At 44.0% G+C, this 144179-nt stretch overlaps 1 protein-coding gene across 1 annotated transcript; it reads left to right on the top strand.

The window, feature by feature from the left end:
* The first annotated feature begins 26235 nt into the window (after positions 1-26235).
* On the top strand, positions 26236-133045 carry COG6 (component of oligomeric golgi complex 6). The gene is made up of 19 exons (XM_083169745.1): positions 26236-26471; positions 30379-30522; positions 33033-33104; positions 42552-42610; positions 66654-66765; positions 68728-68810; positions 70920-70990; positions 72119-72212; positions 80703-80831; positions 81504-81595; positions 82489-82553; positions 86433-86524; positions 88475-88592; positions 101562-101693; positions 104557-104724; positions 105601-105708; positions 106837-106890; positions 109057-109136; positions 132844-133045. Exons 1-19 carry the CDS (start codon positions 26364-26366, stop codon positions 132989-132991), a joined length of 1929 nt encoding a protein of 642 aa, XP_083025871.1. The 5' UTR covers positions 26236-26363; the 3' UTR covers positions 132992-133045.
* The last annotated feature ends 11134 nt before the right edge of the window (positions 133046-144179 follow it).

The following is a 144179-nucleotide window of genomic DNA, read 5'->3' as shown; positions in this document are numbered from 1 at the left end:
GCATTTGTAGAGGCAGAATTAAGAATCTTAGTGCCCAGGGCACGCGAATGGATAGAATTGGCAACCAGGAAGCCGGGTGCCAGTGCAAGGAGAAAGCTTTGGGACAAGATCACAGAGGAAGTGAACCAGGTGTCACCAGTGGTCAGAGATTGGCTAGCGGTGAAGAAAAGGTTAGTGTGTTTGTCAGGGCTATTTTTCAGCAGGCTCCAGCAGGAACTGAGGCCCTTATTCTAGTTCACTCAGACAAAATATTTCTTAGATGGACAAAACCATGTGCACTGCAGGTGAGGCAGGTGTTACTTGTGCAGAGATAATCAGATTTGGGTGGGGTTTTACACCTGCCTCACCTGCAGTGCACATGGTTTTGACCATCTAAGAAATATGTGGTCAGAAAGAGTGACCTAGAATAAGGGCCTCAGTTGCTGCTGGAGCCTGCTGAAAAATAGCCCTGGTGTTTGTCCCCCTGATAATGTCATATGTGTGTACATATGTTACATGTATGTTTTGAGAATAATAGAAAGGTGTGTTTGTAGATAGTGCTACACTTCAATGTCACATGTGAACACAACCATGTCTAATAACCCACATTGATATATGAAACATGCACCATTGGTGTGATGTGAGGTTATGGGCACAGTTCTGCTCATGTGAAGTATGTGATGGGACAAGAGAAAGTGTGTTTTTGAAAGAGTTGTTGTAACATGTTCCATATGATGCTACTGAAACAAGAATGAGCAAACTGTGCACATGTAGCTGGTGAGAAACTACACATCCCAGTATGCCATCCCATAGTTAAATTACTCCATAATAACCACATTGTCAAGCTATGGTGGAATGTGTAGTTTCACAACAGGTGGAGGTGCATAATTTGGCCATGGATGATGTCATTTCTGCATAGTGATGTATGTATGTGCATTTAGTGGCCTAATGAATGTGATGAGACACTGAAATGCCTCCTAATGGAGACATGAATGTGTGTGTGGGACACATATGGCTAAAAAACATAAGATCACCCACACTAGGAAATGTCACGTAGCTAGGGGTACCACCTAGTCCCTTTAATTCCGGACACATATTAATTACACAGGTTCTGTGGCTGGCTGACTTCAAGACTCCACTTCACCTAATTTTAAACTGCCACAGAACCTGTGTAAGTAACATGTGTCCGGAATTAAAGGGACTAGGTGGTAACCCTACACGTAGCACAGTGGTGCACATATCTCATGGTGATATTTGTATTTTTAAACTTGTAGGTGGACTGACTTCAAAACGGCAATGAAGAGGAAGATGACTGACCGGTACAACCACAGCATGTCCACCGGGAGAGGTCCTATGCCCGATCATTTGGAGTATACCCCCCTGGAGCAGGACGCCTTGGACGTGATTGATGTGGGCGAGGTCAGGGGGATCTCCAATATGGACAGTGAGCTCCCGGCGGAGGTCTTTGATGCTGCTTTTGATGGTAAGTCACAGTAATGCATTGTATTTTTAAAGAGATTTTTTAGTGCGTATGTGATGGTGACATTTTTTTCAATTATTATCCTAGCAGAAGCAGAAACCCAGGATGTACCAGCAGCATCTTCCTCTGCAGAGCCACAGGTGGAGCGAGTGGTCCAGCCTCCACCAAGAAGACACCCCCAGCCCCAGCCACAGGAGACATGGGAAGAGAGCATGATGGTGACGCTGGAGAGGATCGAGCAGCAAGGGGTGGATGCTGCGCTCCGTCAGCAGCAGATTGGGGATTTTTTGGAGGATTGGAAGGCCTCAAACAGGCAGCAGTGTGAGGCCTTCAACCGCATTAATGACACTCTGGCGGCTGGCATGCAAAACATTGGCCAACACCTCAGCCGCCTGAATGTCATTCTTGCGGAGCTGCTGCCCACCGCCAGGTCCCTAAGGGACAATCCCCCATCTGCTGCCCCACCCCAAGCTGCTCCCCAACCTTCCACCTCTGCTGACCCTCCTGTGTCCACTAGGGGAAGACACCGCAAGCCATCTGACCCAAAGGCCCCTGTCCCCAAGGCCCCATCTAAAAGGGGGAGAAAAGGGCCCAAATAATGAGACCTGGTTCACTTCCTCTGTGGTTGGACCCCAAATGTTTAAATTGCACTGGACATCCACTTCCTGAGTTGGCCATCTATCCATTTTCGTGCCATGGGCATTAAAGTTCTTATTTTGACCTCTACAAATGCAGGATAAATTTTTGGTGGTGTGTATCTTGCTTAGTATTCACCCTGGTTGTTGCAGTATGTATTCTGGTGTCCCCATTTCTTTCACCATTGCATTTGCAGGGTAACACATGTTTGGAGATATGCAACCTCTTGTTCTGGCTGTTTTTTTATTTTTGTGTCTATTTTATTTGTTTATTTCATTTCTGACATTAAAGTGTTCACACTTTAAGCTGTGATGCTGAACAGCAAATAAATTTCTTTTACCAATTAAATCAAAATTGTTGTATGTGTAATTTCTTGTGTGAAACAAATACTAGATTTATGTGTACTTACTGACCAGGGTATTTTTGAACATTTGTTGAAGTGTGGTCGAAGTTTCCCATGTGTAACCCTCTCCATGGCCATTCCCATGTTCCTATCCAACTTTTCCCTGCTAATTAGTTTGTGTCAGCACATGTGCAGAGCAACTTAATAGGTGAGAAAGCAGTTTGTGTGCAGGTGAGGTAGCTCCTACAGTAGTAGGTAAAAGCAGGTCCAGAACAATGCTTTCCTCATGGAGTGGGTGAGGCAGACAAACAAGGGTGAAAAGGTAAATTTGTGTAGGAATGCATATGTGTCCTCCCTAAAAAAAGATGTGTGAATGGGCCAAACATGATATACATGTTTGTTCACAAGCAATTTTAAGTTTTTACATATATATGATTTGACAGTATCATAAGCAGATGTAGGAATCCTTTGTTAGAGAGATGTGAGTGCAATAATGTTATTGGTGGCATCTTACATCCAGAGTGTAGTCAAATCCAATTCATAGCAGATGAGATAGTGGTAGAGTTCTGTATTTTGGGTACTATACAAAGATTGTGTGCAAAATAGTGGTCATGGGCTTAAAACATTGCTGAAACATCCTTTGTAGGTGTTAGATGTGGTTTATGTTATTGTATCCTAAATACAAAACCTATGTTTGTATTAGAGTGAACACGTTGACACATGTCGACTTGTGTAGATTGAGTGTGCTACTGTGTAAAGTCTATGAAAGCACGTAGTGAATGTGTCTAACTGTTTAGCAAATAGCTACCTTAGCATATATAAGCAGGTCTTCAAAAGATTCTTACCTTAAATTAAACAAACCTTTAAATGTCGAGAAGTATAGAAAGATAAGCTTCCAATGTGTTTGAGTGCTGTGTGTGGCTTGCAGGTAGTGAAATCATGGTTTGGACTTAATAGACTGCAGCATTGCTTATTACATTCAGGTGTATGTGTTTGAGTAGGAATCAGCGTTAATTAGCAAACTCAGGCGCACGCTGGCATGCGGTATCTGTAGGGGTGGTTTGAGATGGCGGTTGGCGGCCGCCTGTTTTGTGTCCGAAATGAACGGTGCCTTAGTCGATCGTGCGGTAGTAGCACTGCTCATTTTTGGTGCACACCCCCGTGTACGCCCATATTTACGCCCATTTTCCCTCATTATTTCGGCCGCTCCCCTCAACACGCCCCTATGCCGCCCCCAATACCGTACACTCGCGTACAGGTTTTTTCGCACGTAGAGACTCGTCCGTAAGCGTTGGTGAGTGGTCGCGCCTGCGCATTGGCGAATGTACGCATGCGCAGATCATAAAAAATCCCGGGACGTACGCGTACGGCCCGGCCGCTCCAACCAGAATAAGGCCCTTAGTAACCAGTGATGGACAGGCATTTGTTTGCGATACAGACCCAGCAAGTAAAGACATTCCCAGTAAAGCAGCTGAATCAGAACTTATATATGACTAGTCTGTATTTGGTAACCCAGCATTTGCAAGTTTCAGCTATTGCTGTTTGTGTTCTAGTATTACAAAGTTTATTCCTGATACTGCAAAAGACAAGTCCATGCATAGACGGTTGGTTTAACATTTGGACACTGTGCCATCCGGATGATGTACTTAAAACAAGGCAAGATACTAAAGGTTGCATCTGCAGCATTTATTTGACTTTGATTCTGTAGTTTGAGAATGCTGGAAAAGACTCTATATACTGTATATATATATTCTTGAGATTGTGGCTGCAAAAGCAAGAATTCAGAGCCTTAATGACAAAGAGACCGTTAAACTGTCCAAGGGCTTCTTTAAAGAGACACACAGACTAATGCAGACCTCAGCACCTGTATTCTAAGTAAATGGTGACAATTGCTATTATTTCTTGAAGAAGCTGAAATTGTAATAAAACCCCCTTTATTTCACTGTCACCTGTTTAACTCCTGCCTCTCTGTGAAGAATTTTGAGTTGCCACTGAAGATGTTCCTGAAAGGTAAATCTCTGTAACCTCAGACCTGAGTGTTACACATCCGTCCAAATCAACTAGAATAAGGGCCATGGTGTAACTTCATCACCATTATGTAACTCTGCAGGACTGGACATGACCTCACAGAGACTACAATTTATGTATGTTTTTATTAAAATGTATTTTATATATCCCATGGTGTTTATTCCTCCTCAAACCAGCGCTGTGCCACCATTTTTGTCTTCTTTCTGTTTGTGGGACCGACTACCTTACTTTTGCACAGCAGCTGGAATCTGAACCATTACCAGCTCCTGTTCATCCCCTAGGGGACCACTACGTAACTCTGCAGGACTGGACATGCCCTCACAGAGACTACAAATGGGGCTTGCAAACTGAGGCATTCCCACGAAGCCACGCTCCATTTTGTCGAGGTCACACTTCATTTGGAGACACTAGACGTTGGGAGGTTAGATTTTCTAGTTTTAGCGCATAATAAAATTGTTATTGAAATTAGAGGCAGGTTTAATAAATAATGTGCACTCAAAGACCATGGGCCAGATTCTCTAAGCTTCAAAAGTGATAAAGAAGAGAGTGATAAACAGCCAGCCAATCAGCTCCTGCCTGACATTTTTCAAACACAGTCTGTGACATGGCAGGTAGGAGCTGATTGGCTGGCTATCACTCTCCATTTTATCACTTTTGAAGCTTAGAGAATCTGGCCCCATAGCTGGTCATGTAAGGTACATTGTTATGTTGCAGATGCATGTAGTTCACTCAAGTGGACATATGTATAAGTTTTTATTCTCATCTTTTTTAAGCCCTGAAGTGTAATAAAACATTTTATTTTAATTCTTGCTTTAGGTTATGTTAATTAATGAATGCAAGGATTAAACACTGTGGGCTAGATTCTCTAAGCTTCAAAAGTGATAAAATGGAGAGTGATAAACAGCCAGCCAATCAGCTCCTACCTGCCATGTCACAGACTGTGTTTAAAAAATTAAACTATTTGGAGAGGAAAAGAGGACTCTTTTCTTGGGGCACTCTTGCCCCAAGAAAAGAGTCCTCTTTCCCTCTCCACATAGTTTCAGTTACAATCATTCTCAAGGGAGCACCACCAACTCAAAAGTATTGCCCAAACACCCCATCCCCCTCTTTCCCTTTGAGGGGGTTTTGGAATTCTCTAAGAGACTTGGTCAAAGGCTACCCAGGCCAAACCCCACCACGGGAAGGGAAGGTCTCACTTGACTCTTCCTACCCTGTGTGGGACCAACTCTGTGCGGAATCCTGTGTTTGAAAAATGTCAGACAGGAGCTGATTGGCTGGCTGTTTATCACTCTGCATTTTATAACTTTTGAAGCTTAGAGAATCTGGCCCTGTATATTAAAAAAAAAAATGTGGATGTTTCATCTGATTCTATCCTGATTCTTCTTTGTATATATCCTGCATAGACTACACAGGCCTTAACAAAATCATTCAAATCGGATTTCCTCTTCCTTTGACTTATTACCTTTATAGAAATAGTCATAAAGTTTAAACAATTTTTGATTTATGTAAAATTTATCATTTAATCCATAGAAGGTGAAAAATGGAAAAATAGTATTCAATAATTGAGATGGGCATTTTGAATATATCTTAATGCGTTTTGACCTCTGCAATGCATCATTATTATTTTACACTTTTATTGAGAACTGCTGCAGTATTAACCTCATATTTCTGTACTCTGAGTCTGTATTAGGATTTGTCTATCTTACAATTTTTATCCCTTTATGGATAGGTAAAACATGGACAGGCAGGATAATGTTGAGTACAAGTCAAACCAAAAGAGATGATGTTGGTCAGGGTACTGGAAGTCTGTGTGCCCACCGATATCTTTATCAGCAATCCCTGAATGTTTTTGGAGATGTTCATAGAAAAGGAAGAAAATAACAATGATCACTTTGGATATGGATAAGGTGTTCTCAGGGGTAAAACTTTATGACCAAGGTAACTTTGGGATACCGGAAGCGTACCCTCACTCACACTGTGACAGCAGTGGATAAACACACAAAGGTATTTTTATAGGGTCACCTCTTGCAGAATATAAACCAATCGAACCGTACTCACAGTGTTGTGAGAAAGGACTTCCACATACAGGTATCTTTATATGATGTAGCAACTGATTGATTAATCCGATACATACAGGTATCTTTATATGATGTAGCAACTGATTGATTAATCCGTTTCCATACAACTCAATCGGTGTGTGGTATGGAAAAAATAGGACAAAGAGGTTTAGCTGCAATTTTGTGGCACTTCAGGACACACCAGAAGGAATTGGAGATACTTTTGGTTCCAGCTTTACCCAGGCTTTGGTCCATCTTGTATGGACCCTGGACCGGTGATTATGCTTTTAGAACTGCTTAAATACCAGTTATCTACTTATAGCTGGTAATTGCTACATCTGTTCTCAGTTCCCCGGATGTTTGAATTTTATCATTTGTTATTATAGTGTTTTATTGTATGTATTAAAAACTGGCTTCACCATATCCAGTTCTTTTCCCCTGCATATATCATCCATCTGGGCTGAATGTTCCACTACACAAGAGAGCATATCTACTCATCAGGATGGAATGAAGTTATATGAATGGAAGTATTTTTCTATATGTCACACCACATAATAGATTGATGTTGTTGATTTTGATTGGCGCCCGAGATAAAACATTGAACCTTTTTACACCTTTGCAGCAGGAAAGATTTATAACTTTATAAAGTGGTAAATAACAGATGAGGAGGTGCTGGTATTTCATAAGATGTTATAAAGTAAATCCCATTTAAAGATTTTACAATATTTGTCAAAACACTAGTCTGTGACACTTCATGATACTGCATAGCTGCCTACCCTCCTGCATTCTGCAGGAGACTCCCTGAAATAACAGCAATCTCCCTCTCTCCCTCATTAGGCTAGCGATCTCCCTCATTTCACCTAGCCCACATTACACTGTTACATTTTTTGGGAAAAAAAGGAATGAGACAGATACATTTACATTGAATCATCAGCGCCATTTCCCAGCACTTTACCAAGTATAGTATCTATTGCTTACTGCGTGGGGCTCATCTACATTTGGATATGTCATTTTAAAAGATGTAGCTGTGCACACCCACGCTTCTAGATGCCGCATTCACAATCTCTTCTTACAATCTCTCCAGGGCCCTTATTCTGATTGATGCGGACTTTACCGCGTTCTTACGGATCGCGTCTTTACGGCGTCTGCGCATGCGTGGAGAACGCTACGCGCATGTGCCACGCCTTGACTCGGTACCAGTTCGGACAAAGCCCGTCCAAAACTGGTCCCCGCAATCAGTCGGGAAATAGGGGCGTATTATGGGCGTCATGCGGAATGACACATGGGCGTAGTTTCAAAGTGGGCAAAACGGGGCGGAAACATGGGCGGACACGGGGGAGTACACTTATGTTGGGGGGCGTACATTCGGAAACCACTCCGAATGCACGCGAGCAAAAAGGGCTGAAATGTGCGGTGTCCACAAGTGTACTATTGCTTTGCGGACACCACTCGTTCATGCGGTAGGCGAACGTACGCCTAATGACTACAACCATTAACACCTGAACCCAATACAATCTACTCCTTTACTCATTACTCACTAATAGGACGCTTGTCAGTGCTTTAATTGAAACCATTGCTGCTTCAAGGAAACCTTAGTAATCCCCCACATATGCTGTACTTGTCCCACACTTAAAAACTGCTAACAATTGACATGACAGAATATTAATACTAGCAATACACATGTGTATTCGACATGTACTCATGAAACCACACAGTTTGGGTAAAGTAAACACATTTATTTATATTCATGTCACAGTCAATGCCAGTGTGATGCATTGCAGAATTGACATAATAGTGGGTTGTTTGGCGTAAATCCTCCGCTTACGTGCGGTAGCACCGCTTGGCTCCCGTTCGGATGCGGTATTCCCGAGCATACTCTGTAATACTCTGTAATACCGTGCCGAATCGGAGTGTTTCTCCCGCACACGCATGGTTTGTATGTCGTCCGTAAACACGCCCTGTTCTTAAAGAGTGAGTCCGTCCGAATGCGGAGGACACGTGGGCGTTTCTACGGACGATGGCCGCATGCGGCAAAACACCGTGGCGTGCGGACCGCTCCGTAAGAATGCGGGAATATCCGCACAGATCAGAATAAGGGCCCATATATGGAACTAGACATGCCCTTTGGGAGGAGCATGACAAGGCCCCTCAATGGGACGCTTTGCAAAATTATATTACCAACTATAATCTCCCTGAAACTAGTTTTCAAAAGTAGGCAAGTATGTGATAGATTTTAAACTAGGCGACGGGGGGTGGGGGCAGCAAGACATTATGGGACCATCAGGGAGAGAAGCCGGACTGGGATCAGGAATCATATGGGGGAAGGAGATGGGGGGGGGACGGAGACATAGACAAAGTCCTGGAACATAACAAGGGTATAATCGGGGGTAACTCTCAGGGTGCATCAGGAATGTCATGTAATAAAATGTTATGTTGTAACAGTCACGTTACCCCATTACAGTTCTTAGGTACAGATGATCTTAGTATACGGGAAGAAGGGACGGACAGAGGAAGAATTCCCAGAACTATAAAGAGGGCAGGCAGTGTGCATGGTGGGGAGGCCTGTAGAGAGTCTATTGAAGGGGAGAGGGGAAATAGGAAGCTAGTAAAGAATTCAAATGGGTCCTGGGGTGAAACTAATCACAATATTAGAGCCATATCTAAAAATAAACATAAATTAAAATGCTTACTGGCTAATGCAAGAAGCTTAGTGAGTAAAATCGGGGAGCTAGAAACGGTGATCAGTAGGGACGACTACGACATCATTGGTATTACAGAAACATGGTGTAATGAGTCGCATGACTGGGCATTAAACATGGAGGGATATACACTCTACAGGAAAGACAGGGAAAATAGAAGGGGTGTGTGCCTATATGTAAATAATAACTTTACATCATGTGAGAAAAATATGAGCACAGACCTGGAAGACGACAACTCGGAGACAGTGTGGGCAGAGATAACCGACAATAATAAAAAAACAAAAAACAAATTTATAATAGGGGTATGCTATAGACCACCAAATATAAACGAAAGGGAAGAGTCTCTTCTTTTAAACCAAATCAAACAAGCATCAAATCAGGGTCAGGTATTAATTATGGGGGATTTTAATTTACCCGACATTGATTGGGAAAACGAAACAGGTAAATCAACAAGAAGCAATGGGTTCTTAAGCTTACTTAAAGACCAGTTTATTACACAAACGGTGGAAACTCCAACTCGTGATGAGGCACTCTTGGACTTAGTTTTAACAAATAACACAGACAAAAGTAATTGAACAATTAGGGAACAGTGATCACAATATAGTTTCACTGGAAATCAACTTCAGTAAATTACATCAAAAAGGATCTGCAAAAATACTAAACTTCAGAAAAGCGAACTTTGAATTATTCAGGGAAGCCCTAACAGGAATTGGGTGGGAAACGGTTATGGAGGGAAAAAATGCAGAGGAAATGTGGGATACTCTAAAAAAGGTGCTTGATTCACTAACTATTGAATACATTCCTAAAGTAACTAAAGGTAAATTCAACAAAAAAAAAGCCACCATGGTTGGACAAAGAAGTAAGGTCAGCTATCAACAATAAAACCAGAGCTTTTAAATTCTATAAAAATAACTTGAATGAGGAGGCGTTCGCAAAATACAAAGAATCAAACAAAACTTGTAAAGGGGTAATCAAAGCAGCTAAAATATTATATGAAGAGTGCATAGCCAATGAAAGCAAAACCAACCCAAAGAAGTTTTTTAAATACATAAATAGTAAACATTTAATTAAGGAAAACATAGGCCCACTAACTGATACTAGTGGAAAAAGTGTTACTGAGGACAAGGGAAAAGCAAAACTGTTAAATGAGTTCTTCTTATCAGTATTTACTAAGGGAGAGCAGACTGTGGAACGAACATTTACCACAAACGGGACAAATAAGCCAGATCTCATTGTGGATTTCACGCTGAAGGAAATAATACTGAGGCTAAGCAAACTCAAAACAAATAAATCACCAGGGCCAGATGGGATTCATCCGAGGGTATTAATGGAATTAAGGGATGAACTAGCTACCCCCCTACATTATATCTTTAGCAAGTCACTATCGTCAGGTATAGTACCAAAAGATTGGAGAATAGCAGAGGTAGTGCCAATATTCAAAAAAGGAAAAAAGGAAGATCCCGCAAATTACAGACCCGTTAGTTTAACATCAATTGTGGGTAAACTATTTGAAGGATTTTTAAGGGATGGTATCCAGAAATATTTAGATCATCACCATCTACTCAGTGCTAACCAACATGGGTTCGTGAAAAATCGTTCATGCCAAACTAATCTACTAGGGTTCTATGAAGAGGTTAGCAAAAACCTTGATAATGGAAATGCTGTAGATGTGATTTTCCTAGATTTCGCTAAAGCATTTGATACTGTCCCACACAAGAGATTGATTAATAAAATGGAGAACCTAGGATTGGGTGAAAATATCTGCAGATGGGTAGGGAATTGGCTATGTAATAGAGAACAAAGAGTGGTTGTGAATGGTGCCGTATCAGATATGATACCGGTACTAAGTGGAGTGCCCCAGGGTTCGGTTTTGGGGCCCATTTTGTTTAACATTTTTATTAACGATATTGGGATAGGGTTACTCAGCAATGTATCCATCTTTTGCGGACGATACAAAACTTAGCAAAGTCATCAAATCATCAGAAGATGTCACCATGCTTCAAAATGATCTTGCAATTCTAGATGAGTGGGCAAAAAAATGGAAGATGAGGTTCAATGTAGATAAATGTAAGGTTATGCACCTTGGGAGACACAACCAGTGTGCAAGTTACAACCTTAGCGGAGAGGAACTGGGTAATTCCATACTTGAAAAGGATCTAGGAGTCCAAATAGACAGCAAACTAGGATGTAGTGCCCATTGTAATGTAGCTACAAAAAAGGCCAACAAAATTCTGGCATGTATTAAGAGGGGAATGGAAACTAGGGACTCAAGGGTAATTATGCCACTATATAAAGCATTGGTGAGACCTCACCTAAAGTACGGAGTACAGTTCTGGGCCCACACTATAAAAAGGGCATCATAGAATTAGAAAAAGTCCAAAGGCGAGCAACAAAGCTTATTAGGGGAATGGAGAATTTAAGCTACGGGGAGAGATTAAGCAATTTGGGACTATTTACATTAGAAAAGAGACGTTTAATGGGGGACATGCTCAACATGTACAAGTATATCAAGGGCCAATATAAGGAACTGTCACGCACCCTCTTTTCTACTAGAAAGGAATCTAGGACGCGAGGGCATGAATATAGATTAGAAGAAAAAATATTTCATTCAGCTAGTAGAAAGAATTTCTTTACGGTCAGAACAGTCAAACTCTGGAACTCTCTTCCCAGAGAGGTGGTAACAGCTGGCTCATTAAATGCGTTCAAGGCAAAGTTGGACAAACATTTACTGGAGAAAAACATCCATGGGTACAAATAAGAAATATAATTTGTCTGTAAAATACCAGAACCTACCAAATCAGCAATGGATATCTATACCAGGTTGAACTAGATGGACGCAAGTCTTTTTTTCAGCCTTACCTACTATGTAACTATGTAACTATGTGATACTGTGTAATGTAACAATCGTTAAATGTGACTTGCATTACATACTGCTATCCACGGCAATAGAGAGCCTGGACGGGCCCAGGTACATTTCAGAGGGTGTGGCCTAATCTAGTGAAGTGCTGCCATGCACCCTTAGAATAATATATCTGAAAAATTTATACTTTAAGCACCACCCTGGCATCACTGCAGCTCAGCACACATCTGCTGCTGCCCAGTAACAGGGGCCCCACTGGGCCCCTCCATCAGACGTGGGCCCGGGTAACAAGTACCCCCCTCTTTGGGCACCACTGCTGCCTACCCTGCCTATTGTGGGATGAGATACTACACACACACTTGTGTGCTTGGCATAACCCTGATGCAAATGCTGCCATGTTTGAGCTTCTCGGGGTGTGTCTGTCTGTAGATATGCAAATTGTAAACATGATTTTTTTCTGCAAGCATTTTTCCAACATTGGTCCAAGGTGTAAATGAATCCAGGTCTAAATTAGCCTCCATTATGCTCTGTGGAAATAGAAATGGAACTTTAATCAAACTACTAAACATTTAAAGTAATCAGAGACAGTATGATCAGAATATTATTTAATCAAACCGGTATCTGCATTGTCAGTGACATAATGGAAATCAATGCTGACTTATGGAGGGAAACGCACTTCTGTTCTTCCATTACATAGAATTCGCAGTGACTGTGAATGTGTGGACATTAGCTGTAGAAATCAGTAGCCGGATTTTGCGGTAAAGTAAGTCTTTTTCACGTCATCATTATACACATGGAAAAGCACTTTGCTGCCAATTTGTTCCACTCTACAGAGAAAGACAGGCTTCCTACTATTATATGTGGTGCATAAATCAGACTTCTTATTTTCTATAGTCCTGTCAGTGATGCCTATTTAATTCCTCTATGCTTTACGTCTTTACAGTACCATGGTGAATGCATGGCCTTATAATGATAACCTTCCATTTATACTGTAAATAAACCCTGAAGTGTAGATAATTGATCATATTCTGTATTTCACACACATATTATGAATCTGTGTGCGTGTATGTGTGTGTGTGTGTGTGTGTGTGTGTGTTTCAACACCAAAGGTAATTCTACTGTGGAAACTTTTGCTATAGGTAAATGCCACATTGATTGGTAGCGTCACAATTCCCTGCACTGTCAGTATTTCCGTAAAACATTTCCCCAGGAAGTGATATAAATCGCTTTCTCCCACCTGTCTTCTCTCTTATTGCCTTATTCCCATCATGAAAACGTTTGCTGACCAGAGATTACCATGATGATCTGTCCCAAAGTAGGTAATACTGCAATTTCTATGATGAAAATAGTAAAAAAAAAAAATTGAAGTTCCTTATGATTATATGGTACTGAATACAGGTGCGAACGTTTAAAATAACATGAAGAAAAACGTAATGCTGCTATGGTAAATTGGACGGCTGAAATGGCAATGACATATTCCATAACAGAATACCTCTCAACATTGTAAAACGCAAAGGTAATTATTGGCCACCCAAAACCAAAATAAGTGACCGCTCAATCCCCCCACATTCTGTTAAAAATATGTTCACTTTCCAAGAAGTGTTAGTAACTTGGGACAATGCAGAGTTCTACTAAATTAAGTAGGACTATTGTCTCAGTGCAGTGAGGTAACTTCACACCAGGTTCCTGGAGGCAATATAGAAGGTGGTGCCCCCCGCTCTGCCCCCCAGTGGCTCTGGCTTGCATGTGCGCTAACCAACCAGTGATTAGCCAATGGCACATCTGGGAGAAGAGAAATTCTTTATTGCAGCTCATTAAGTGAATAGGGAATCTTTATTTTTAGGTGCTGATTGTAAATTAGCCTTGAGGTTTTTTTCTATTATTAAAGATTGCAGAGTGATGAAATTGAAAGAGGTAAAGTACCAGCCAATCAGCTTCTGCTTTACATGTTACAAGATTTGTTTGAATGATAGTTCGGAGCAGATTACCTGGTACATTATTTGGCACAGTATCATAACTTCCAGAGACATTGGAGGCACTGGCCGCCGGGCTCCAGCTGTCAAAGGGGCCCCAAAAAGAGGGCTGCTGAACTCGGACAGATCTCTCTTCACTCATTGCAGTGGGATTCACTACAGTCACTGCTGACTCATAAACCCACTTGAGCTGAAGAGTCTAAAAAAGATTATCCCTGTAATAGTAAATCTTCATGGAGCCAGTGTATTTTGAAAGGGGCGGGGTCACGACGGCGCGTACGTAGAGGAGGTGGCTGAGCTCCCCTGATGGCTCCACGCTAGACCTGATGCTCCTGATTCCCCTTTAGAATATCCCCTATTGATGCGGTCTATATTACCCTTTGGCTGCCTCCTGACTCCTGACTGGGCTTCCTGAGTCGGTCCGTCGCCGTTGTTCTCGTGGAGTGCTCGGGGGTTGCGTCCTGGTGCCCCGGCGTCTCCGGCTGCGTCGTGCTGTGAGCCGGCGGAAGGCGCATCACGAGCTCTGGTGACCGCTTCCGCCTCGAGACTGACCGTGCGGGTGCCGGCTGCGGCTTACTCCTGCACATCGGCGGGGGAGGCTTGGCGTTTCATCGCTACATGGAGAACCAGAGCTGAGGGGAGCGCAACACCAGATATTATACCCTGTTTGGCGGACACGCTGGCTCCCTTTGCTCAATTAACCTTTTTGAGACACCGACGCCGGTGACCTATGTGTAAGAGCTGGCTGAAGGCCCACTGAACGTCTGGGTGGGCCTGGAACATAACAGACACCTATCTCACTGTAAGGACTTGAGAGCGGAGAGAGCCATCCGTTTTGTCTCCTAACGGATACAGTTTACCCCGCTGCACCCCCCTGGACTGGGTAAGCCCACATACACATACGGGACTTATTTGACTATTTAAGATTCTTCTACTGGTGCTTGCCATCTGAGTCAGGGTAGCCAAGACATTAATCACATATGAATTCCTTCCATTTTTCTTTTTTTGTCTGGTTGTTTTTTTTTTTTTTTTTTGTGATTGGGTACTTCCCTTTGCGGGCTCAGTCAAGGCGGTCTGCTGCTAATTTAAATAGAAGACTGTTAATAATTATTACACCATTATTCGTGGCTCAATACTTACATTAGGAGGATTTCCCTTGCCGTTAAACCATTTATTCTCTACACCTCAATAGACGGGAGTATGTGTGTGTGGTGAAGAACGCAGCGGTCCACCGCATCAGATTGGATACGACATTTGCTCATGTGACTGCACTTTACTGGCCTCAACCTTCATCCCCGATTATAACCCTTCCATCAGTGCTGAGCAACACCACTCTGTTTGGTATATCACTTCGTTAGCGGTGTTGGTAGCTCACAGTTTGAGTCCATTTTCATACGGCAGCCAGAATGGGGAAAACAAGTCAGAGTGCAGCAGCCTCCAAACTTGAAAAGTTTGCACGTACCCAGCCCAAAAATTCGAGTGACTCCCGTGAAACTACCCCTCAGTCTACCCCGGTAAAGGGCGGGAGCACCCCTCAAGTACAGCCGGAGGTGACTCTCCAGCAATTACTTGAAGCGATTAACTCCAGTGAATCTCGGCTCTCTGAGCAACTCAACAAGGTTCAATCTGATATCACTTTGTTGCGCGATGATGCGCAGAAACTCCGCGACAGGGTCTCTGAGGCTGAGGTACGAATTTCTAATGTGGAGGACTCACTGCGCCCAATACAGGGCCAGATTAAATCCCTCACGGGTAAATTCGCGGCAATGCAAGACAAAATGTCCGATATGGAAGGGCGGCTGCGCCGCAACAATAATCGTTTTGTTGGGTTTGATGAGAAGGTTGAGGCCAACTCCCCTGAGAAATTTATTGAAGAGTGGCTGAGGCAAACTTTGGGGAAAGAGGCCCTCTCCCCATTTTTCTCAATCGAAAGGGCCCACAGAATTCCATCTAGAACTCTAATACCTGGTGCCCCCGCGTGGACTCTTATCGCCAAGGTGCTACACTTTAAAGATCGTGATGACATCCTTCGGTTGGCGAGATCATCAGGTGGCCTAATGCATAACGGGAAGAAAATCTCCCTTTTTCCGGATCTTCCATATGCAGTACAAAAAGAACGAGCGGGCTTTAAAGGGATTAAAGCAAGTTTGAGAGAGTTGAATATTACCTATTCAATGCTTTATCCCTCTAAATTAAGGATTGTCCATCAAAACGAGACTATGTTTTTCTTTTCTCCTTCCGATGCAGCTGGCTGGTTGGATAAGTATTACCCGTCTACCAGACAATTATCAAACTGAAGTCTGTAGGCCCAGAGACAGTGCCTATGTTATGTAACAGTGGTTCTCCATGATCTCTTCTTTTTTTTTTTTTTTTCCTTTTCCTGGGAATTCATGTTTGTTATTCAATGTTTAAAATGTTTATAATGCTGGCTTAAATTTGTATTAGAGGCATAATTTGTTTCTCTGGGGGGGGGTTGGGGGGATCTGGGGTGAGATTGTTTTATGTTGATGTGCTAGCGTGGTGCCAAAGGGGGGGCTGGGCCGGCCGTAGGGGTGTGTGACCAACAGTAAAAGCCCCTCGAGTGGTCTCGATTGGTCTAGGTCGGGTAGTGGGGGGGGGAGATATAGGTATGCCGCTGGGAATAGGTCATACAGGGTGGGGGGTGGTCTGTGGGTTTATGTTAATTGTTGTATGTCTTTGTCCATGTCTTAATTGCATGCAATTATGTCCGGTGGTTAAAAACTGGGTTATGCGACCTCTACACCCTAGGCCCTGGTACCCTTGGAAATGGTTCTGGGGAGTAATAATGCATTGTTTCTTTAAGAAGGTATGGTTTGTATTTTGACCTGGAACGTGCGTGGTTTAAATGATAGGGTGAAGAGATCCTTGGTTTTGAAACAGTGCAAGGCCCTCGAGGCTGATATTATCTGTCTCCAAGAGACGCATCTGTTTGGTGATAGAATCCGGGCACTGTCTCGACCCTGGATCGGTTCCTCCTATCATTCGGTATTTTCTTCCTCCTCTAGGGGGGTCTCAATTCTCATTAGAAAGAATATTGTTTTTGATCTTATAGAATGTAAAATTGACAACAAGGGGCGGTTTGTGTTCTTGGACGGCAAGATAAATGCCGCCCGTTACTGTATATTGGCCGTATATATCCCACCCCCTTTTTCTTTTGAGGTGCTTAGGATGGCGATAGATTTTGTGTCTGCCCGACCGGATAGTTATATAATCTGTCTGGGGGATTTCAATTCTGTAATGCTGCCGAATATTGATAGATGGAATAACCGGGGTGATATACCATCTGGGCACAGCAGACTAGCTGAATTTATTGAAGTCGTTGGGTGGAGCGATGTATGGAGAGAGCGACACCCTAATACAAAACAATACTCGTATTATTCCCTGGCGCATAATTCTTTTTCTCGTATTGATCTGATCCTTACCTCTAGGAACTTACTTCAAAATATATCTAACATCGAGTATAAGTCCCGTGGGATCTCAGATCACTCTCCGGCATAGGTAACCACCGAAATCCAGGAGGGCTATAAATATTGGAGACTCCATCCTTCCTGGCTCCCCCAGTTTAGCAATACGGAGATTGGGAGTGAGGTGATAGATGAATTTTTTAGAGTTAACTCAGGTACTGCAAGCCCGCTTACCGTATGGGATACGTTTAAGGCGGTCCTGAGAGGTAACATGATCAAAAAAATTTCTATACTCAAACGAGAAACTCGTTAGACCGCGGTTATACTGGAGGATAAATTATGTAAAAGTGAACAGAAGTTTATCACCGAGAAAACCGAATTAGCTAAAATAGAGTGGTTGGAGGCCAAGAAACAATGGGTTGAGCATCTCCAGACCGCTGTTAATCAGCGATTAGTGGAGCAATCACATAAATTTTACTATAACATCGACAGAACCGGTAGATATCTGGCATACCTCTCCAATGTCGACAAATCCTCTAAAACAATTGCGAGGATCTACTCGGACAATGGGGTGTTATGCACTAAGTCAGGGGAAATTGCCGAGACCTTTAGGTCTCACTTCAGTAGGGTATATTTATCTAATTTGGACCAGGGTTCAGATGACATTGCCAAATATTTGAGCAATATCGACCTTCCAAAGCTTCCATCGGCTGATAGAGACTTGTTGGATGCCCCTCTTTCTATCCAAGAAGTTAAGGAAGTTATTAAGGGTCTTCCTTCGAACAAAGCCCCTGGGATAGACGGATATCCGAGCGAGTTTTATAAGCAAACAGTGTCAATTGTTGCCCCTAGACTCTTAAATTTATTTCAGGAGATGGAGACTGCTGGACAACTCCCGAGCTCGATGACGGAAGCCGTCATCTCGGTTATTCCTAAGACGGGTAAGGACCCGGATCAGGTGGACTCTTACCGGCCTATTTCCCTTATTACAGTCGATGCGAAGATTTATGCAAAAATCCTTTCGAATCGACTGAATAGGGTCATTAGTAAAATCATCCACCCGGATCAAACCGGTTTTATGTGTGGCAGGTCTACCTCAATTAATATTCGTAGGCTTTTTACATACCATCAACTGGCCGAAGTTGAGACCAGGGAAGTGGCGATTGCATCATTTGATGCTAATAAAGCATTTGACACGATCGAATGGTTATACCTCCGACTGGTGATGACGGCTTTCGGCTTCGGCCCCAAATTTATTGATAGGGTATTTCTGCTATATAAGTCTCCTCTTGCCAGGATCCTTGTGAATGGCTATGTCTCTGAACCCTTTCCTCTGCTCCGGGGCACTAGACAGGGCTGTCCACTGTCTCCGCTTTTGTTTGCGGTGGCAGTCGAACCTATTGCCTGTAAGCTTAGGTCGATCCTGGGTGGGTCTGGTCACGGTCAGAATATTATTTCATTATATGCTGACGATTTATTGATTGGCATGGAGGACTATAAGACTCTTCTCCCAAGTGTCATCGATAGCCTAAGGGAATTTGGACAATTTTCTGGCTTAACTATTAATTATAATAAGTCACATTTACTTATTACCACGGACAGTGGGTTAGGTGACCAGGGAAGAATCCTAGGTTTACCGGTAGTGGACAGGTTTAAATACTTGGGTATAGTCGTGTCTAAAAAATCCATAGATTTTATCCCTGATAATCTAGGTCCTGTTATCGTAGACCTGAAAAAGAAGTGTAAAAATTGGCAAAGACTACCTCTGACTGTAATCGGACGGGTTAATTTGGTTAAGATGTCGCTCCTCCCTAAACTGCTTTATATCCTGCTACAATCCCCTACTCTTATCCGTGATGCGTTATTTGCTAAAATAAACTCTGTATTATCTTCCTTTGTCTGGAGAAATAAATCTCCTAGAATTAAAATGACGGCACTTACCAGGGATCGTAATAGTGGGGGGGTTGCTATGCCCAACTTTAAGTTATATTACTATGCCGCACAATTGACACACCTGGTGAGCTGGGTAAGGGAGGATCTGAGCTCGGTTGAACTCATTAATTTTATCCATAAGGTGACATCAGTTCAGTCTCCGTTGCAGGCCCTTCTTGCTCCTCATAAATGTAATGCTGGTCCTCCCCTGCTTAAGCAAGCCAGGGCCATATGGTCATGGGTTTGTAAGCGGATGAAATACGAGGACTTAGATCCAGACACATACATATTCTCCCTTCCTCACCTAGTAAGATCTAAAAATCAGTTAGGGGCTTCATCATGGGAACAATCTGGTATAACCCAGGTTAAGCAGTTTTTTTCGAACAACATTATTAAACCCTTTTCCCAACTTCAGGCTGAATTCAGGTTACCAAAACAGTTATTTTATAGGTACCTACAACTTAGGAGTGCCTTAACTCAGCAAAATAGGATTAAAGTCTTTGGTATTAAAGACACTCCAATTAAAACATTTTTAATTAGTTTGGGCACGGCGAAACATCTTTCCAAGTGTTATAAATTTCTGTTGAGTAACACTCAAACTGATGACCTCGAGGGACTGTACCTGAAATGGTCCCAAGATATTCCGCAGTTGACGCCAGATCTCTGGTCTGTAGCCCTTGTATTTCCAGGTCAGGCCACTAACTCAGCTAGAATCCAGCAAATTCAGCTAAATATTTTATTTCGGACGTACTTTACCCCGGACAGGATCAGGAGATTCTCCCGCAACATTAGTAATAAATGCCCAAAATGTAATGCGCAGGGCTGTAACTTCTGGCACTTACTATGGGAATGCCGTATTGTGCAATTATTCTGGCGAGAGGTTGGGAGGGTCTTAACTATATTGGGGATCCCCAGCTATATAATTCAACCGCTTTCGCTTATCTTGGGGGTCTGGCCCACATCCCTTAGGACCCTATCGCTCCTGAAACTTGCGCTAAATCTGAGCGCAATCGCTAAGGTAGTGATAGCTCGGTCTTGGATGTCCCATCAAGGTCCAAGAGTACAAGATTGGTGCGACCTAGTGAATGTTACCATGGAGCACGAACGGAATATGTTTTTATCAAGAAATGCAATCAACAAATTCTTGGGTATCTGGGGGAAGTGGTATCTCTCAGATTATAACAAAAATTGTAACTAATGAGTGAACCACGCTCTGGTTGGGGTTTTTTTTGTTTTCCCTCCAAACAACGTACGTCACTTGATTATATCACGATTTAAGCAAATATTGTGTTGATAGTATTGATTCCCCACAGCTCTTTCTGTTCTTTTGTTGTTTTGCTTGAGCTCTGCCTTCTTTTTTCGTTGCGATTTTTTGACACAAGTATGCACGTCAGCACTTTAAGAAAATTTTTTGCACCTAAGCAAGCTATACTGTTTAGAGCTTTAATGTATTATTTTGGTTAAAACACTTTTTAATGACACAGGCAGTGGAATATAATTCTGCCCCCTTAGGTAGTTTTGGTGTGTTTTTCACAACATCTTTTTTTTTTTTTTTCTTCTGCTTTGGATTATATTGAGCACACTTGCGGTTCTCTTTAGAGATGTTTTGTATAATTGCTGCTTTGCCGTACCCTAACTACTACTTTCGTTACCATGAAATTGGAGGGGGTACAAGGCTGGACTCTCCTTCAGCAATGGAAGTGTTCGTGAAGGTTGCAGTCAGTGAGGGATTAAACCGGGCCGGGTGGGTAGTTAAAGGGTTGTTAATGGGTTTCTAAGGTTTTTGCATGCAATGTCTTCTCTATGTTGTATGTTGAAATGTTTTATGTTTTTTTTTTTTTTGTTGTAACTTCTTTTTGTGAAAACTGAATAAAGATGAATAAAAAAAAAAAAAATCTTCATGGAGCCACACCAGACCACTGTATACTGTATACAAGTAGAAACTACTTTAGACATTCCGTTTTTCCCCTCCACTGGTACAAAGTTGGAATGCTAATGGTATTAGTTAATTAGAGAAGTAATTTTAGATGACGACCTGAGGTGGGTCTATAACAAATACAGTTACCACTTGTGATTTATTCTGCATTTATTATTAACCTTGAGTGATAGCTGCTTATTGTACTTGGTAATGATCAAATTAAATATTGTCAATGACTCCGCATGGAGCAGCGCCTGGAATAGCTTACTTATCACAGACAAATAATCCAATGCTTCTTTGATATGAGACTTGATTTGTGTTCTGTGAAACAAGCTTTGACCATCATAGACTTCTTTTAAAAATAAGTTATGTCACAGTAGAACATTACAATAATTTGTAAGGAGTAAGGTAAGCAGTGTTTTTTTTTCTGTATGCCTCACTTATGGTACTGCAGGATTTGTGGATGTTTGCTCACAGCCCCATAGCAAAAATGTGTGAGTTTAGCACTAGAATGGTCCATGAAGGAGAATTTGGGTGCTGTTGCTGGCGTTACACGCTGCCGCAACTGAATCTTAGTATCAGGAAGCTATTTGCGGGTATTATTATTATTATAATTTTATTAATAAGGTGCCACAAGTGTTTCGCAGCGACGTACAAAGGAACAATACAGGGAGACAAAACTTGGCATAACATTGAATAAATAACAAAAATAGAGTACAAATAAAGAGCGCCACAGTTCAATACACATTACAGCTTAAATATAAGTAGAGAGGACTCAATTAACATACTATAAAAGGCTTGAGGCCAATGATGGATAGGAGTATGCGGACGAAGATGGTCACTGAGTGTTTGAGTATAGGAGAGCTGTGAGTGAAATGTGAAGAGAAGAGGGCTTTAACAACAGGAGGGAAGAGGGCCCTGCTCGGAGGATTTTACAATCTAGTAGGAAGGGGAGACAGACAGATTACAAGAGGTGGAAGGAAGCAATTGGGTGGTGGCTAGATAGCAGGATGTAAACAGGCAAGGGGTCGGAGAACCAGCTAGTTCATGCAGGACTAGTTTATGCAGTGGAAGGGTACGCTTTGATGAATAGGTGAGTTTTCAGTGCCCGTTTGAAGCTTTGCAAGGTCGGGGAGAGTCTAACTGGATTCCCCTATTAGAACTAGGCAGGGCTATTTTTCAGCAGGCTTCAGCAGGAACTGAGGCCCTTATTGTAGTTCACTCTTTCTGACAAAATATTTCTTAGATGGACAAAACCATGTGCACTGCCGGTGAGGCAGGTGTAAAACCCCACCCAAATCTAATTATCTCTGCACAAGTAACACCTGCCTCACCGACAGTGCACATGGTTTTGTCCATCTAAGAAATAATTTGTCAGAAAGAGTGAACTAGATTAAGGGCCTCAGTTCCTGCTGGAGCCTACTGAAAAATAGCCCTGGAACTAAGGATGCCAAACACAGGATCAAGATCAGTGCACTCTCGGTATTTGGGGTATTTTTGGACAGCTTTCAATCCCGGGATTGGAGCCTCCAATCCCAGGATTTTGTGATCGCTCGGCTCTGGCGCTGCCTGGCAAAGATGTTGTGTTGCTGCACAGCATAATGTTAGAGGTCACGCTGCATAGCCACAAACCGGCCAGTTGTCCTATGCTGTGCCCGCCAGCTGCAGTACTTCTTCAAAGCAGCATGTCATCAGGAGTACAATCCCAGGATCATGGGAATCCCCTGGCTGACAGTTTTTTAATCCTGAATCCTGGGTTTCAAGAAATGGCCTGGACTTTTCCTCACTAATTAGCAGGAATTCCAGAAATATAAGTGAAATGATTTCAGAAATTAATAAAATATGCATCTAAAAACTTGTCCTAATACACTTATACTGCTTAAACTGCTATAAATCTTGTTTCAGTTGCACCTTTCGGTTGTAACTGCCACTTTTTTCAAAAAAAGAACTGAATATTTGTTATAAAATGGTTTATTTTCATGTAATACAGTGGGAGTCTGGTGGCTTAGTGGGATGACGGCCGAACTCTGTTTTTTTTTAAACGGGCAATAATTTATACGGCATGGTTTTGCCTTGTTAACGACTGCCTCTTTAAAAAACCCTAAGAGCTCAGCCGGCATCACACACCGCCTTCACACATACCCTCCAACAGTACCGATTTTGCCGGTACAGTACCGTTTTTAAACGGTCTGTACCGGCAAAATTCAAGTGTACCGAATGTACCGGTTTTTCTGCCCGCAATGCACCCATTCCCAAGGATGCATTGCGGGTCTCAGGCCAGCATGCGATGCGTTGTAACGTGACGCGCCGGCACCGCGGACCCATCGCACAGCAACAGGGGAGATCACAGCGTGTGTGTCAGCCCTCTCTGGCATGCGCAGTGGTGATTTTCGGACACCAAGCGCACAGAGAGGAGAGCTAGCACAGCATGGGACTCCGCGGTCGGCGCGTGGGTGCAGACATGGTGGTGGCGAGTGCGGCCTGCTTCTCCTACTTGTCCCGGCCCCTGCTCTGACGGCGCCATCTTGGAGGAACCTGGCAGGGCTGACTCTGAACGGTCTCAGATGCCGTTACAGCTTCTTCCACTCCTGTGCCCTGCAAGCGTTTCTGCCTATCTCCCTCCACCGATGCAGGGGGACATACAGTGCAGCTGGCAAAATATACTTTCAAGGACTCCGACCTCCTGAGGTGGGTACAACGCCATCTTACATCTCTGCCTCTGTGGTGCATCCTCATCCAGGGCCTCATTTATCTGTTAGTAGGGTGAGTGCACTTCTATATCCTGTGCCCTGACATTGGGAAATCCTTTTTAACTTTAACTTTTTATTTTAAATGCCGAGTACAAATTCCGAAAGGGAATGGTCACGCCCCCTTTACCAGTGGCCACACCCACTTTACCCATGGCCACGACCCCTTTATGTGTATGTACCGATTTCTGCCCTTCAAATGTTGGAGGGTATGCTTCACACTCTCACCATATTACATCCGGCCCTAAATTTGCAACTACAGTGCCACCACTGTAAATACAAAGTAGAAATTACACATCTATTCTATTACTAGCTATTTGTTAATCATTTCATATGTAATGTTCTTTTGAACTTTTCTATAGTAATATAGTTCTCCAACTATGTAAAATCGTTCATGCCAAACTAATCTACTAGGGTTCTATGAAGAGGTTAGCAAAAACCTCGATAATGGAAATGCTGTAGATGTGATTTTCCTAGATTTCGCTAAAGCATTTGATACTGTCCCACACAAGAGATTGATTAATAAAATGGAGAACCTAGGATTGGGTGAAAATATCTGCAGATGGGTAGGGAATTGGCTATGTAATAGAGAACAAAGAGTGGTTGTGAATGGTGCCGTATCAGATATGATACCGGTACTAAGTGGAGTGCCCCAGGGTTCGGTTTTGGGGCCCATTTTGTTTAACATTTTTATTAACGATATTGGGATAGGGTTACTCAGCAATGTATCCATCTTTGCGGACGATACAAAACTTAGCAAAGTAATCAAATCACCAGAAGATGTCACCATGCTTCAAAATGATCTTGCAATTCTAGATGAGTGGGCAAAAAAATGGAAGATGAGGTTCAATGTAGATAAATGTAAGGTTATGCACCTTGGGAGACACAACCAGTGTGCAAGTTACAACCTTAGCGGAGAGGAACTGGGTAATTCCATACTTGAAAAGGATCTAGGAGTCCAAATAGACAGCAATCTAGGATGTAGTGCCCATTGTAATGTAGCTACAAAAAAGGCCAACAAAATTCTGGCATGTATTAAGAGGGGAATGGAAACTAGGGACTCAAGGGTAATTATGCCACTATATAAAGCATTGGTGAGACCTCACCTAGAGTACGGAGTACAGTTCTGGGCCCCACACTATAAAAAGGACATCATAGAATTAGAAAAAGTTCAAAGGCGAGCAACAAAGCTTATTAGGGGAATGGAGAATTTAAGCTACGGGGAGAGATTAAGCAATTTGGGACTATTTACATTAGAAAAGAGACGTTTAAGGGGGGACATGCTCAACATGTACAAGTATATCAAGGGCCAATATAAGGAACTGTCACACACCCTATTTTCTACTAGAAAGGAATCTAGGACGCGAGGGCATGAGTATAGATTAGAAGAAAAAAGATTTCATTCAGCTAGTAGAAAGAATTTCTTTACGGTCAGAACAGTCAAACTCTGGAACTCTCTTCCCAGAGAGGTGGTAACGGCTGGCTCATTAAATGCGTTCAAGGCAAAGTTGGACAAACATTAACTGGAGAAAAACATCCATGGGTACAAATAAGAAATATAATTTGTCTGTAAAATACCAGAACCTACCAAATCAGCAATGGATATCTATACCAGGTTGAACTAGATGGACGCAAGTCTTTTTTTCAGCCTTACCTACTATGTAACTATGTAACTATAAAGTATACTAAGACCCGTTCCTAATCTTGTGACACTAACTACCCTGACTCACTGATTATTGGTTATTATAAGACTATTACTCAGGTTGGACTGCAAATCTCGCAGTCTATAGATTCACAACCCTACACAATCTCAAACCAATTCTAATTCTTAGTATACCTTGCCAATGAAGCTGATTCTAGTTCTGATTAAGGAACATTTATATGAGTATTGTTTAATTTTAAGATGAAGCAAGTTTTCTTTTTCCTGAATTAATTGTTTTTTTTTTTTTTTTTAGCGATCTGTACTATGCGTAATGGGTTATACTAAAAATATAGAAATCTAATCTGCCAGTCTAACTCATATACACAGTGACAACGTCATGGTCAGAAATTGTCTGCTTCTCCCACTTATTAACCATTCCATTTGCCCTTGGCACATGCGCAGTTGCGCCACCTACGCAGCCGGCTCTGAGTCTGTACATGAATGTGACGTGAAGCTTGTGACGTGTCACCTGACACATCCCGGACGTCCGAGTCTCCCTGCGTTCCATAGCCTGTGTCTGCGTTCCACGGCTACTGTATACAGTACGGGGAGAAATCGCAGCCTGCCCTGCACAGTGAAAGGAGATGGCTGAGGTTGAGGTGAACGGTGCCTCACTCTCTACATCATCATCCTCCAATCCTCTGTCTAGGAAGCTCAACAAAATCTTGGAAACTCGGCTGGACAATGACAAGGTGAGGGAGTGAGGAAAGCATAGGCCACTGACAGTTGGTTTTCCAACTGTTGGGAACTGCAGGTCCTAGAATGCTTGCCAGGGACATTCTGGGACTTTTAGTTCATAAGCTATTGAACGGCCACATGTTCACTAATCTGTTATGTAGGTAGATAAAGGTATGATTCCCACATCAGACCTGTATGGTACATGATAATAAAGAGAACACGAGGCCCTTTATGTGCAAGGTGGGATGAAGTTAACATCCCTGCGGTCAGGATGCTGGCATTTATTAAACCAATTCTGGCATCCCAACTGCCAACACAACACTGGCGTCGGAATGCCGAATAGATCAGGATCCTTACGCGAGACGAATAGATCAGGATCCTGATGCGAGAATACCGACATACCGGGATTCTGTTTTGTATGTATGTGGAGCTAGCTAGTGGCTGCACAGGAAAGGGGGGATTAGGTTTAGGCACTAGTTGGGGGGACTTCAGGTTAGGCTGCAGGGAGATAGGCCTTGGGGTAGCGGATAGTTCCTCTTCACCTTAAGGACCCTATGATGTCATTGTACCCTGTGACAATTGAGCGTCACGGGGCTATGTAACGTAGATCAGGGTAAGTGATGACCTTAAAATATTGGTCGGAGGGCTTGCTTCTCTATCAATGCCACCACTGGTTGCCTTTAGTAACCAGGTGGCAAGCAGAGCGAGCCACCGTGCCCGAAGCATGGCAAGCGTCTCTTTGGGTCCCTTGTTCTGACCTTGCTCCTCCTCTCCCTGACCCCTCTCCTCCCCAGGTCCTTAAGGCAAAGGGGAACTAGTCACAACCATGGGCTTAGGTTTAGGCACCTAAAAAGGGGGGTGGTAGGGTTAGACTAGGGGGTGGGGGTTATTGTTAGGCACTAGTGGGAGGATAAGGCTCAGGCTAGTGCAAGGGTGGATTAAGGGGGTAGGAGAGAGGGTTAGGCTGCCTTTTTAGCCTCTGTCGGCATTTTCACTATCCTGATGCCAGGGTCGGTATTATGAGCGCTGGCATCCTAAACACCAACACCAGGATAGTGTGTGCATCCCTGAGTGGTGTGAATGGCTTCATCAGGGCCCTTTTATTTACAACATTTATGGAGAGATGTACTATTTATTTGCAAACAAGTTCTTATCTATTATTTTCTGTTGCGCTTTACAATTGGAAACAATGTCAAAGAGGTAGGAAGGCCCTGCTCACAATCTATAGACTGCAGGCAAGGAAATATCAAATTCAATTCCAGTAAATCGAATGTGTACACTAAAAGAGGGTAGGACACTAATGCTGTGTACACACGGGGGCGATAGGGGCTGAAATCGCTGGGAATATGGTCGCTGAGCGACCATATTGCCAGTGATTGGAGTGTGCACCAGCGATAAATCGCCGGGTGCGCGCTCCCGTTTTCAGCCCCTGAATGGTCGCTGGTCAGAGGAACATGCTCCTCCGACCAGCGACATCCCCTGCCTCTTCTCCCGGCAGTGTTTAAATTTTCATCTGCGACCATCTCTGGTCGCAGATGAAAACGGGACACGGGGCAATATGATTGCTGAGCAATATATTGCCAGCGATCATATTGCCCCGTGTGTACACACCTTAAGTGTCCTGTGAAGGCACCTAGGAAAGAGTGGGATTGCTGAGCTGCAGTTAAGTATTTAGGGGTGTCAAACCCAAAAAACAGAAAGCTGGTGCAAGGGGGTGTATAACTGCGCTAGATCTAAAACGCATGCAACAGGTGTCACTAAACAATAAAATAGAATTTATTAAAACATAGTTAAAAGATTTTTGTGGTGCGGTCATTGTTACCATATATTACATGAATAGATATACGAATATAGTCACCCAAAATGTCCAGATGGAGTAGATGCCAAATGTCTGTTCCTAGAATGCCTTCCTTTTTATTCCAAGTATTTGGGAGCCAATTAATGGATTGTTTCAGGAGAGACTGCGCTCTCCAGCCACAGGGATATCTGATTAGAGAGTCCTGTTGTTTAAGAAGCTGGCTTGGTCCAATCCTGATGCAGTTATGGCTGTAAGAAAAGGAGGAGGGCTGGTCCGGTCGTGGCCGTATATATATGCAATTGTATTCCAAATGGTGGGTGTCCAAATAAAGAGTCAAAAGAAAAAAAATCCCAATGTCTGCGCTAATATTATAAAGCGCAATTTGACTGAATCACCGTTTCACACAATTTAAATCAATTATTATTTTTATTGATTTATAAAAAATATATAAATGATAAAAAGTATCAAAGTACAATAAACATTTTTCGCAAGCTAAAAAGTAAATAAACAATGCTCATATATGATTTAGGTGGCCACCTATTTTTTTTTTTTTTTTTTATGTAATAGTTATAACATATATTTAATGAGATAAATAGCTAATGATACAAATAAAAATATATTAAATAAATATATCCCGGGGTCATATTATTCTGATTTTTTATGCATATAAGTAGGAATATCCACTAGAATGCCAATAAATTAATTTCCAAGCGTCTTTGGCTAGTAAGAAAGGAAGGTGCTTCCACTTAGTAACGATACTCACGGACTCCAATTTTATGCTGTATAACAAGGTGGAAAATGCAGGGAGACTGAGGGACGATTCCTTGATGACTCCACTGCCCTCAGTACTACTACCTGCTCGTTTGAGGTAAATACAAGGTGATGTGCCGGGAAAGAGAACCACTTAGAACCAGCAGTATAACGTCAGTCCGGTACTGCCGCGTCTCTCACACGCAGCAGTGGGTGGTCTCACCTCTGGCTTGTGCGGTGTGTCTGTAGAACGTGCTGTGCTGCGTCTCTCACCCGCTGCACAGCTGTTGGTAACAAGGCTGTAATTCAGTGTCCGTGTAGTAGCCGCTTTTGTGTCCAGTGCATCTGGCGAAATTCGCCTAAGTGGAAGCGCATAAATGGCGATACTGGTGGACTCCAAAAAGAATACTTATCTCCTCTCCACGGGTGCCGTGAGTCACCAACGTGTTTCGTTTAGCAGCTTTTTCAACCTGCAACTGCAGCCTATCCCTCAGTAGGGAGAGGCAGGCCCGCTGCGTCCCCCCGCCGTGCACCCTGGGAGATATAGTCCTGGCTGCCAGCTCCCTGGGGAGCAGTCAGTGGTATTTTAAACTATAATTCCCAGAGACCCTGAAATATCCAGAGCTTCTATTAAAAAAAAACGTACAATCGGTACCGTTTAGTTTATCCGGTACAGACCATTAAAAAATGGTACTGTACCGGGTAAATCAGTTGGAGGGTTTGGTTGCAATGGCATTTTCCATTTATTTCTTACGAAATGTTTCATGCATCTCCCCGTCTATTAGAAAAGGTGAAATTAATTAAAGGAATTGGTCTAAATTGAGAATAAATTGGACTTTGACATTTGAATGCATCCACTATAAATCACCCTTGTCTTCTCTGTAGTAATAGATGGGAATTTAAAATTTTTGGGTGCTACCTAAAACTCCTGGAGACTGAGGCAATTTGTGGTATTGATGAAGCCATGTGCAATGATACATACCATTGCTGCTGCTAGGTGACTATTACGGGACTGATCAGCAAAGCTTGAGGCCGTAGTGATGCAATTCATAGCGGCAAGCCCCTCCCCCTCCCGCATGAAGGTTGTCCAAATATATCAAACAGGAAAATGCTAGTGCCACAAGATGTCCATGTGCATGTTGGATGAGGACTATCGATGCATATATAATTATGGTCTATCCAAAGATATGGATCTTGAAATATGCTAGAGAACAATTCTGTGCGGTTTAATTAAATCTGGTGTGTAAATGTGCCTTAATGTAATTGTCATTTTTATTTTACCTGTGGGGTGCTTCTATTGTAAACAATCAAACGATGTTATTCGGTTGATTGAACCCGTTTTAATGTTCATTGTTGGTGACTGTTTTTCATAGGAAATGCTGGAAGCCCTTAAAGCCCTCTCCACTTTCTTTACGGAAAACAGCCTGAGAAGCCGGAGAAACCTCCGGGGAGATATCGAGCGGAGGAGTTTATCCATAAATGAAGAATTTGTGGCTATATTTAAAAATGTTAAAGAGGTTAGTGGTATCCTTCAGTTTTGCTGTCAATTTTTTTCAAAGCACGTACTGTACAATATCCTGTCCTGTGTTTACAGTTCATATCGTTAATGATGCACATGGCCGCGGTTCATTAACAACCTCCCTGTTGTCGGTGCATGCAGCTTAATCTGACAATATCGTTAGCGACTGCATGTACAGAGAGTGGGGTGTGATTGGCCGATATTGTGGATGATATTGGCCAATATCGCTCTCTCTCTGCACATAGTTAATATCGACGGCTGCGGGAATTGTCTAGTCTATTGTTTAATCAGTTTAGGTCCTATAGTATAAGAAAAGGATTAAATGAAGATAAGCCATGACTTGTAAAAAAAAAAAAACAAAAAAAAAACAGCATTGTGATAGATGCTCACATCGTTAAAGGAAAGACTGAAATCCAGTTGACGCAGCACAATTTTTTTTTTACTTTTTACAAATATTCAGTTTCAATTATTAATGTTTTTCACCATTAACTAAGGGTTTACCTATAGAATTAAGGGGTTTGGTATAATAAATCTGCAATGTCCAGGTCCACATGTTCAAAAACAAAAAAGTACATTGACCATTTGTAGGTCGACCATGTCAACCTAATGCATGCAACTACTGTAGATAGTGTTGACTATTTACTGTCTACCTAGATATTGTAGAACTATCATCCAGGTACCAGAATTACGTCTGGTGAAACCCTGATACTAACTGAAAAGAACATTACACTCTACGGCGGGTTTTCAATCTTTTTTTCTGACTGTCGAAACATTTAGACGGTGGGAAATTTCGGCCAACTCGACCATCGGTATTCATTCTTCGGATTTTTAGAAACGTTCCAAGGGTAGGAAAGCCCTAGGATTGGCGCAAATGGCCAAAGTTTGACGAAAAATGCAGCGGATTTAACTTTTTAAAAAGTTGAATCTGCACAAGCTTTGATGTGGCCAAAAACAGACACATTGACTGGTTGTGTGCCAATATTTCCGACTGACGGAAATAATGGCACACATTAAATAAACCACATCCCTCTATTCTTCCATTCATTATCACAGTGTATATACTGTACATTTGTATTCATTTTTTTAAATATATATTTTTTATTTCATTTTCAAAAAGTTAAAATTTTCCAGAAAATAACAGTCATCAAAATTCCAGTATTCAGTTTGTTGTGTTACCAATAAAGTAAGGGTCAGCACAATGTTAATAGAAAGACACATCACAAATTTGTATTATTTTGAAAAATATTAATCAAACACAGGAGATGAAGAGAAATCATGGTAAGCATGTGGCAATGGTTACATGCTGTAGTGAGCAAGGGTCGTGTGTTTGACCTTTTGTGAGTTATTGTGTGGTTTTAGGGTGATTGGAAATTGGACATAGCATGGTAATGATGGAAATTGCTATGATCTAGGTCAGGGGTAGCCAACTTCAGTTCTCGATAGCTACCAACAGTTCATGTTATCCAGCTCACCTGGCAGGTGCACAGGTGCACTCATTACTGACTGACACATTTTAAAAGATCCACAGTTGGGGCTAATTACTTCACTTGTGATTCTGTGAGGAGACATGAAAAACGTTAACTGTTGGTAGCTCTCGAGGACTGGAGTTGGCTACCCCTGATCTAGGGATTACCATTGCGAAATGGCTTTTGAGAAGTGACCATGAAGCTGCCATTGGAACATCCCTTACTATGTCAAGTAGCCATTGCATGGTAACCATAAATGGCTATGTGTTGTGCAGGTGATGATGGTATTTTATGCAATCACAAAAAGTGCTATGCTGTGGGCAAGGCTTCCAAGCATGAACATTGGAAGGGTATCCAGACTACAGTGTCTAAGTAGACAATCAAAAGGTCGACATGAGGTTTGTTAAGGTCGATATGAGTTTTTCACAACTTTTTTGTTAAAAAAAACAGACTTGTTCACACTTTACCATCCATGTAGGCATAGAGTTAGACCAGTGGTAGCATACTACGGTCCTCGAGAGCTACCAACAGTTCACATTTTCCAGTCAACCTAGCTGCTGCACAGGTGCACTCATTACTAGCTGAAACATTTTCAAAGATCCACAGCTGGGGCTAATTACTTCACTTGCGTTTCTGTGAGGAGACTTGGAAAACATTAACTGTTGGTAGCTCTCGAGGACTGGAGTTGGCTACCCCAGAGTTAGACCATGATAGTGTGCTGAGCGCCGCGGTACACTTAGTGTCCATGCCAACCTATGTCGACATAGACACCAAAATCGAGATTCGGCCATGATCCCGAAAATTCACGGCTGTTGACAAAACGGGCCCGACAGCTTTTAAAGTCAGGCCCGTTCTATCGATCTGCCTCTTCAATGCTCTGGGACAGCTTTGAATAGGAGCTTGCCACTATTTTCCCCTTCGGAAATAGCGTTGGGGATTGGATACCCCCCTAAGTGTGTATGATACATGTTTCTTTACAAGTCTTGTCTGATAAATACTCCGGTAACACAGATGTGATGGAATCATGTGTTTGTCTTTCCAGGAGCTAGAAAGCATAAATGAGGATGTGCAGGCCATGAGCACCTGCTGCCAGGACATGACCAGTCGCTTGCAGGTAACACTTCACACCCCAATCCATAGAATCCTAATATTCAGTCATTAGTTCTTCCTTTTTAATTTAAATTCATATAAATCCACATTTGTGCAAATCCTAGGATTCAGTTAAGCTTATGTGCATAGAAGAGAAAATGCTGGCTCCTTAATGTAGCTGACTTTAATATCTAGTTGTTTCCTCCCTTTAATATGGTCAGCCTGCTGATAAACGGTCTCTCATCAGGGGGCCTAGAGCTGGCAGCACAGGATTACATACAGGGGCTCATATGTGTAATCTGGGGTGTTGCATAGTTTACAGACAATTCGGTTGACAGATATTAGATCTAGTGTTCATTCTAGCACCCACTATCTTTGAAAACCATGCAGTTCCTCTTCCCTGCCTGGGGTGTCGCTGTCTGCTGTGGTGTTTCTAGCAGTGTGGTCTGCATATCAGCACTGATAAGCAAACCATACCTGTGCTAGAAGCACTACAGCAGACAGCGACACCCCAGGCAGGGAAGAGGAACTAAGAGAACAAAGGACCAGTGGGCGCCTTCTGTACGCTAAAACAATTTATTAAACAAAAAAACACACAAAAAAACGCAGTAAATACAATTACAATAAAAAACAGTAATTTGCATGCATGCAACAATTCAATAAAATAATTCTAAAAAGCCATTTCCCTGCATTAGTATGAGAGGTATTGATAATTACCAGTTCCTGATTGGATGGAAAAATTGCCAGGTGTGGGCAGGTGTTACAGTCTCGCACAGATTTGTTGTAAGCAAGATTTTATAGATATTTCCAGGTGGAATTGGGGCTTTCCACCTGGAAATATCCACCTGGAAATATCTATAAAATCTTGCTTACAACAAATCTGTGCGAGACTGTAACACCTGCCCACACCTGGCAATTTTTCCATCCAATCAGGAACTGGTAATTATCAATACCTCTCATACTAATGCAGGGAAATGGCTTTTTAGAATTATTTTATTGAATTGTTGCATGCATGCAAATTACTGTTTTTTATTGTAATTGTGTTTACTGTGTTTTTTGTGTGTTTTTTGGTTTAATAAATTGTTTTAGCGTACAGAAGGCGCCCACTGGTCCTTTGTTCTCTTTGTCTACCTTTAGTGAGGGCGACATCCCTCTACCAGAAGGCAGCCATCTGTACGCAGCACAGTACACCTGTCCCTAGTGCTCAAATTTTTCTCAGGGAAGAGGAACTGCATGGATTTTCAAAGATAGCGTGTGCTAGAATGAACACTATTAGATCGATATTGACAAAATCTCAACACAGGAAAATGTCCATGTCAACACCTGATCACATGGGCCCCCAAATAGTGTACCACGTCCCCACACGTCTGTTCCCAATCAGAGTCCACGTGGATGATAAAGAAAAAGTGGAAAACAATTCTGAAGAACTCGTGTTGACTTTTGCCATATCGACATATTGCTTGTGTCACCCTTTTGACCATGTAGACCTTAAGTATGTGGCGTCTACCTATTTATTGTCGACCTAGGCATTGTCTGTGAGCCATCCAGGTACCGAATAAATGTGGAGAACAGAGCAGCTTTTAGTGTAGGTTAGAGCTTAATAATGGTTATTGATTGATAGATTAATTAAGGAAGGCGGGGGAGGGGTGATTATTTTGGTGGGGAAGGGTAATGATAATGGGTTAGTTATCAGTTATTTTGGGGACCTGTTGATAGGGGGAATAAGTAGAGATTAGGATGATGAGAAGGGAATTGATTATGTAGCGATGATACTGAGGAGGGGGATTGTGTAGTGATGATACTGAGGTGGGGGATTGTGTAGGGATGATATTGAGGAGCGGGATTGTGTAGGGATGATATTGAGGAGCGGGATTGTGTAGGGATGATATTGAAGAGGGGGATTGTGTAGCGATGACAATGAGGAGGGGGATAGTGTAGCGATGATACTGAGGAGGGGGATTGTGTAGGGATGATATTGAGGAGAGGGATTGTGTAGCGATGATACTGAGGAGGGGGATTGTGTAGCGATGACAATGAGGAGGGGGATTGTGTAGCGATGGTACTGAGGAGGGGGATTGTGTAGCGATGGTAATGAGGAGGGGGATTGTGTAGCGATGATACTGAGGAGGGGGATTGTGTAGCGATGACAATGAGGAGGGGGATTGTGTAGCGATGGTACTGAGGAGGGGGATTGTGTAGCGATGGTAATGAGGAGGGGGATTGTGTAGCGATGGTAATGAGGAGGGGGATTGTGTAGCGATGATATTGAGGAGGGGGATTGTGTAGCGATGGTACTGAGGAGGGGGATTGTGTAGCGATGGTACTGAGGAGGGATATTGTGTAGCGATGATACTAAGTAGGGGGATTGTGTAGCGATGATATTGAGGAGGGGGATTGTGTAGCGATGATACTGAGGAGGGGGATTGTGTAGCGATGACAATGAGGAGGGGGATTGTGTAGCGATGGTACTGAGGAGGGGGATTGTGTAGCGATGGTACTGAGGAGGGGGATTGTGTAGCGATGGTACTGAGGAGGGGGATTGTGTAGCGATGACACTGAGGAGGGGATTGTGTAGCGATGATACTGAGGAGCCGGATTGTGTAGAGATGATACTGAGAAGGGGGATTGTGTAGCGATGATATTGAGAAGGGGGATTGTGTAGCGATGATATTGAGAAGGGGGATTGTGTAGTGATGATATTGAGGAGGGGGATTGTGTAGCGATGATATTGAGGAGGGGGATTGTGTAGCGATGATATTGAGGAGGGGGATTGTGTAGCGATGATAATGAGGAGGGGGATTGTGTAGCGATGATATTGAGGAGGGGGATTGTGTAGCGATGATATTGAGGAGGGGGATTGTGTAGCGATGATATTGAGGAGGGGGATTGTGTAGCGATGATATTGAGGAGGGGGATTCTGTAGCGATGATATTGAGGAGGGGGATTGTGTAGCAGTGATACTGAGGAAGGGGATTGTGTAGCGATGATATTGAGGAGAGGGATTGTGTAGCAGTGATACTGAGGAAGGGGATTGTGTAGCGATGATATTGAGGAGGGGGATTGTGTAGCAATGATATTGAGGATGGGGAATGAGTTTGATGAGTGAATCATAGAGATTGAACTGACTGGGGGTTCCAGGCGTGCCCTTTCAAAATACCCAGGCCCAGCAACCTGGCATTCTGACCAGAAGGGTTAAAAGAACATCTAATGCCGAGTTGTTGTGCAGTGTGAACTGGTAACCCGGGTCCTGTTCACGCTATAGGGAGGAGGCAGCGTCAGCTCCAAGCACTGCCTCCTCCCCCACCCCCGATGACGCTCCACCCTGCCTCCTTCCTGAGGTTGGCTCATTGCCGGGTCACTGTGGGGGACTATCATCGTAAATGCCAGGTCGCTCCCTGGACGGGAGCATTTGTATGTAAAAGGAGTAGAAGTAGATAATTATATTTTCTTTGTAGTTCCTATTATTATTTTTTCGACACTAGAATACTCACTATCGAATATTATGATTTCTATTATTATAATTTTTTAAGGCAATTATGCCCAAACATAGAGAATCCCGCTTGTACTGATGATGCAAACAAACAAACAAAAGCAGGGTAAGTGGTCTGACCTGCAGAGGGGTAATTCATCTGAGGGGGTTGTGGTGTAAGCTTGGCAGCCACCGAGCCATCCTATTGTGTCTCGCGATGTGTTCGGATCATATAAAGCATTATGAGACTTCTGTTCATGTACTGATGAGCAAGCTCTACATATTTTATTAATAAGCACTTTATACTTGTCACCGCTATAGTAAAACCCTACAAGAACTATAAGGGTAACATATGGCGGACGCTCAAGGCTTTTTGTTTTGGCAAGTTGTTCAAGTTCTCTTCATTTCACAGGCAATTAATACCTTTGTGGAATCTCATTTGTTCTCTCTGCTCTTAGTACATTGATGAGCTGGCTGAGCTTTACTAAGGTATACTTGATTAGCAACCAATGCCGTGAGCTACCGGTACTTGAAATCACTCGGCGATGGGACTCCGGTACACTCAGCAGACTACAGTGCTCAGTGCAGATGATCCCAGCTGTAGCTTGGCCTGTAATGTAGCGTAGGCTACGTTTATATTGTCGCAGCATTGAACACTTTTCCAATTAATATTATAAAGAAATGTTATCAATATCATCAAATGAAAAAATGGTAACCAAACCGAAACTGGGAACTGCATCTTCTTCCAATCCTCTTCAAGCATTAGTGTCTATCAGGGCTTAGCCATGTAATGTCTGGACATAGAGCCGCTGACGGTGTTCTAGTAGCAGTTGGTGTCAATATGTGGCCGGTGTTATGAGGGCATTTTTAACACACTGCGGGTGACATTTACTAAGTTGGGAGTTCTAATTCTCTCTGTACAAGTTACATCTGCTTCCCTGCAGTGCACATGGTTTTGTCCATTTTAGAAGGAATTTGCTTTTGTGAGTGAACCAGAATAAGGGCTTATGTCTCTGAGTTATGAATATGACTCGCTCTGTGGAGCTATGCAAAGATGTCCTCAACGCCGCTCATCAGCTGGTATAACCAGCAGATGAGCTGCTTTCCCGGCGATGATGCGGGACCGCGCAGCGCTCATCGCTAGGGGAAACACACTGGGCGGCTTTGAGCTGAAAACCGCTCAAACAGGCTGTTTTCAGCGGCTTTCAGCTCAAAGTCGCCCAGTGTGTATGGGCCTTTAGTTTGTGTATGCATAACACAGGCATCAATGTAGCTTTAGCAAAGCTGCTCGCAGTGAGGATTCATGTGCCGAGTGATTGACAGGAAGGACTGTGTGGGGCAGATATTGGGTAGTGGCAGCAAAATCACAGTCCCAACTGCTTTATGGAACATGGCTCTGTGCACAATTGCCATCCGGTACAAAGAAAATATGGCACCAGCTTCTCAGTTCCTGCCGCCAGTCTGAGGCGCTGTACACATCAATGCTGCATATATGTACGCAGCTGCTGAGCACTTTGCAATGGCTCATATGGATGTCTGTACTTGTTTGTAATGGGGCCTTCACATGGGGCGATAGGAGCTTTGTGCTGAGCTCAGTTCGCTCAGCACAGATCGCTCAGTACACAGCCAGCACCAGGGATGTGTGCTGAGCGATCTGTCACCGGGGAGTAAGTGTGGGTGCCGGGGGTCTGCAGGGTCAATCGCTCCGCATTTCCACCGCATCTGTAACCGGCACACGCAGATCTACTTGTCTGCGGTCCCGGAGCTCTCCTCTAGCATCCTTAAAAACGGTCTGCTGTTAGGGGGCAGACATTTTGTGAGGGATATTTTTCGTTAGTAGCAGGAGCCGAGCCAGGAGGAGCAGCGGGACCACAGACAAGTAGATCAACGGGGGCAAGGCTGCCAAAAATTCCCGGTGGGGGGGTGCGCTATTTTTGTAGTTACACCACCGGTCACTGCCCGTGTTCTAAATAGAGGGAACAGGGGCGATGACTAGATATTTCAAGTATGCTTGAACTACAGTATCTAGCCCGGCGATAGCTACGCGCGGGGCCACGCATCTCCATCGCTATCGCTATGGGGCCTACACACACACAGCGATTTGTGCTAACTTTCTAAGTGATCTAGTCAGATCGCTTAGAAAATAGGCAAAAATCACTACTTGTGCAGGCCCCATAAGCAGCTGCTTCACTGTGGACAGAAAAATTGCAGAGGCTTTTTGTGCAACTCTGTAGTACATATAAAAGGCAGGATCTATTACTTTGGCACCACTTTTTACAAATAGAAATATACAATTTATTTCTTAAGAAATAATCTATTTGCTGCTGATTCTCCTCCGGAACCAATCCCAATGCTCGCGACCCCAACCCAGACACCCCCCCCCCCCCCCCTCGCCACCAATTCCCCTCTGTAACATGCGAGCGGATGTGTAACGAAAACACCAAGGCTGTTTGTTGCCAGGCTCTGTGCATGCACAAAACCCCAAACATCAGAACGGGGCCAAATTCATCCCGTTCCATATTAATCAGAATTAGGCCCATAATATCATGAATACACAACATTTTTATGCAGAATTTATTAAAATATTAGTTGCTCAAGTTTCATTATTGTAAAATGTAAAAAGGTTTTGAGTATAAGTATGAATAATAATAGCACTGTTTGTGTATAGTAAGTGACTGCCCATGTAGCACATTGTATAGGCTGCGGGTTATGTGACACCAATGTTTATCAGGAAGTTCCAGCTGCGTTATGGGTCTACGAAGTCCCAGGGGTCTATATAATATACGCTTATAGCTTTGCTTATGAATGGAATTTATGAGCAACTGAGACCAGGCAGCAACAGCTGAAAGGCAGCATATGGTGGTTGCGTCAGTGCAGGGGATACCGGTCTGATCTTTTGTATAATGTCTACCTGTACCGTTCACTACCTTAACCACCAACATCTATGTTGTATGTAACATGCATGTTGTTATATCTGCATCATTGAATCTAGCCTATAGGTGCGCCAGGGCGAAATACACTATACAGTAACTATCACTAAAGGCCTGAATCATAGATGGGCACTAATGCATTCAATGATGGTCACAGATCCTTTTATAACCGACGATCTGGGTAACCCTATGGTTGCGATATGCTGTTGCCATGTTTTTGGTGTAAGCAAACCCAGCTGTAGGGTGAGCACTCCCTGGAAACAGTTTTGACATGCCTGCATTTTTACTGCCATTCACCATAACCACCCCAGATGATCCCTGATTGTCATTCTCTTTGCGAATCACTACACTGCAAGCTGCATCACTTGGTGTGTGCACAGTATGCTCTCAGACGATGCTGAACTCTGTAAATATCTGCTATGCGTTCATCCAGGGTTGGCTAGTTTTTTTTAACTATGCTGCAACACTGTAACTTATTTACAAAAAAAAAACTATTGTAAGGGAGTCTCTGGTATTATTCACATTCTTGTTGCTTGTGGTCTTCATCTAAGTAAGCTGAACCAATGCAGTAAGTCACACACCCACAGCAAAGATCTAGGGAGGTGACTCAAAAAGAGGTGCTAAATCTGCCTAGCATCAAGCTTCTCTCCCAATCATTCCATAGGACAGGAAAAAAAACTCAGTTAATACAATCTTTCTCTTTCGTCCATCCTGGTGACACAGCTCAACCTTGGGATGTAGGAGGGTCCGCAGGAGCAAGGCACCTATGCTGACTTCTTTGAGAGGCAGGCTACTCCCTTCTGCATCCCAGCATTCCTTAGTTCGTTTTAGGTGCCGATCGGAGTGGGGGGGGAGAAATCTTTTTTTGGAGCAAACTTTATTACATTATTATAGAGGCCATAGGGGAAAAGAGCTCTCTTCTTCCCACCACGTCTAAGCATCCAGTGTCTAGGTTGGAGCTTTTAGGCTGTCCTTTCGCTTCTCCTTTCGAGGGGACAAGCAGAAAGAGGAAAGTTCCCTCTAGCAAAGGAAAGCCTCCCAGATCCCGTTTCGGGACCTTAGCAAAGAAACACCCTTTTAAATGTGAGGATAGGTCCTCAGCATGATGGGGGGAGAGACTCCCTGTTCTGGAGTCAGAGGCAAGGGGGGGGGGGGGGGGGCACTTCCTGCAGTTTCAGGATATGTGGAATCAATTCACTTAGGCCCTGGGGTTTTTCCCATCATGTCCCAGGATTACGATGATCAATCGCTGGAGTGTTCCCCCAAAGCGATTTCTTCCTACACCTCTACGTCAGAAAGCCCTCTTAGTTCCTTCAGACCCCTTCTAAATCTGAAGTCTTTAATCCTACGTCTGTGGGCGGACCACTTCAGGATGGAATCTCTGAGGTCAGTGCTCTTAAACATAGAACCTGGAGCATTTCAGTGGTCCTGCACCTCAGATTGCAAGGTCTGTGGTCCAAAGAGGAATCCAAACTACCGATCAACATTCTGGAGACAATTCCACGGCTGGGGCTTACTTAAACCTTCATGGGCAGTACTCGCAGAAGGATGGCTATGCAAAGTGGACTTCCTCAGCAGGGCAGATCTACTGGAAGGAGAGTGGGCATTTCATCAAGAAGTCTTTCAGGAAATAGTGGCTCTTTGGGGGCTCTCAGAGATAGACTTGATGGAGTCCAGACACAATTGTCAGGCTTCCAGGTTCTGCTCTTGGACCAGGGATCCGACCGCGTGGGCAGTGGATGCCATGATAGTTCCATGGTGTTTCACCCTCGCCTATGTGTTTCCTCCGTTTCCTATGATTGATCAGGTCCTCAAGAGAGTGAGGACACAGGCGGTGCGTCATACTGATTGTTCCAAATGGGCTCGGGAGGTAGTGGTATTCAGACACTGTGGTTGTCGACGGACTCCTGGCGTCTTCCTCTTCGACCAGACTTTCTCAAACAAGGATCATTTCTACACCTGGACATAGCTTGTCTCAATTTGATGGCCGGGCTTTGAAACCTCTTTATTGAGGAAGAAAGGTTTTTCAGAGGCTGTTATTCAAACCATAAGGAAAAGTACATATACTGAACCACCTGGGTGGAAAAGTATATTTCAGGCGCTTCTGGGTGAGATGTTAAAGCTTAGCTGCTCACACCATGGGGAGGTCAGCCCCCAGAAAACAAGAAACATACACAGAGAAAGGGGTGGTGGAGCGCTGGATAATACAATTAAACAGGTTATGACCGTTGGGGTAATACAATTAGTTTATTCTATATGATAAAAAGGTATAGTAATTAAAAAGCAATTGCACATATAACAACAACAATATCATCGGTGTACAGCCTAATTGGGTCTCATACAATAAAGAAACAGATATTATACAATTTCTCACTTGTTCCTATGGAAACTCTCACGGGTGGGTATTTCACAATCTCCCAGATGGTATTGGGGAATACTGGAATGGCGGGTGTCCATAAACCTGACCGGACCGGTCCCGGTTATCCGGTCAGGTTTATGTGTGCGCTATATAAATGTGTATACTGTATGTTGTGGGCTCAAGCAAAGTTGCAATACAGTATTCTAATAGTGATCATAATGTGTCTTCTGGAGCATAGTGTAGCCTGCCTCATTGTGACCTCTTGCTGTTAAACATTGTTTATTCCCATTGTTTAGGGAATGGAAAATAGTCTCATTAGAAAACATTAATAGTCTGCATTACTGGACAACTGCAACCAGTGTAATAAGGGGAAAGTCGTATTTCAGGCAGTGTTAGCGAGTAGTTTTGCAGTTATTTACATGAATTCATATTTTTAATGAATAATTCATGCTGCGTTCATTAAAAAGAGGTAAATAACACAGTCCCCTGATGATGTGGCAGGTGGCGGTAATATGTTTTTGCTCATCATAAATGTATACGTAATTATGTTTTGTTTTTCTGTTCCCAAGGCAAGCTGAATTTATATATCATGCATTTATTGAAATGATTAGTCACTGTTTTACATTATATTTTTCATCTAATACTAAAATTAATTGAATAATTCCAATCATTCTAGTAATCTATACATGATACGTTTTTGTTACTTTTTCCCAGGCATCAAAGGAACAGACTCAAGATTTGATTGGGAAGACCACAAAGCTTCAAGCGGAAAAGTATGTATGACCTAAAATTGCGAATGTTTAGTGAATGGGAGAGAGTCTCCCTGTGATTGTACTGCTGGAATATGAATTACAGAAGGCAAAGCTAGAAAAAAATATAAATAGGATTAATACCGCTGTGTTTTACGGACTGAGATGATCTGGTTTAGAACCTTTTTTTATTTTCTTTGTAAATTGCAGAAATATAGAATCTTTGGGATGTTTTTATTCCTATAGGCAAGAGATTTTCTTTAGGCCACTTAAAAACACCCCTCAGCTGTTTAAGAGATCAGGCCTCTGCTTTACTGCGCCATTTAACTGGTTTTGTTCAGTGTTTGTAGATGTTTTAAGACAGCTCGTATTTTGTCTTGTGGGCCGTAAGTATTCGCAGATGGCCATAAGTAAAAAACACTTAAAAAGAATGGTCACCTGACATGATTGTTGGCGTGGAATAGGTATCGCTCTGGGCCCTCTGTGATGTCATGTTCATGTCCATTAAGCTGTAACTCTGGCTTCTGTGTGTCCATCTTTTGGTCCTGGGTCTTGTAAATAAAGGAAATGTTCTGCTGTACTCCCCAGGATATATATGTTAGCAGGGCTGGTTTAAGCCTTAAAGGGGCCCGGGGTCCTGAAGACTGGTGGGCCCCAGACCGAATCCTCTTGGTTTCCCCCTCTTGTCAGGACTGCATGGAACTATACTTTAAAAATATCAGGGCTGCCTTTACTCACTGCAACAAACTACATCGGTCACCAGCGGCAGCCACAGGTGTTGGTGTGCCCCTGGGATGTGGCTGGGGGCACTGTTTCTGCAGCAACTTTGGGTGCACATTGAGAGACCAGCAGATGCAACTAGCAACTGATATTGTAATTTGTGGCCCGTGGATAGGAGTCCTAGGGACGTATTTGCAAAACTTTAGGCGTGGAAATGTTGACCATAACTACCAATCCAGTTCTGGTTATTATCTTCTAGAATGTGCAAGATTCTGATTGGTTGCATTGGGCAATATCTCCATTTTGATAAACCCCTACTTTATTATGTGAAAATCCTAGTAGCTGCTGTGCAGTAACAGAAGCAGCGCAGAAGTTCACTTCTCTAACACTGCATAGTGCAGCAGTATGCCGCTTCCCCCGGCCGGCCTGCACTATTAGAAAGCGAATGCACCCAATTGAACTCCCCCATAGACTTTATTGCTCTTGGAGGGAAGTTTACTGCCTGTGCGCAGTGACTTGGATGGGAAGCTTCCTGCCTGTGTGCAGTGACATGGGTGGGAAGCTTCCTGCCTGTGTGCAGTGACATGGATGGGAAGCTTCCTGCCTGTGTGCAGTGACATGGATGGGAAGCTTCCTTTCTGTGTGCAGTGACATGGATGGGAAGCTTCCTGCCTTTGTGCAGTGACATGGATGGGAAGCTTCCTGCCTGTGTGCAGTGACATGGATGGGAAGCTTCCTGCCTGTGTGCAGTGACATGGATGGGAAGCTTCCTTTCTGTGTGCAGTGACATGGATGGGAAGCTTCCTTCCTGTGTGCAGTGACATGGATGGGAAGCTTCCTTCCTGTGTGCAGTGACATGGATGGGAAGCTTCCTGCCTGTGTGCAGTGACATGGATGGGAAGCTTCCTGCCTGTGTGCAGTGACATGGATGGGAAGCTTCCTGCCTGTGCGCAGTGACTTGGATGGGAAGCTTCCTGCCTGTGTGCAGTGACATGGATGGGAAGCTTCCTTCCTGTGTGCAGTGACATGGATGGGAAGCTTCCTTCCTGTGTGCAGTGACATGGATGGGAAGCTTCCTTCCTGTGTGCAGTGACATGGATGGGAAGCTTCCTGCCTGTGTGCAGTGACATGGATGGGAAGCTTCCTGCCTGTGTGCAGTGACATTGTTGGGAAGCTTCCTTCCTGTGTGCAGTGACATGGATGGGAAGCTTCCTTCCTGTGTGCAGTGACATGGATGGGAAGCTTCCTTTCTGTGTGCAGTGACATGGATGGGAAGCTTCCTTCCTGTGTGCAGTGACATGGATGGGAAGCTTCCTTCCTGTGTGCAGTGACATGGATGGGAAGCTTCCTTCCTGTGTGCAGTGACATGGATGGGAAGCTTCCTTCCTGTGTGCAGTGACATGGATGGGAAGCTTCCTGCCTGTGTGCAGTGACATGGATGGGAAGCTTCCTGCCTGTGTGCAGTGACATGGATGGGAAGCTTCCTTTCTGTGTGCAGTGACATGGATGGGAAGCTTCCTTCCTGTGTGCAGTGACATGGATGGGAAGCTTCCTTCCTGTGTGCAGTGACATGGATGGGAAGCTTCCTTCCTGTGTGCAGTGACATGGATGGGAAGCTTCCTGCCTGTGTGCAGTGACATGGATGGGAAGCTTCCTGCCTGTGTGCAGTGACATGGATGGGAAGCTTCCTTCCTGTGTGCAGTGACATGGATGGGAAGCTTCCTTCCTGTGTGCAGTGACATGGATGGGAAGCTTCCTTCCTGTGTGCAGTGACATGGATGGGAAGCTTCCTGCCTGTGTGCAGTGACATGGATGGGAAGCTTCCTGCCTGTGTGCAGTGACATTGTTGGGAAGCTTCCTTCCTGTGTGCAGTGACATGGATGGGAAGCTTCCTTCCTGTGTGCAGTGACATGGATGGGAAGCTTTCTTCCTGTGTGCAGTGACATGGATGGGAAGCTTCCTTCCTGTGTGCAGTGACATGGATGGGAAGCTTCCTGCCTGTGTGCAGTGACATGGATGGGAAGCTTCCTGCCTGTGTGCAGTGACATGGATGGGAAGCTTCCTGCCTGTGTGCAGTGACATTGTTGGGAAGCTTCCTGCCTGCACAACCTGACATTGTTGGGAAGCTTCCTGCCTGCGAGCACTGACATTGATGGGAAGCTTCCTGCCTGCGAGCACTGACATTGATGGGAAGTTTGCTGCTTGCACACTAACATTTATGTTGAGCTTCCTGTCTGCTCATTCTGATGTTATTGATGCTTACTGTGAAACTAGCATACGATACCTCGGCATAGAGTATGGCCACCTTTATGATTTTGTCTATTCCTGATTTTTTTTCATCCGGCTCTTCAGGTTTTTGTGTTTTAAAGGCTCCTCCCCCATGAGTTTCAGTCTTTTATCATTTATACGAGTTGTACTACACTTCAGAAATGTTAGCAAAATGTTCACAAGAATTTTACATGTATAATTTTGGATTTTTAATCATTGGTCTGTTGGCCTGAAGTATTACAAGTAGCCTATTCTCTGGAATGCTCACACTTACACCCTGCGGAATTTCATGAATTGATTTATTATTCATTATGTATGTTGTTGCTGCACCTGCTGTATAACTCCTTCATACCATGATGGATACCCATAGCTTCAAGTTTTATAGCACCCCAGCAACAGCGCACCGTAAGACAACACAGAACTTAGAACTTATAAAGAATGTTTTAAATAAATGCTCACAATGATTTCCCAGTCAGTGGAGGTAACTTACTAGCTTAGATGCAAACGTGCACATTAAACAAACCTTAGCAACCAATGAGTGATGGCCTTTCATCAGTCTAGTGCACTGCAGACTATTGAAAGCAACTTTGTTATTAGTGGCTATGCCTTATGCCAGGTTTTATGTTAGTATGTAGTCTACACTGTTTCCTAATGAGTGCTACAGTAGTAGACCACATCTGTCTCCTCTGTACGTCATTATCTTGACTGCTCGGTGCACTAATCCTAGTTTGTGACGCTTGTTAAAAGTATTTATCTTTCTAAAAGCATATTCTTAAGTCCATTGCTTCCTCTCTTATTTGCTGCAGTCATGCTTCATGGTGCACAAGAATGTATAGTTCGTGTAAATCACCTCACGTAAACAGTTGTGTTCAGTACTACAGATTCATCACAGGCCTAAGACAGCATGGCCATATTGGAGATTTAGTAACGGGCTGGCTGGCCGCAGTGCACTTATACGATGAAGCGTTTCTTTATTTGGTCAAATATAAGTACACAAGAAATTGTGCTAAACAAACCTTTATCATTTGGCAGCCCATAATGCTTCATTTTTAATATAGAACACTGGCGTATAATGGTTGTTCTCTTACATTAATCACTGTAATGGCTGCTTGATGATTACAAAACATGGAGAAGTCATTGTCATTTTACTTTGTGAGAGGAATAATTGGACAGGGTGACTGAGAGAACCTAATTTTTGCCTAATCCTTGTTTTGTAATTGGATCAGATAATTCAGAAGCCATAACTGTAGTTTTATTTGCAGAATTGGGCTGCTTTGTAATTGTGAGGTACACATGACATGACCTTTGCCTACACACAATGGAGATGGTCACTTAGTGGGATTAACCAATTTTTTTGTGAGAATGCAGCCTATACAGATGTTTCCTCCTACACCTTGCCTCAATATACCATGCACCATGGCGGGAGCCTCAGTACGCCATGCCCATTTTACATTTTTACATTTACATTTACATTTCAGTGTTTTCCCTAAAAACACTGTAACATTGCATTTCGTATGCAGATACAGGGCAGCACAGAGGTCACGGGTTAAATCCCCAGCCTTAACTGTGTGGAGTTTGTATATTCTCCCCGTGCTTGCGTGGGTTTACTCCGGTTTCCTCCCATAATCCAAAAATATGCTGGTAAGTAATTTGTCTTCCAACAAAGTTAACCCTAGCATGAATATGTGTGCATGTACATGTGGAAGGGAATATAGATCGTAAGCTCCACTGGGCACTCCACAGTTGATAGCAAGATATAGCTTTGTTAAAATTAGGTACAGCAATACATTACATGAGTCTTCATCAATGTTTCATGGCCCAGCGGCCATTTCATCAGGATGCGGTATGTGTGGATACAAAAATGCAAGAGCAAAAAAGTGAGCTGCGTTAGAGAAGCTATAAAACTGGCCTTCTTTAGAGCTAGTTTAGTATCTGGAGCATCACATTTGTGGGTTGGATCATACTCTCAAAATGACCAGAAAAAGAGAACTTTCAGGAGAAACTAGACAGCCTATTCTTGTTTTCTAAAACGAAGGCTATTCCATGCGAAAAAATTACCAAGAAACTAAACATTTCCTACAACAGTGTGTACTTCTCCCTTCAGAGAACAGCACAAACAGGCTTTAACCAGAGTAGAAAGAGAAATGCCCCCCCCCCCCCCCCCCCCCCGTATGCACAAGTGAGCAAGAAGACAAGTACTTTAGAGGCTCTAGTTTGAGAGATGCCTCACAGGTCCTCAACTGGCAGCTTCATTAAATGGTACCCTCAAAACGCCAGTGTCAACATCTACAGCGAAGAGCCATATCTGAGTCTGGCCAATAAAAAGAAAAGATTAAAATGGGCAAATGAACACAGACATTGGACAGCGGAAGATTGGATAAAAGTGTTATGATAGATCAGGGGTGGCCAACCCGCGGCTCTCGAGCCGCATGCGGCTCTTTACTTACTAAGCTGAGGCTCCCGGCCACAAGCTGCTCTGCCTGTGCGTAATCATCATGCTGGAGTGGAGAGATCTGCATAAATCCCTCCCACAGCAGAGCGAGTCACTGCTGGGTGTGACTGACAGATCGGTCTGAGTCCAGCCAGCCAGGCAGCACTTGTGAAGAGAGAGGAGAGAGCTCTCTCGAGTTCCAGCCAATCATAGCTGGCCTTCCACCCCTGCTCCTCCTCCTCCCTTTCTCCCTTTACAGTCCGGCCAGCCTGCATTACTCACATGTAACCTGAGCTGCAGGAAAAGCCCTCTCTAATATCACTTAAGCAACGTCTGTTTTCAGAGGTCAGTCCTGTTTGCGTGCACTGTGCAGTTTAGCCAGTGTCTCTGCACACCCTTTAGTAATGCATACAGGGTGATAGCAGCAGCACTAGGTCAAAGACAGGAGTCTGTCCAGTCAGTGTCTGCAGTTTGCCTGTGACATGAGATGTGCTGCAGACTTCAGTGTTCAGGGGTTTCTCACCAGTTAGAAATCACTGGTATTTCTGTATGTAGGAACTGCTAGCACTGCATTTTATTGGCATGTAATTGATCATGTAAATAGCCATTCACAGTTATAGAGTGGGCTACAAGAGCAGGATATTATAAAAAGGAAAAAAATATTCATCAAAATAATCCAGTGGCTTTGGCTCCATTCTAACCACTTTCTTCTCCTCCACCTGCCCTCCTTTCCTGAGCCCCAGCAGAGGCCAATTAAGGCATGTATATCAACATATATGTATATTAACACACACATATATATTTTTTTTTATATTTTTATATATATATATATATATATATATATATATATTTTTTCTATCTTGATAGATAGTTAAAGATATATATTGGTCAGGGGAATGTCTTAAATGCGGCAGGGTCGCTGACATTAAGGCTGGTTTAACACACTCCGGCTCCTGCCGGACGGTGAAATCCCGCACGGCCAGGGAGCCGTGCCGCACACATTAGTTGTGAATGGACACTATTGTGTCCATTCACACGGGACGGCCACGGCCCGGCCGCACGGCTGCAGCCGGATCCCGCCACTGGAAGGGACGGCTGCCGGGCTGTGGCCATCCCCTCCATGATAAAGTAGTGTGTGCGGCACGGCTCCCTGGCCGTGCGGGATTTCACCGTCCGGCAGGAGCCGGAGTGTGTGAAACCGGCCTAACTGTGTGACCCTGGCTCCTACTTGTTGTGCACTCTGCGTGAACACAAAAAAGGTGCATGGCCTTGATAGGCCACGCCCCCTTTTTTACCATGTATCGGCTCTTTGTCTTACCGTAACCTATTTTTTGGCTCACTGCCTCAGGTTGGTTGGCCACCCCTGTGATAGATGAATCAAAGTTTGAGGTGTTTGGATCACACAGAACATTTTGAGATGCAGAATAAGTGAAAAGATGCTGGGAGAGTGCCTGACACCATCTCTCAAGCATGGTGGAAGTAATGTGATCGTCTGGGGCTGCTTTGTTGCTGGTAAAGTGGGAGATTTGTACAAGGTAAAAGGTATTTTGAATAAGGAAGGCTATCACTTCACTTTGCAACGCCATGCCATAACCTGTGGACAGGGCTTGATTGGAGCCAATTTCCTCCTCCAACACGACAATCACCCAAAGTACACCTCCAGATTATGCAATAACTATTTAGGGAAGCTGATATTCAGTCTGTAATGGAGTGGCGAGCGCAGTCATCAGATCTCAACCCCATTGAGCTGTCGTGGGAGCAGCTTGACTGTATGGTACGCAAGAAATGATTGAGCCAATCCAACTTGTGGGAGGTGCTTCAGGAAGTGTGGGGCAAAAGTTCTTCATATTACCTTTAGAAAATTAACAGCTAGAATGTCATAGGCCTGCAATGCTGTAACCTGGACCAGGGCACCAGCGAACGGGGCATAAGAGCAGGGGCACACAGTATTACAGCAGGGTGCCACGCAAAGCCTTTGAAAAGGCACTTTTCACAGGCCACATATACATTACCCCCGGCCAAGCTGTATCGGCGTTTAGTGGCGTCTCAAACATTCGGGGCATGACTCTGCCCAGCCTCCTCTACTGCTGCGCCACAACTCCACCCAGTGGAAACACCCACCACACGCCCACACACCACTATGATGCCTATCGTGGAGCTGCACACAGCCTCCTGTACTCCTGCCCCGCAAGTCCGCACAGTGGAAAGGCCACACACTACTCTGATGCTTATAATGGTGTTGCACACATCCTCCTGTCTTCGTGCCCCGCAAGTCCGCACAGTGGAAAGGCCACACACTACTCTGATGCTTATAATGGTGTTGCACACCTCCTCCTGTCTTCCTGCCCTGCAAGTCTGCACAGTGGAAAGCACACACGCCCACACACCATTATGATGCCTCCTGTAATTCTGGCCCCTAAATCCGCCCAGTGGGAGGAGGAGCTGCTGACTCACGACGACCCTCCTCGTGTCCTACGCTGCATGTTCTCCCACTGCCAGGAGCTGCTGAGTCTCCCCCACCTTCCTCTCCTCCAGCGCAGCAACTTTACCTCCCCTCATGCCCACATACCACTAGCATGCCTACACAACACTGTCAGCCCTATCATGGGGCTCCGCCCAGTCTCCTGTAGTCATGCGCCGCAACTTCACCCAGTGGGAGGAGCTGCACACTTCCCCCCCCCTCTTTCAGTGTCGCACCTTTACTCCCCTGGGGAGTTGCATGGAGGTCTAGGGGTGTGACAGTTAGCGCACACACCTCCTGCACTGCTTATGATGGAGCTACAGCTGTTTGTGTCTGCCAGTTTGTGGCCACTCGGGGGTGTTTGGGGGTGTCGGGCGCTCAGGCATTCATCTGTTAGGAACACACGAACGCCCGAGCACTCCTGAGTGGCCCCGAACTTTCCTGGCAATGTGTAGGGGGGAGCGCTAGTGCTGCCAAATGGTGGTGCTCCAGTGGTGCACCGCTTAAGGCACCACTGGCACACACCATTTTATCAGTGGCATGGCCGGAAATTTTCCAGGTGAGCCCACTAATGTAGCACAGGTCAGCCCGGGCATACCTCCGAAGTGGTAAATGGAAAGCAGAAAATATAATAAATTGAAGAAGGTTGCGCCCTGTGCATTGTTTCTGACATACATTATGCTATATATATATATATATATATATATATATATATACATATATACAGGGCGATGACCCGGCACTCCAACAATGAAACGGTAGTGGCCCTGGTGCCTTCTCTGTAGCCTAGACGGCTACTCAATAGCAGGATGATCCGGTAAACGGAGGGGGTGGAGCGGCACTCAGATGGACTTGAATCTCACAGAATACAGCAACAACATGCGATCAACGTTTCGGTTTATTTAACCTTTGTCAGGATCTTGACAAAGGTTAAATAAACCGAAACGTTGATCGCACGTTGTTGCTGTATTCTGTGAGATTCAAGTCCATCTGAGTGCCGCTCCACCCCCTCCGTTTACCGGATCACCCTGCTATATATATATATATATATATAATGAAAAGAAGAATGTCTTTGGTGCTAGGGAATATAACTCTGGAGGAATTTATTAAACATACACACAATACATTACATATACTAAAACAAGGTTAATACATGTACCACCTATTAATTCTTATGATCGAAGATAAGGTTTCTTGATCCTTTTTAAATAGGTAGTAAATATGAGGGCTGATTTTTTATCTATATACGCAGCCCAGCCTCAGTTAAATTCAAGCCAAGTACCTTTAGGCCATCCAGTGAGTGATATATGCGTGTTTTTGGACAAACTAGTGTAAGGCAACAATGTCTCTCTTTCTAGTTCTTAAATAGACTGTTATATTACCTCCTTATCCGTATATTTGATCATAAGAATTAATAGGTGGTACATGTATTAACCTTGTGTGTTTTAGTGTGTGTGTGTGTGTGTGTGTGTGTGTATGTATGCTTGTGTGTGTATAATATTATATATATATATATTTTCTAAGAGAAGAAAAGAGGAGCGCTCCAAATAGTGCTTTATCTTTTTTTATTTTTCAGCACAATAAAATATCCGACAGGTACACTTCAAAATAGCATCACGTACCGCAATGAACGGTTAGGCACAACCGCGGGTGATAAACAGCATAAATCAAAGCTGACAAGCAGCAGAATAGCAGGATGACTGGATACAAGTACTCTCACCACTTTCTCCAACACGGAGTTCAGACCGACGCCAGGCCACGCTCCTACGCGTTTCGTCACGAGGACACCTGTGAAGCCCGCGAGGGGACGCGTTTACCTGTGAAGGTATCCACGTCCCCTCGCGGGGCTCGCCACGCTTCGGGCTCGGTGGCTCGCTGCGCTCGCCACACTATTCTATTCTCAACTCCACGCCGACGTGGATAGTAGGGCATTAAAAGGTCGGAGGACGCGTACCGCCGCCCCTCGCGGGCTCGCTGCGCTCGCCATGCTTCGCTGCGCTCGCCACACTATTCTATTCTCAACTCCACGCCGACGTGGATAGTAGGGCATTAAAAGGTCGGAGGACGCGTACCGCCACCCCTCGCGGGCTCGCTGCGCTCGCCATGCTTCGGGTTCACGTTGATCGTGGGGTGGCGTTAACATTTGTGGGGGCCATTTCACGGTGACTATTAGGGCTCTGTGGCCCATTTAACATTGATTCCTATGGCCAAATCGCGGGCATTGAGGCATTTAACATTAAAATCGCGGTCAATCACCGTTTTTAACATTGATCCCTATGGGAAAATCGCGGTCATCGCGGGCACCCGATTTTAATGTACCCGCGATGGCCGCGATTTTTTACCCCCGACGCCCGCGATTCCAATCGCGGGCGCCCTTCTAGGTAAAGAGTACCACAAATACAAATGGGCAAGTTACTAATGGAATCCAGTCTATACTAAGACAATAAGCATCAAAAGTAATATGCGAATACAACTTAAATGCAATGCAAGTAAAACACCTGGGGTGGTCATGCATGTGGGTTATACCATACGTGGTAAGTACCATCACACTGGGAGTTATCATGAACCTATATAAGGGTAATACAGTGTGCGGTTTATTATAATCTGGATCTATCTAATAAATGACGTTGAAACGTTGCTAAATTTACCTCAAGTTTCGTGTACTTTATTGGTTGGGAGTGCCGCATCTATCTACACTAATATATATATATATATATATATATATATATATATATATATATATTCTTAAAATTGGTGCCCTGATCATTTCTTGCACTGAGATCATCAACACCAACACAAACCTGAAATAGATTTCAAGAACCGTTAACATTCCTTTCACCTTATATAATTAGGCTTTCTTCAGAAAACACCTGTTCTGGCGTAAATTATACTGTGTGCCTCATTTAGCCATGGTCCTGGGTAGCTTACGTAACGACTTCTCCTGGGTACCAATGACAGAGCGGAGTCCACTCTGTGGAGGGTAGGGCAAGGCTTGGATTGCAAGAGATTTTTTTTGTTAACCAGAGATATGCATTTCTATATACTGTAGTACGTTCACCTTTAGCAAATATATCTTATTATCTTTGTTATAAAATGTGTATTATACAGGGAATTTTTCAAATGGACCATCATATTTTTTAAATTAATATTTACTGTTTTATCAAATGGTCCCATAAACTGAGTGATCTAATGACTGTAACAAATGCATGTTCACAGGGATAATTGATTTCATTATGAATAAGTAAATGGTGACACTGGCAACAAATAATCAGACTTAACGAGTCTGTATAATTAGATAGATTTACGCCCACAGTTATTTGAACATAATCTAATCACAGCTCATTTATGTTGTCTGTTTCTTTTCTTTCTCATATTATGTAGCCAAGATTTAGACTTAGTGACGTCATGCAGGAAATAATAATTATGGCAACAATGCATCCGGCAAAGCAGCGGAGACTCAAACATTACTTTAAGCTACAGTAATTGAGAGAGAAATAAATATAGTCGCAATAATAACACAAAGCTGAAATCTCAGCACTTAAAACTTCGCTTTTTTTGCCTTGGCAGAAAATCCAGCATTGTCGAAAACCACGGGTATTGGCAAAACTGATGCAAATTCATATGGTTTTAGCGAATTTGCAGACGTTTTTGCACTAGTTTCGCCCATGCCGATTCACCCACCCAAAAAAGTGAAATGGCATGGGTGAAAATGTACTCAAATTGAATTCTGAAAGTTGAATCTTTGCCGTTTTTTTTTCACTTGGCAAAAATTTATTCCGGGATTGAATACAGGCACAAATCTTTGTTTGGGTATTCAATTAATTTGACCCATTACTATTTCAATTGCGGACGTTTTTGACCAGTTTTTACAAATTGTCTGTCGGTAAAGCTACACCTTTTCTTTTAGTCGAAAATGCATTGGCGAAGCATGACTAAAAACAGACAAAATTTAGCTAAAATCTCATGGGTCGGTGAGTCATTTTGCTACTCCACATGTTTTTCAACTAGTCTGAAAATCTGCACATTGATTGAATTGATTGATCTATATTCAACCTCATATTGGCTAGTTAAAAAAAATGACTTAATTAAATACCCCCTAAGTCGCTTTCTTAAAATTGTACTTGATTTAACGTCACCTTTAATTCCCCCTACACACATGCAAAGTTTGGCAAAGTCTCTTAGAATATGCCCCTTCATCGTTGTGTGTGTGTGTGTGTAGGGGCTTAGCCACAGCAATGCGCATTGCTGTTGCTGGCCGAGATTGACGGTCACTGACCATCAATCTTGGTGGTAGCCAGTGTTCTCCACGGGAGAACACTGGCACGGTCAGCTCCCTCAGCACACATTGCTGACAGCTCGCGCTGTGTGTGAGGCCGATCTAGCTTAGCTAGGAAGCCCTACACACATCGCTATTAATAATAGTTATGGGTCATAGGGTTGACATAGATTAGGTTGACAGGGCTTAGGTCGACACATAAAATAGGTTAAGTTTGGAAGATCAACACAAGCATTAGGTCAACAATGAGGTTAACAGTCAAAATGTCGACATGAGTTTTTCACATGTTTTTGGCCCTAATTTTGATGTAAGTCGTCATGGATACAATATCAGTGAACCGTGTGTGCTCGCTATGTTCTTTTTCCACGCCCTCGTGGATGGTAGGGTATTCAATACCGCCTGTTTTGGGGAAAAACTATGCAAATGCAATTGCGAATCTTTAGGCTGCGGAGCTGCTAATGTTAGCAAGTGGGGTCTGTAATGGCACACAGTGACCGATTTGCTGGAGATTACAGGCAAGGAAACAGGACTTGTTGAAGATGCCACAGAAGTCTTACCCTATGCACACATTGAGCAATATACAGTATATATCGCTGGCGGGTACAAAATATATCTGTGAATAACATCTTTATAGACATATCGCAGGATAAGGCTGATATATCTGCAGATATATCAGTACATCTGGCTGTGTGTACAAGTGGACCGCCCATACGCTTGCTGCAGGGTCTGACGTCAAAGCTGGGTGGCCACATTCAAATGCCCGCACCGCTATGACATTAGTACCCTTTCACATTGCACCTTGAACCTGGGTTCTTTCTGGGTGACGTATGGACCCTGGTCAAGGTGCAGTTTGAATGAACTACAGCGTATAACTGGGTTGACCAACCCAGCAATTTGACCCGGGTTATAAGAAGGGTTAAACCCGGGTTTGCTCTCTGTATAATGCGCGACCTGGGTTTGGTGTGAAAGCGCCAAACCCGTGATCACGATCCTTGGTCCGACCTGGCTTTTGCAATGTGGAAGGGGTAGAAGTGTATTTGCTTACCTGAATCGGCTGCTCAGTAGACTTACCTTGGGTCAGCAGATATATCATCTTAGTGTGTACCTAGCTTTAGTGAGGAGAATTACCGCTGACCAGCAGCATTGATGCAGTTCGCTGCTCCTTATGGAAACTTTCTAAAAAATGTATTCATAATGCCAATAGAAGTGCAGCAGTATATACTAGTCCCAATATGGCTGCTGATTAGCAGTGGTGACCTCTCATCTGCAACATGACAGCTGCATTACGTCTGGCTTTTTGCCTACGAACAGCCGCGGAACATGGCTAATCCTGGGCATTATCACAAGAAAAAGTGGTTATCGCGGAAAGTAACGGAACTAAATTTCCACAAGAGAATTGAATCACCCCCTTTAAGTGTTTTGTTATAAACATAACAAGCTCTAACATCATTACCAGTCTGCAGAGATGTTTTCTAGTGTTTTTTCACATTTGCTAGAATTGTATCTGTTAATTGCAGAAATCTTTTATTTCATGGCTTCACACCAGTTAAAAATACTAATAATGTGCAAAAAAAAAAAACAACAACTTGAAAGCGATAATTACTGACTCCATCTAAACTTTAATTTATTTGAATTCTTCAAACTTGTTACAAAGTTAAATGAGGCAAAAGGTGAGAACACAGTGGCCCTTATTCTGATCGGTGCGGATATTCCCGCTTGCGTACGGGCCGCCGATGTTTATCGTCTGCGCATGTGCAGAGGTCACTCTGCGCATGTGCAGGCGATTTCGCCGCATGGATTCTTTATACGCCGCACAGGGGGCGTAGAGGGGCGTGAGGGGCTACTTAGCCTCATTACCCTATGCATACGCCCCGCGTTTCATGGGCGTTCCCATGCAAACGCGGGGCGTATGCATGGTAATGAGGCCGTGACGCGTGGGTACGGGGCGGGCATCTGACATCGCCGGATGTCAGCTGCCCGCCCCCATACAAGATTTCACACGGACAAGTGTCCGTGTGGTCTTGTGTTGCGGGACCTGGTGGAGCGTGCGGCCCTGCATTCGATGTTCAGCGACCATCGAATGCAGGGGCTGCTCCCACCATGGAGGAGGCGTATCCCCGTCCACATTCATGCGGACCGCCACATATCCGCATACGGACGGAGGTGGCGATCCGTATGGAAGGCGGGGATTCGCCAAGACGGACATCACCGCATATTTCTGATCGGGCCGCACCGATCAGAATAAGGGCCAGTGTGATGACTTTAAAAATGTCATACTTGCATACAAATGTTTTGTACTAATACTGTGTAATGGCTGTGATTCCGTCAAAAGCAGGTGGATCAGCGGCTATTCTGTCAATCCACCTCTTTTTCGACCTGCCAGTAAAAACAGATAGCATTGAATAGATCGGAACCCCTTCCAATCTATTCATGTCGAAAAAGTGCCGTCTTTTCGACAAGACGGCAATTTCGACATGCATTAAATATACCCCTATATTTGAAGCTCAACCTTGTGCAAATTGGCACCTTACCTTAGCTGGGTGGGTTACACTCCATGCAGCTTTTTTTTGGGGTGGATCTGTGGAAAATGAGTGGAGGAGTTAAGTTGGGTAAACACTTGGCAACGACAGATTGTGCCCTCCCTAAAGCAGGACTGTACAAAGTCAGTGAAATTGGGTACACACTAGACCAGTATTTTTCAATTAATGTGCCATGGAACCCTAGTGTGCCTTGAGCTGTTCTCAAGTGTGCCACAAGAGCTAGAGATATCCACACCAGTTTACAGCCACCACCACCGGTTCAACCATTATTCGTTGGTCACTTATTTTTTTGTGAGGGTCTGTTTATTCTATTTTTGTAACCTATGGGGACCAGTGTGATTGTTTTTATTGGGACCAATGGGATTTTCTTTCCCTCTGGGGGTGCCAATGTCTTTTTCCCTTTGGGGGGGGGGGGGGTCTCATAGTGTGCCTTGGCAATTTAAAAAACTTGTTGAGTGTGCCAATAGTTTAAAAAGGTTGAAAATCTCTGCACTAAAAAACGTGACCCATATGTTAGTCCGATACCCCCCTGATCGGATGACATATTGTCTAGTGCAGGGGTGGCCAACCGGCCAGAGGTAAAGAGACGAAAAATATCGGTAGTCAAGCTAAAGAGCCGACATCATGCGCGCCCCGAAGGCGCATGTGCCAAAAAAAGGGGTGTAGTCTATTTTGACCCATTGGGTGGGTGTGATACAAATATGCCTCCAATAGTGCAGTGCCATATATACATATGCCCCCAATAGTGCCAGATACACATATGCCCCCCACGGTGCCAGGTATGCACCACACGGTGCCGGGTATGCCCCTACGGTGCCAGAAAGCTGGTATGCCCCCACAGTGCCACAAACTGCTATGCCCCCACAGTGCCACAAACTGCTATGCCCCCACAGTGCCACAAACTGCTATGCCCCCACAGTGCAAATTCCCCAGCAGCAGCACTCACCATTGTTGCTGCTGCTGCTGTCGGCGGGGAGAGGACAGTCTGGTGTCCCCTTGCAGTCTTCCTGTCATGTCACCGATGGGAGGAGAGCACAGCACAGCACAGCACACCGCGCGTCTCCTTCCCCCTCACTTCCCTGTGACTGGGCCGTCCACCAATCAAAGCTCGCTGGCCGGCTCCTGATTGGCTGCTGGCCCGGAAGCTCTGATTGGCAGACGGCCCAGTCACAAGGATGCACAGTAAGGGGTAGGAGAGATGCGCGATGCGCACTCTCCTCCCATCAGAAGGAGAAGGGATTCAGGGAACCGGCAGCAGGGGGGACTGGGACGGACGGTGGGCAGCAGTGGGAGCAGGAGCCGCACTTTACAAGGGGGAGAGCCGCGTGAGGCTCAAGTGCCACGGGTTGGCCACCACTGGTCTAGTGTGTACCCATCTTTAGACTTTGCAGAGGAGGGGGGCTTATACACACCATACAGACCCTCCAGTATAACTTCCTCTGCCAGTTACAAAACGCCTTTCTCACTTGGTAATGTTGGAGGGTCTGTATGGCGTTTGAGTGGGTGAACCAATGAGAACCAACAAGGAAACAAAATATTTTTTTGCCATCTGGGTGGTGATGAGCTTAAAATGCAACATTTTCAACGAACTACAGCAACCAGTCAATTATATCTGCGTAGTGCAAAAGAAAACCATTAAAGTAAGTGAATGTTGTGGGCGGCAAATGGTGGACTTAGGCGAGTCGACCAGAATAAGGGCCAAGAAGTGAAATTGCCCATAGCAACCTATCAAATTATATCATTTATCTAGAGCTATCTAGAAAATGACAGACTGAATCTGATTGGTTGCTATGGGCAACACTACTGCATGTCTGTTTGTAAGCTACAGCTAAACGTATATTTACTAAAAATTTATAGAGGTGATGTTGCCCTTTTTCTAGGATGCAAAAGAGAAATGATAGAACCTGTTTGGTTGCTTTGGGCAACATCACCTCTTTTCATTGTTTGACACTTCAGTAAATTTACACCTAATGTAGGGTGACCACCTCATCCCTTTAATTCCGGACACACATTAATTACACAGGTTCTGTGGCTGGCTGACTTCAAGACTCCATTTCAACTTTTTTTTAGCCACAGAACCTGTGTAATTAATATGTGTCTGGAATTAAAGGGATGAGGTGGTAACCCTAACCTAATGTCTTAGAAATGCTGCAACATTTGCTATAGGAAGGCACATATTCAATTCTAACTTTCTTTAACTGTGCTACTTTTTGCCCCAGATTAATGCCACCATTGGCCTTGGTTTTAGTAATGTTCCGTTCTCTTTCCTCCCATGGTACAATATTGCTGCCTTCCTTGTCTGAAGTATTGACAGGGATATTAAGGGGGTTATTCAGACCTGATCGCTGCTGTGGACATTCGCAAGATGATCGATTATCGAATGACTGCACAATCGCACAGATTGTAGCACTTATCTACGAGGACATACAGCGCCAAAAAGTTGCGATTTTTTTTTTTTTTAATCTGTTCACAATCCCCTTGCAACTTGACGGACAGGAAGTTGGTGTTTGTGGGTGGTATCCTGCCATTTTTTGGCAGGCATTTTCAGGGTGGCGTGTGACATCAGCTCTGGCTTCCAGCAGACTGTTTCTGGTGCAGAATTGTGGAAGGGTCAGGGTTACGCACAGACTTAAAATCATTGGATGGTGAGTGAGTTGCGTATGGATTTGCAACTGGTCTCAGACTTGCACAGAGCCGGTTTCCACATTGGTGGGGTGTGGGCTATCTGATCGCAGGGCTCTGCAATTTTGCAGAGCAGCGATCAGGTCTGAATAACCCCCTAAATCATAAAAAAAAATAAAACAAGCGGCATCAGCACTAATAACTAGCATGCAAGTAAATGAATTAAAGTTATTTTGGTCTCCGTTGTTGGTCTTAAAGAACAGCGCTCCGTTGTACTCTCTTGCAAGGGGAAAAAATGGACCATCATTTTCTTAGCAGCATGAGGGCCCTCGCATCGGAATCTGGTTTCCATAGCAACCAGTCAGACAGGGGAATAGGGCTTCATTAGGGCCCTCCTGAGATCAGAACGCTTGTGCAGTGAGACATTCCCATGATCTGTTACCTTTTGTCTTCCTGGGGCTTGTCTTAAGTTTTCAATGGAACTTTTGTTCCCCCTCATTTTTATCCGCATAATTATGAGCCCGTGCAGTAGAATTCAATACATTCCACATCTCTGCAAGCTAAACGCACACACACCCATGAACTGTGTATAAAAAAAGAACCCAACTCCTGATGGAATTTTCTCTTTACTCAACCCTTATTTTATTTAAAAAATTTACTCAACCCTTACAAAATTCAAATTCTAAAAGACGAGTTACCACTGTCAGTGTGCTTCTCATCCACTGCCGTCAGAGAACTGTATTTATTGTATTATGGGCTTGTTTACACCATTGCAGTCTAACCTATTAATGCCGCGTTTGCCTACTTCCATGTCTGATGCAGTCATGGAACACACTTTATAAGGCCTATACACACTATGCGATTTTTAACTGAAAGTAGCTCACTTTTGGTGCTTTTAGCTACTTTCAGCTCAAAATCTGCTAATGTGTATGTCCAGGCGGTGAGCGCTGATATGTGAACCACGTTAGTGCGCAATTAGGCACACACACACTAGATGATATGCATGACGTTGTTCCAATATGACAAAGTGCCAATATCATTCTAGTTAGCACTCAGACTTCCAGCTGTGAGGTAGTGCTGCATTAAACACTGCCTGTTGGCTGGTTTTTACCAGTTGAGTGAACCACTTTCCATGAAAAATGCTGGGCCGGTAAAATATCAGGACACCAAATTTCACATTGTCGCTCCTCATACACGCTGCCCAGTGTGTATGCACCTATATTGTGTTTAATGCACTTGTTAGTTTTCTCAGCATAAGTATATGAATCTTTAATGCAGCACTACCTCACAGCTGGAAGTCTGAGTGCTAACTAGAATGATATTGGCACTTTGTCATATTGGAACAAGGTCATGCATATCATCTAGTGTGTGTGTGCCTAATTGCGCACTAACGTGGTTCACATACGACCTCTTGTGGTTGGGTGCAAGTCAGACAATATGGTATGCAGTGCTATGTGAAGGATGGAATGAGGTATTGTTCCATCAATCATTACATCGCACAATGGCCTTTATTCAGATCTGATCGCAGTACAAATTTGTTTGGGAAATGGGCAAAACCATGTGCACTGCAGGTGGGGAAGATGTAACATGTGCAGAGAGAGAGTTAGATTTGTGTGAGTTATTTTGTTTGCGTGCAGGGTAAATACTGGCTGCATTATTTTTACACTGCAACTTAGATTTCAGTTTCAACACACCCCACCCAAATGTAACCCTCTCTGCACATGTTACATCTGCCCCACCTGCAGTGCACATTGTTTTGCCCATTTTCCAAACAAATTTGTACTGCAACCAGATCTGAATAAGGGCCAATGTGTACAGACAGATATGTAGGGAAGCCAATCTTGGTGCATTTTTCAATCCCGGGATTCAAACCCTGGCAATTATGGAGCCAAATTCCAGGTTCCGCCTATCCCGATCCCGGGATTGGGCACCCTAATTGCGTGGGCTCCAGGGAATTTGGCCTGACTGTAATGACAATTGGCCATCATCCTTAGGGCCAGATGTATCAAGATTTTAAAAATTATAAAATGAAGAGTGATAAACAACCAACCAATCAGTTCCTAACTGTCATGTTAGAGACTGGGTTTGAAAAATGATAGTTAGGAGCTGGCTGTTTATCACTCCATTTTATCACATTTTGAAGCTTGATAAATCTGGCTCTTAGGGTTGATTTTTCCAAGGACCTATGTGCTTAAAATGTGATGTGTATGTTTTCTTGTGTTTGGTATATTTTCTCTGGGTGCTTCAGTTATTTTTGTCCCACATTCCAAAAAACATACTGGGATGTTAATTTGTTCTGATCTAAAAAAGTAAATAACACCCATAGTTTGTTTATTTTGTAGTGGAGATAATAAAGTTGTTTTGGTTTTGTATAAAACGTTTGTATGAATATACTGTGCTGTGCGTAAGCTCTACAGTCTGGTTACTTGGTTTTCTTTCATTTTTATAATGGGTGATGTAAAAACTATGAGTGAGATCAAATAGAATGAGAGATTCAGAAAGTGAGCGATTTGGGAAGAAATCTGCAGTTTTTTTTAAAAGCGGCAATCATTTACACTGCAAAACCCATTTGATATTGAAGTGTAAATGATTGCCGCTTTAAAAAACCTGGAGATTTCTTCCCAAATCTCTCACTTTCTGAATCTCTCATCCTATTAAATCTCACCCTATATGCAGATGAATGTAATTCAGTGATACTCTCTTCATATTTAAGTGAAGTATTGGGAATCTGAACACCGCCAGTAAAGTATCTTGCTGCAAGTGCTGAAGTAATTCAACATTGCTCTGATACAGTGATTACGGATCCAAAGTCATCTGTCCCTGCAAAACGGGTTGGGATCATTTGGTCTACAGCATTATGGTCGACAGTCATTAGGTTGACACCATTAGGTCGACATGGCAAAAGGTCGACATGGTTGTAGGTCGACATGGTTGTAGGTCGACGGGTCATTAGTTCGACATTGTCTAGATCGACAGTCAAAAGGTCGACATGGGGTTTTTCACTATTTTTTTACCTGAATGTCAACACAGTCGACATGGACACAGTTTAAAATGCACCGCATCCCCTCGCAACGCTCGCTGCGCTCGCAATGCGTTCGGCACCCTATTTTATTCTCCCACCAAGCCCTAGTGGATGGTAGGGCATGATATACCACCTGTCGGCACATGTCAGCTCAAAAAACAGTCAAAAACTCCATTTTGACTGTCAACCTAGACAATGTCGAACTAATGACCTGTTGAACGCACAAACTAACTAACAAACTAACGAAAATACATTACAAAATAATTAATCTGTGTTCTGGTTTACACTTTACAGGGACCTTGGAACTATGTATAACCTTTATTTTAAATATTAATTTATTACATAATTTATTTAGCCAAATTTTTAGATTTAGACCAATAAAGTGGTTATTAATGTACTTAATAAAATGTGTGTTTTGCTTTAATGATTTTGCAAAATGGAATTTAACTATTTTTTGTTTTCTTTGTGTTTATATACACAGTATGTGTCTCGGTCGCACCTCTAATAAGGTGTACTGTATGATATATTAATCTCTGATACATAACCGCTATAAAGGGATGCCTTCTTGGTGAATTAATCCTTAGTGCAATCCCCTTCTGTTTTGGAGGGGTGACAGACGGGGTCCCGACAGGCATTCACCCGATGTCGGGATCCCGACTGTCTAAACACGGACACGACCCCCATAGAGGGAGATTATAATAATATAATAGGTGGGGAGCGTAGCAAGCGCAGTGAGCCGGGCTTAGTTGCGCTCACCATGCTGTCTGGGTCCGGCCAGTCGGGATCCCGACGTCGGGATAATGACTGTCGGACCCCTATACCATACCCGTTTTGGAGAGAGATAATTACCAACCAATTGACCACAAGCACAGCCTGTGAATTTAAATTCAGAAGCTGATTGGCAAGATTTTTTGGGCGATATATAATGTTGTTGGTAAGGGGGTTTGTGCGGCAAGGATAGCTTGTTTTCGGCGTCTAACCCTCTCACCGGCCGCTCGCTGTATTCAGTGTTCTAGGGAAATTGTTCTGATGGCGAGGATTCACCAGAATGGTGAGGTTCGGCACAAATGCAGTGAGCCCGCTGCATTTTGTGGTGAGCCCCGCTGTTTTGACGGCTGCACTCTCCGTTTCCACCTCGTTGAAAAGAACCACAAGGTGGAAATGGCGAGTGAAGGGGACGCCATTGAATATTCTGATGGCGCGCTATCGGCACTGCTCGACGTATAGCTTACCGTCAGAGGATCGCCAGCACCATTGAATATACCCCAAAATATCTCGATAACGTTTAAAAAGTATGCCCCTTAATTTTATACTGTGTAGTACGATAACTATATTTTACAGATGAGTCCACTTGCATCCAGCCTCCCTACATGTTAAACAGCCCATGCTGTGGTGTGAATTGAGTGTGTATGTGTTTATGGGACTTTTCATTAAAATGAGTTGTGCAACTGCAGTTGTATCTAGTTACAGATGCACACATAATATAGGCATGCTGCAAATCATTTTAATAAGCAGAATCTGTTTGTACATCGCATTTGCATAGCGATTCAAAAAATATACTTGACCCGATCTTGTCAGCTCACTCACGCCAGGCATCTCCCACTGCATGAAAGGCTAGAAGTATTTAGGACTGACCATAAAGAAGGGGCAGAACTGGGGGAGCTCACTATGGGTGGAGTTTCCTGCAGCTGCTCAGGAATGGGGTAGTCACGCCTGTCGATATAATATTTAAAAAAACGGAGTGGCGTAAAGCAGCGCACACAATATTAGAAATAAAAATAAATAAGTGGATTGGATGATCTTTATACTAAATTTAATGAAACACAACCAATCAGGTGCTTTACCCCCCCCCCCCCCTTTTTTTTGTACATCTCCCACTCCATGGCATATTGAGGCAAGATATATGAGGATACAAATTTGTAAGCTGTGACAATTGCAGTAAGGATAAGTGTACACTGTAAATACAGGTGATGTTTTGCTGCCACCTAGTGTTCACAGAAGACTTTAAAGGTCCTTTGTGGGCTGTTTGAGTAAATGTAATTCTGGATAGAGGGGGGACCTTTACATGGTTCTCCTTGTTTTGGGGGAGGGCAACAGCCTTTTCTTCCCTGCCACCTCTGCACGTAAATGAGAAGCATATAAAGTCCTCACATGTTGCTATTTATAAATTTATTTTTTTGTTTAATAAGGTAGATTTGATGCAAATGCCACATATTTCAAGTATTACATCATGTTTATTTAAAGGTTGTCAGAGTATAATGTTTTATGGAGGGATAATTACATGTTGTAATCAGCTTGTTCTAGGACAGAAATCCCACTAGTTTCTGGGGGTATGGGTCATAGTGTCCACACACATAGTGTCAACACAATTAAGGTTGACAGTCAATACTTGGACCACTATTGGTTGACACATTAAAAAGGTTGGAGTGCATTAAGTCGACATAGTCATAAGGCGATGCAAGCAAAGGGTTGATATTAAAAAGGTTGACGTGAGTTTTTTGCAGTGTTTTTTGGTGTCTGTCGACATAGAAACCATATAAGTGTGCCACTCACCATGCTTCGGGCACAGTGCCTTGCTGCATCTGGCACACTATTATATTCCCCCGCCATGTCTATTGGGATGATAAAGTATAAACAAGTCCTTTTTAAAAAATAAAAATAATTGTAAAAAACTCATGTTGTCCTTTTCCATGTCAATGTTTTGCTTGTGTCAACCTTTTCACCTTTTGACTGTCGACCAATAGGGGTTGACCTTTTGACTATTGACCTAGACTGTAGACCAGTGGTGTCAAACTCATGGCCCTCCAGCTGTTGTGGAACTACACGTCCCAGCATGCCCTGCCAAAGATTTTATATAATGGATTGCTAAAACTGTGGCAGGGCATGCCGGAACGTGTAGTTCCACAACAACTGGAGGGCTATGAGTTTGACACCACTGCTGTAGACCTAGTGAGCTCATCCCAGATACTGCGGCTCCTGTAGATCCTGTTACTTTTGAATGAGCTGTAATCACATCCTCCTGGTGATTTGCTGATGCTAATTCTATAGTACCTTCTGTGGCAGATCTACTGTTTAGCAGGCATGTCCAACCTGCGGCCCTCCAGCTGTTGTGAAACTACACATCCCAGCATGCCTTGCCATAGTTTTAGCATTCCCTCATATCAAAACTGTGGCAAGGCCTTCTGGAATGTGTAGTTTCACAACAGCTGGAGGGCCGCAGGTTGGACATGCCTGAGTCCTGTGGTTTAACAATATTACACCATTATTCACCCGTCACCATATCACACTGTTGGTACATTTCTTACAACAGTAGCGATTACCATTTGAATGTAGTTTGGCACATTCTATTTCTGGATCGCCACTGCTCGTGCCCTTTTGTCGCGTCAAATTCGCATCCATGGCCCGAAATCACCAGCCTGTGATATCACCACTCAATGCGTTTCTATGAGCCATGGACCGAATAAGATGCACATGTATAGCAATGGGATCACACAAATCGCCACAGGAGTTGCCCGGGGTGATACATGCAGCAACGATAAGCGGGGCTACATCTGTATCTGAATAGATTCTTTACACATATTCATTTTATTTGTGTTTAGCTTTTCTACTGTCTTTAGCTTCCAGGCTTTGTTTTTAAATTGCATGTTTATGGGGGAAGTGAAACCAAAAAGAATAATTCTGGATGTTGAGAAAATAACTTAACATTGGGTTTTTCTTTTTAATGCAGTCAGCGACTAGAGATTCGAGCTCAGGTTGCGAATGCGTTCTTGGATAAGTTCCAGCTCACGTCAGATGAAATAAACATACTTCGTGGAACGCGTGAAGGTCCCTTAACTGAGGTAATGAGACCATGTCATTGATTTGAAACCTTTACAACACATGGGCCCTTATTCTAATTCGGACGGTACGGCCCGCGTGCGGCCGTACCGCCGATGTTTTTATTCTGCACATGCGCAGAGGTCAATCTGCGCATGTGCAGCCCCCTTCGCCGCAGACGTATTTCGTCCGCCGCAAAGGGGGCGTATAGGGGCGTGAGGGGCTTCATACCCTCATTTCCCTATGTGTACGCCCCGCGTTTCATGGGCGTTCCCATGCAAACGCGGGGCGTATGCATGGTAATGAGGGTATGACGCAACTCATGGGGGCGGAAAGCTGACGTCGCCGGATGTCCGCTCTCAGCCCCCATACAAGCTAGCACACGGACGATTGTCCGTGTGGTCTCAGCTTGCGGGAGCTGCTGGGGCGTGCGGCCCTGCCTTCGATGGTCGACGACCATCGAATGCAGGGGGCAGCTCCCACCATGGTGGAGGCGTACGCCTCCACCATTTTTATGCGGATCGCCAGCCGTCCGTGTACGGACGGCCGTGGCGATCCGTCTCGTGGGCGGGGATTGGTTTGTGCGGCCAGAGCACCGTGTGCGGCTCTGGCCGCACCAACCAGAATAAGGGCCATTGTTAGATGGAAATATGCACGTACATTGTTAGCCAAAAGTGCTTTATTACCGCTGAAAGCTGACATTGCAACGCTCCAATGACGCATCAGTGACAGATGTGCATTCTGGGTTACTGTACAACGTAAGCAAACATTAAAAACTGATCAGTGTTTATTGCAAAGGAGAATGTTCCTCAGCTGTTCCATATTCCCACAACGTTTCAAGAAGAGATTCCCTTAAACAAGATATTCCAGCCATTAGTGTCTGTTCGAAGGACAATGAATGGAGCCTAAAAAACAAATGATTGTGGAATCTGGTCTCTTTCACCAAATCTATCATAAGTCTGGTCATTGAACGCCCATGACAGTGGTCCTGGTGAAAGATGGCAGCACAGCGTGCACTGTGTGTTCTCACACCTTTATATCCTAACACATTTATTGGCAAGCAGCTCAATCAGATTGTGATGTCACTCAGGTGCTAAAAGGGAGGGGTAAGTCTGGGTAGGAAAGAACATTTTGCTATCACAATTGCACACTGAGTGAGAAATAACACTACATAATGATCTTGGTTGCATATATCTGCAGATATAGGGCTAAGCCCCCAGACTGTACGTCAAGGCGTCTCTGCGTCACTGGGGGTCCCTAATACTGGGTATGGGTCTGGGGTGTGGGCCCCCATCATGCCTGCACAGGCCGACCACTCCAGGGTAGCACACAAATGAAAATTAGTAGGGGTTAATAAGAAGCACATACGTGCTATGTAGGGAAGTGAAGGTGTGATCAAAATAATGCAAAATATATACAATGTGATAGGGAAAACATAAGTGTTAATAAAGTGTTAGGGTGTGCCAACCTGAAGCAGCCCAGCCATACCAACACAGGGGGCACCGCACCCCCAAACCCATCCCATAAGCAGTAACATATATGTCTGGGTCTAATAGCCCAGTATAAGGCCACATGATAATGGCTTACAATATCTGAGAGCCAACTTACCTGGAGATACCCCTGGCTTCTCTAATGGCACTCTGGAGTCAGCAATCCCTCCTAATGCTGACCCATCTATGCCTCTCTAAACTACACAACACATTTATTGGCAAGCTGCTCAATCAGATTGTGACCATTATATCATAGCCAGCATTCATTTATTTCAGCACCGTGACACGTGCCATTGTAATGAGATCAATCACTGCACCTGTCAGTGGTTTTAATGTTACGGTTGATGAGTGATTATACTCACTTGAAAGCTTGCGGCTGTACTGTAGTATTAAACCTGTATAGGTATAAAAGTATAGGGACACAGTAAATTGTTACTTTCTTTGAGAACATACATTTTCATTAATCATTTTCTATGTTTTATTTTTCATTTGAAGGATTTCTTTAAGGTATTGGAAAAAGTGAAACAGATTCACAATGATGTAAAACTACTGCTGCGTACAAACCAGCAAACGGCAGGGTAAGTCGTACATTATAATTGCTTCTATATATCTTACTGTTCCATAACAATTATGATGACCATTTCAGTAGATATTCTGTATCCAAACTTGTTGGAGCTTATCCAACTGATGGAGGGAGAATATTTCTCAGGTTAGGGAGTCTGTGCTGTGCAGTGGTTTTCCATAATGTTGAGATTTCCAATAGGATAATGCCTGGGACTGGGTAAGCTAATAATATCCACTGCTTTACGGTGAGTAGCTTCGGGCCACATTGAAGAATTTATGGCTCCGATTTTTGAATCTTAGATTTGGATATTACATTGGATGACCAGAATGAGTGGACTTCTCTATCCAGGGAAAGACACAGATACACACAAAGTATTACCTACACACAAATACACCTACATGATTGTCAAATCACAAACATGCACACTATTGCAGTTTCCCCCTCCCACCATGGAGGGTATGTCACACATACACGTTGGAGTCAGACCAATAAGACTGAGTTTGGCACTGCTTAAAGGCAATCTCATACTGCAGTTTTCCAAACTAGAGAATATATGAAACTATGGAGAATATGTACTATAAGGTAACAATATCAGGGCACAGTGCAGAACCTCGGGTACACCCCTAGTAATGAATACTCCTGCATGTGGATGGGGTCTAAATAGCATATATATAGTCCAATAAAGATATCTACGCTTTAGGTGAATTTATCTAAAAAGTTAAATGATGCTGGACAGGGACATGGAGGGGTTTTTGTCTGTGAATATAACTTTTAAGTGGTTTATTCCAAATTTTTATAAAAACATTTTTCTGTACCCTAAAATTATGTAAAGATTTTAATTTGAAAAACGCTTGTTATCATATTTTCAAGTATTAATAAAGAATGCAAAAAAACATACATGTGACACTGTTTAAAAACCTCCAGTATTTTACCCTAGGGTCACTTGAAGCCTTTCATTTGGTCCTGCCATCTTACTGGTTACTTTTGGGGGTTCAGGATGGTTTCCACACTTGTCCATGTTGCATTTTGTAGTAAAGCAGCACAAACTGCATCTCATTTCTGGGTGCAGACATTCGTACATTGTATACGAGGTTAATTAAAGAAATTGTCATTTGCAAACTAATTGGATTTACACCCTCACATACAGGACATTATTATAGGTGTCACAAACATTCGCTAACTATTACCAGTGTAATGTACACACACACACACACACACACACACACACACTATGGAGTATATTCAATTGATGCCGGATCCATTCAGACATTCTTTTGCCGGAATGGATCCGGCATCCATTATTCAATTCAGCGGCCAAATCCGGATGTCAGATTTGGCTGATGATTGACTCTCACCAGGACGGCGCTCGGACCGGGTGAGCGCGGAGGACGGCGTAAGGCAGCGGCGACCTGAGATGGAGCCTGGATGGAGCCGGGTATGTACGGGAACACAGCCAAAACCTTCCATCAAAAGCATGTGCTTTCCGTCAATCCACCTGCTTTTCGGCATGTTGAAACATTTCGACATGCCGAAAAAAAAAGAGCTATGATTGAATAGATCGGAACCCCTTCCGATGTATTCATTTCGAAAACTGCCGTCTTTTCGGCAAGATGGCAGTTTCGACCTCTATTGAATATACCCCCTATATGTGGTGTCTCACAAACACTATACACTATTATTGGTGTCACAGACACACTCGCTATTACCAGTACCATGTACACTACTATTAGCTGTGCCACTAACTGTCATGAAATATAAAACGTAATCACTGTTACTAGCCATTTATACATCGGTGTGTCTCTTTTCTTTTAAATACATTTTATTTTAGTATATATGTTCAATCTGTATTACGATGACTATAATATATATATATATATATATATATATATATATATATATATATATATATATATATATATATATATATATACTTGAGTATATGAGCAGTGGGAAAACTATAATATCACCGCTATATGATCCAGAGTGTCCTCTTAATGTATTTGGAATATTGAGGGACATTTGGTTAAAATGGCCTTATTTTCAGTTTCTTTTTCCCACTACTAATTAGATAAAGATGTCTTAATTGTCTACAATAGTGATCATTTTGTTTTGTTATTGTCAGACTGGAAATTATGGAGCAGATGGCTTTACTGCAGGAAACCTCTTATGAGCGTCTGTACCGCTGGGCTCAAAGTAAGTGTTTATCTGACCATCATTTTCTATGTTTATATCGCTGCAAACATGAAACTGGTATATGTAGTTATATGTTCATGCTAAGTGGTATATGTAGTCTATGTTCATGCTCATATTTTGCTATTCGTTAGATGCTGTTCCTAGTTGAATATCTAAGCCTGCCTCCACCGGCGCAACACTCTTCTGTGCCCCTATGAAATTAGATCCAGTGGAACTTAATTTGTGCATAGTACACATAGAAATCTTTACTGATTCAGTCTACTCTTAAGAGATTAAAGGAATCTTGAAAAAAGAGATTTCAAAAGATCAATATATGCACATACAGTCACAATTAGAGACTGTGGGGTACATTTACTAAGCTCCGTGAAGTAATAAACTGTTTAGTTTATATCACTGGCCAATCAGCTCCTACCTGTCATTTTTCAAACCAAGCCTGTAACTTCACAGGTTGTAACTTCGCTTGGCCGGTGATAAAAACCAGTTTATCACTTCACCGAGCTTAATACATCTACCCCTGTGTGTGCATAACATACAATGGGGCAGATGTATTAAGCCTTAACAAGAGATAAATGCAAGGGTGCCCCAATATTACAATGACTGCCTAGAAAATACTGTATTAGAACATTTTTTTTATGCAGCTAAAATAGCAATTACATAGAGTATATAGCCATGATATACTGTGTGCAAAACATGCATTTAACAAAAAAAAATTATATATATATACAGTATATGAGGATATTTTGACAAATCAAAGTATATTTTGCAATTTTTATGTTAGAAAAAAATTATAAATGGTTTATTTACTACAAATCTGCTCTAATTTTGTACATGTACATGATAATCTGCTCCAATTTAATGATTGCCGATTTATAATTAATTGGCAATTGTTAAGTGGGGGCACTGACAGTGTGTTGCCGAAGTAAGGTTTCATGACCACTTTCTGATCTGCCCGTTTGTGTCTTGCTACTTGTACATTGCAAAGCCTAAATACAGTGTAGACACATTTTAATTTCTGTTTGGAGAATATTAATGTAAGTGCAATGATGTCACTTTGTCACATGACTCACTATTAACGTGTTCTGCGACAGACATATAATTACATTTCTCATAATGTTTGCTTCGTGCCAGATGAGTGCAGGACATTGACACAAGAATCGTGTGACATCTCTGCCATTCTGTCTAAGGCAATGGATGCCCTGCAAGATAGGCCTGTCCTATACAAGTAAGTTACCATGTTCTTTAAAGCCGTATGTTACCAAATAATTAGAACACTATTACTATTTACATAACTTGTGTATTCTGATTTAATTTTAGACAGATTATGATTGCTGTTTGTACCCCTGGATTTTTTTACCCAATAGATGTTTGGCCAACCTTATTTTAAACGTATTTATTGTGTCTGCCGACACCACTTCTCCAGGAAGAGAGTTCTAGAATATAACTGCCCTGACCGTAAAATAGTTTTTCCTTCTAAGTGTATGAAATCTTTTTTCTAGTGTAAACACTTGCCCACTTGTCCTAGAGTCCTCCCTTAAAGCAAAAAAGCAGCCTGACAGTTCCTTATATTGGCCCCTGATGTATTTGTACATGTTAAGCATGTCTCCCCTTAAACGTCTTTTCTAGTCTACACAATCCCAATTTGTCTTCATAGCTTAAATTCTCCGACCCCTTTATTAGCTTTGTTTGCCTTCTTTGGGCTGCCCAGAATTGTAATCCGTATTCTAGATGCGGTCTAACCAATGCTTTGTATAGTGGCATAATTACTTTTGAGTCCCGAGTCTCCATACCCCTTCTTACATAGGCTAGTAAACTGTTGACATTATTTGCTGCTACATGACATTGAGCACTACACCCCAGTTTGTAGTCAATTTGGACTCCTAGATCCTTATCCAGTTCAAATGTACACAAAGCCACCCGCTTAGGTCATAACTGGCACACTGGTTATGTCTCCCAAGATGCAAAACCTTGCATTTGTCCGGGTGCCGGACGCGGTCCCGACAGTCGGGATCCCAACAGTCATTTACCTGACGTCGGGAACCCGACTGTCAAAACGCCGACAGACAGGTGCCCAAAGGCCACCCGCTATTTTCCCTCATGGGGGTCCCCGACCCCTATAGAGGAAGAATAGAATAGGTGGCGAGCGTATCGAGCCACCGTGCCCGCAAGGGGCTTTGTTGCGCTCACCATGCTGTCTGAGACCGGGCAGTCGGGATCCCAACGTCGGGCTAATGACTGTCGGGATCCCGACTTAGTGTTCCTTCTAGGAACCAAACGGGGCAGGGCGCTAGAGGGGCGGACCGGGCACGCCAACGTCACAATTGGGGGCGTGCCCGGACCGCCGCGTCACAATTGGGGGCGTGCCCGGGCCGCCGCGTCACTGAAGGGGGCGCGCCCGGGCCGCCGCGTCACTGAAGGGGGCGCGCCCGGGCCGCCGCGTCACTGAAGGGGGCGCGCCCGGGCCGCCGCGACACTGAAGGGGGTGTGCCCGGCCGTAACTAAGTCCCCAAGCTGCCGGGAAAGCGCCGTGCACCGCAATCTATGGCGGCGCTGGGCTTCACCGGTGCATTCCGGCGGGCAGGCAGCAGGCTGTTTTAGCGGGGCGCTTCTAGAGGGGCAGGGCGCATTCTGCCCTTTAACAATCAGGCAGGGTGCAGTGCCCCGCTAAAACAGCCTAGCGGGAACACTACCGACTGTCGGAACACTATACCACACCCCATTTGTCCACATTGAACCTCATTTCCAATTTTTTGCCCAAACTTTTAGTTTATTTAGATCACTCTAAAGTGTGGAGACATTCTTCAGTGTTCTAATTACTCTGCTCAGTTTGGTGTCATCAGCAAAGATGGAAACTTTGCTGAGTATACCCACCCAATATTGTTAATGAATATGTTAAATAAAAGAGGCCCTAGCACCAACCCCTGTGGCACTCCACTTAGTACAGGTATCCTATTTGATACTGCGCCATTCACAACCACTCTCTGTTCTCTATTCCGCAGCCAGTTTCCTACAAATCTACAAATTGTAAGTTCCAGTTGGCTCGTCCCATTTGTGGTGCCTTTAGGTTCCACTGTCTGCTCCTTTCTAGAAAATACTGATGATAAAAAATTATTAAAGTGTCATCTTTCTCTTTGTTGACATGAGCAGTGACAACTTTTTTAGTCATTATTTTTAAGTATTCTCTTTGCATCTAAATATCAAAGAGAACACTGTAACGTAGCAGAATATAGGCATGCATGTCCTTTTGATCAACAAAAGTTGCTTGTGCCCAACGTTAGCAGAGCTGCACAGGACTTATCAGCTCACACATGCCAGGCACCTCCTGCTGCGTGGCGTACTGAGGTATGATGACACACCTGTAGCCAGTGTTGAACACCACTTTGCAGTACTGGTCACATGCTTGGTTTCATGCTCCTAATCATCAACATAAGCATTGTAAGCCTATACTTGCTGCAAATTATATGCCTGGAAAGAGCTATAAAGATGTGTTCTAATAAACTGTTCAAGTCATGTGAAATAGTCTATCTGGATGCTCCAGGTCCCGGTGGCCAAGTGGCTTTTTGCTCAAAATGTGCATCCTACGCACAAATATAACTGTAATGTTAGTGTATACATACCACTATGATTTGTGACATATGTACATCTGTGTGCGACTGTCTGAAAAGGGAACTGATGTGAGTAGCAGCAGTTTTCCTCACACAGGGGCAGATTTATTAAGCTCGATGAAGTGATAAAGTGCCTGGTACTTCATCACTGGCCAATCAGCCCCTACCCGTCATTTTTGAAACCCAGCCTGTAACTTCGCAGTTCGGAGCTGATTGGCCGGTGATAAAGTACCAGCCACATTATCACTTCACAGAGCTTAATAACTCTGCCCCACAAAGTTCTGTTGTGCCTTAACTGCAACTTTGTACATGTGAGAAACTAGTTCCTGTGGGTTAGCCACAGCCCAGCATCTCTACTATACTGTGTGCTGATTATAGGATACATAGAATACGAAGAATGTATAGAGATATACAGCACATTATTTATCTTGTAGCATCTCCGTTGTGCTAGTCATCTATTACTGTATGTAGGAAACATCTGTATTTATGCATACATCGTGCACTGCATAGTAGCAGTTGCATAGTCACATCCTCGCTCAACTCTGTCTGCATGAGAACACCTGGTTTAACGATTTATCGCCCAAATTTGCATGTGCTCAGCTCTGGCGCATGTGCGTGCAAAGACATGCAAAATCTCCCCCGCAAATAGTTGTACGCTGAACTCTGAATCAGGCACATGGACTGCAGTGGTATTGTACGTTTTACAGAAAATGTATACACAATGTTGCGAGTTATTCCTGGTTCTCCCTGGTCTATTTCACATTCCACCACAAGATGGCGGTAGCATGTTTAATTCTGAAATGATATAACCTGCTGTCCTTGCCACATGCAATTATCAGCGACTCTCCAAAGTGTTCAAGTTATATGCAGAAATGCTTGCTTTCCTATCAAGAGGAATTTAATTGATACAAGTCTGAAATTACTGAAATGTTTCACAGGCATTTTTCTTATATTATAGAAACATTATGTTCATTATCCATTTTTTCGTAATCTTTCCTGGAAACCCTTCTTTAGCAAAATAGAAATCTGTGCACATCATAATATTTGTCGGTAAAGTGGGTACAAGGTCAGTATTTGAGAGCAGTAAAATTATAATTTATATAACGATGCTGTTCCGTAGCAAGTACCAGCTCTTCATTTTATGCTGCAGTATCCTAGCATTGTCTATACTAGTATTCCTACCCTGCTTCAGTGTATGTGTCTGCCAGTCCTTTAAAACAAGTCTGCAGATCTGTCTGTCACACTGTACCTGATGTGATAGAGAAGCCTTTTTCTCCAAACAATACTACCTGCCACAGTGGAGTGACTAAGAGCGGGGAGACACTAAGAATACCCCTTTCACACCAGCCTGAATTCCCCGGTTGGCCCCGGGAACAACCCGCGACTAACGCTGGTGTGCAAGGGCAAATTCCTGGGAAAATCTTTTGGGAATTCAACCCTGCTAAATAGCAGGGTTGCTCCCTGGACCAGCCCGGCAAACTGGCTGATGTGAAAGGTACTTACCCGGCACCCCGGCTTGCTTCCATCCAGGCAGCAGAGTCTGGGCATCGGGGATCCGGCAGCGGTGGCTGGGTGCTTTTAGCGCTATTTGCTGGGCAGCGAGGCGGGAAGTGCTGCTGGGTTTGAATAGACTGTCTGGACGCTCTCAGCCAATCAGCGTCTGGACAGTCTTTTCAAAAAAAATTCAAATTCTCCCGCCCCGCTGCCCAGCAAATAGTGTTACAAGCGCCCAGCCACCGCTGCCGGATCCCAGCAGTCTGGACCCTGCTGCCCTCTCACACCAGAAAATGCAGGGACTAGGCCGGTGTGAAAGGGGCCAACCCAGGAATGTCCCTGCATTTTCTGGTGTGAAAATTAACCCTTTGAGTGCCAACATCTCTGTGAGAGATGTTCAAAATATCTGAAAAAAATGCCAGTGTAGCTCAAAGTTGTTATATAAATTCAAAAAGAAAATGTTGTTTATAAAATATTATATTTCCTATCTCTTATAGATTAGCCCAGAATCAGAATCACTTTATTGCCAAGTATATCAATGTACAGCATACATAATACACAGGGAATTTGTTTCCGATAACCACTGCTCCCACACAGTGTACATACATAACAGACCAATACAAAACATGTGTTGAGTGCCGAGATTAGCGCAATGGGGTGGAATCGCTGACTTTTGACCTTTGAGTTTATTATTGAAGTTGCTTGGGGGAAAAACTGTTTCTGGCTGTCTTCGCCAGTTGAGAGCTGTATCACCTCCCAGATGTCAGTCTTCTGAACAAGTCATGAGCAGGGTGGGAGTGGTCACTGATAATTCTTTCAGCACGTTTTGTAACCATTGACCTATACACGTCCTCAATCTCCAGGAGATCCGATCCTATGATTTTCTCCGCTGCTCTTACAATTCGCTGTAATCTATTTCTGTCATAAGCCGAGGCCGAGCCATACCATGATTGAGGTACAGATCTATCACTCTGTGACAGTGTGTATAACGCTGGGCAGAGTCATAGTGACAGATCGGGGCTAGGCTAATATATAGGAGATCATCACCCCAGTAACACAGGGCAGCACAGGGGAAATAATGGCAGAGCCGGAAAGGGGGGTGGCTCTGGGGGTACGTATCCCCAGGACCCCGCCACAGATCCACAGTGCTACTTAACAGTCGCACAGCCGCCGGCACTGGTCTGCAATGGCTCAGTTATACAGAAATATGTGCAGGTGCAGAGCAGCCTGCGGCTCCATGAGTGGCTGCTGGGAGGGAGGAGGTGGAGTCCCGACATACACAGTCATGGCAGCCAGGGCATGTGCAGGCGGTTGTGCTCGGAGAAGGCGAGAGGAATGTGGTGGCACTTCAAGCATGGCACTTTTACTTCTTCCCGACCACTGACCAGCCCAAGCCTCCCCCCCCCCCTATGGCGAACATCCGGCGGCTCCCCCCCCCCCCCAAACAGCATGCATCCCCCCACACACACGGCGGGTACCTGCAGAGTGGCCGGTCAGCGGAGCCCTCGCCCCCCCCCCCCACAGCGGTTGTCCCGCCGCACCCCTCCCCGCAACAATCAGATACCATCTATTATCTTCTAGAAGTTGCTATATAAGTAAGAAGTGGATTGGTTGCCCAGAGCAACATCCCATGTGAAATAGAACTCCCATCTTAGTAAATTTCCCCCTTGTATCTTCTTTTACTTAAGTTTTAAATTGTGTTTAGTTTTTTTGATTAACCCTATGCTGATACTACCACCTTCAGTGTCTCCTATCTGCTGCCTCATGGAACCCATCTACATCTACCCCACCATATGCTATAATGTACTTCTGTGCTATACCTCCACTGGTTGCACACCCTGTCAGCAGGAACCTACATATAGTTCCCCAGATGGCTGCTTCAGATGGTTCTCCCATGGGAAGAATTCATCTCACGTAGATCTAGCCATACAGGGTATATCCTACTACTATACAGTTTTCACAGATATGCCTTGGGCCCTTGTATGACTTCTCTCCCACAGTGTAAACTTTGCAGTATGCCCAACATGGCTGCCTCACCTATACGCTTGTTGATGGGATGGAAAATACATGGACCTGACTGTTGGGACCCAACTCCTAGTGTTAGGAGGCTGTAACCACCTGTTTTGTGTCTTCTCTTCTAGACCATTTCCACCCAACATAATCCTACGTAGTGCGCCCAAGATGGCTGTCTCGCCTGGTTCCTTTTGTAGATGTCATTATCCAAAATGTCTGCACCAGCTCTGCATTGTGCTTACTATGCTCTCTAGGTTTTCTCTTTTTATTTCTGTGGGTATGTGGACATGATCGATAGGTCGACATGAGTTTTTCATGATATATATATATATATATTTTTATGACTTATTCATACTTTACTGTCCCAGTGGGCATAGAGGGAGAATATAATAGTGTTCTGAGCGCAGCAAGGCAACATGCCTAAACCATGGGGTGCGCGGTGGTACACTGATACGGTGTCCATGTTGACACATACCATAAAAAAAAATGAAAACTCACGGCAACCTTTCCCCATATCGACCTAGACCGTGTTGACCTTTTTCATGTGTCGACCTACAGATGGAGCAACCGTCAGCCAGCCGGCTCCATCACCAGATCTCCTGTGCTGGCGCAGGCAGCTCCATCTGACGGGGACACTCGAGCATCTCACACACTCACACGTCCCCGTCAGCAAGGAGGCGGGGAGCGGCTTCCCTGTCCGTCTCCGCTTTCGGGAGACTGGCAGGGGATCGGGTGGAGCTGGGGGCTGCTGGGAGAGGAGCCGGGCGGAGGGCTGCTACAGCCTCCAACAGAACGGGATGCGCGATCATCTCCTGCAAGCGCACCCCCTTCTGTCCTCTGGCGGCAGATGGCGATAAAATCGCCAGGAGCAGCTCAAATGAGAGCTGCTCCATCTGTATTAACTGTCGACTAACAGTGGTCGACCTATTCATTGTCGACTTAATGATCGACACCCGTTTCTTTGTGGCTTGTCTATTGCTGTATTACACAAAGTTTTTATACTATGGGTCTGATTCAGTCCTGTGCGCTAGGCTGCACGGGCTGTGTAAGCGAACACATCCCCTCACATGTGGCCAAACGGAGCAGAAATCACTCTATGGTCGCTGACCATGGAATGATTTCTCCAGGCATGGTGCTGAAAAGTAAGTCCATACTTCCTCTACAGATGCTCGCTGTCCGTCAAATTGTGGGCGGGTGCTGATGTCATGTGACATCATCCACCTGACCCGAGCAGACATCGCCACGCCTTCGTTCACAGGTGATCGCACAGCGTTTTAATAGGGGCTATTAGAAAACACTAGACGTTCCCCTGCTGCCCGGCACTCCCTTCCTGGTACAAACGGCCTGACGAGTGTGAAACTCGCCAAAGCCATTCCCTCTGAAGGGTTGCGAATATTCACGCAAGTGCACAAGCAAAACCTGAACATCAGGGAGAAATTCGGCCCTTAACAAATGGGTGTGAATCAGCCCCTATGTGCCTTGTTTTTTCGGAAACGGAATTTCTCTACGTGTAAACCAAATAAACTTCCTTTGACTTCTGCAGGGGGCAATGCTAGAAGTGTATCCAACCACACCTTGAGCCAAAAATCTTATGATCATTTTATTTTTACATATCTTAACCATATAACGTCCCTCACTACTCGTTTTCCGTCTTACTGTAAAGCCACGTTTCTGTAAGAAGATTCCTTCAGCCGTGGAGCTGTCACGGATCGTTGAGATCAACATTTAACTTGCAGAATCTGAGAGCTTTTCCATTTCTTCTTGTTAATAACTGCTCTGCTTTGATTCTGAGACATCTGAAATGTCAAGGCTAGTTATAGAATTCGCATTCATATCAAACCAGTTACTGGATCAATGAGCGCTCAGTAAATTGCAGAGTAGCGCAGTAAGTCAAACATTTTATGGAATATTGAGATTTATTTTTTATTTTTTTCATTCAAGTAAAATCTTCAAATTGGCACTTCAGAAGCCATCAAAAGATATTTTGTGAGCTTCGGCCGATCGTTAAACTGTATTGTATCAACTTGAAAATTATTCGTGGATTATAATTAATATATTTCTCTTTTCCCAGTGCGTAGGTTGATAACAACGATTCGTAGCTTTACTTTATTGTGATTATTGTTATTATATACTGTATATATATATTTTTTATTTGGTCACCTGCAACCATAGCAGCTCGTGAACCTAATACACTGCCCAGAAAAACTAAGTGGGGCTCAGGTTCGGTAACATCTGCTCTTTATAAATGTGCTGTACAATAGATAACTAAGCATTAGAATTACTAGGTGGATAATGTGAGCAATTTAGCTTGTCCTTGTTATGTGGTGAATGTGCAAATGGATTTACTGTCTCTGACTTTCACTCCCCCCCGCGTCACCTAAAACAGAACAATTGAAGTATAACTTTGTCTGTACATAAAGAAGGTCTGAGATTTGTAAAATTGGTGTACCTTCGTACCCGGTCACCTTTCCTAGTCAAAGAAATGAGACATTTTGTTAAAAGCTTTATTTTTTCCAAGGTCAATATTAATGTGTTTTTTATACATTTTCGTGGCTGTAATACTTGTTTAAATCTTGATCATTTTTTTATGTGTTTTCTGGCAGATATACATTGGATGAATTTGGAACCGCAAGGAGGAGTGCAGTGGTGCGTGGTTTTATAGATGCACTCACTAGAGGTGGTGTGGGAGGTACTCCGCGACCCATTGAGATGCATTCTCATGATCCATTAAGGTAATGAATGAATATCTAAACACACACACACATTACATAGGTTTTCTGTATACAAGGCACCTACGATGGGAAACTGCTGCAGGTTGTTGAATGCACGGCCGTTTTCTGATAATCCGCGGCTGTTTTCAACTATTTATGGACTTTCCAACACTCAACAGTCGGAACATTGAATTCTGTGGAGTTCTTGTCGGATCCAGCAAAAACACTGCTGGGATTCTGACTGTAGGAATTCCAGAATTAATACCTACCCATAACCTCAGTTAGCCCAGACATGGGATTTACTGTAAAATAATGAATTTCCAGCTCTTTATATATAAATTCTGACTTTTATTCGCTATATACGTCTTCTCTAAAGGGAGAAATTGCTTCCAATCCCCCTAATCTCTATATCTCAGATTACCACAACACATACATACAACACCAAACATCTAGCGGCACTCCAGACTCACAAAAATGGTATTGTATCGAACCGTAAGAGCAACATTTCAATGCATTCATCTAGCTTTTTTTTGTGAGTCCACAGTGTTGCTGGTTGTCTTGTATATATCTATCTATCTATACATAGATAGATAGATATTTATATATTTTATATATTTGTATAGTCAGAAATGAGTTGAGCAGGTCATAGATTTTGGAACGGGTGACAATGAACTGTTTGTGTTTAATGATAAGGTATGTTGGGGATATGCTGGCCTGGCTGCATCAAGCTACTGCATCTGAAAAAGAACACCTGGAGGCTCTGTTAAAGCTTGTTAACATCCAAGGTATGTCCAGTATTGATTCATTTATTGTTTCTCATTACTTTTGCCTGCACATGGGATCTACGCCTGCATGCTACTCCAAAGTAGTAGCCCTTATCATCATCATCATCGTTTACTTATAAGGAGACTCAGCTTTTGCAGCACTTCTATGTTTTGCAGCAGATACTGTATGACATACAGAGAAACTGTTTAAATACATAGCCATAAGGAATGCATGAAAGCAATTGGGGATCAGTTTGCAGGGCATACAGGCAAGGATTGCATAATATCATACAAAAAATGTGTCAACAATGCAGAATAAAGTAAATGGATACAATTCGGGCAAAATCACATAACAAACAGAAAAAATTAAACCGGAGACGTGACTGGACATACAAAGAGTACATAGTAGGTAGACATGACAGTGGGGTGAGATGCATGACTGCAATTATCCGAACACATTGCATGACAGACAGACAAAAAGAATACCGCATAACACACGTCGGAGAATTAGGAGGAAGATGGTCAAACATAAGACCATAGGGGCAGATGTATTGATGGTAAAGTGATAAAGTGGAAGGTGATAACCAATCAGCTCCTTACTGTCAACTGAGAGGCCGGTTTTAAAATGGACAGCAGCTGATTGGCTGCTGCATTCTCTCCTTCCACTTTATCACTTCTCCAGACTTAGTACATCTGCCCCATAATGTAGTGTACTGTCCCCACACAAGCTTACTTTCTAAAGGGAGATGTCAGGGAGAGACTTCGGTTTTCCCATTCCCTGCACAGTTTTTGAAACCAAAGGGTGTATTGCGATTTTTGAATCACCCTCGTGAAAGCAGACCATTTATAATAACTCATGTTCAATATATAACAGTGCCGTGAAAAGAATTCATTGTTGATTTGGTCTTTTGCAGGAGTGGAAGATAACATCCAGGAGGTAGTAGGACATATCACAGAGGGCGTCTGCAGACCACTGAAGGTTAAGGATTTTTGAATTGCTTTTTTCACTGCACTTTGTCAGCTGTTTCCCTTTACTTTATTCTTTTATCATTTGCATTGTAATTTTTGATAGACATTTGTTGATAAATGCATTTTGATTTAAAATAATTTACATTATACGACTGATAAATTAAATGGCCAGTCATGTTAATGTACAGATATTTGTAGAATAATCTTATTTGTGAGCCTTAAAGGAGAACTCCATCCTGACCCTAAATCCCTGGATGAAGCGTCTTCACATGCTGTGATATTGACACTTAAGCCCCATACACACGGTGCACGTTTTTCATGTTATGATACAGAATCACAGGTGAAATAATTAGCTCCACCTGTGAATCTTTTAAAATGTGTCAATGAGTAATGAGTGCACCTGTGCATCTGCCGGGTGACCAGAAAAATGTGAACTGAGGACCGAGTTTGAGAACCCCTACACTAAGCGATATTTTAAATGATATCACTTATCATGGGACCTGGCGTGCCAAGTAGGGCTGTTTGGTGTGACTTGAGCAATGATGTATGAGGACACATCTGTATCGTTGTTCTAATACCCAATTATATTACGTTATGCTGTTATGTACAGTATGGGTTTTGCATTTGGCAGTTTTACTTTCTTTTTTAAACCTTTATTTTAGAACTAGCTACCCGGCCCTACTTTGCACGGGTTCCTGGCCAAGCACCACGTTCCTCCCCGCTTTATATACTGTCTCGTGAGTGGCACACGTCCATGATAAACTAACTTAAAAATAGATTCACAAAATCGTTATTGCTTGGCTATGGGGTAGGCCAATGTTTAATATAACTAAACCTTCTTAGAGAACTGCACTACATAATAGGGAACACTGCACAAAAATTAGTCCAGCGTTTTTTTTAGATTAGTGCGTTCAGACAACCTGTTTTGCAAAGTACAAAGACATTGTCTAATCATATTGCAATGACAGTGGAATAGCTCAACGTGGCTGATGTGTGTGTATATATATAGAATTCATGTTTTGGCTCCATGTTAATCCTTCAATATATGTAGGCTGGGCCTGGTGTGTAGAGAAGAATTTTGTGGTTTTGTGTCAAATGTTTTGTACCAATTTCTCAAAAACACCAGAAGGTCACATTCTAATGTTATCATTTTTTTATTTTAATTGTCATATTTATGGATTGTCCAGCCTGAAGGAACGACTGATACAACAATCAGTTACTCCTCAAGGTTGTATGTCCAAGTAACCGTTCTATACAGAAACATCAATATTTACAGTTGTAGTGGGAATCTTCATTTTAATGAATGTGGTTTCCAAAGTATTGATAACATTGGCTGTCTATTGTTTTCCTCTCAGTTTAGTTTCTACTATTACACAGTATCTGCTCACACTCTCCAGAGGGACTGCTTGTGATTTGAATTTCTCCATAATTGCTGTACATCTGGTACTTTACCTGGAGAAGAAACCAGGTGTGGTATGGCGGTCCGACAGGGGGGATCCCGACGGTCAGTATCACAAGGTCGGAATCTCAACTGCTGGTGCTCCGACAGTGTGGTGAGCGCAAAGAAGCCCCTTGCGGGCTCGCTGCACTCGCCACGCTGCGGGCTTGCTTCGTTGCCGCAGGTTCTATTCTCCCTCTATGGGGGTCGTGGACCCCCACAAGGGAGAATAGCCCCTGAGAGTCAGGATCACCCCTGTCAAGCAGTCATCCGGCACCCGAAGAATCCTTTGGGTAATTGAATCTATATAATCAAGTCAACTATATGTGAACCTTGTATAAATTCTCAGAGTTCATCCATGAGAAAACTAAAGACTAGAAACCATTGACAACTTTCCAAAGGTGTCCATATTAATAGTTCCTAGAATTACATTACTCTATGATCCCTGGATTAAGGCCCACATCTTAAGTAGTAGAATGGGCAACTCTTTGTTTGGAACAATGGCCCTTATTCTGGTTCTCTCGCAAAGGCAAATTCCTTCTCAAATGGACAAAACCATATGCACTGTAGGTGGGGCAGAGAGAATTAGATTTGGGGGTACTTGTGTATTATCACGGTGCCCATCGCATCGCATACCACTAAATAGGGTATGCGATGCGATTTCCGCGTGAAAAAGCCCAAATGTACAATTAAATATCGCATCGCATGCCAGCAAATGGCATGCGATGCGATTTTTAATTGTACAATGTTAAATGCCCCCACATTGCCAACGCGACCCCCACTATCAACGCCAACCCGAAGCGTGGTGAGCGCAGCGAGCCCGCGAGGGGTGGCGGTACGCGTCCTCCGACCTTTTCATACCCCCACTATCCACACCGGCGTGGAGTTGATTTTAGATAGTGTGGCGAGCGCAGCGAGCCACCAAGCGGACGGGGAATACATGTAAAGTAATCCGTGTTCCCTCGCCACACTACAGTATCTAAAATCAACTCTACGCCGACGTGGATAGTGGGGGTATGAAAAGGTCGGAGGACGCGTACCGCCGTGGCGTTGACAATGGGGGTGCATTTAACATTGTAAGCACCCATCAGGGTCCTTGTACAATTAAAAATCCCATCTGATTGCATCACATGCGTCGCATGCCACTATATTACATGCGATGCGATGCGATGCGATGCCGTACGATCAACATCGTGGGAACCAAGATAATACACAAGTACCGATTTGGGTGGGGTTTTACTTCAAAGTAAGATCTACATTGCAGTGTAAAAATAAAGCAGCCAATATTTACCCTGCACAGAAACAAAATAACTCCCCCAAATCTAATTGCACACGTTACATCTGCCACCCTGCAGTGCACATAGTTTTGTCCATTTGAGAGGGAATTTGCCTTTGCGAGTGAATCAGAATAAGGACCAGTAAGTACAGGCATGTACTATGCCCAATTTTCTACGGTCATTAAGGCAATCCAGTCAGTTTGCACCATGTTCTTCTGTACATAATTCTGCTAATTGCTACCTTGAATATAGTGGATGTGAATGTATATACAGTCTATTATGGGGCCTACACACTGGACAATTTCAACGCATTTTCTAACAGATCTGGCTAGATCGCTTACAAAATGCCCCTACTGCATGTTTAGGGGGCCATAGCGATTGCGATGTGCGGCATGCCGCTATCGCCTGGCGATTTAGAATGTAAGCTCTAACGAGCAGGGTCCTCTCTCCTCATGTTCTTTTCTTTGAATATATCTCTGCCACTGTTATTATTGCCTCAGTGTCCGCTGCTGCAACTGTCTCTTATTCACCATGTACTTGTCCTAATTTGCATTTGTATTGTAAATCACTATTTTCTTGTTTTTTTGTTTGCTCATCTATGTATTGTCAGGCGCTGTGGAACCCTTGTGGCGCCAAATAAATAAAAGATGATGATAATAATAATAATAATATAATAATAATATGCAGCATGCTGGATAAATCTAGTTACATTGCCGGTCAGGGCCAGTGTTTTCACCGGAGAATGCTGGCCTGACCGAACGCTTAGCCCACATTGCTGACACATCGCCATGCAACGCTGTTTGCTAAGCGAGATCGCTCAGCAAAATCTCCCCGTGTGTAGGCCCCATTAGTCTGTGCTTCTATTTCTTATCAGTTTGGTCCTCTTGTACTGCACTACAAAGCCCTGATGTTGCCTTATTAAAAAATAGTATTATTCCATGAAAAACCTACAGACTTCACACAGATTGCAGTCCCCCAAACCTATTGACTCAATGCTGAGGGACAGGAATGTCTACCACTGTGCCACCCCTGCCATCTCTTTGAAAAGCAGTACATTATTTATTAATTCATTACCAGTTGAAATTGTACATATAGTACCTGTTAAAACTATATAGGAATTCATAGTATGATTTAATAACTTATTTTCTGTTGCTTTTTTTTTTTTTTTTTTTAGGTTCGTATTGAGCAAGTTATCATTGCAGAGCCTGGCGCAGTGTTGCTGTACAAAATCTCGAACTTACTCAAATTTTACCACAACACAATAAGGTGGGTAGTCGTGGAGCCCTCTCTATATTTGTGTGTGCATCCTGAATTATTACATAAAGAAATGATCTAGTCAGTAGAAAACAGAAAATGGGATAGGATAAAAGTTTTCAGATATAGCCGCTATCCAGAGAACGGGCTGTGCTAGAACAAGATGGCAGCCTTTGAAACTTGTACGGTAGCAGTTTTCTGGCAAATCTGAGGAAAACTAATTTCACAGAGAAGGTTGTGGAATATGAGGGGATAATACAGTAAGATAATTTAACCCTGTGTGGGTTAGAGATCAGATTTCCTTAATCTGGAAAAAAAAAACGTATTGAAAAAGGTCTAAGGTCATCCGTAAGAAAAAGGGTCTGACTGGATAGACCAGTGGTCGCCAACCTTATTTGGGGTGTGAGCTACTCGAGAAAAAAACATCGCTTGAAGAGCTACTAAAAATGTTTTTAGAAAAATCGGCTAATTTCTCATGTGGTCCTCGTACTTGCCTGGCCAACTTCCAACGTATACCCTCTCCATCTCGCAGTGACTCCCAACTACCTGCCCACTTATATCTGTGGGAGTGTCAGCTGCTGTCTCCCACCAGTGGCTACCAGTAGTGTGCATCTTTGTGGGTTCCAGGAGCAGCCTCCAGTCTGCTATTGGACAATGACACCGGATCTTTCTTCAGCTGCCGGTGGCTTCCGGGTTCTCTCTTCCTGCCTTGCGGTGTCTCCCGGATTCAGGTCCTGATTTCAGGCACTTAATCCCAGCTGACAGCAGTACAGTAGCTAGGCTAGCTACCCAAACTATGACCGTGAGCTACTGGTAGCTCGCGAGCTACAGGTTGGAGACCACTGGGATAGACCAAATGGTTCTAATCTGCCTCCAACTTCTGTGTTTTTAGATCATTTGTGTTTCTTGTTTACTGTAATATAGGGCAAGAGATCTTCCTAAGCCTCCAGCTCTAAAGCTAATGAGATTTTTATACATAATAATGCTCCAGTTTACATGCTATCCTAGCAAAAAGAAAGGGACCACTAGTCTTCTAGCACCAGGCATCCTTTTTTATGCCGAAAATATGTCATAATACAATGTGATTAAGATGCACGAGGTGACTCTGCTGATTTAATTGTTACATGACGCACGCATAAATGTGTGTGAATCTGTTCACTATTACCCCTTTCACATTGCAAATGCCATGTCGCACACGGGATTTGGACACAGGTCGGTCACTGGGGTCGACCTGGCATTTGTGATGATAGTCCCCCACAGCGACCCGGTAAAAGGCCGGGTCGCTGATGTCAAAAAGGGGACTGGACGGGGTGGAGCAGCAGCGCGTCATCAGGGGCAGGGGGAGGAGAAAGCGCTCGGAGCTAACGCTGTCTCCTCCCTATAGTGTCAACAGGACCTGGGTAATTTGAGCTGGGTTACCCGTTCACACTGCATAGCAACCCGGGTCCGACCCAGGACTAACCCTTCTTTTAACCCAGGTCAGGGTCAGAATGCCTGGTTGCTGGTCCCGGGTTATTTGAAAAGGTTCTCTTGCACCGCATGTCGACCCGGCAACAATCATGGTCAGACCCAGGTTATTTGTGCAATGTGAAAGAGGTGTAAGTGCTACAGTGTAGCAGCCACAGCTTTTTCCAATAGGAGTTCTGTTCCGCTCTGTATACAGCCTCCGTCGCACACAATATACAAGTACCATAGATCAAATGATTCAACACAATCTCCTCATGCCTCCAAGTCACATTGCATTGAAACTAAGAAGCGTTTGGCACCCCACAGCAAAAAGTTGCACGTTTCCGGAACACTCACTCACGCCACAAATTTCCTGCTGTAGGGCGTGTTAAGGCTAGATGTATGAGGACACACATATACAGTATGTGCGAGTGCCTCTATATTGCTATCCTTTATGGGAATTTATTATTGAGTTGAATACTTTGGTATATTTTCACTCATATCTTTTTTTTCCAGTGGAATTGTTGGCACAAGTGCATCTACGCTGTTGACTACAATTGAAGAAATGCACTTATTGAGCAAAAATATCTTCTTCAACAGCCTGAGTTTACATGCAAGTAAATTGTTGGACAAGGTATATACACACAAAGCACTTCTATAGAAAAGCGCTTCAGTTAATCATTGTATTGAATTGTTTTATTTAACCCACTCTACCATGTTTCTTCTAATATTCTCAAATACTCTACTGAAAAAAGGTATTTGTTGCCTACAGCAACCAATATTAGTTGATTTTTATTTTTTGAGTTATACTAAGCAATGACAGTTAACATGTATTTGGTTCTATCAGCAAAATCACCCTTAACTTGAGTTTTTGATTGTGTTTGACCCTTTGGGGTATATTCAATGGTCTTTGGCGAGCTGTGATGGCAAGCAGTGCCAATAGCTCGCCGTCACAGCTCACGGGTCAGTATTCAACTGACCACCCTGCACTCGCCATTTCCACCTCGCTGGGTTTTTTGCAGCGAGGTTGTAAGAGCGAGTGCGGCCGTCAAAACGTCGAGGCTCGCGGCTAAATGCATTAGCGGCGAACCTCCCCGTTCAGGGGAATCCTCACCGTGAGTCCCCCAGAATGTTGAATAGAGCGAACAGCAAGGCATTGAATACCGCCATTGGAGTGCCAACGTATCTGAGAAATGAGAAAAATATCCGCTAAAAATCCCAACGCCGTAGTCAAGGAATATGAATCCCTTTAGTTATTGCCGGCAAATGATCTGAAGTCATTTAATTAAAGTTTAGTTAAATATTGCATAAAAAAAAAAAGGTCGCTTTGAGCGAGGCTGGTGTATTTAGCAGATATTTTGCACATCTCTCATAGCAACATTGGCACTCAGTGGGTTATGTTTAAATTACTATTATGCATTGAGTCATATTCAATTAACCACGTGGCTTACTGCGGGCATGTAGAAGAGGCTGGGGCTATTCAATTGGAGCCTGTGGTAAGGCTACAGTTTCCATTTACCACAGATTTCTGATCGCCCCTTCCTGAAGTCCAAACAGGAGTCTGTGGTAAGCAGGGCTTTTGCCATTACTGCGAGCACGTTAAACCATAGCTTTGGCACCTAACATGGAATCTATGGGTTAACGCATGTTAGCTCTGGATTTACTGCGAGAATAAATGGATTTAGAATTGAATAGCTCTGGGGGTAAAAGCGAAAGGTTATCCTCCTGTGGTAAGCCCCACGGCTAAGCGAATAGGCCCCATTGTGTTTATCTGTAAAAATACTACAAACATTGAACTTCTGGTCCCTATACATATGAGGTGTATTTGGGCAATGTCCCAATCCCCCCACCACTTGGTCTGGGGATTGGGAACGTTAAACATTTTTTCGATCAGGAAATCGGACATTTTAACATGTTTCATTTCCCAGATACCCTGATGGATCATTGGCCATTGCTGGTGGACAGATCAGGGTATTGGGGTATAACAGCCAGTGATGTATAGCGACCATTAGACTTGTCTGGAAAGGGGAAGCTTTTCAAGTGCTGTGGATGGCAAAAATGTTTCTTCTTCCCTAACAGTAGAGTAGGCAGCCATATTGTAGACCGAACACTGCCTTCACCTCAAAAATAGTAATGTATTTAAGTGAGGGTGGTGCTGCAATATAAGCAAATGCTTTATTTAATTTACCATTGTTTTTTTTTTTTTTGTGGGTTAAAAAGATCAAAACACTCCCTTAACTCCTATACAATTAACTTTTATTTTATATATGCACAACTATGCAATGAAGAAAAATAAACCATATATCTACATCTCTGCCATTTTGTATGTTATGTGTACAATGTTAGTGAGTTTCCTGAGGTACATTGTGTGCATGCAGTGTAACGAAACATAACACAAACTCCGCTTCTCACTAGATTATCATTGGTATTGATTGTGCTGTGAACAAGCTGTTCTTAGTCTTGTGCCGTGTTCCGGGGTATTTTTACTTTCATTTAAAACTAAAGTATGATGATGTTTTCACCCACCAATTGCACGGTGCTCACGTCAGGTAAAGCTTTTAGCTTTCTGCTTCGCGAGTCCACTTGACTTTGTAAAAGTCTGTTGTGAATGATCGGAAATTAAGCACTTGTGTTCATTAACTGCTCATGGCCGTCCAAATGAAGTAGTGTATAGAGAATACACTGCAGACTCTGTGACGCTGTTTGTTTACCCTGGGAAAATAGAACATTTGGTAAACCTTTATTTTTTTATTTTTTGTGATAGTGCTTTATTAAGATTGTTTTTAAGCAAATTACAACAGCTAGACATAGCCCAATACAGGGATGATCAAAACCTAACAGCATTACAGTTTACCCTTTTCTAAAAGGTTTGTAAAAGGTTGTTTCTTTTTGCACACCCACAAAAAATGTTTTGTTTGCTTTGTAAATGATTGTAATAATTTTAAGGTCCTCCCATAATTTTTTTTTTGTTAGGATTTTAGCAATCATGTAAATAGATTTCTAAAACTATGCATGTTGATTCTAGAGCAGTGGTTCCCAAACTGTGTGCCGTGACACCCTGGGGTACCTTGGAGGACTTGCAGGGGTGCCCTGGGATGGTGGCCCAGGACCAATTCAAGTTATTAATGTCCAATATAATAGTCAAATTGTGGACAAACAGAAGTGAATCCTGTCCATTACCAGATAACTGATCCTAAGGATGAGATATAAACACAATTTATTTAACTTAATATTTGTTAAAAACTTTCTTAATGAGAAACCTTTAGCCTAGGGGTGCCGCAAAATACTTCTGATGCTTCGGGGTGCCGTGATTCAAAAAAGTTTGGGAACCCCTGTTCTAGAGCTTAAGATTTAGTTATATGTGGAATCAGGGCTGCCAAGAGAAATCCTGGGCCCCGGTACAACAGCGTCACGGGGCCCCCCTGGAGTGGCGAGCAACAGAAAAGAGGTGTGGCCATTAAAGGATATAGGGGTGTGTACCACACCATATACCCTTTATGCAACACAATAGTAGACCCGTTATACTTGCCCCTTACACATTATGCTACACAGAATGAGCCAAAATTCAAATCGATTACTTGCCGCCCCGTTCGCATGCAGCAGTGTGGACAGAAGCGTGGGGTGGTGGATATGGGTTGCGCCCATGGGAGTAAGGGGTCGTGGCCACAGATGGGCAGATAGCGGCAGGGTCCCTGCAGAGGATGGGAACTAGGTAATAGCTCCCATCCTCCGCAAGGACCCCACTGCTGTCTGCCCATCCATCACAGGGACCCTCTGCCCCCCTGTGCTGCCCAGACCCCTATTCCATACAGCAGGGGTGGCCAGCCCACGGCTCCTCTCTCCAAGATCTGTGGCTGGCACGATCATCCCCATTTGAAGTGCCGCCTCTGGAGTATAAGGATCCCAAGCTCACACATGCAGCAGGGAAAGCGGCAACAGTTCTTTCAACCTGCTGGCAAGAAGCAGCAGATGCCACTACTTGCAGTATCGCCGAGCTGAGCTGCCGGTATCTGCTGTGTCCCCCAAAGCTACAGATCCGGCGCCAAGAGCAGCTGCATTGTGATGGCCAGCGGTATGTGCACCTGGAGGGAGAGGGGGGATTGTGCCCATTAAACCTCTTTAATCTCATGTAATCCTGGGCAGTATGGTCCCACCCAGATCGCATTCCATATATGATCCGTCATAAATGGGCCCCATGTAGCCTGTTCCCTTCACACACATTGGAGGTCATTCTGATTGACCACAATGCTGCAAAATTTGCAGCTTTGCGGGTTATCTAAATACCTCAGATTTCACGCATGCGAACGGATGTTTTACATCATCATCGATTTGCAGCTTGTGTGCAGGGCAGTGCGGTCGCCGACCATCAAATCATTTCTCAAGCGCTCGCAGATCTAGGTCAGTCTCTGCTGTCTTAGATCTGTGGCGCTCCTGTACGAGAAGAGGGCGGGCAGCTGACATCCGGTGACATCAGCTGCCCTCCCCCGGCACCCACGTCATGGGAGTTCCCATCGGCGCAACCCATATCCACCACCCCACGCTTCCGTCCACACTGCTGCATGCGATCGGGGCGGCAAATAATCGGTTTGCCGCACCCGCTCACACAAAGTGGCTGCACATGCACAACATCGCTCCCCTGTGTGAACGTGCGGGGGAGCGAACCAACCTGAATGAGGGCCATAGCCTGTAACACACACACATAGCCTGTTCCTTCACACATACAGTACATAGCCTGTCACACACACATATACATACATAGCCTGTTACACACACACACACACACACACACACACACACACATACATACATAGCCTGTTACACACATATATACATACATACAAAGCCTGTTACACACACACACACACACACATAGCCTGTTACACACACATATATACAAAGCCTGTAACACACACACACAGCCTGTTACACACACACATATAGACATACATACATAGCCTGTTACACACACACACACACACACACACACACACACACACACATAGCCTGTTACACACACATATATATACAAAGCCTGTTACACACACACACAGCCTGTTACACACACACACACACACACACACACACACACATATATAGACATACATACATACATAGCCTGTTACACACACACACACACACACACACACACACACACACACAGCCTGTTACACACACACACACACACACACACACACACACATATACATACATACAAAGCCTGTTACACACACACACACACACACACACACATAGCCTTTTACACACACACACACACACACACACACACACACACACATATATAGACATACATACATAGCCTGTTACACACACACATAGCCTTTTACACACACACACACACACACACACACACACATATAGACATACATACATACATAGCCTGTTACACACACACACACACACACACACACACACACACACATAGCCTGTTACACACACATATATACATACATACAAAGCCTGTTACACACACACACACACACATACATACAAAGCCTTTTACACACACACACACACACACACACACACACACACATAGACATACATACATAGCCTGTTACACACACACACATAGCCTTTTACACACACACACACACACACACACACACACATATAGACATACATACATAGCCTGTTACCAGGGCCGGCGCTACCCACTCAGCAGCTCCTGCAAAGCAGGGAGGCGCCATGCTGAAAAGGCGCTGTCTCCCTCCCTGCTCTGCTAAAGCTGCCTCAGCCCTCACTGTCACTGCCTCCTGCACGCTGCCCGCAGCACCTGTCTGACAGCGGGCGGGCGGGCGGCAGTACAAAGAGCTGCTCCCTGCACTGCGAGTGCACACAGCCTGCAAGCTGCCCGCAGTGCCTGTCTGACAGTGGACGGCAGTATGGAGAGGCTGAGCAGCTCCCTGCACCGCGCACACACTGTCCTCCTCCTGTGACCTGCCCCCTCTTCCTCACGGACACTTGCACTGAGGCATGTAGTGCTGTCTGTGAATGCCTGGATGACATGTCATGTTATTGCTCCCTGCGCCTGTCAGCTGTCAATCAAATGATGAACAGGCAGCAGCGCCGCCCTTCCTCCGCTCTTCTCAGTGTTCTGTGCCAGTGCCACTGCCAGTTCTCAACACTCCGCCCCCTCTATCTCCTCCCCTCTTCTTCCATCGCCTCCTTCTCTCCCCTCCTTTCCCCCTCAGTCACGAGAGGGGTGTAATGGAGTTCTCAGTGTCCTGCCTACGCAGATAGAAGAGGAGGGACTACACAAGAGTTAAACAACAAAAGAACAGTGAGTCTTTTATTATACATGTTTATAACAAATTTTTTAATAATTGTAGATTTTTTTTTATTAATTTAGACACTTTTTAAGTAATGGGCTGGGTTATGTGCCTAAAGGTGTCCATACACGCTTCAATAGCAGTGTGTGATGCGATGTGCGCTCCTGCAGGCATCGCACAGTACAAAAAGTATGTGCTGCACATACTTTTTGTACTGCTTTCGGATTGCATCGCACACACATTGCATGCATGCTGTGCGATGCGATCTAGCCCATAACGTATGTGATTCTCGCAGAGTGTATGGGCACCTTTAGTGCCTGCAACATTTTGCGGACACAACACTGAGATGGTGTATGCATACATGTACATGCACCCGTGATCCTCCATAGGATCGCATGTTGCATACGCTTCCACAATCGGGCTGCAGCTTGTTGCAATGGCAATGTGAAAGGGCGCAAAATTTATGGTTTGCAGGAGGGCGCCGGACACCCTAGCACCGGCCCTGCCTGTTACACACACACACACACACACACACACACACAGCCTGTTACACACACATATATACATACATACATACACACACAGCCTGTTACACACACACACACTTTTTGTCTGTTCCTCCTGTCCATAGCCATGCATTGCGGGCGGCATTACCTTTTGAACCAGGAACTTGGAGCAGGAGCAGGAGCAGGAGAGCCATCGCTGACCGGGCTTAGGCAAATTCGGGGGCGTGGCCTAATCGCGGACCCGTGGCCACGCCCCCTTTTTTTTAAAAAAAAAAACTTTTTTTTTTTTTTTTTTTTTGTGTGTGTGTGTCGGGACCCGGGCCCCCCTGGCAGGCCCGGGCCCAGGTAAAATGTACCCGCCCCCCCTGCCTCTCGGCGGCCCTGTGTGGAATCGGTAGTCCTAAATTAAATCATTTACGGTATAAATGGTAGACAATGTTTAGGTCGACCGCTAATGGTTGACAGTGACTAGGTCGTCATACCCAATGTCGACAATGACAAAAGGTCTACACAAGCCTATGGCCGAAGTAGACATGTCTGCGTGAATAATGTTGACATGAATTTTTCATGTTTTTGGTGTCTATATCGACGTCATATAAGTGTACTGCGTCCCCTCGCATGGCTTGCTACGCTCGGCACACCATTATATTCCCATTCTATACCCACTTGGTTAGTAAAGTATAAAAAAAAAATCTTAAAAAATAAATAAAAAAACTGAAAAATTCATGTCAACCATGTCTGTGGTGACCATAAGCTTGTGCTGGCCTTTTGTCGAGAGAGATTTTGGGCATGTCGACCTTTTCAAGGTTTTTACCCAGTCACCATTAGACCATCACCTAGACCAGTGATGGCTAACCTTGACACTCCAGCTGTTGTTGAATTACACATCCCAGCATGCCCTGCTGCAGTTTTACTATTTGGCCATGCTAAAACTGATGCAGGGCATGCTGGGATAGGTAGTTCAACAACAGCTGGAGTGTCAAGGTTAGCCATCACTGACCTAGACATTGTCTACCTTGTGACTGCAAACCAATTTAATCTATGTGGGTCTTCTGATGCATCTGACAGACAGAGGAGACTGACGCTAGATCGTAGCGGATGGTGTGCCAGCGGCAATGATGGCCCCCTCTGTAAAATCAAAATAATGTCCTTTTCATTGCTTGTTTAAATTAATTTGCCCAAGGGTGTATGTTTGAATGTTGTGAGTATTTGGGCTTTGAGATGAGCATTAGATTAGGTTTTTCATATCCAGTTTTTGTTCCCTCATAGTGCAGAGGATGCAATAACTACAACAGCTGATCATTTTAACCGAGACTTGGTGCATGTTTACTAACTACAGTAACGTATGGGCAATGGCGTGCAGAGATTCCCTTTGCGGAGCATTGCCATATGTACAGACAGCAGTTTTGCAGTTAATCAGTATCACCAGTGTTATTTAGTTGATTATTAAATATAATAGTTGGAAGGTAGAACAGTGGAACAGATGTGTGTCATTTGGTCTGCCAGATGTGTCCTCATTACACCAACAAATCATCCCACCCTTCTGTACAAGCTAGTCAATTGTCCTTACTCATTTCCACAGTTATCATGTGTCCTATTAAAAATTATGAGATGCTATCGTAGGATTATCTAAATTAAATCCTGGAATAGAAATCTCTAGTTAGTTATTTATTTACATTATTCAAAGATGTTCTCAGAAAGCAGATTGTTGCAGGACAGGAGTAGAGTTTGTTACAGTGGAGGAAAAATGCTGGATTTAGTAAGACCCAACAGTATGGTGTATTAGTGAATTGGTCTACCAACCCAGGTTCCTTACTGCGGTGTCCTCACCACTCCCCCTATCCATGGAGACACTGTCAACTCACTGTCCCAGGTAACATGGGACTGATGAATTGTACTTTGGGGCAATGGATGATCATCTTGCTCAGGCCTGGACAACTTGTGGCTCTCCAGCTGTTGTAAAACTACACATCCCAGCATTCCCTGCCAAGTTTTTAGCAAAACTGTGGCTGGGAATTCAAAACAGCTGGAAAGTCACACGTGGGCGAGGCCATGACATGGCTAAATATGGGTTTAGAATGGTGGAGGATATCAGGGAATTTTATTATAATATTGTAATTCTAATGCTGGGTACTCTTTACCTAGATGGGCGCCCGTCGCGGTCATCGCGGGTACATTTATGTCTGCCCGCGACGCGACCGACGCGATGCCCGCGATTTCCCATTGAAACCCATGTTAAACATGGAAATCGTGTCGGTCGCGTCGCGGCCGGCCATAAATGTACCCGCGATGCCCGCGACGCGATGCTCCCGATTTACCATAGGAATCAATGTTAAAAGGCGCGATGGACCCGATTTTACTGTTAAATGGCTCAATGGACCCGATTTGGCCATAGGAATCAATGTTAAATGGGCCACAGAGCCCATTAACCCTTAAATGTCCCCCCAAATTTTTAACGCCACCCCACGATCCACGCCAACCTGAAGCGTGGCGAACGCAGCGAGCCCGCGAGGGGCGGCGGTACGCGTCCTCCGACCTTTTCATGCCCTACTATCCACTAGGGCGTGGAGTGAGAATATAATAGTGTGGCGAGCGCAGCGAGCCACCGAGCCCGAAGCGTGGCGAGCGGACGCGGATACCTTCACAGTTATACGCGTCCCCTCGCGGGCTTCACAGGTGTCCGTGGCGACGCCGACACCTGTGAAGCTCGCGAGGGGACGCGTCTACCTGTGAAGGTATCCGCGTCCCCTCGCGGGGCTCGCTGCGCTCGCCACGCTTCGGGCTTGGTGGCTCGCTGCGCTCGCCACACTATTCTATTCTCACTCCACGCCCTAGTGGATAGTAGGGCATGAAAAGGTCGGAGGACGCGTACCGCCGCCCCTCGCGGGCTCGCTGCGCTCGCCACGCTTCGGGTTGGCGTGGATCGTGGGGTGGCGTTAAAAATTGGGGGGGACATTTAAGGGTTAATTGTGCCTATTTGGGCTCTGTGGCCCATTTAACATTGATTCCTATGGCCAAATCGGGTCCATTGAGGCATTTAACAGTAAAATCGCGGTCAATCAGCCTTTTTAACATTGTTCCCTATGGGAAAATCGCGGTCATCGCGGGCATCCCGCGATGACCGCGATTTTTACCCCCGACGCCCGCGATTTCAATCACTGGCGCCCAACTAAGTAAAGAGTACCTAATGCTGTAATCCAGGGGTGCTTAGAATGCTCCAGTTACTTTAGTACTACACGTCCCAGCATGGTCTGCCACCGTTTAAGCATTCTCTAAGAGCAAAACTGTGAGTGCTGTAAAATGATGATAGCATTCATTTACATTGAAACCCGCCTGTATAATACAGGATAGTGAAGTGCACTGAGAGACCATTGAAAATACGTATTTTGAGCTATAGGGACCACAGACTTCTTCTGGGAAGCAAATAATAGGAGTCTGGGATGCGGCATGCTGGGAAAGCTGTTAAGCGATGAAAGAATCATACTAGAACAGGTTCAGTATCCCTTATCTGAAATGCTCGGGACCATGAGCATTTTGGATAAGGGATTATTCCGGATTTCGGAATTTTTATTTTTATTTGAACATACTAACCTGGTCCCCTGGCGGTCCTCAAACGCTCCCCTGATGTCACTGGCGTACCCGCACAATTCATCCTTGGGACTGGGGATGCTGCTGAAGAGGAGCCCGATGGCCGCTGTGAACACTGGGGGACGAGGTCAGTATAAATAATGGTGCGGAGGGAAAAGAAAATATGAAAAATTCTGAAACCCTACGGTTTTCGGAATATTTTGGTTTTGGGCTATCCGGATAAGGGATATATATATATATATATATATATATATATATATATATCCCCCCTTGGTTGCAGAAGGATAGGGACCGGCACACGGAGGATGATGAAGAAAAAGTTGCTTTATTGTACAAACATGATTGCACACATCGACAGCTGTACACCTGACAGCTGTTTCAACCGCATTGGACGGTTTTCATCAGAGGTGAAGCACACAGAAATGAGCCAGTTTAAACAGCAAAAAAATTGCGCCAAAATTCCATGCAAATTAGGCCAACCAGGCCTCCACTGACGTGTAACTGACGTCAGTTACAGTGAGTGACAGCGGGGATGAGGGGGCGCGGCTCTGGCTGTGTCACTGGGATTCCCCGGAGCACAAGCACTAGGCTGGCTCCGGGAGTCCCGCAGCTACGTCCGTGTGACTATCGGCAACTGTCTGAGGGGGTACTGACATGCCGCTGAAATAGTGTGAGGGCGGTGATGTCGGGGCTGGATGAGGCAGCGGGAATCACCAGTTGTGATCCCGCCGTGTCGGACCATGCACTGGTCCTGGGGAGCGCGCAGGGCTGGTTGACCTAGTGTGTATAAACAGTGTCAGTCAGTGCATGCGCACTGTATCCGTGTAGACAGGTGAGCGTGTTGACTCCACCATTCTAAACCCATATTTAGCCATGTCATGGCCTCGCCCACGTGTGACTTTCCAGCTGTTTTGAATTCCCAGCCACAGTTTTGCTAAAAACTTGGCAGAGAATGCTGGGATGTGTAGTTTTACAACAGCTGGAGAGCCACAAGTTGTCCAGGCCTGAGCAAGATGATCATCCATTGCCCCAAAGTACAATTCATCAGTCCCATGTAACCTGGGACAGCGAGTTGACAGTGTCTCTATGGATAGGGGAAGTGGTGAGGACACCGCAGTAAGGATATAATATATATATATATATATATATATATATATATAAGGCACCTCCTGCGCTAGTGATATAGCCATTTGAAGTTGTGTCAGCATTATTACTAATTAAAATGACAGATGATGTGGAGGAAATAGTGTAAGTAACAACTGAAGGGGAATCACATGAACAGCCCATAAATGAATTCTATTAATAAATACCTTCCCTTGATTCATGGCCACAGTTCTCTAAGCTCCTGTGGGTGATGGACCTGACACAGAGATCTGGGAGATTATAGATACAGTATGATTGGTGTCCTCTAGCATACATTCAATATTCAAGGGTGAGGAAGAGGGACGTTCGCGTGTGGCCTCACGGCACGAGGCGTGGCCTTAAAATCGCATCACTCATGTGAGGCCATGCCCCCATTTTGATGCTGCTGCCCCCTGTCTGCGGTGAATAGACTCTGTGTGCTTGCTTCTATTCACCGCTTCCCAGCAGGTGGCAACGGGGTCTCCTAAGTGCCCCCCCCCGCCTTGGGACTATGATGGCCCCGGGTGGGACGTGGGAACGTACCCAAAAAAAAGGGGCGTTTCTGTGGAAAGCGGGACAGTTGGGAGGTATGCCTTTTAATGAAGTGTCCGAACCTGAAATGTTTGGTTACTTCTCTACTTAGCCTGCAGCTGAGAAAACTTATGAATTATAATGTGTTTGTAGGGAAATACTCACCAGTTATTATGTATACATTATAATGCTGCTCTTTGCATTCAGTCAGATGTTTCTTATACTTATTTAGTTGTATTACACAGACATTAGACCGATTTTTCTTGCTAAGGCCTACTGCAGCTCAGCGGCTGTCATAACCATTTCCCAATGATCTACTCTAACGGGTGTGGATTATTTGATAGACAGTCAATAGGTCGACATGGTTGAAAGGTCAACATGAGCTTTTTTTTAAAAATGTTGCGGTGTCATGGACCCATCATACTTCGGACACACTTTATCGTTCTCAATTGTAGTCCACATGGATGGTAGTATATGAAAATCTCTAAAAAAAACAATTAAAATAATTGTGAAAAACACATGTTGATCTTTTCACGTGTCTACCATTTGACCATGTCGACCCTTTTCGTGTCGACTTTTTGACCCTGTTGACAGTTTGACATCGTCAAACCCATTTCATGTTGACCTTTTGGTTTTGGCCTATTGACTGTCTGTCTAAACCAGTGAATTTTCAACCTTTTTACCTTGCGGCACACTAAATAAGATAAAAAAATTCCTAAGGCACACCATGAGATCCTCACAGAGCAAAACGCATTGGCCCCCACAGGAAAAAAAACAAACCTATTGGCCCCCATATAAAAAACAATCACACTGGTCCCCACAGGTAACAAAAATAAAATACATTGTCTCTTTACATGAAAAGAAGACACCAGTAAATAACAGTTGAACTGATTGTGGCTATAAACTGGTTTGGGCATCTCTAGATCTGGGGTCACACTTGAAAACAGCTCAAGGCACATTAGTGTGCGACGGCACAGCGGTTGAAAAACACTGGTCTAGACACTGTAGATATATCAACCAGAACCAACTGTAACAGAGTAGCAGGCCGGCTTAAGCTCTTGGTACATTGGGGCAGATGTATTAAGCCTGGCGAAGAGATAAACTGGAGATAAAGTGGAGAAAAAGTGGTAGGAGATAACGCACCAGCCAATCAGCAGTGTTTGAAATATGACAGTTGGAAATTGATTGGCTGGTGCGTTATCTCCTACCACTTTTTCTCCACTTTATCTCCACTTTATCTCTTCACCAGGTTTAATACATCTACCCCATTGATACTCTTGTGGTCAGATTCAGTTAGCTGCAGAAGATATTGCAGGTTTGCGTGTTAGGACCCGGAAAGCTTATTCTACTCGCAGTTTACCGTAACTTCTGACAGTAGTTCTAGAGAAAGTGGTTTCTGTTTTCTCTTTTCCATAAAACCATGTCAAGTTTTATTATGTATTTTTCCTTTTTCTTTCACTGAGATATAAGAAACACATGTATTAATATAGGGTCATTTGAATGTATTAATAACCTAAACTGTGTAACCATTAATTTTATGTATATTTATATAATCTTTGTATCCAGGTGGAGCTGCCGCCTGCAGATCTTGGTCCCAGTTCCGCCCTAAATCAGACTCTCACGCTTCTACGTGAGGTTCTTGTTTCCCATGATTCCTCTGTGGTTCCTCTTGATGCCCAACAAGCTGACTTTGTGCAGGTAACTCTATTGTGTAGTGTTCATGTAGTATTGCCTTTGTGTGAGCTTTGTGTATTTACAAGAGCATACTCTTTGTGATTCTGACATAAACTGCATCATAATTTATGGATGATTAATGGATACTGAGGCATTCTAGCCACATAAATGTGACCAGCACAGCCGGGTATGGGTCATTGGATCGACGAAACGAAGGTTGACATGCACTGGGACAACCACTAAATGTCGGCATTTAGCTTCGGTTGACTTGCTTAAGATCGACAGGGTTGGGAGGTCCACACAAACATTAGGTCGACAGTGTCCAGGTCAACATGTTTTGTTTTTTTTGTCCCGGATGTCGTCATGGACACCATATCGGTGCACCGCGTTCCTCGCATGGCTCGCTGTGCTCACCATGCTTGTGGCACGGTGCCTCGCTACGCTTGGCACACTATTCTGTTCTCCCTCCACACCCTATGGATGGTAGCGCATGAAATACCGCCTGTCGGCACATGTGGGCTCAGAAAAAAGTAAAAAACCCCATGTCGACCTTTTGACTGTCAACCTAGAAAACTAGACAACCTGTCAAACTAATGCTTGTCAACCTTCCAACCCTGTCGCCTTTAAGCATGTTGACCTAATTGAGGTGTCGACCCTTATTGGTTGATCAAAAGCATGTCGAGCCAATGACGGTATACCGCACATCCAATTTCAGATTCAACTACTGTTAAGGCTGTTTGACCACAATCAACTGTGTGTTTAATGTCATAATATAGGGCAGGGGTTATCAAACTATTTTGCTCTGGGACCCCATCAGACAATAAACATGATTACAGGACCCCAGCAAGTTATGGCAGAATGGTCGCTTAACATGTGTGGTCAGCAGACAGCACTGAAGCATTGCAGAGTCACAACACAGAAGTGACCGTAAATATGATCACTTAATGGGCCAGGTGCACTAAGCTTCAAAAAGGGATAAAATGGAGAGTGAATCAGCTCCTGCCTGACCTATTTCAAACGCAGCCTCGGACATGGCTAGTAGGAGCTGATTGGCTGGCTGTTTATTACTCTCCATTTTATCACTTTTGAAGCTTAGTGCATATGGACCCATGCCCAATTGAAGAGATGAGCATCTGGAGTCCCTGCCCTGCATGTGTTTTTTTTTTTTATATATATTCTTGCAAATGTGACAGCTTATACCTTTTTTCTACCGAGGGCCATTTGGAAAATTTGAAAACCCGTCGGGCCATATAAAAACTATCAACTTAAAAATACATGTGGGCATTATGCACAGGGCAGCGGCATATACATGTGGGCATTATACACAGGGCAGCGGCATCTACACGTGGGCATTATACACATTGGCAGCGGCATATACATGTGGGCATTATACACAGGGCAGCGGCATATACACGTGGGCATTATACGCAGGGCAGCGGCATATACGCGTGGGCATTATACACAGGGCAGCGGCATATACGCGTGGGCTTTATACACAGGGCAGCGGCATATACGCGTGGGCATTATACACAGGGCAGCAGCATATACACATGGGCATTAGACGCAGGGCAGCGGCATATATACGTGGGCATTATACACAGGGCAGCGGTATATACGCGTGGGCATTATACACAGGGCAGCGGCATATACGTGTGGGCTTTATACACAGGGCAGCGGCATATACGCGTGGGCATTATACACAGGGCAGCAGCATATACATGTGGCCAGAGACACCAGGGCTGGCTAATTAATGCACAGCATTAATCCAGGGGTTGTTATTTACTCATAAAAAGTGGCAGTGTCACCCCCAAACAGGTTTATGTGATTATCTCTGATTATGATAATCAGACATAATCACATAAACCTGTTTGGGTGTGAATCCAGGGGTAAATGACAACCCCTGGATCTGTCAGTCACTGGGGAAGGGAGGGTGAGAGGAGCAGCATTTACCTTTAACAGTTTTAGTTGTGGCAGCACAGCGTGATGGCTGCTGCTGCGGCTGTTGTAGGATGCTCCCGCCCATGCACTGATCCACGCGACCAGGCTCCCTCCCTCCCTACCGCCCGCATCACGCCCGCCAATCACTGTGGACTCATCACATCCACAGCCACTGTGATTGGCGGGCGCTGGTTCTCAACATCTCCCCGCAGCAGTCATCCATGTGGGCGAGCGGCTGATTAGGTAGGAATCGGATTCTTGCTCGGCGGGTGGGCGGCTGCGATTAATCAGTAATATAGGCGGACAGGTGGGAGGCTGAATCAAGCTTAATCAGCCCACCACCCACCCGCCTATATTACTGATTAATCAGCTGCCCGCCCGCACAGCTACATTATTGCAGTAATATAGCCAGGCGGGCGGGCGGCTGTTAAACAATAAAATATGCAGCTGGACAGGCGGGCCAGACAAGCAGGGTGCGGGGGCCGTATCCGGCCCGCGGGCCGGATGTTCCCCACCCCTGGCTTATACCAACTGTGAAAACTTTTGGGGACGGCAGGGGGCAGTGGATAGCAGTGGATAGCAGTGGGAGGGAAGCCTCTTGCTGCCAGTTGTCCAACTCTTGAGCCATACCCATAAGTGAATCAAAGTTTAATTTCTTAGTAAAATAATATAAACAAAAAGGTGAAGTTGGGGCAATAATGACACCAGACACCTGATAAAATATCAGTTTTTATTTGTTTTATAGACCGCACAATGACAGTACTTGTCTTATTAGACTCGCAATCGGTATTATGTTTCCCGGATATTTAGCATAGCATTTTTGGGATATTTTCTCTTCATTTTTTTTGTTCCCATGATCTTGCCTAAGATTAAAGAGAACAGCGTGCTCCTGCAGAACTGAGAATAATTAGCTCTTTCCAGAAAGGTGACGTGATGTTCTCCCTTGTAGGTTCTCTCTTGTGTTCTGGATCCATTGTTACAGATGTGTACGGTATCTGCCAGTAATCTAGGCACAGCTGACATGGCCACGTACATGGTCAATTGCCTGTATGTAATGAAGACAACACTGGCTCTCTTTGAGTTTACGGACAAGCGTCTGGAGATTCTGCAATTCCAGGCAAGTTCTTGTGAATGTCACCTGATATTGGATGCAATGTCAATGTGAGTCTTTGTAGATATCTTCTCTTCCATCAGAAATTTTAAGCAAATTTGATGGCTGTGCCCAAGTTTATTCAGTTCAAACACAACCAAAGCATTCTCTATACTACACGTGTGATAAGTAGGATCCACTTAGGCCATGTTCAGAAAGCTGCCAGTTGACATGGCCCTATTCCCAGTGCCAGGGTCTCCCAGTCATACATCTTCTCCTAACACCAGATGTCTCCCCCCAATCTTGAAGACCAGATACAGCAAATTGACATTACCGCACTCACTCGGATCACTTCCACCCTTCTGTCATGCGACGCAGCTGTTAGGAAGTAGATGATATACAGCAAGCATGTCCAAACTGTGGCCCTCCAGCTGTTGTGAAACTACACATCCCAGCATGCCGTGCCAAAATATTAGCATTCCCTAATAGCAAAATTGTGGCAAGGCATGATGGGACTTGTAGTTTCCCAACAGCTGGAGGGCCATAGTTTGGACATGCCTGATATACAGTAATCTTCTTGCGCTGCAGCTACACTGCTGATCAGCTTTGATAGTATTACAGGGTGGCCGCTCTGTCCGATAGAACACAGCATTTCAGCAGCACACATCTGTATATTAATCATCTATATATACATATAGTAGTCTTAACAGTTAGGAAAGACAGAACAATAACTCCTCAGGCGTTCTTTGTAAGTACAGGACAGCGAGAAATTGTTTAATTGTCTAGAACAAACTGTCTTTCGCATTTTTGTTTTGACTTGTAATGTAATGCGAAACAGAGATTACAGAGAGGTCTCTTACAATATATATTATGGCTCACATTCTTATTGTTCACCTTTTGCAGATTGAAGCTCATCTGGATACACTGATCAATGAACAGGCCTCTTATGTATTGACTAGGGCTGGACTAAGCCAAATATACAGCTGCGTGCAGCAACACAAGCCAGAGCAGGTGAGGCCTAGGGATAATTACATCTGACCGCCACATCACTTTATATGTACAGTGTGGCCCCATGATGTAGTATCTAGTGCAGGGGTAGGCAACATGCAGCCCTCCAGCTGATGTGGAACTTCAAATCCCAGCATACCCTGCAAGAGTTTAAGCAAATCTTAACAGGAAAACTGTAGCAGAGCATGTTAGGATGTGTAGTTCCACAGTAGTGGTCGAGACGCATGATGAATACCCCTGATCTAATGTACTGTATGAAGATACAGTGAGACAGACACTGGGCCTTTGGCAATAATTACAATAGTGACAAATTCTCACCCTCTTCTCACCACTTTGTTGTGGTTCTGACCCGGAGGGGGTGTGGGGGGGCAGATATGGGAAAGGGAGAGTGGCCGATAAAATAGATGGTGGAGGGGAACTTAGATAAAACAGACCTTTTATATATTCATTTACTTGTTTTTTTTTTAAGCAATTTCAAATTGTGTCAATCTGTTTCCTTTCAATGTTTTGTAAATAGTACAAGTTATTGTGTCTGCACTGCTTGCCCGCTATCTCTTGGTGACGGCATGACAGTGCCTTAAATGCCTGCTGGCACAAGGATCACTGATGTGCGAATTCCCAGGGTTTAGCAGGTAAATGTTATTATCTGAATAACTTCTGCTATTTACAAAATGCTAAAGAAAATGACATTTTGTAATGTTGGAGAACTGAGACAACATTATAACCAGGGCTATTTTTCAGCAGGCTCCAGCAGGAACTGAGGCCCTTATTCTAGTTCACTCTTTCTGACAAAATATTTCTTAGATGGACAAAACCATGTGCACTGCACCCAAATCTAATTATCTCTGCACAAGTAACACCTGCCTCACCTGCAGTGCACATGGTTTTGTCCATCTAAGAAATATTTTGTCAGAAAGAGTGAACTAGAATAAGGGCCTCAGTTCCTGCTGGAGCCTGCTGAAAATTAGCCCTGATTATAACGAAGCATTACATATTTTAGTCTTGTAGGGTTCACTCTGCAAAATACCTTAACCTGCTACTGTATGTTTTAATGAACACTAATTGAATAATACAGTTATTTATTATAAGTGACTGTACTAACACTTTTGTTATTTTGGTTCGTTTTTGCAGGGACCACTGTCCAATCTACCCAGTATGGACTCCGTATCGCTGAAAGCTGCAATGGTACAATATTGCTGTTTGGCTTATTGCAATGCATGACAAGGGTTATTTATTCATTAATGAGATGTATAGATTCACTGACTTCTTCCAGACCCATTTGGGCCCTTACCCACCAGTGTTGCAAACATGTGACTTCTAAATTCCTGATGGTTTAATGTTTCTATAATTACTTGTATTCCTTCTTACGACTTTGTATGTGTATAGATTACATCTTGGGTGAAATGTAATAGGATGAGAGAATCAGAAAGTGAGAGATTTGGTAAGAAATAGCCAGTTTTTTTTAAAGCGGCAATCATTTAAATCAAGTGTAAATGGTTGCTGCTTTAAAAGAAACTGTAGATTTCTTACCAAATCTCTCACTTTCTGAATCTCTCATCCTATTACATTTCACCCCTTGTGTTTTTTGAGTTTGACTTTTTAACATAGTTATTTAAGGCTGAAAAAAGACGTTAGTCCATCGAGTTCAACTCTAACGTGTAACTACTGACTTGAGTAAGTCCTATCTATAGGATTCCCTTTGTGGCCAAAAATGCATCCAGTGTTGATTTAAATTCATTAACAGTAGTTGCTGTAACACCCCCCCCCCCCCCCCCCCCCCCCACCGGCAATGAGTTCCAGAATGTTGCTGCTTTTACTTGATTAATGTTACTGTGTACAAAGCTTGTGGTGCTGGATTTTTGCTTTTTCTGTGAATGGCTCATTCATTTCAGTTGCCTACTCACTTTTGTCCTAATGTCAATAGACATTAAATTATTCTCTACTACATTGTGATTATACCAGGGTGTCTTTTTGACTCCCCTCATCTCCAGCCAGTGACCTCTACACACTTGTGATTGGCTGAGTAGCTAATTATTTATTAATCTGTTTCATCTTAACATCTCAAATTAAAGTAACATATGATATTTGCTTAAGGTCAAAGTTAGAAGTTAAAATGCCCCAGTGATATCGAGTAGTACAGGTGCTGATATAGTCCATCCCAAAGAGGCAATGACACAAAACAGATAAAAACACAGGGCTAATTCACAAGAACAATTAATATCATTCAAGGGATGAGTTGTTTAAAAAAGTTAACAATATTCAATAAGGTCTAAAAATTGCATGAATATTCTTATTCTGATATTAATGAATGGGAAATATGGTAGTAGTGCAATGTCTCTCTTGAGAAGTAATGGACCAATTGAGCAGCAGAGAGCAGTCCCGTTCCTATGGTAACCAGATAATAGGACACAGTGGGGTAAAAGCTTGGAGAAGTGGTATTTATCTCCATAAAGAACGTTATGTGCAAGTTGATATTGCACGAGCCAATCAGCTACAATATGTAAATTGACTTTTATGACTTTTTTGAGTTGATTGGCTGGAGCATTATCACCTTGCACATAACATTATTTATGGTGATGGATAACATTTCTCCAAGCTTCATACATTTAGCCCAGTGTTGGAAATTTGTAATACAAACCTTTCTCAGCAGTCTCTAGTATAGGCTGCCATGTAGATGGTAGTCTACGTGGCAGCACATTAGAGAGTGGTTGTCCCTGGAGTGGAGATTGGGCACTAGGAACGGTTTTTGAGGCCTTAGAGATGGTCCTTAGAGTTCTGGTTCGGGTTAGATGTATTTGAGGTCCAGCTGGAATAGCAATGATTCAAATGAGAGACAGGGTATCAGGGTGCAGGGTTTAGCTGGAGGGACCAGCTTTATAAATATATGACTTGGTCCCCAAAGGGAAGAGATTTTTGTGATTGATACGTAAATGTGTACATTCGGCCTGGCTATGATAGTTACAATGGGCCTAAATCAGACTTGATCGCAGGGCAAATTTGTTCTCAAAATGAGCAAAACCATGCTGCACTGCAGGAGGGGCAGATGTAACATGTGCAGAGAGAGTTAGATTTGGGTGGGGTGTGTTCAAACTGAAATCTAAATTGCAGTTTAAAAATAAAGCAGCCGGTATTTACCCTGCACAGAAACAAAATAACTTCCCCAAATCTAACTCTATGCACACGTTACATCTGCCCCACCTGCATCGAACCTGGTTTTGCCAAAGAATTTGTCCTGCGATCAGGTCTGAATTATACCCAATGTCTTACATTTAGCAGAAAAGGAGGTTATTGCCGATATGAAGTTTCCTGTGCCGTCACAGCATTACACTTACCTTTCCGTCTTGTGGTTAGGCGCAGTTTGACCGGTACCTGGCGGCTCCTGACAATCTGCAAATGCCACAGCTGAATTTCTTCCTAAGCGCCACAGTGAAGTAAGTGACATTTAAATATCATTACCGACATTATCCAACACTACAATTATGATGAATTCCGCTCCTGTGAACTTTAATATGAAATACATCATTTCATTGATGCTCAGCATGTCCCAAGCACTTACATCTAGCTTTACTGACTAAAGCAGGGCTGGGCAACACCGGCCCTCCAGATGTTAATGAACTACACATCCCAGGATGCTTTGCATTAGATTTGATATGTGGCCATGCTGAAACTGATGCAAGGCATGCTGGGATGTGTAGTTCATCAACATCTGGAGGGCCGGTGTTGCCCAGCCCTGGACTATAGGCTTGATTCAGAGATGGATGAAAATGCAATGCTACATGCAGGCAATATTATATTTCTGTCCAATTAGGAGGGGGGACAGCAAGAGACACCCCCTGTATGTTGCTACAATCCAGTCACTGTGAGCATAACTCCAAGCTTCAATCCAACATCGCAAACCTCAGCCCACGGAAGCGGGGGTGGTGAGGACAGGAAGTGTGCTTGGTAACCAGCAAACCACTGGCTCTACCATCGCAGAAAATGGGGGCAACAAACTCCATTTCTGTGAAAGCAGGCCTCCCCCACCTCATCGCCACAACCCCAATCGGAAAGCTGCAGAGGGGAAGTGCTCAAGACCCGTTCTCCGCATATGCAGAACGCACCATGTCTGGACACAGACCTACTGTCATTTTTGGAATTTCATAGATGAAAGGATCTCCTGTATGGGTTGTCGGGCTTGGCCAAACTGTGACCCTCCAGATGTTCTGAAACTACACGTCCCAGCATGCCTTGCCATAGTTCTAGCATTCCCTAATATCAAAGCTGTGGCAATGCATGATGGGACTTGTAGTTTCACAACAGCTGGAGGGTCATAGTTTGGACATGCCTGGGTTAAGGGATCCCTGTTCACAGTGCACATGGCCATATTAGTAAGATGGAATAGGGATGTGGGAAAGGAGAGCGATATCCATCCTTCTCTATGTAGCTCAATAAAGAGACAGCCGTGTAATAATCATTGCTTACGGTTTTTCTATGCTCACCAGTGGCAAATGGAATTGAGGGGACACAGGCAACTGTCACGTACACACGGCTTATTATTAAAGTTGGAATATATACTGCAGATCTGTGTGTATTTAGCTAAGCATACTTATAGCAGGATCCCAATGGTCAGAATACAGATGGATGCCTATGGCAAGTATGTGCAGTTAGGTGCTGGGGAAGGGGCTGATTAGGCTGTGAGAGGGGTGAATTTGGGGGTGTGGTATAGGGTTCCGACAGTCGGGATCCCGACAGTCATTAGCCCGATGTCGGGATCCCGACTGCCCGGACTCAGACAGCATGGTGAGCGCAAAAAAGCCTCTTGCGGGCTCGCTGCGCTTGCAGTGCTGCGGGCACGATGGCTCGATATGCTCGCCACCTATTCTATTCTGGACCCCCATGAGGGAAAATAGCGGGTGGCCGTCGGGCACCTGTCTGTCGCCGTTTTGACAGTCGGGATCCTGATGTCAGGTAAATGACTGTCGGGATCGCGTCCGGCACCCGAATTTGGAGTAGGGTTTTAATACTTGACCGGGATCCGTTGAGATTTTGACTGGCAGGATTCTGACTTGTTGGCATTCTTACTGTCTGGATTCTGCCGTCTTGGATTTCGTACCTCGCCTCTAGCAAATACAAGCATGGGGATTTTTGATGAAAGCATTTACGTTTGTAGTGAATCTTGGGTGATGAAGGGACATTCCTACACTCTTGGTGGTCTTGTCCAACTATAAAAGTACTTTTGGAACCAAAGGAGGACAATGTTGTCTAGGATACTCGGCCTACCTCTGTCCAGTGATATTTCTGTCGCACTACTTTGTCCCCACTTACATCTGTTAGTAAGCAACAAGACAAGCTTAAAGTACATGTAGGTAATGCCGCCAAATCGTTTATCGCCAAAAATTGGAAAATATTTGGCAGCAGCTTCACTGAATTCCCTGCATGCACATATGGAGTCAAAATAACACTGAATCATATCTACAAAATACGGTCCCACTGGTACCTTTATCAATCTCCCCCTCTCCCTGGCTCTGCTAGTAATCCTCTATTTTCCACTCCTTTGCGTGCAGCCCCTTTGGTCTGTGTTATCAAGAGACTGATAGCTGGGTCTTCGTTTGTTTGTTCATTTTTAACTAAGTGAGAACTCTATACCCTATGTCTATTGTTTGGAATTGGAAGTGTGTGTGTGTGTGTGTGTGCGGGGGGGGGGGGGGGGGGGGTTGTATATGCAGTATTTTAATGGTACTGTGTTTCCTTAATTTATTATATGAATTTTCTATAGAGTAATAATAAAAATCATTGTTTTGAAACCATTTATGCTTGCAACCAGTCATCTAGGGACCCAAATTCCTTTATTTTCATGCCCGGCCCATCATTACATTGCAGCTGAATGTACTTACCTCTCTGGTACAAGGGCTGGCTTGTGAGCCACACTCATCTAGTGAGCTACACCCATCACTCTGTCATAAAGACAGTCCGTTATAAGAACTGTGATGTTGGCATGACTCTTAAAACCCCCTGGGTGGACATTTCCACCTCCCTTTCCCCGCACTTCTCCCTGCGGGCATCTGACAATACAGCTGCATGGTGTGATGTGAACACATACACAATAGCAAAAAGATAAACAATTGAATATGCCTGACCTCTGCACTGGGTACACCTCATAATCAGGACCTTTGTGCTCATCATTGCCTTGTTGTGGCCCTAACTCCCTATATACCCTCTCTATCAGACTTGACAACTCCCTACAAAACTTTAAACGGGCTCTCAAGACCCACTTCTTCATTAAATCTAACCATTTCTCATCCTAACCCTCTATTTATGCTCAGCTGTGTCACCCCAGCATGTCTGCCCCTTCCCTTTAGAAAGCAAGCTCTAACGAGCAGGGCCCTCTCTCCTTATGTGCTTTTCTTAGAATATATCTCTGCCACTGTTCTAATTGCATCAGTGTCCGCTGCTGCAACTGTCTCTTATACCATGTACTTGTCCTAATTTGCATTTGTACTGTAAATCACAATCTTTCCTGTATTCTTTGCTCATTTATGTATTGTCAGGCGCTGCGGAACCCTTGTGGAGCCATATAAATAAACAATAATAATAATAACTGTGGTGAATTTGTATATTCTCCCCGTACTTGCGTGGGTTACCTCCCACATTCCAAAAATATACTGGTAGGTTATTTGGCTCCTAACAAAATTTACCCTAGAATGAATGTGTGTGCGTGTGGTAGGGAATATAGATTGTAAGCTCTACTGGGGCAGGGACTGCAGAATATGTGTACGCTAGATAAACTGTTGATAGATAAATAAATAATAAAATATAAATATAAAACACCCCTGCGTTTTGCATGTAGCAGTTGTTGCCACTTTAAATTTACAAGTCCAATGCGGTGAGAAACGGCGGTGTGGCAATAGCTGTTGCTTCGTAAATCTATCCGTAGGTGTTACATGCTGTAATATTATAGCCTGAACAAATGATGGAATGTCTATTGCCCTGTTGGCATATAGTCGCATCACCAATTCATTTGGTGACTTTCACTAAGAGCACAGATTAACAAACCGCTTGCATTAATATACATAGACTGTTAACTGTCACAAAGTGGTTAATGTACGTTTAACTTAATTAGATGTTATTGTATTAAGTAACTTAACATTTAGTGAACCTTTAAATTGGACTCCTGTAAACATACTGTCCAACTCCTCCTGGAACACTTGGATTAACGGAGTTACATGCTGCTTTAATGGATTAAGCATCTCGACATGGCTTAATGGGCATAGCCAGTTGATCTAGTGGGAAATAAAGATGTATAGGTTTGAAAGCATTGTTCAGTGCATAAGTGCTCATGTTAAGCAGCATTGTTGGGGTGATAAGTGCTCAGAATTAGAGCAGGGTCATTTATTTCTTCCTCGTTACAGGAACACAGTTTCTGCTGTCACACACCTAAATGGTTTGGGCTGAAGGGTAGACATTTCTCTCACTTCAGCAGGACCTATGGTACAATGCTATTTATGAGCCCCCATTTTCTGTAACGACATGTAGAGATTTCCTGGGCAAGCTAATACGTAATGATATAGATAAGCCAAATAGCATAAAGACATTGTATGCTTTAGCACTGCTTTTTATTCGTTTTGTTTTGTTCATGGACAGCTTTGCTTTATTTTGTCGTACCCTTAATTTAAAAAGCTCTGACATGATATATAGATATATATATATAGATGGCTATCGGTAGTGGATGACAGACTGGTGCTCCATACACCTCATAGAAGGTACTTGGAAAACATTACCTCCTGTTCTTCTGCCGAATTTTCTGGTCTTAAACTATTTTATCAAAACGGATGCTGTGCACCTATCACCAGGATCCATAGAAGATCCCATACTTGTCGCCATATATTGGACACTATTACACGCAATTTGCGCATCCAGTGTCTCAACTATAGATTGAAATTGTTACCCCTGAGGAAGTCACTTGTTGACGAAACGCGTTGGGTGTTTTCTGTCTTGCAAAAACAACAAGGAGCGATACTTCGGTCAAACGAAATCGACAAATCACAAGAATGTTTTAAAACATTGTTTTTATATGTGATTTTGTATTAAATTGTCAAAATTGTACGAGTCTGTAATGATTACAGTAATTTTTGGTGGTGCTGATTTGTAATAGTGGCGCACTCTATTTCCATTCTTTCCATCTCCATTCCTTTCCTCCACTAACAGGGGGGACTAATTGAGTTGCTGCCTAAAACTTATTATAGTAGCGCATTGAAGGGGTATTCCATTGTGTTATATATATATATATATATATATATATATATATATATATATATATATATATATATATATATATATATATATATATATATATATATATGGAAAAAATATATACAATATGATAAACTGTAACTGTATATCAGACAATAAAGATTATATCCGCACGTCTTCTCAATACTAGTAACCAGCCAGTACCACACCAGAAACCAAATCGATCTGTACGTGGTGAATATTCGCCTACTATCTCTTGCTTGGACCAACAGGTGAAATTATCATGTGATCGTACTGTACCTCTGAAAATAAGATGGCCAGAACCCTATAGGTCTTCTGCATCTATAAGACGTAACCGGCGATACATATAGGGCCTGATTCTGGTTAACTCGCTAGGTAGCAGTATTTGTAATGACTGCTGCCCATCGAATATCCCCGCCGCATAGAAAATGGATGTTTTATTTTATAATTATCCATTCACAGGGTAGCATGCAGACCTGAAATCATTCGATGGTCACTCACCATCGAATGATTTCTACAGTGCTCGCAAATCTAAGTCAGTCTCTGCTGACTTAAGGCCCATACACACGGGATGCGGTTGTATTGTCGACCCAACTTAGGTCGACAGTCATTAGGTCGACACTGTTGGGTCGACAGGCAACAAGGTCGACAGGATTCTAGGTCGGTATGGATGAAGGTCGACAGGTGTCTAGGTCGACATGGTTTTAGGTCGACAGTTCGCGAGGTCGACATGGGATTTTTCACTGTTTTTTGAGCCGACAGGCAGTATTTCATAACATACCATCCACTAGGGGGTGGTGGGAGAATAAAATAGTGTGCCGAGAACAGCGAGGCACCGTGCCCAAAGCATTGCGAGCGAAGCAAGGGGCTGCGGTTGACTTCCAACTGTGTCCATGTCGACTGTGTCGACATTTGGGTAAAAAAAAAACCCTGAAAAAACCCATGTCAACCTAAACCCATGTCGACCTAGACACCTGTCGACCTTCACCCATGTTGACTTAGAACCCTTTCGACCTTGCTGCCTGTCGACCCAACGGTGCCGACCTAATGACTGTCGACCTAAGTCGGGTTCGACAATACGATCCACTCCCATACACACTAGGCGACTTTGAGCTGAAAGTCACTCAAAACAGCAGGTTTGAGCGGCTTTCAGCTCAAAGCTGCACAGTGTGTATGCACTGGCAACATCGACAGGAAAGCCGTTCATCTGCTGGCTATACCAGCAGATGAGCGGCTTTGAGGACGGCTTTGCATAGCACTCCGCTATGCAAAGCCGTCCTCCCCCCCTCCGTCGGCACCGGGCAGGGGGAAAGCCACTCGGTGTGTATGCACTGACCGGCTCCCCCCCCCCCCCCCCCCCCCAGCGATGTAAATGATCATCGCTGACCATACACGCTGGGCATATTCACCCAGTATGTATGGTCCATTAGACTTGCGGTGTCCTGTTTGGAGAACTGGGTGGATGGCTGATGTCCTATGACGTCAGCTGCCCGCCCCCCGGCAGGCAGTTCCCACCTTCATTTGCATGGGCGCGCCCAGTGTTTTGGTGGGTACTCCCAGGAAACACAGGGCCAACCTCCATTCCAGCCCACCCCTGTACGAGTGCCACGGAGACTTTGCAAGTCTCCAAAAGCACTCGCACAGCGGCCCTGCACATGCACATATGCAGAGCCAAAATGTCCGTCCCCGGGGCGACCATGCCGGGGACCGAATCAACTAGAATAAGGGCCATAGTTACAGTGCATCCGGAAAGTATTCACAGTGCTTCACTTTTCCCACATTTTGTTGTGTTACAACCTTGTTTCAAAATGGAATAAAATCACTTTTTCCTTCAAAATTCTTCACACAAAAAAATTTCGGGAGATGTTTGCTAATTTATTGAAAATAAAAAGCTAAGAAATCGCATGTCCATAAGTATTCACATCCTTTGCCATGAAGCTTAAAATGTATGCATCCTGTTTCCATTGATCATCCTTGAGACGTTCCTACAGCTTAATAGGAGTCCACTTGTGGTAAATTCAGTTGGTTGGACATGATTTGAAAAGGCACACACCTGTCTATATAAGGTCCCACACTTGACAGTGCATGTCAGGGCACAAACCAAGCATGAAGTCAAAGGAATTGTCTGTAGACCTCCGAGACAGTATTGTCTCAAGGCACAAATCTGGGGAAGGGTACAGAAAAATATCTGCTGCTTTGAAGGTACCAATGAGCACATCCGTAAATGAAAGACGTTTTTTACCACCAGGACTCTTCATAGAGCTGGCTGGCCATCTAAACTAAGCAATCGGGGGAGAAGGGCCCTAATCAAGGAGGTGACCAAGAATACAATGGTCACTCTGTCAGAGCTACAGCATTCCTTTTCCTTTGTGGAGAAAGAAAAACCTTCCAGCAGTCCACCAATCAGGCCTGTATGGTATTTTGGCACAGCATTACATTGTGGTGCTACTATATGATGTGCGGGACTCTGCTCTCTAACCTGTAGCGGATGGGGGTAATACTTCAGGGGATTGAACAGGGGCAAACGCAGGAATTTAATGGGGGTTTCCGAAGCATCCTGAAGGAGGAAATCCCGACATGGGTAAGGTAAGTATACCTACTTTTCCTCCTGCTCCTGCTTAACCCTCCCTCTTCATAGACTACGCCTAGCCCCCCCACAGCATCACCGTTGCCCCCATGCCCCACTGCCTAAATCTAACCCCCCCACCCCTAACCTCTCCTCATCGTCCACCTCTGCAGCCTAGATCTAAGTCCCCCCCCTACTGCCTAGTCCCCCTCCCAAGTACTCAGAAGCAGCACCCACCCCCTACCCAGCTCTCAGTAGCAGCATCTGCCAGTAGCAACACACCCCTCCTCAGCTCTCAGTAGCTGCAACCCCCTACCAAGCCCTTAGTGGCAGTCCCCACACCCTCCTTACCCCTCAGTGGCAGCACTCCCTAGCCCTCAATGGCAGCACCCTTGTCACCAGCCCTTAGTGGCAGTACCCACACCCTCCCTACCCCTCAGTGGCAGTACCCACCCTCCCCAGCCATCATTGGCAGCCCCCCCCCCCCCATCCCAGTCCTCCTCCCGTCAGCTACAGTTCTCCCCCTCGCCAGCCCTTAGTAGAAACACACCTTACCTCGGTGTCTTCCTCACATCCTTCTATTAGCTGGTCTGGCTGCAAGATCCTGAAGTGGCCTGCTGTCCTTGTGGCAGTGCTGACTGTCTTCAGCGGCAATGGTGGAGCTGACTGTCCTCAGCGGCAGAGTTGACTGTCCTCAGTGGCAGCGCTAATTACAGTGCAGCACTGACTGTTCTCATCAGCAGCGCTATTCCCAGCGGCGGTGCCGACTGTTTTCATCAGCAGCACTATTCACAGCAGTGGAGCTGACTGTTCTCAGCAGCAGTGGAGGCGCCGGCTGCCGCCCCTCCCACCGGGCATTGCATTGCAGAGGTGCCGGCTTTTCCCCATCTCCCCACCTGTAAGCATTTGGCCGCGGCCACGCAGCAGGTTTTGGGTGTGCAATCAGGAAATTATTTTGGTCCATCCGTGGGGTTTCTGGGTACTCTGAACCCCCCCCCCCCCCCCCCCCTGCATGCGCCACTGGGATTGAATACCCCCCAAAAAACCACAAAGCCTACTTTAACCCTAATCAGCAGTATTATTAGACACATGCAACCTTTTATTTAATTTAATTTTTCTTACAACAGTGTATTAGCGTTTTATGTCAAACTTTTACAAATGCTCAATGTGTTAGTTTAGCTTTCACAGGCTGGAAGGTTACTTTGATTTAAAGGGCGTACATTGCTCTTACTGTAAGATTTAACACAAGACAGTAATTACAGTATGAGTTATTGTATCTGCATAATACATTAGAAGGGACCCATTCATGTACTCATCATGCTTGTACCAAAGATCAGGAAACATTAATTATGAACTCTGTACACTACTGTACTCTTAATGAGTATCTGATATTTAATGGAGGTCTTCTACTTTTCAGTTAATGAGATGACATTTCACAAAAACCAGAGCTCAGTATATTGTCACTAATGAATTCATCTTTACTTGAGATGACTCTTCTTTTCTTGCTTGTACATCTATATCCTCGTGGGTTTGGAGTGCTTTAGATAGCAACTAAATGTCCTCCATAATCTTTAAAGGTAAGATTACAAAAAAATAGAAATTCCCCTTTTGAAAGATAGAATTAATTAAAAACAAAACTTCTTTTCCATTTAAACAATGCAATAACCCTTCTAGGTTTATACTGACCAGAAACACGGTCCAGCTCCTCCTGGACACACCAAAACACACAGGTAATCTCACTAGACTGAGCTGGCCTTCTGGCCAAGTATCCTGATCACTTGGCAACAATTAATGTGGTCGGCAGATGACTGGACATGAAGACAGACATCCATCATCTGACACCTGATTATACCGATGTGACCATAATAGTTTAGATCATTTTTAATGTTTTTTGTTTTCTTTACTTTCATCTGGCATCTACTCATTTTCCGCACTACACATTGCAGTGTCAAGCCAATATGCTATTATCCCTAATGAACTGTGTATTTTTAACCACATTTGCTTTAATTTAAGTTGATAACCAATGGGTTGATGTACTGAAAAAAGTGGTGAACTTGTTATGCCAACCCCCATGGGTACTTATGTAATATCTGGACTCCCATTTTTCTTATGAGACCGCGTCCCCTCGCGGGGCTCGCTGCACTCACCACGCTTCGGGCACGGTGGCTCGCTGCGCTCGCCACACTATATAAAATCAACTCCATGCGTAATTGGATAGTAGGGGTATGAAAAAATGGGGTGCATTTAACATGGGAGTCCAGATAATACATAAGTACCCCCCCATGTATATAGCCTTACAGAAGAGAGGTTATGCAGGCCATACATTAGCCTTGCAGTCCACCAATCCACCAATAAAAATGGCAGTGGAGAAGACAAGGCCTTCATTATCAATATATGTGCACTGGCCAAGGTAATGATAGCCAGGACGTGGCTTGCTGACACAGGGCCGGATATAATGGGATGGAAAGCACGGTACTCTTTACCTAGCACGGCGCCCATCGTGGGGATCGCGGGCATCGCGGGCAGTACATTAACGGCCGCGACGCGATGCACGCGATCCCCACGATTTCCCATAGGGTTCAATGTTAAATTTAGTGCTGGCCGCGATTTTACATTCAATGCTTCAATGGCCGCGATTTGGCCATAGGAATTAATGTTAAATGGGCCACAGAGGCCAAATAGGCACTATTAACACTTAAATGTCCCCCCAAATTTGTAACGCCACCCCACGATCCACGCCAACCCGAAGCGTGGCGAGCGGCGGCGGTACGCGTCCTCCGACCTTTTCATACCCCCACTATCCACGTCGGCGTGGAGTTGAGAATAGAATAGTGTGGCGAGCGCAGCGAGCCACCGAGCCCGAAGCGTGGCGAGCGGACGCGGATACCTGTGAAGCCCGCGTAGGGCCACGTTTACCTGTGAAGGTATCCGCGTCCCCTCGCGGGGCTCGCCACGCTTCGGGCTCGGTGGCTCGCTGCGCTCGCCACACTATTCTATTCTCAACTCCACGCCGACGTGGATAGTGGGGGTATGAAAAGGTCGGAGGACGCGTACCGCCGCCCCTCGCGGGCACGCTGCGCTCGCCACGCTTTGGGTTGGCGTGGATCGTGGGGTGGCGTTACAAATTTGGGGGGACATTTAAGTGTTAATTGTGCCTATTTGGGCTCTGTGGCCCATTTAACATTGATTCCTATGGCCAAATCGCGGCCATTGAAGCATTGAATCTAAAATCGCAGCCAGCACTAAATTTAACATTGTACCCTATGGGAAATCGTGGGGATCGCGGGCATCGCGTCGCGGCCGTTAATGTACTGACCGCGATGCCCGCGATCCCCACGATTTCTTTACCCACGACGCCCGCGATGTAGATCGTGGGCGCCGTGCTAGGTAAAGAGTACCGAAAGCACTAATTGAATTCACAATAACACATGAAAAATTCATCCATATATATAGGGATACATTAAATAAATTTGATAAAGTGTGGGGTAAATGGATAAATCAATGAAGGAATTATAGATGTTAAGTAAACACAATATATAGCGTAAACACAAGCTACTTTACTCACTTCCCCCCGAAGGTCACATATGGGGGAATTAATTCACCTCTCAATTAAGAGCTATAAAAAATATCACAAGACACAGTGGGGGGTAGGAATAGAAATTTGGCCTCATTAATAAACCGAGGAATTTATAGGAATGCAGCAAGAAAATTAGAAAAGTCCTTTAGAATACTGCCAAAGGGTTACAGCGTAAAAATTGTAAGAAAACCAAGGAAATACAAAAAGGGGGATAAAATATAGTGCCAATAAGGTTAGGAAAAACTAGGCCGCAGTTATAGATAGACCCTCCTCATTTATGGTTACAAGACACAAAATAGAAACGATAGCACACTCAATTAATAAATACAGGAGTGGAACAGCCGATGAGTATAGGAAATGGTAAGGCTGGGCAATGTAAATGTAAGTGTAAAGGCCCATACACACTAGAAGATTTTCATTTCAAAAGACTTTGCCAAAATCTCTGAAAGATATATCTTTTACCAAAATAGTGCGTACACACTGAGCTAGTTTCCCCAAAGAGCAAGAGATTTTCAGGAGGCGAAAGTCTTTGCTGAACATCTTTCATATAAAAGGTGATTTACATAATGGGCGGGGTTTGAATTACAAGGATGGGAGCAGCGGCCATTTTATTCAGTGCATTCCTGTTATTGGTGCATGATTTAGAACTGATTGCTGGGCTGCATATATTCGGAGCCCAGGGTTCAGGTAAACTACACCTGCTCCACCCTGACCGGGCAAAATGCCACCCATGTGCATGGCAAAATTTAATTTGCAGCTGTGCACGTAGGGAGAAATCCATTAAAAATATACATTGGGGGTGCAGTGGCGGCGGTAAAATATACATTGCTGGCCTGCAAAAAATGTAAGGCACGGCTTTGTGGGACAGGGGACTATGCACTCCATAATGCCCTTTACACATATACGACATACCGTAATGCCCATTACACATTATGACACACACCGTAATGCCCATTACGCATATGCCACACACCATAATGCCCATTACATATAATGCCACATAAGTGTCGTTTACCTACATGCTCATTGCTAGGGTTTTCATGCACGGTGCCAGGGGTAACGTGCTATGTGCACTGCATCCTTATGCTCACCTTGCCCCGCTGTCTGTCCCTGCCTGCATCAGTAAAGGAGACCGCCGGGCAGAGCGGTGGGGAAATCCGACTGTCTCAGAGCAGGTCCATCTGTCCGCGACTCGCAGCCAATCAGGCGACGGTGGCTCGCGAGTTGCAAGCAGGCGTGTCATTCCAAATAGCCGCACAGCGGATGGTTGGACCTGCTCTGAGACAGCCGGGTTTACCACCACTCTGCCGGCTGTCTCCTTTAACGATGCAGGCAGGGACAGACAGTGGGGCAAAGTGAGCGGACGTTCCGCCTCCAAAATGGACTGACAGAACGCAGTTCTGCCTAGTTCTGGCTCAATTTAACTCATAGTGGGCAGTAATATATACATTGCTGGCATGTGCCAGCAATGTATATATTACTGGCTTACGATTGTCATTGGTGCCCAGTGGTGCCAGTAATATATAGATTGCTGGCATGTGCCAGCAATCTATATATTACTGGCTTACAATTGTCATTGGTGCCCAGTGGTGCCAGTAATATATAGATTGCTGGCATGTGCCCGCAATCTATATATTACTGGCTTGCAATTGTCATTGGAGCCCAGCGGTGCCAGTAATATATAGATTGCTGGCATGTGCCAGCAATCTATATATTACTGGCTTACAATTGTCATTGGTGCCCAGTGGTGCCAGTAATATATAGATTGCTGACATGTGCCAGCAATCTATATATTACTGGATTACAATTGTCATTGGTGCCCAGTGGTGCCAGTAATATATAGATTGCTGGCATGTGCCAGCAATCTATATATTACTGGCTTATAAATGTCATTGGTGCCCAGTGGTGCCTAACATATACATTGCTGGCACATGCCAGCAATGTATATATTATTGGCTTAAAAGAGAAAACATTGGTGGCCAGAGCTGCTCCGTGTGGAGCAGGATGCAGGGGGGTGCATCAGCTGCATGCACCTGTGGGCGGCCGGGACCGGGCGGCAGAGCATCGACAGCCCCGTGTGGACATAGCACGGGTGAACAGTGGAGTGGAGCGCGGCGGGGCGGACCAGCGCGGCAGCAGGCAGGGTGAGACAGGCGGGGGAGCAGGGCTCTTCACCAGCCAGCCACCGCAGCAGCCAGCCGGACGAGTGAGCGGGGCAGCGAGGACAAGTCCAGGAGGGTGAGTATGACAGGCGAGGGGGCGGGGGGGGGCGGCGGGGCGTACCGCCGGGCTGAAAGTGGTTAATCACTTTCAGCCCTGCAGCGTACACACACAGCGATGATGGATGGAAAACCATCCATCATCGCTGGATCTGCTGGTAAAACCAGCAGAAGAAAGACCTTCCTAGCGGTGATGCGGGAGCGCGCATCATCGCTAGTCGGGGGTCGCTGTCCCATACACACTAATCGATTTTCAGCTGAAAATCGGTCAAAACGCCTGTTTTGACCGATTTTTAGGTGAAAATCGTCAAGTGTGTATGGGCCTTAAGTGTTTGTAAGTGTAAGGTATTGTACAGACCACAGGGAACAGCTGGATAAATTTACTTTATAAAAGGGAAACAGCTATGTATGATTGTCAGCTGAACCCGAGTGGTAATGGGTACACTACTGTTGTAATGTTATTTTTATGAATGTATGTATGTATTAAATGTGAAAAAGCAAAATTTAATAAAAATAATTAAAAAAATGGCAGTCTTCAATGATGAGCGATCCATCAAGGAATCAAGGATATTATGCATGTTAATAATCCCTGAATCCATCATGTTGGATTTCCCCGATTCCTCAACCTTATTAAAGGTTTGTTAATGTGGTGAAGGCATGATATTACAATAGCAATACCAACTTTTGAGGATTGTAGTGTTTTCCAAGCCACCTATGCTATGATCTAGGACCTGCTGCTTGAATATCTGAAGTATCTCATGTGTACTGTATGGCTAACCTTACTATTTTACAAAGTTTAATTATAAATATATTTGTATTTTTTATTGTGTTCAATCTTGGATTCCGACTGTCGGAACCCTGGCTCATTTTTCCCAGCTCGACAGAGACTCAACAGGCGGAATTCAATGTTTCGCCTGTTTAGTGGCGTGGCGAAACATTTGTGAATTTGACAATCCACGGTCGTTTCCACCAAAACAGATCTGACTTGTTTTAAAGTCATACCTGTTTTGTCAAAATCCGCCTTCAATGCTGTCAGAAGTGGCAGCATTGAATAGGGGGCGGGTGCTATTTTTGACATTGAATACCCCCCCTTAAACTGTTTCGGTTTCCCAAGGATTTTTTTTTATTGTTTTTTTTTTTTGTTTTGATAATGAAACTTTTTGCTTTTAGTCTTGATGCATCTTTTATGAGCTAAATTGAAGGACCTATCCAGTGCATTAAAAACATGAGAATAGTTCCCAATGACTTTTCAAGCCTGAGTAATGAAGTGATAATCCCAAAAAGTCATGAATAGAGAAAGTAGTCTCCTATGGTTCTTAGAGGGTATACTACAACATGCATGGAATTTCCTCCTCTCATTTAATCTTAAGGCTCCAGACAAATATAGGTTTGTGGTATTAAATGTGAAAGATGTACAGAAGGACCACACAAAATGACAAAGAAAACCAACAGTCAGCATACATTTATAGTCTCGAGACTGAAATAACCTAAGCTATAAATAGCACATAACGTGTATGTAGCACAACAGTATAGCATTTATCTTCTTTTAGACACCGTCGCCCCTTGGCCATATATAGCAGACTTGTGCTAGAAATCTGTTCAGTATGACAGGATAAGTTTTAAAGAAAACATAACAAAAAATCTTTCCTATTTTTTACATATTACAGTAGAATTATAAGTTATTACAATATATGCCCACCACTGCTCTAACTGTGGGAAGTTTGTTCAGATGGAGCCGGCTTTATCTTTGCAGTGGATGGTGTTTCTACCGCCAGCGGCCGTCTCCCACCAGAGGTGCGCGCGCCCCGTGGCAACAGAGCTTGGCGAGGGTCCCCAATGCCTCCCCCGCCATCGCCACCGGTCCCCCTCACCACCCAGACCCCCCTAACTGGGCAGCATCTCCCTGAAGTGGAGACGGGCAGGGAGACACTGCCCAGCCGCGTGATACGGCGATGCGCGTGCGTGTGAGATGCATGCGCGTCACAGTCTCTATCGCCGGCGCTCACCAGTGAAAGGCATCTGGCGAGCGCCGGCCAAAGATAAGGCCAACTCCATCTGTATATTCTCCTGGTACATGGTTCCTTGGTTATTTTAATAAAAAATGTCCTGCTTTTATACAATATAATAAAGTAAGTGAAGTTGGAAGACGAAGAAAGGTTTGAGGGAGGGGGACACAAATGAAGAGTCTCTAAAAGAAAATAAAAATATCTGATTTTGGTACAATCTGGTGAATCAAACATTACAGTAAAGCATAATGGATCTAGAAATGAAGTACTTCCTGGCCTTACTTATCTAATGTGGTGTAAGGTCGGCACACATTGAGATGACAGTCAAAAGGTAGACAGATAAAAGGTAGACAGTGAGTATGGTCAACATGGTCTAAAGGTCAACCCAAGGATGCTATCGGCAACATCTCCTGTTTTTGCAAACTCGCACTTTGGAAAACATCCGCTGAGAGTCCAAAATCTTGTTGGAGGTCCTAAGTTGCATGCCATGGTTTATGCATCTACTGTATAGATGGGGCAGTACAGATGGTGTAGTGGTTAGCATTAGGGATGCCAATCCCGGGGCATTTTTTCAATCCCAGGAGTCGGGAGTGAAAAATGCTCAATCCCGGGAAAGAAAACCACCCCTGTCCCCCTTACTTTAGTGCGGTGGAGCGGGGCAGGTGGCGGCTGTCCCCCTTATATAAGTGGTGGAGCAGGGCAGGCGGTGGCTGCGACGCCGGATGGAGAGAAATGCTGTGTGTGGCCGTGAGCATGTTCTGGCCCTGGAGGTGCAGTGCTGTGCGCAGGCCGCAGCGCTGCACCTCCGGCGCTGAAACCCGCTCACCACCCCACCCCTCCAGTGTCCCGGAACAAGTCACAGAGGCCGGAACCTGCTCGCCATCCAACAGAGTGAGTGACAGAGGGTGGAATCCTCTCCCCGCCTGACCTCTCTCGGCCGTACCCCGCGTCGGGAACAGCCGGGTGCTCAGACACTGCCCGGCAATAGACTGCATAATCCCGAAATCCCGGGATTGGATAGTCCAATCCCGGGATTGAAATCCCGGACATTTTGGGGCCAAATCCCGGGATCCCCCCGATCCCGGGATTGGTCACTCTAGTTAGAATTACTGCCTCACAGCACTGAGGTCATGGTTTTGATTCCCACCATGGCCCTAACTGTGCGGAGCTTGTATATTACATAGAAACATAGAATTTGACGGCAGATAAGAACCATTTGGCCCATCTAGTCTGCCCCTTTTTTTTATCCTTTAGGTAATCTAAATTCTTTTTGATCCTTATTTCTTTGTAAGGATATTCATATGCCTATCCCAAGCATGTTTAACCTGTTCTACTGTCTAAGCCTCTACCACCTCTGACGGGAGGCTATTCCACTTATCCATTATCTTTCTGTGAAGTAATTTTTTCTAACATTTGCCCTGAGCCTACCTCCCTCTAGTTTCAATGCATGTCCTCGTGTTCTATTACTTCTTTTCCTTTGAAGAAAATTTCCCTCCTGTACTATGTTAAAACCCTTCATATATTTGAAGATTTCTATCATGTCCCCCCTTTCCCTGCTCCAAACTATACATGTTAAGATCTTTTAGTCTTTCCAGGTAAGTTTTGTGATGTAGGCCATGCACCATTTTAGTTGCCCTTCTTTGTACACTCTCTAATGTATTTATATCCTTCTGAAGATATGGTCTCCAGAACTGGACACAGTATTCCAGATGAGGCCGTACCAATGACCTATAAAATGGCATTATTACTTATTTTTTCTGCTACTGATTCCTCTCCTATGCAACCGAGCATCTGACTAGCCTTCCTCATTGCTTTGCTACATTGCTTTCCTGCCTTTAAGTCACTTGAAATAGTGACTCCTAGATCTCTTTCCTCCTTAGTAGTTTCCATTATAGTACCCTTGATACTATATTGAGCCTTTGGGGTTTTGAGTCCCAAAAGCATAATTTTACATTTTTTAGCATTAAACTGTAGATGCCATGCTCTTGACCAATTCTCAAGTTTACCTAGATCATCAGTCATTTGATTTACCCCTCCTGGTGTGTCTACTCTGTTGCATATCTTTGTGTCATCTGCAAAAAGGCTTTTCCTTCAATACCATTTGCAATGTCACTAACAAAGATATTAGAGAGCATTGGTCCAAGTACAGATCCCAGGGGTACTCCTCTGGTAACATGTCCCTCCATAGAATGCACTCCATTTACTACAACAGTCTGTTTCCTATCCTGCAACCAGGTTCTTATCCATTTAATTGTTTTTTATAATTCAATCCCACACTTTTAAGTTTATTTAGCAGTCTGCGATGTGGGACAGTGTCAAATGCCTTACTAAAGTCTAGATATGCCACATCTCCCCCTCCCCCCCCTTCATCTTTTATTTTGGTTGCGAGTCCAAAAAGTCAATAAGATTTGTTTGGCATGATCTCCCTGCAGTAAAACCATACTGTTTTGGATCCTGTAAGTTGTTTAATTTAAGATATTCCACTATTCTTTATTTTAATAATGTTTCCATTAATTTCCCTACTATTGATGTAAGGCTCACTGGTCTGTAGTTACTTGCTTCTTCTTTGCTTCTGCTTTATTCTCCCTGTACTTGCGTGGGTTTCCTCCGGGTATTACGGTTTCCTCCCACATTCCAAAAATATACTGGTAGATTATTTGGCAACTAAAAAAAAAAATTAACCCTAGAATGTCTGTGTGTGCGTGTAAATGTGGTAAGGAAATTAGATTGTAAGCTCCACTGGGGCAGGGACTGATGTGACTGTTCAAATATTCTCTGTAAAGCGCTGCGGAATATGTGTGCGCTATATAAGAAACTAGTTTCCTAGCAGGGCGCCCATGGTATTGCATACCATAAGGCATACAATGGTATGCGATGCGATGGCAGCCGATGTTATACAATTTTAAATTGTATACCATCGCATTGTATGCCATATACAATGGTATACGATTTAAAATTGTATAAGCACCCTCATAGGGGTTTTCAATGTTAAATGTGCCCCCAATAAGACAAATAATTATATAAGCACCGTAATGGGTGCATACAATGTTAAATGCACCCCCACGCCACCCTTACTATCAATGCCAACCCAAAGCGTGGTGAGCGCAGCGCTACGCGTCCTCCGACCTTTTCATACCCCCACTATCCACGTCGGCGTGGAGTTGATTTTTATATAGTGTGGCGAGCCACCGAGCCCGAAGTGTGGCGAGTGCAGCGAGCCCCACGAGGGGACGCGGAATACATGTAAAGTAATACACGTCCCCTCGCGGGGCTTGCTGCGCTCGCCACACTATATAAAATCAACTCCACGCTGACGTGGATAGTGGCGGTATGAAAAGGTCGGAGGACGCGTACCGCTGTGCTCGCCACGCTACGGGTTGGCGTTGATAGTGGGGGTGCATTTAACACTGTAAGCACCCATTAGAGTGCTTATACAATTAAAAATCATATACTGTAGGGGCTTATACAATTTAAAATCGTATTGCATCGCATGCGTGCATACAGTATGCGATGTGATACGACTGAATATCGTAGGCGCCTTGCTAGGAAACAAGTACATAAACTAGGCGCTCTTCACACCGTCATAAGGGGCTGCGCCCCCTTAATTTGTGAACATTTGTATATGAGAAAGATGGTTAGAATTGTATGAAAGATGGCCTGTATTGCCACTTGAGTTATAGGTGAAATGTGTTAAATAGAGAGCATATGATTTGGATGGGGGTGTGTATTGTTTTGTTTACTTAAAAGCGGTTACAGAGTAAGATGTACATTGATAGTGTGGATGGTACAGTGACATTTCTGTGTGTGGGGGGGCTGTGTGTGCGTGTTGTTTAGGTGTGTATGTGTGTGCAATATTATAGTAGGGTGTTTTTGAGTCAGCGGCTCCCCACTGGCGGAGGTCATGACACAGGAAAACAGGAGGCTGCGTAGTGATAGGGGTGTGTGGGCATAAGGGGGACTAAAGAGGAGGGTGGGAGACACTGTGCAGCTTCTGCCAGTGGGTGAGGGTCCAGCGTGGCAGTACAGGACGGTGGCCCTGAGTCAGTGTCTCCTCCTACTGGGTGGGAGTTAGGGTGCATGAGAGCAGGAGGCTGGGCTATGAGGCATTATAGGGGTATGTGGGCAATACAGTGTCAGCGACTCCCCAGTGGTGGAAGTTACGGTTCAGGAGAGCAGGAAGCTGGGTAGTGATAGGGGTGTGGGCATACGGTGGACTAAAGAGGGGCGCAGGGGTGCTGTGAATTGCGGGAGGGGCGCGGGGGTGCCGTGAATCAAGGGTGGGAGGGGGGGCAGAATTGCGGGAGGAGGGGGCGCAGGTGTCTTCGAATTGCGGAAGGGAGCGGGGGTCCGCAAAGCGTGCGGAGGGGGGCATGAATCGCGTGAGGGGGGGTTGCGAATTGCGGGAGGGGGCGCGGGGGTGCCGTGAATCACGGGGGGGGGGGGCACGGGGCGCGATTAATCACCTAGTTGGTTATATATTCTTGTAGCAGGATGGTGGCTGTCATTCAGAATGCATTTACATAAACAGTAATAGTGTCAGTAAAAAATCTGACTTAAAACACCTACAGTAAAACAGAACAGGTGTTGTATATTATACAACGTCTTGGTTGATGATGTCTAGGTTGACGTGCACAAAGTTGCCACTGGAAAAAAATTCCCACAAGAAAGAATCAACACAGAAAGGTCAACACATGTAAATGTTGACATAAGTGTGGCCCTTCATTGGTGTCCATGTCGAAACATGAGAATGAATGTGAACATTCAAAAAATGAAAAATAAATCTTCAAAAAATCGTGTCAACCTTTTTCATTGTCGACCATAGCCATGTCAGTGTTTTGCATGTGCCATTTAATCCTGGGGTTGCCGTGAATCGCGGGGGGGAGGTGGGGGGTGTCCGTGAATCGCGGGAGGGGGGGTCGTGGGGGGGGTGCCGTGAATTGCGGGAGGGGGAGTCGCAGGGGGTAAGGGTGGGTGCCGCGAATGGCGGGAGCGCGGGGGGTTACAGCGAATCGCTGGAGGATGGGGGGCGGGGGGGGAAATCAACACAGAAAGGTCAACACATGTAAATGTTGACATAAGTGTGGCAATTCATTGGTGTGCATGTCGACACATGAGAATATGAATATGAAAACATTAAAAAAATGAAAAAGAAATCTTCAAAAACTCATGTCAACCTTTTTCATTGTCGACCATAGCCATGTCAGTGTTTTGCATGGGGGGGGTTGGGTGGTGTCCACGAATCGCGGGGGGGGGGGGGTCACGGGGGGGTCGCGAATTGTGGGAGGTGGTGTCGCGGGGGGTGGGTGCCGTGAATCGCGGGAGGGGGGCAGAGGGTGTCTGGCACTGTGGGCTCACTGGGCTGGTTCTCTGTCATATGAGTCAGTCATGTGAGTCAGAGGCTCCACCCAGTGTTATACACACACTCACACACTTTGAGTGACAGATGTAGCCAAATATATAAGAGATAATAAATAATAGCTTTTTGCATATATTTTGTTATCCTGAGTTTTCCAGTCCCAGATGCAGTGAAACATCTCTGTAGCATTACTCTCCCAAAACTACACAGTAGAGACAGCGTTGTTGGGGTAAGGTGCTTTGGTAGTTATTTGCCAAAACTAGCACCAAAAAGTTCATCTTTGTTTAATCAGACCATAGAAGTTTCCTCTTATTGGTAAATCAGTCCTCCGCATGCTTCCTGCAAAACTATAACTAGATTTCACACGAGTTTTCATCAACACTGATATTTTTGTAGTGGCTCACCCTATCATAAAGCATATATATGTGAAGTACCTGGTGATATAAGAAGAGATGTATGAAGGGGTAGATAAGTGAGCCATTGGAGTAGTCGCCAATGGCATCCAATCAGCTGCTACCTATAGAATGCACTTGATAAGTGCTGCTTTAAAGCTGATGGGTTGCTATGGGCAGTTTCTCCAATTGCTTATGCCTCCAAGCACTGCTTCATATATCTCCCCCTCTTTGCCACGGAAAAGTGTATATGTATGTATGTATGTATGTATGTATGTATGTATGTTTGTGTATATATATATATATATATATATATATATATATATATATATATATATATATAGACTTTCTGCGGGGCTGGGCACTCCTCCTAGAAACGTAGTAATTTGTTGTGTGCCCTCAACGAAGGAAATGTAGACTTGTAGAATGAAGCGGCACTCCAACCAATGTAGGCAGTGAAAAAAGGCTCTTTTATTGGCAACGTTTCAATACGGGTGTATTATCTTCAGCCTGAAGATAATACACCCGTATTGAAACGTTGCCAATAAAAGAGCCTTTTTTCACTGCCTACATTGGTTGGAGTGCCGCTTTATTCTACAAGTATATATATATATATATATATATATATATATATATATTTCAGTTCCTGTAATCCACATCTCTAAAGGCAACACAAAAAATAGCACATACACATACCATACTGTACATCCACAATAAAATACATATCAGTGGCCATTCCATCAGCCGGCTGTGAAGTGGGCAGATTTGATAATGTGAGCTGCTATGAATGTCATCATTGCCCCACCCCCCAGCATAGCACATGACACTTTTCCCCTATCCCGCTCACCTGCCTTTTTCTCTGCTCTAACCTATCGGTATGAGACTTACTTTCCCAAGGCTTGCAAGTGTGTCTTAATTTGTTCACTGTTATCTACAAGTAAAATTTATTTTTAAATTATAATGAATATATAATTAGGGTCACCATGATTACAATATATAATAGAACCAAATTGTCTTGTAATTAAATCAGGGTCCCGATCTACCCGCCCATAGCACAAACCATGTTCCAAGCTAAATAAACTAACGTTTAGATAACTGTGTAACAATGCTAATAAGTTGACCTAATCATTGCATTCATTGCTCTTCTCAGTACAATGCTTTGTAGAAAGACTCAAGATCCAAGGAACGGGTGTGGATCATTAGTTTAACCCATAGGTCTTCAAACTGTGGCCCTCCAGATGTTGTAGAACTACATGTCCCAGCATGCCCTGACAGTTTTGGCATGCTCTGATAGGAAAAAATGTGGCAATGCATGTTGGAACATGTAGTTTCACAACATCTGGAGGGCCACAGTTTGAAGAACCATGGTTTAACCCCTATTAGTCAACAGTGAAAAGATCGACACAGGATGGTGTAACGTGTACTCTCTAATACAGTGATTTTCAACCTTTTTACCTTGCGGCACACTAAATAAGACTTTAAAATTGCCAAGGCACACTCTAAGATCCCCACAGGGCAAAACACATTGGCCACCACAGGGAAAAAACAAACCTATTGGCCCCCACATTCAAAACAATCACACTGGTCCCCACAGGTAACAAAAATAAAATACATTGGCCCTTTACATGAAAAGAAGAGACCAGTAAATAACAGTTGAACTGGTGGTGGCTGTAAACAGGTTTGGGCTTCACTAGATGTGTGGGCACACTTGAGAACAGCTCAAGACACACTAGTGTGCCACGGCACACTGGTGGAAAAACACTGCTCTAATAGCTCGCTTTACCAATCGTAGTTCACGTGGATCGTACAGAAAGAACAAGATACAGTATATGAATGAAATAAATCATGAAAAACTAATGTCTACCATTTGTCAGCCTTTCGACCATGTCAACCTTTTGCCTGACGACCAACAGTGGCCGACCTAACTACTGGAACCACTATGGACAATGTACTTAACCTTTATTTTGACATTAATTTGACTGCTGCCTGTCCATACACGGAGATGAGTAGGCTTATTAAGGACAGCTTACTATGGTTACTTATACTGCTTTATGAATAGGTTTTTCATCTATTTATACTTTTGTCAAGGATTATATTTAGATGTGCTGGCTTGTCATAATTATATGCATAAAGTCTTTCTATTCAAGGTTTATGTGATGTTCTTCCATTTAAGATGAAGGTCATTATCCTTTTTCTGGTCGTGTTCTATTCTTTTGTACGATTTTGCTTCCCGTTTTATTGCTTTACATTCTATAAATTGCTTGGCATGAATCGGCCTTCAAGCTCCATTTAAATGTAAATGCCACAACGTGACCTAGAAAGCACTCTGTATTTTTATTTATTTTTTGCCTGTACTGTATGTATTGCATTTTTACTTCATACGAAGACGTGATTTGTGTATTGTTTTACTATGGCGCTCCTATTCTTCTGAAATGTATTAGCATTATCCTTTATTACCTGCAGATGGCACTGTTGCTATAGCTGGTATAAACTGCCTCAAATCCTCTGACAACAAAATTATATATAGATTCACCATTGCATTCTTTCTCTACTTTTAATAATATTCAATTATAGTGAAATAGTTGACCATTCTGAGTCTATATACTGTAGTATATACACAAAATACAGGTAACCAGATGGATTTCTAATCCCTAGGGCAAACCACCAGAAGGACTGCAGATTTTTCTTTTAGCACATAAAAGTATCAAAATATATTTTTAGGACTGTAGAAAATGAGTTAATTTTCTCTTTTTTTTTCCCCCTTTTCTTCAGAGAACAGATAATTAAGCAGTCCACCGAACTTGTCTGCCGAGCATACAGTGAAATTTATGAGGCTGTCAACAGTCCTGTCAATGGCTACAAGGAACCCACAAGCATCCTACATAGATCTCCACAACAAGTTCAGACCCTCCTTTCATAAATTTGGTTCACTTTCTTATGTACAGTATGTTTTAAATAAACAAAATTGGCATTGCTTTTGTTTTATGTTTAAATTATTTATAATTTTTGCATTTATTATACTTTTGTTGGTATGGGATTTTGCATTGCGGAGATCCAGTTTCTTCCAGCACAGAGAGATTTGTATACTTTATTAAAAGATTGGGTTTGGCATTGCATTATAGCATGATCTATGTGTTGGACTGGCTCCACTACTTATTGGGAGGGCAACTGCCTAGATCTTGTGTTCACCAGACTATGCTCAAGGTTCCGAGTTCACTAACACTCTTTTCCCTCTCTTGGATCACAACTGTATCACCTGCATGCTCTCCTACATTACTCAGTGACACTGAAGTCTTCCAATCCTCTACAAACCTGCAGGAATATTATCACAATTCATTTTCAAGAACTTCCTACTTCTAACTGCTGTTACCTATTTCACTGCTTTTGAGACAGCTGTATCACTCCTGAATCCAACTCATGCAAATACTGCACTCCCTAGGTCTTCAGGACACAGCCCTTTCTTGGTTTTCATGCTTGGTTCTCCAGCTAATCTCACTTTCTAGGTTTGTTTTTCTGAATACACCTCCACTACACTACCTCGATCAGTTGGTGTGCCACTTGGCTCAGTCTTATGTCCTCTGCTTTTCTCTTTCTATACCACATCTCTTGGTAAACAAATTAGCTCTTTTGAATTTCAGGATCATCTCTATATGGATGATACTCAAATCTATATATCCTCACAAGACTTTTTGCAATCTGTATGGGTCTATGTCACTTAATGCCTTCCTGGCGTTTCTTCTTGGATGTCATCTCACTACCTAAATCTGAATATTGCATAAATAATATTAACAGTTACCAACCTGATATCTATATTACTGCAATCCTACCCCACAAGCTTGTTGCCTGGGTGTCATCCTTGACTCTGAGCTGTCTTGGAAACAACAATGTTTATCACATTCAATGTGTTTCAGAATTATGCAACTTGGATCCTAATACATATCCAAAATACAACCATACATTACACAAGACACTGAAAAAAACTCTAATCCATGGTCTCCTGCAATGATTATTGCAATAGTCTTCTTACTGGTCTTACCAAAGAGAGACACTCGCTACTACAATCCATCCTGAATGCAGCTGCAAGGCTAATCGTCGATGGACGTTCATCGTCTGCAAATCTGATTTATAAATGATAAAATACTTTTACTTACACACTAGGACAATAACTAAAATACACCAATGTATCTTCACTTATCTGATCACACAACCTATTTGCTTCATCTCTCATACACACTCATTATTCGCTCCCATTCACAATTGCAGGACTTTGCTTGGGTTGCACCCACTCTGTGGAATGCCCTCACACACACAATAAGACTCTCCTCAAGTCTCCAAACCTTCAAGTGTTCCTTGGAAACTCACCTATTCAGGCAAGCCTATCAAATTCCAGAACCACCTACATAGCCTTCATAAACCTTTCTTATTCAATTACTTCCCCACTGTACAGTCCTACGTCTCCTTTCCATCCTCCCGAACCCAGGCCAACATTGCTGGGGACCATTTCATATAGCCTACCAAAAGCCTTTGCAATCTGGTGGACCATTACATCTATCCCTGTGTACATTTCCCTAAAAATTGTAAGTTTGTTTCCTTAGGGGTTGATTCTTTTGTTTGATTGCTTTTAAACTTGCATTAATAATAATGATTGTAACCTCACAGTTACTCGCACTTGAGTAATATTTATCAGACAACTGGAGAGCATGACTATATATTTTTTTGCATTGTGTACAGAGCTTGCAAGCATATCATAGAAATGATACGACCGATGAGCCCTTATTTTAAATTACGTATCAGATAACAGCATTTAAAAAGTTAAGGCGATCCAGCGACAAGTGTTGTGTTGAGTTGAGTGATCTAATAAAGATCTGTTACTGGTCTTTAGGCTGCAATCCAAATATGATTAAAGATAAAAATTCATATACTATCAATAACAGGTAAAATATTGAAGTATCACAGTGTAAGCTGTAGAAATATAAACCGCTGATGATCTACTGTAGATTGATTAAATTTTTTTTTGCTATAGATTCTCTGCGGTTCTGTTCTTTTATTCAGATGTACAACATGGCCATTAGAGATTAGACCATATAACTTTTAGGTTGGAATAAAGACTTATGTGGGGTGGGGTACACACCAAAACGATTTGGCCTCAATTCCACCAATTTCAATACAATCTCGACCAATTGTATGTAAATTGGGCATGTTTTAGATCCGATCCGATGTGCGCCCCCACTGGCCGTTTGGTCGTTTTGCAGATCCTACCTGCTGCAGTCAGGATTTAAAAACAACCCCTTCAACTGGGTACAGATCGGGATCAGATCAGATGCAGATCGTGAGCTCCAGCAGATCGTGCTGGAGCTCACGATCTGCATCTAATCTGATCCTGATCTTGATAGGTCGCTATAATGGGTGCAGGGAGGTGCCATTGCTGTAGGGCTCAGAGGCTTAGGGGCTCTGGGGAATGACTCTACTGCACCCAGGTCATAAAGTTGCCTACTAGGTTCCCAAAAATGTCTGCTAAGCATTAATTTGTAATGGCAGCAGTATAATGGGGGGTATATTCTTGACTTGAAGCTGAAGTTTACACAGACTGATTGCCAGAACTTCTCTGCTGGGGCCAGGAAGTCTTCATCTGTAGCAACAGGTCCTAAGATCATAATAGTGCCACTTTGTAGTATGCTCTCCACTGTCAATCATGCTACAGCTAAGGGGACTGCGTAGATCAGACAGGACTGTGTATGCACAGATCCAGGAGCACTGGAAATATATGTAAACCATTGGGTTTACATATGTCTCTAATGCAGAGCCCGTGTACAAAATGTGGCAAGCGAAGATTGATAAAAATAGTTTTCGGTCTCTAAAAACAGGAGCTAATGAATTCTGTGATCAGCTGCTGAATTGAACAAATTGTTGATCTTTAGCAAACCCCTCAGCTTGACAATGATGCTTTTCAACTGCACTCATAGACATGGTAATGTGTCATTTTCCTGATGGTGTATTTTTAGTCTATGAGATGCTATTAATAGTTTCCACATAAATTATCCTCGAGGACCTATGTGCCAAACATAGATTTGTTTGTGATTTATCACAATGGTCTCTGTTCAATTCCCAAGGCTACAGTCATCACTGTATTTCATGCGTGCTATTGGCATTCAACAAGATCGGATCAAGCGGAATTATTTTCTAACTTGCACTAGTGTTTTTAATCATCATTTTTTTTATTCAACATGTTTAAAAATCCAACCAGAAACAAAAAAGGGATGGGAGAAGGTAAGATATAAAAAGAAATGGAGGGGAAAAAAAATGTGTTTTGGGAAGGTGGAGGGTTACAAAGTCCACATACTGAAATAAAATAGAACACTGCAGGTTATAAAACAGAGCAATTGTCATACACAATAAAGAACAAATAATACTATCTCACAAACATGTCGCTTTCACTTAAAAATATTTTCAGGACCAGACCCTCTCACCCCCGATTCTACTAAGACCCTCATCACCTCACTGGTCATCTGCGGCCTGGACTATTGTAATCTCCTGTGTTGCCTCCTTGTCAACCACCCTCCTCCTCTTCAATCTATCCTCAACACTGCTGCCTGACTCGTCCCCCTCTCCAAATATACTACATCCACCTTCCCTCTCTTGCAAGCCTTAACTGGCTCCATTACCTTTTAGAATACAATATAAGCTTCTCGCTCTCAATTACAAAGTCCTCATCCGCTCCTCTCCCATTTACATCTCAGACCTTCTGTCCCTTTACACCCTCGCCAGTCGTCTTCGCTTATCTAATGCGCATCGCATCACTTGCCTTCTGATTACTTCCTCTCCTGGCTGGTCTCCCCCAAAACAGACTCTCACCACTGCAATTCATTCAGAATGAAGCTGCAAGGTTAACCCTTTGAGTGCCAACATCTCTGTGAGGGATGTGCAAAATATTTGCTAAAAATGCCAGCCTCACTCACATTTGTTATATCCATTCAAATAGAATCTTTTTTTACTCATTTTTTATTTCCTATATAAGGTAAACATTACAGGTCATTATGATGAATAAAAATGTATGCTTGGCAATTTTCACACCTAGTTTGGCAAATTCACTTGGCACTCAAATCTTAATCTTCCTTGCTAGATGTTCATTGTCTTTTGCTCTTCTGTTAGTCTCTCCATTTGTTACCTACAGTATTCAATAGTATTCAATTTAAAACTTTTACTTCCACATAAGGTTATTAACAAAACTGTACCAACATACGTTTATCTCCCAACCATATCTCACCGATTTGCATCTCCCAAACATGCGCCTAACTTCCCCTCATTTTCAAGACTTCTTTTGGGCTGCACTCACTTTATGAAATGCCCTCCCATGCCCAATAAGACTCTCCTCTTGTCTCCAAATCATGGAGCGTTTCCTAAATACTCGCCTCAGGCAAGATAATCAAATTCCAGATCCCCCACATGACCTCCATAAGCTTTCCTACCAAATTACATCCCCTCTATACAGTCCACACATAACTTTCACAATAACATCCTCCTGACTGTCACGCTTTTAGAAGCACTAGCTACAGAGTAACGTAGGCTAGGTGCTTTAACGTATGGGGGGTTGCATCCACGACAGAATGGAGTGAAACAAGTAATATAAAATGAAATTGATTTAATAAAGGTATTGCAAGACAATGATACTGATGGCATAAAATATATATGGCAGATATGAAAGTATAAAGTCAATAGTCCAATATATTATTGCAGAAGATGATGATGCTTGGTCTTGAAAGAATATAGCAATATTGTTTGAAGAATTGTAGGAAATAAAGAATCGGATTTGTGTTCTAAAACATAAAGAATGTTATTCTCATGAAAACATGAAAAAATAATCTCCACATATTTATATATTAGACATTTTGTAATGCATTTATTTACACTATTGAGCCTAGCCAAGAGATTTTTTCCTATGCAAAGAAAACACACTCTCGAGTGCACAGGCTGCAGACTGTTGAATTGGCATATGCTGATGGTAAATGAATACAAATTGGGAATGTAAGATCAGGGTCTTGAGTAGAACCGATGTCATGGAAACCACGATAATAACGAATCGGATGATGGAGTGATGAATGGAGATTTCAAAAAGAGTATAATTAAAAACACATTATACCAAGCCAGGAGGACCATTGGCACATACTGTGATTCCTGTATGCATTTTTTGGATGAGTTCTTTGGCTGTTGAATTCCTTGATGCCTGCTTGAAATCTGAATCTCTGCAGTAAGGGGGCCTGTGAAGACCATGGAATGAGCCTACTTCAAATACGTTTCTGATAACAGAAAGAAAGCTAAATGTAATAGTCCCCATGTTGATGGAGGTTTGGGATTTTATCGAAGATCTGCCCTTTTTAAAAAAAAAATCAGCAATCATTTACAAGGCACAACCAGATTGGCTTTGCCATGTAAATGATTTCTGCTTTAAAAAATAAAGGGCAGCCTTGCACAAAATCTCGAACCTTTGGCAATTTTGAAGCTATTACGGTTGGCCCTTTATTTGAGCCCAGGAAAATGTTAAGGTGCCGTACAATACTGTGATTTCTCACAGCAGTGTATGGGAATCTGATCCCCTTGAGCCGCCTGTATGTGATGTATCACATGCGACCTCATTCTGCGCTGCTGGGAGGGGGTCAGAGTTGAAGGTCACAGGCCATTCTGATCTCCTACTTTGATCCAATGGGCACATCGGATCGGATGTGATGCCAAACACGTGGTTTGGTTCTATTACTTGGCCTGATCCTTCATAATGGAGTGAAACAATTTCCTTTATTAAACCATTCAGCGTTCCCCACATCTGACCTGTGGAAGCTCCTGCTGCGGTTTTTAACCCAGAACATGCAAGCAGTATACACTCAGGGGGAAATTTGATAAGAATCCAAATACGAAAAATCATATTCGTATTCTTAATACGAATGAATACGACTGGTGTAGTCGTATTTTCATTTGTATTCCAGAGGATAATTTACTCATCAGTCGTATTTGACTGATTTGTCTTATCCGATGGCCTATTGATTCATAATTCATATTTTAAATACAAATTCGTATTGGCAGCCTGCACAGATCAGTCAGATCTGTGCAGGCTGCAGTGTGTTTAAAAATACACGGCCGTAACCAGCCCTAGGGTCACAGAGCCGGTCCTGGTTGTAAAAAATTAGGGATCAAACCGAGTAGGGTTTCCACGTATTTTTTACAACCAGCACCAGGCTCAAGGGCCGGTCCTGGTTCCCAAAATACGGGGGACAAAATGACCAGGGGTCCCCCGTATTTAAGAACCAGGCCCAGCCAGCAGGGTAATGCCACACCCGGGAATGTAATGCTTTGGCCCCTGGCCAAAGCATTACCCCCTGACCGGTCAGCCTGGGCAGGGGTCAGTGGCAGGCTGGGCCGGGGGTCAGGGTGCCACATGCCCCCCAGGCCAGTGTGTATTTCAGTGTTCTGGGCCGGCCTGGCTGAGCTTCATACCTGGCCTCGTTGATTCTTGACGGGGGGGTTACAGCCTGGAGGTGTTTTTAAAGGCAGCTCCCAGGGAGGCATCACCTGTGAGAGTGGGGAGGGGGTTTGAGGGTTTGCATAAGTCATGCTTTGCTGCTGGGGATAGAGGGAGAAAACCTGGGTGTGCTGCTAAATCTACCCCCCCCCCGCGCAGATTTAACCTAACCTCCCTCCCACCCCTCCCACAGCCTAACCCTCTCCTCTCACAGCCTACACCTTAATCCTTTCCTCCAGCAAAACCCCGAAATACAAGCCAACAACCTAAGCCCTGAATTTCGCTTCCACAGCCTAAACCCTGACACTCCTCCCGCAGCCTAAACCCTGACCTTCCCTCCCACAGCCTAAACCCCAACCTTCCCTTCCACAGCCTAAACCCTGACCTTCCCTCCCGCAGCCTAAACCCTGACCTTCCCTCCCGCAGCATAAACCCTGACCTTCCCTCCCACATCCCAAACCCTGACCTTCCCTCCCACAGCCTAAACCCCAACCTTCCCTCCCACAGCCTAAACCCTGTCCTTCCCTCCCGCAGCATAAACCCTGACCTTCCCTCCCGCAGCCTAAGCTCTGACCTTCCCTCCCGCAGCATAAACCCTGACCTTCCCTCCCACATACCAAACCCTGACCTTCCCTCCCACAGCCTAAACCCCAACCTTCCCTCCCACAGCCAAAACCCTGTCCTTCCCTCCCGCAGCATAAACCCTGACCTTCCCTCCCGCAGCCTAAGCTCTGACCTTCCCTCCCGCAGCATAAACCCTGACCTTCCCTCCCGCAGCATAAACCCTGACCTTCCCTCCCGCAGCCCAAACCCTGACCTTCCCTCCCACAGCCTAAACCCTGACACTCCCTCCCACAGCCTAAACCCTGACACTCCCTCCCGCAGCCTAAACCCTGACCATCCCTCCCGCAGCCTAAACCATGTCCTTCCCTCCCACAGCCTAAACCCTGACCTTCCCTCCCACAGTCTAAATTCTGACCTTCCCTCCCGCAGCCTAAACCCTGACCTTCTCTCCCACAGTTTAAACCCTGACCTTCCCTTCTGCAACCTAAACCCTGACCCTCCCTCCCGCAGTTTAAACCCTGACCATCCCTCCCGCAGCCTAGCCCTAGACCTCCTCTCTCGCAGCCCAATCATCCCTCCAAGCAGCCTTACCCCTGCCCTTCCCTTCCACAGTAAACTCTAATGTGCTGCAGCTTAATCCTAACCATTCCCGGTTAGTTCATAAGTGGACACAGCAGATATATGGTGCCACATCCCAAGTCTCCCATCTGACCACAAGCCCACAATCATGCTTCCCCTTGTCACGGTGCCGCTCCTGTCATTTTTTCCTAGAACCACCTCTAGCTGCTGCTGCTGGTCCCATGCAGAGATGAGACTGCCAGCAGTGCACTGGACGAGGGGACATGTTTGTCTCTGGGAGCAGCATTGGTGGGCAGCGGTGTAGCTATGTGTCACAAATAAATTTGGGACATTTTTTGATTAATAAGAGACTTTCGTGGTTTATGTTTGGACAAGCAGAGCGAAAGAGGGATTACAAATGAGTTACAAATTGAATATATGCTACATCTAGTTCACTTGAAACCCATACAATTCCGCGCTGTGAGAAGTCCTGATAATCTTTTGGGATTTTTTTTTTTTTGTATATTTTTTTTTTTGTGCTTTGTATATCGTTTACAGTTGGACTATTTTTTTGACAGACAAATAGCAGCAGAATTCAACATTTTTAGCGCTTAAGGTTTTTGCTTGGTCAATTTTATTTGTAGCAGTTGGAGGCAGCATCTTCCTCTCAGTGGGGCACACAGGGGAGGTAAAAATCCCTACACCAGTGGTAGGCAGCTGGCGGACCGGGGTCCATCTCTGGACTGCAAAGGACAGAGATGCGGACTGCCGGTCCCAGGAATACATTGCGGGTAGCTATGCTGAGTCCTCCCTTCCCCATCCTGTCACAAGCTCTGAAAGGCTGACCCATACTGTAAGCAGCCAACCAGCGTGCACTGCAGTTTCCAGGTGACAGCTGGAGGCTCTGCCCTGGATTTCTGAGTGCGGGCTGCTCTGCCGGGCGCTGCCTAAGAAGCGCCTGGACAAGTGGGGTCATGGGGTGAGCGGAGTGTGTAGCTGTCGGGGATAGAGGAGCTGCTGCTGTGACCGGTGACTGCCTCCCTAAGGAAGGCCTCCGCAGCAGCCCTTCAAACCTGGGAACTGAAAGCAGGGCTCAAACGGCCGGTACTAGCCGGAGAGCAAGAGCAGGCAGTGTGAGAAGGTGTTCTGCTTGCACCGAGCCACAAAGCACACACAGGAGCTCCGGCCCCCTTCACCCAGTCAGCATGGGGCTGCCTGCAAGCGGAGAACATGTATTTGCTGTAGAGAGCATCGAGAAAAAGTTTGCCGTGCTTGCTCGCACCCTGTGTCTGCACAAGCACAAAACATCAGTCCCCCATGCAAATGCACGGGAGACCAATAAAATTAGGGTAACCACCTCTGTGCAGCAGCACTGGCTGTCCCGCCCTAATTACAGCTGTGCAATTTCATTGCAGCCTTTTGTAGGACTAAATATCATGGTGCTATTGACAAATATTTCGTATTTAAAGGGGCATACCCACGGGGCAATTTCAGCCCCTTTTCTAAGCGATCTGACTAGATCACTTAGAAATAGGAACACGGAACACTCTGGGTGTATGCCCTGCAGCAATGGTGATGCGCATTTCTAAGCGTCGGTATTGCACGAAGGGAAAGCACCGCTCAGGTGTGTATTAAGCGAGTGCACCGCTATGTGTGCAGAGCATTCGTGCTGCAGCACGTCACTCAGCTGAAAGCTGGATTACGGGCTTTACTGTTATTTAGTAAGCAAGAACTACATATACACAAATTCTTACTTCAGTTTTCTTGTAAAAATCAAAGTTACAGCAATTTATTACGATGCTTTGTTTGTTTTGTACAATTTGTGTTCTAGAGATCTTGTATTTAGCCATTTAGTATAAGCTATTTAGTATTTAGTAAATCTCCCAACTAGTCCTATATGATGCTAAACTTAATTAGCGAACAACAACAACAAAGAAGTAGGAAATAAATTATTTTCTCATTTAAAAGGGATTCACAATATGTTCTCCTTCCTGAATTCTATTCTATTCTATTTTTCTTTGAAAAGATTTATTAGCTGGATCGGTTTGCCTGGAAACACTACGGATACTACATGTTCATTCAAAAGCTTTTAGCAAATATTTCCTCAAACACCGAATGCCGGCTCTGGGAAAAAAAAAAACCTCATGTTTACAAACAGACAATGACGTTCTCTGTGACACACTGGATGACATATGTAGCTCAGATAACCGCTTATCAAAATTCAGGGGTGAAATGATAGTAGTGTTTGAAAACAGCTAATATGTGCATTACAGAGCAATTTCCTGTAAGCCGGTGTACTTGTATTGTGGGTTGTAATCCAAAACAAAACTGTCCTTAGAAAACAAGATTAGAAAACTGAATTTATTTTAATAATTTCAGAAAGAATATCTATTGCGGCAGTTTGTTAATATTATATACAGGTTGAACGATTATTTATTTATTAACCGTTTCTTATATAGCGCAGCATATTCCGTTGCACTTTTCAATAGGAGACAGTGATACAACAAACTGGGTATTTACAGACAGTCAAAGGTATAAGGGTCCTGCTTGCAATCTATAGGGAAATAGGCATTGATACACAAGGAAATATATTCTTTATTGCATTAATTCCACCAGAATGCAAAGGTTCCTGGTGTGCTGTATGATACAGTGACCCAGCAGTTTGGCCAGGGGTCAGGAGGATGGAAAAATGGGAAAAAGAAAGAGAGTGGATATGTGTGGCCTGTACAGTGGAGATGTGATTAGATAGGAACAGTATATGAAGGTTAAGTGGCTGGTTCTGGAATTTGATAAGCTTGCATGAAGAGTTTTTAGGGAACGCATGTAGGTTTGGAGACTGGAGGAGAGTCTTATTGTGCATGGGAGGGCATTCCACATTGTGGATGCAGCCGAAGATAGTCCTGCAATCGGGAATGGGAGATAGACATAGATCTTGTGAGGAGCTAAGAGGTCGGCTTGAAAGATATTTTGAGGTAAGAGAAGAGATGTATGTTGGTGTAGTTTGGTTTATGGCTTTGTGTGGCTTTGTGTGGCTTTGTGTGTAAGTAAAATAATTTTGTATTGAATATGTAGAATACAGATAACCAATGAAGTGACTGACAAAGTAGACGATGAACATCTGGCTAGGAAGATTAGCCTTCAAGGATGACAACTAGGCAGAGAGCTTGAGTGGTAGGAGTGATGGTCATATTCTCAACAGCGATAAAAATATCTAGTTGGTAACTACTATTTATTGGCGGATATATATAATTAATTCTGTTTTAAAAATATTCAGTTTGAGGTGTCCAGATGACATCCAGGATGAAACAGCAGAAAGGCATTCAGAGACACGGCCCAATACAGATCAGGACAGGTCCGGGGAGGATAGGTAAAGCTGAGTATCATCCTCATACAAATGATACTGAAATCCAAAAGAGCTGATTAGTTTGCCAAGAGATTAGGTATACTGTAGATTGAGAAAAGCAGAGGACCTAAGACT

This window comes from Crinia signifera, chromosome 2 (genome assembly GCF_055691185.1).
Source record: "Crinia signifera chromosome 2, ASM5569118v1, whole genome shotgun sequence".
Taxonomy (NCBI): Eukaryota; Metazoa; Chordata; class Amphibia; order Anura; family Myobatrachidae; genus Crinia; species Crinia signifera.
The sequence above is the reverse complement of the archived record's forward strand: the minus strand, read 5'-3'. Positions and strand labels throughout refer to the sequence as shown.

What these genes read in the sequence shown, in the direction of transcription:
- COG6 (XM_083169745.1), top strand. Translation starts at nt 26,364, where the DNA reads ATGGCTGAGGTTGAGGTGAACGGTGCCTCACTCTCTACATCATCATCC. An exon ending in GATAGGCCTGTCCTATACAA is followed by an intron (nt 72,213 to 80,702) that starts GTAAGTTACCAT and finishes GTTTTCTGGCAG; the next exon opens with ATATACATTGGATGAATTTG. An exon ending in TATCGCTGAAAGCTGCAATG is followed by an intron (nt 106,891 to 109,056) that starts GTACAATATTGC and finishes TCTTGTGGTTAG; the next exon opens with GCGCAGTTTGACCGGTACCT.